We start from the raw sequence: 113766 nt of genomic DNA on the forward strand, positions 1-113766 counted from the left end.
TTGAATAAAATTTAACTTCAAAAAGTGGGCTAGTAGAGTTTAAATATACACATGCGCGCACCTGAGTTGGTCATTGTTTATATATACAATTTATGAAGTGGGCTAGTTGAGTTTATGTATAATTACTCGTTTTTTATAACTCAGGTGTTCGGGATAACTTACGCACACCTCGTCTAATCCCATGGGATTAATCCCTCCCCCTACTTTTGCGAATCCCAATTGAAGTCAGAGCAAAGCTTTGTATGATCCAGTCCGAAAGATGTTGATATATAGCATTTGAGAAGTTCTGAACCGAAAATCTTAAGAGAAAGCAAACTCTTTAGTTCCAGACCTTGACTATTAGGCCAACCCTCGGAATTATGTGGACAGCCATAGTTAATAGAATAGTAGATTTGTACACGTTGTGATATACTTCTAAATAAAGGCCATAACTTTTGGGAAAACTTTTTTTTTCTTTTTCTTTTTTTTATTTTAAATATGACAAAATGATACAGTATCTAACAAAACTTTATTCCTGAGTTCCCGGTTATAAGAGTAGATGTTAGTTGTCGTATTGGGGCAAGTGACATTTACGTCATGTGTCCATATGGTTGAAAACGAGTCTAATTAGTTGGATCGAATTTTGAAGCATGTTTTAGGTACCGTTCGGATTTCTCCGATAGACATCTTACCAACTTCTTTTGAAAATGGTATCATCTTACCAACTTCACCCTGCTAATTTTTCTCTACCGTATGATTGACCTTGTTATATGTGCCAACCGATTCATACAGACCTGAAACGAGCAAAACCCTAGAATTAATAGCACGGCAATGATTGAGAAACCTGGGGTTAGGTTCGAACCAAATGATCGAAAATATCAGAAAAGTTTTGTGCAGAATCGAGCTCTAAATCGATTCAAAATTTTGTAGGAGTTCTGTGCGAAATCGGATGCAAAATCGATTGACCCAAAATATTTGGGTAGAACGCTATACATGAGGTTTAAAGAAACGCTGTAACTGCTAACTAGGTCCCATAGGGGGTGAAGCTGCACGGAGGGTAGTGAGGTTGGTTTCAAGTCTTAAGCATTGATGTTGTTCGACCTCGTTTCGCTAAGGTTCTTATTTTTTAAGCATCTATTTCCCGTTTTACGAAATTGGTCATTCTCTCACAATACATCACATTTAATTCAAAAAATAAGTATTTTTGAAAAATAATAAGTATTTATTTTAGTTAGTAGAACACAAAAAAGAAAACCCATAAGAGGTGAAATAGATTAATTAATAGTGAAAAAATGTGGTCATACCTAAAGTTCTCCAACCCTAGTTCTATGTTGTGGTAGCCTGTGGGATAATTTGGGTGGAAGCTTGTTCGAGTTTGGTTCGAAATTAGATGAACGATATTTGAAAAAAAATGTGCACACAATTGGTTTGATTATGTAACAAACCGATCTTAGACGAGCTTGGAACGAGTGAACACTTGCTCGAAATAAGACACACAACGGGCTAAACCCGACTCGGTTGGTGATTTAATTGCAGGGCTTGGAGCCTATATATCTTTTGCATTATTTCTCTCTTACAAATGAGAACGTGTGACAAGCTTCAAAAAAATAAACTTCATCAAGTGGTGGGATTGCTGCTAATAGTTTAGACTTGCACTATTAAATAGACCTGAGTTAGGTCATCGTTAATACTACTACTAGATTTTTACACGTGATGATATATACTATATAGATGTTGAACAAAGGCCAAAGCTTTTTGGAAACTTTTCTTCCCGATTCGATGGGATGATGCAACAAAGTTGAGTGCCGAGCTCCCGGATATCAAAAAGAATATAATGGGGACGAGTGACATTTACGTGGAGGGTAGGTAAAGTTGCAAACGAGCCGGGTTGAATCAAACGGAATCGGGCTTGGAAGTAGCTTTTAAACCTGCTCAAGGTCAGCTTATTCAAAATTACATGAAATCGAGCTCGAATCAAGCTCAAATTATTAAGCTAGAGTTCTTTAATTAGAGTATACTGTATGAAAGTGCGCTCACACTTCCACTTTTTTTTCCCCGGTATTGTATACATGAGATTAGGGGAAAGTTAGTAGGTTAGTTCATAAGGAAATTCAGAGGCTATGCATAGCCCTGAGCCCAAAACACTTACACTTTCACATTTTGATCAAGTGCAAATTGTAAATTTTTTTTTTCATCAAGTGCAAATTGTAGGAATACTTGAACAAACTTGGGTTGGTCGTCATGGATGGAAAGGGCCACCACTGTCACCAACGGTGTTTGCTCTCATTGAGAGAGAGAGAAGGATTTTATTTTAAATTTTTTTGCTCTCACTGTCGCCAACGGTGTCCGCACCTTGACTATTTCCTCCCTTGTTCGGTCAAAAGACAGGTCATCTACGCCTAGACTAAGGGATTCATAACAGACTTTCTCTCTTGCAGCCTGGCTCAAGAGGTTGCTGTCGGGAAAAATATGCGAAATTTCCCACAAGTAAATCACGAAGGAAACAATGTAACAGCAACGAACAAAAATCTGAAATGCAAAAATCACAAACCAAACGAGCACAAGAAATTTTTACGTGGTTCCCTCAAAGTGTGAGGTACGTCCACGGGACCGGAGTCCAATTCCACTATCAACAAAAGTTCTTACAAATGGGTTTACAAGAGATACAAGATCTCACACACCCTAAGATGTATCCAACAAATACAAAAACCAAGAGGAGAAGACCTCACCAAATAGATGAACAAAACCCTCCAATAGCCGCTGAAATGGAGAGCCGGAAACAGAGCACAAACCAGCCCCAAATGTTGACGAAGTGGATGCTGAATATTGCATCATGAGAAATATAGAATGGCTGCCCCAATTGGTTCTCTTGTCCACCGAAACACTCACACACAGTGCACTAAGTTTTTCTTTTTCCAGAGAAGCTACTAAGGTTTTCTGATGATGGTTTTCCCAAACAGACGAAAACAAATAAGCTTCCGGGAGAAGCTTTTCTCATCCCAAAAAATCATGTGCCAAACATGTGCTCTAAATGTGTAGAATGTTTCACCAAAAATTAGTCCACACAAATATAACTCTTTTGGCCAAACACAATTATTATTGGGCTAACAAAATATTGGGCTTCCACTAAAGAGGGAACCTAACATTCTCCTCCTTCTCGACTTAAGTGGAAGGATCGACCAAACCCGACAAAGCTCGAAATTTATCATGTTTGTCCTTAGACAAAACCTTAGTCATCATATCCGAAGGATTATCATCCGTGTGAATTTTTTCAAGTTGCAACAACTTCATGTCAAGCGTATCCCGAATCCAATGATATCTAACATCAATGTGCTTTGATCGAGAATGGAAAGTGGAATTCTTGCTCAAATGCATTGCACTTTGACTATTTTGACTATCACAAAAGAGAACATACCTCGCTTGATTCAAACCCAACTCTTGCAAGAATTTCTTCAACCACAACAACTCCTTGCAAGCTTCGGTAATTGCAATGAACTCCGCTTCCGTAGTCGATAGAGCGACACATTTTTGCAATCTTGATTGCCAATTGACAGCTCCCCCTGCAAAGGTCATCAAGTACCCCGAAGTGGACTTCCGAGAATCAACGTCACCCGCCATGTCGGCATCCGTGAATCCATCCAACACAGCTTTACCATTTCCGAAACACAAACAAACTCTAGAAGTACCCCGGAGATACCTGAGAATCCATTTCACAGCTGCCCAATGTTCTTTGCCCGGATTTGAAAGAAACCGACTAACAACACCAACCGCATGAGCTAAATCCGGCCTAGTACAAACCATAGCATACATCAAAGAACCAACCGCTGAAGTATAAGGAAATTTTTCCATCTCCGCCTTATCTTTTTCACTTGTAGGACATTGTTTCGAACTAAGCTTGAAATGATTCGCAAGCGGACAACTAACGGGCTTCGCTTTATCCATATTGAACCTCTCAAGAATCTTTTCAACGTGACTTTCTTGAGACAACCAAATCAGCCCCTTCTTTCGATCACGAGTAATTTTCATACCCAAAATTCGCTGTGCCGGTCCCAAATTTTTCATAGCGAAGGATTTACTCAATTCCAACTTCAACTCGTTGATCTTCGTAGAATCTTGTCCCATGATTAACATATCATCGACATAGAGCAAGAGAATAATAAAGTTCCCATTCAGAAACTTTTTCACAAACACGCAATGATCCGAAGTGGTTCTTGAATACCCATGCTCTATCATAAAGGACTCAAATTTCTTGTACCAATGCCTCGGTGCTTGTTTCAAGCCATACAAGCTCTTATTCAATTTGCAAACAAAGTTTTCCTTCCCTTTCACTTTGAAGCCTTCGGGTTGCTCCATATAAATCTCCTCCTCTAAATCACCGTGAAGGAATGCGGTTTTCACATCAAGTTGTTCAACCTCGAGATTCAAGCTTGCGGCCATACCAAGAACAACACGAATGGAAGACATTTTCACAACGGGCGAAAAAATTTCATCAAAATCAATACCTTTTTTCTGCCCAAACCCTTTCACCACGAGGCGTGCCTTGTACCTTAAATTTTTCCCATCATACTTCAATCGGTAAACCCATTTGTTTTTCAAAGCTTTCTTACCCTTAGGTAATTTCACCAAATCGTAAGTGCGGTTGTCAAGCAAGGACTTCATTTCCTCTTGCATAGCCTTAGCCCACTTATCTTTCTTGTCATGCTCCACGGCTTCTTGGTAGCTCTCAGGCTCCCCCTGTTCCGTTACCGTCACAAATTCATCGGGAGAGTACTTTCTTGACGGTTGCTTATCTCTAACGGATCTTCTCAACTCCGGTTGCGGTGGTGGCTCTTGAATTGGTTGCTCCCCCTCATTTTCCAACTCAACTTCATTCGGAACATCAACATTTTCACCAACTTCAAGAGGTGGCTGCACATCCTCCTCATTTTCGTCATGTACCGAAGGTGACGGAATTGGCTCCAAGTCAACGAGATCACTTGCAATTTCTTCCGGTTGATCATCCTTGTCAAAGTCTTTAATTGTTTGACCTTCAAGAAAGACAACATCTCTACTCCGAACGATTTTCTTGTCAACCGGATCCCACAATCTATAACCAAATTCTTCATGCCCATAGCCAAGAAAAATGCATTGTCTTGCCTTGTCGGTCTTGCCTTGTCATCAAGCTTGGACCTTTCATTTTTCGGAATGTGAACAAATGCCTGGCAACCGAAGACCCTCAAGTGATCATAAGTGACATCCTTGCCCGACCAAAATTTTTCCGGAACATCGCCATTCAAAGGAATCGAAGGAGACAAATTAATCAAATCAACCGCCGTCCTCATTGCCTCCGCCCAAAAAGACCTTGGCAATTTCGCATGTGAAGGCATGCATCGCATCCTTTCCACCATAGTACAGTTCATCCTCTCGGCGACTCCATTTTGTTGAAGAGTTTTCTTGACGGTCTTTTGGTGTTTAATGCTTTGACTACGACAAAATTTAGTGAGTATAAATATTTATGCCCCTTTTGTTTGGTCCAGTTTATTTCGGATTGAATTGTGGCAAACTGAATCGGACCGATTTTTTATTAATAATGTGGGGTCCAATTCAAGTATACAATAGCTCGGCGACATATGGATGGGCTCACTGATGTAGCCCAAATCGTGGATTGACAAAGTCCAGCCCACGATAGCTCGGCGACATATGGATGCCCATTGCCCCAGTGAAATTGCTCGAATTGCGTGGAACTTAGCCTACACGATATTTAGTTGTCATCATGGATCCGGGTTTCGATCTCTTCCGTCCCGAAAACTCATGTGCTTCTGTGTCGAGGGATTTTTCGATCGTTGGATTGTATTATAATTTTTTGGATGGTTAAAGAACCAGGAGCTTTTCCCTCCCTTGTATGGTTAAAGAATCAAGAACCCTTTGTGGAGTTTTTTTTTTTTCTCACCAAAATTTCGGTGAGATTTTGTGAGAAGAGAAAGTTGAAGATTTATCTAAATGAGACGGTAAGAAAACCTTTTTTTTTTTCCCTCATCGCTGTGAGAAAAATCACATCTTTTTCTTTTCATTTCTCACCCAAGTAGCCAAAGGAGCTGTAACGGTGTCATTCCCCCGTACAGTTAGCACGCTGGGTGAGAAACAAGACCCAATGAGAAGTGTCTGCTTCTGCCATGGACATATTTTTCCCAACCCGAAAAACACTCATGCATATATCTACAAATTTTAAAGGTTTTTGATCATTTGCGCGGAGGACTCAAAAGATTATTTTACAATTAATAAACGGTTTTTATCATTTGCGCAGAACTCAAAAGTGGGCATCACGACGCTGTCGTATACAATCTGTGCATATGGATCTCAATTACTCCCTCCGTCCCATAATATTTGTCTGGTCCGCGAACGAGGCCTACAAAATAATGCATTTTTTTTGAGAAAAAATTTAAATTTTTTTCATAAGTTAAAAGAACTCGTTGACATCTAGTAAATTGTTAAAAAAAATTTCAACTTTTCTTACAAAAATAGTATTATTTTTACGTTTCCGTTTTGCGGACCAGATAAATATTATGGGACGGAGGGAGTAATAAATAACCACATACACAAATACACAAATTCCGTATTTGCGTGATCGTAGAAGAGTTGTATGGATCTGCACCCACCCAGGGCAGTTCTGTTCTGAGTAATGGCTGCCACTTCAGCTACTCTCACCATTTCTCAATAAGAAAGTGAAGAAAAAAAAAATGAATTTTGGCCACAGAGTTGTCCAATTATTTTGTAACAAAACCTTGGACATCTTATGATACTAACAAAAAGTATGATATAAAAGTGCTAGTGGATATTTAACTTTTGTAAGATAAGACAAACCTTGATGTCTTAAAACTTTTCCAAGGTAGGTTCCCAAGAATCCCCCAATGATTTTAAAACTTTTCTCATGTGATTACAAATTTCAACTCATTACTAATTTCCCGATAACTCGAATTGTTCAATCTGTAAACTTAGGCCCTGTTTTGCTAAGATTTTTGGCTTTATTCAAAGCAGGCTTATAGCCAAGGCGAGGGAAGCGGGCGCTTCCAGCCCCCGAAAAAATTTAAAAATGAGGGCCCCCAAATTTTTAGGATTTATATATATATATATGGTCCAAAAAAAATTACACTAGCCTCCTTTACACAAAATAGACCCAATTGAAATTTAAGAGCCATAAAATAGGCCTAAATTGTGGACTATACCGGTTACAGTTGCATCGGGGGAAAGAAGCTTTTCAAAGTTGAAATTGATCAAAAATTATCTTCGGTCAACCATGTCTCAAGAAAGATTAAATGGATTGGCTATGTTGTCTACCGAGAAGGAATTGGAGAAGAAGCTTGACTATGGAGACTTAATTAGTGCGTTTGCAGCAAAAGTGCGAGAAAAATAATTTTCAAATGATGGATTTTGAGGTATGATAAATCTTTTGTATTAGGTTTTTTTTTTTATGACTCTTTGTAGACCACTTTTATATGAAAAATATAGGGTGACCTCATTCAAGAGGTTCGCTTCCGGCCTCCAAAACTTATGAGCCGGCCCTGGCTTTATTTGGTTTTCTTCTTTAGGTATCTTAGTTTTGGTAGTAGGTGGAGAAAGAAATAGGGTAATGATTAGAGTGAGTGATAATGAGTAAAGAGAGAGAAATGAAAGTAATAATTGGAGAAATAAGGTAATGATTGAAGAGATTAATAGGGTAATGATTAGAAAACAAAAATAAAACAAAGTTAAAATGAAAAACGAACAAAGCCTATTTTTTAAGTACTTATTTTTCGTTTTAAGAGGCAAGTCATTCTCTCACAATATATCATTTTTAATTCTAAAAAAAATAGTACTCCACATCTAAAATTTTCATTAACGGAACAAGGCCTTAGTATATATTTTCTATCCACATAGTATATATTTTCTATCCACATCTAAAATTAAATCGATCAAATATAAAAAACAAAAACAAATTTTATTTAAATAGGATAAAACAGTCAAAGTTTTTCATTTTTTTAACGTAGTGAATATAATTTATTTAAACATATATTAGTAATTTTTTGAATGAATAACAGCCATATAAATTATAAATTTATCAATGAGATTGTAAAAAGTTTGTGACTACTATTTGAATTTCATCACATGTAGAACGACAAGAATAACACAAGATATCCCAAGAGGATCATCCCTCAAACTCAGATCCTGTTAAGCTTCTTTCCAGTCTCGTCCAATTTTGTCCTTCTGTGCTTCATTCTCGGACCCATAACGTTGATCAAAACCATTCACTTTTTAGTTTTCGTCGAAAACAATGAGTGCGTTGGAAATCGCTTCGATCGGATTAGTTTGATAGGATTTTTTTAATGCATTAAGTTTCGGACAAATGTGATGAAGGGGTTGCAATCATGTGTTGTACACAATTTTTTTTTTACAACATTAATCATGTGTTATTTTTACAACATTAATGGATTTAAAAATTATGTTAAATAGTATCCGATCAATGTGATTTTTAATATAATCGACACGATCATTTTTGTGAGCCCGAAAAAAACCCACAAATGACTAAAATTGAACTGGACCGGAGGGAGGCATAATGAACAACTCTCGATCGTTGATTGATGAGATAAGATCCGAGCGCTAACGGCTCAAAAGTGAACAGCACAGCACAGTATTGTCTCCGCAGCACCAACCCGAAGTTCTCATGAGAATCTCATCCCTCCCCCATCTCTCTCCTCTCTCCCTCTCTCTCTCCTGAAAGATCAACCCCAAAGACTGCCAGCCAGAAAGACTTTTCACAGGGCCCTATCCATCTTTCCAACTCTCTCTCTCTCTCTCTCTCTCTCTCTCTGCACAACCCTCTCCTTGTCTCGTCCTCAAAGTTTTGTCAATTCTCACTAAAAACCTTTCTCCAAAAAAGCCCTTCACCTTTTGATTCCCTTTCTTCAAAACTTCTCCTTGTCTTTCATTTCCCCATCATGCTACACAGCCTAATCCCTCAATCTCCCATCAACTCAAACCCTAACCCCAATTCCCCCACCTCCCCCATCCCAATGAAAGCCGCCGGCGAATCCTCCGGCGACCACGACGGCGACGCCTCCAAACGCCATAAAAGTTTCTCCGGCGAGGTTTCAATTTCCGGCCAGAAAGCGGCGACCAAGGAATTGGCGATGAGCGAAGGCGAGAGCGAGTCGTTACGGCTGTTGGGGCTGTTGCTACAGTGCGCCGAGTGCGTGGCGATGGATAACCTTGACGATGCGGCCGGTTTTGTACCGGAGATATCGGAGCTGTCGTCGCCGTTTGGATCGTCGGCGGAGCGAGTGGCGGCGTACTTCGGCGATGCGTTACAGGCAAGGAAAATTCTACACCCTCAAGTTTCTAGTAATATACTCTTGTAACCAGTAATTATGGTGTCTTAGATTTTCCACAATTGTTGTTCTTGTCGAGAGCAATTTTGTTCACCATCGCCTTGGAACATTCGGTGAGCTACATTGCAGGTCTTGATTTATCGAAACCGATCATTTTGTATAGCTAGGTTTGTTTGGAGATCAGCTCAGTTGAATAGCAACAAGTACTTGATCAAAAAAAATCTAATTCTTGGGTGTAGGTAGAAGAACTGGATAAGCAAAATTCGATTTTTCTGATAAGCTCTTACCGATATCCTATCCAATTGAGCTGAATTTTGGATGGTGTAAACAAATTGATTCGTACAAAATGAGTGGCTTTAGTACTGAAATGGAACCTGCAACATATCTCACACCGAATGCGGGTAGAGTTACCCTCACCCAAGAGGTGAATTGCTCGATGCAGGATTTTCTGTGTCGAAAATCCATGTGACTCCGAAGAATTTTCCGGCCATTAGATTTAAAATATTAAAAAAAAACACAATCCAAACGGCCGGAAAGACTCTCGGCACAAGGGTTTTCAGCGAAAGAGGAGATTGGACCCGGAATTGCTCTCGTTGTTGCCTCTTTCTTTCATGAGTATTCCGTTAAAAGTATGACATGACTTCACTTATTTTCGTATCACACAATACTTCCAATTCTAACGTCCCAATGCAACGATCACTATAATGCTTTTGAACGAAGTCCCAATTTTTTTTGAAGTAAGAGTAACTTTTAATTTTTCTTCCTATGTATTTATATTGGCCACATTAACGTCTAATTCCTGACTTCGTCCCTAGTGATTGTCAGCTCATATATGGCATTGACTTCAAATGCTTTTGGACAAAGTATCAAAATTTTCTTTTGGAAATTATTTTTCTTTTTCTTGGTTTGTATTTACGTTGGCCGCTCTAACGTCTAATTCCTGGCTTCGTTCCTGTTTACAGGCTCGGATAATCAGCTCGTGCCTCGGTGCCTACTCCCCAATCAACATCAAAACCCTAACCCTGGCTCACAGTCACAAAATCTTCAATGCCCTCCAATCCTACAATTCAATTAGTCCGCTAATCAAGTTCTCTCACTTCACCGCCAACCAAGCCATCTTCCAAGCCCTCGATGGTGAGGATCACGTCCACATCATCGACCTCGACATAATGCAAGGCCTTCAATGGCCAGGACTGTTCCACATTCTAGCTTCCCGCCCTAAAAAAATCCGATCGATTCGAATCACCGGTGTTGGATCTTCGATTGAGCTTCTTGAGTCCACTGGACGTCGACTCGCCGAGTTCGCAAGTTCATTCGGTCTGCCCTTCGAGTTTCACCCGGTGGAAGGGAAGATAGGGAACATAACGGACCTGAGTCAACTCGGGGTGAGAGAGGGAGATACTATTGTGGTGCATTGGATGCACCACTGTTTGTATGATATAACGGGGAGCGACTACGGGACGTTGAGATTGTTGACTTTACTAAGGCCCAAATTGATCACGACCGTTGAACAAGATCTGAGTCATAGCGGGAATTTTTTAGGGAGGTTTGTTGAGGCGTTGCATTACTACTCGGCCTTGTTTGATGCTTTAGGGGACGGATTGGGTGCGGACAGCGTAGAACGGCATCAGGTGGAGTATCAGTTGTTTGGGTGCGAGATTAGGAATATCGTCGCCGTCGGTGGGCCCAAGAGGACGGGTGAGGTGAAGGTGGAGAGGTGTGGGGATGAGTTGGGTCGGGTCGGGTTTCAACCCGTTTCGTTGGCAGGTAACCCGGCGACCCAGGCTAGTTTGTTGCTTGGGATGTTCCCTTGGAAAGGGTATACTTTGGTGGAAGAAAATGGGTGTTTGAAATTGGGATGGAAGGATTTGTCTTTGTTGACTGCTTCTGCTTGGCAGCCGTCCGATTAGATTACTTTATTGGATTGGGATGGGGACCGGTTTGGTGGTGGTGGTAGAGAATGGGTGGTTGAAGAGAAAGGCTTTTATTTATTATTTCATTATTTTTTGTTCATATGGTAAGCATATTATGTCATCTTGTGGAGGCAGTCTTTTTCACTTTGCTGTAATTCTTTAATGGAAGAAAAACTTGTAATTTTGCTCATGTTGATCGTTGAGAGAACTGTCATTTGTTATGGTGAAAAACCAAATAAGAAAGCTTGGCCCTTGGGTAAGCAATTGTATAGATTTTTTATGGTGAAGTTGGAGAGTAATTTTGGGTGAAGATATGCTCATTCCGTGTCTCACTTTTCAAATTGAAACCATTCAATTTTTCCGTATTCATTGTTTAGGAAACCATGATAAAATTCAACTCAATCAAGTACCGATAAGTGCTTTAAGCTTATCGGGCGGGCTGATGAAGCAGCGTTAAGCCTTTGTAATTTGCAAATTCGTTTCGGCACGCTGTTCTTGGCAATAGAGTTCTGACGAAATTAATAATGAAGAGATATACCTAATTTTACCAGATACTTGGATTGGATTAGGAATTTCACTTTCTTATGTTTTTTTGGCATATAAATAAATACTTCATGAATGTAATTGTATATCACGTACTAGTAAAATTGAACACGTACTCGAAACACGTTTAATTTGGATCATAAATATGAATATATGGCCGGCCACCGTGCAAATAGAGTTCAATCTGATTTTTTTTTATCTTTCCAACAAACCTTCTAAACAAATAAAATTAAATTTAGCATTCTAAATAAAACACAACTACCTTCACATCTCATTTTCAATGTAAAAACTACACAAACCTCTCCCTGGGGTTTCCGGCTACTACAAACATCTCCCCTCAAGTATTCAAAATCTCCTCTCAAGTATTCAAAATCGAACTAATCTCGTTTTTTTGCTTCACATTCCTGTTTCATTTTCCATATTCCGTTAGTCATCCGTTACCAAGGCCCCCGATGTGCTAAAGTCAGCAAACTAGTTAAATTTTAAACTCAAATACCCTTTACATCAATGTAAAAAGATAAATCCGTCCTCTATCACTTCCTGAGTAATCATTGGGTGCTCGTGTAGCAATAATGCCACACAAATAGAAGTACTGTATTTTAGATGTGGTTGAATCAGGTTACATATCACTTCAAAACGAGGTTTCCAATCAAATATGTCTATATTGCAAAAAAAGTCACTGTCAAACCATTCTGACAGAGAAAATTACAAAATTCCGCTAGGAAAAAGTTTCTCTCCTTGCTAACCATAGCCTTCTGAGCCAAGGCTGATAATAGATAAAATACCATAAACTCAGACGGTAAAAAGTGAAGGCCTCTCAAGAAGAGAAGCTTCATTTGACCAACCATTTGAATTACCAAAAAACCATAGCAAAAAATCAATCAAAACACTACATACAAGCTTGAATGATACATGAACCAACTGTCCTTTTGTTCTTTTTTCGCATACCGGTAAGGGCTAGAAATCAAAAACCAATTCCCTGACCAACTTCAAACTCATAACTTAAAAATGCATACCCATTATACTTCCCAATCTGCACTTATTATAACTAAATAACCACCTAAACAATCCCAACCCAACCCTGAAAAACACACACCCCCCCCCCCCCCCCCCCCCCCCCCAAAAAAAAAAAAAAAAAGAGTATAAATAAAGGCAAAACCGAAATCTAGAAAGCAATCACTAATACCTTTTTCCAAGAATTATGCCAATAATAACAGACACCAGTGCCACGCCTAAAACGACCTTGAAAGTCGCGAGAGGAGAAACTGCAGCCTCAGTTGTTTGAGTGTGGACTCCCTCAGCAGTTGGTGTTTGTGCAGATGTTGCAGCTTCTAGCTTTTTCTTACTCTTTCGTTTCGATGGAGTAGAAAAAGTCGAGCCAATGTCTCTCGATTTCACCTCCATTCCATCATCCTGCGGACACAATATGTGCACCACCATTAGCTGATTAGAATTGATTTAAGAACTAATCTCAAACATGTGAACAAGTCAAAATCGTTGCACGTGCAAATTTACATCATTGATAGTTTTGGGGCACTTTACTAGATGATCACAGGTATTATTCTGTAATGCATGGAAAATCATTGAAATCTTTTCCCCAGTACATGTATATATGTGTATATACGTGTGCATGTGCATACAGAAGTGCACCCATGGTTACAGAATTAAGGATAAAACATACCTTCTGTTGGGATTTAGTATCAGCTAGCTGCAATTTCTGCTCAAGCTCTTTCACTTGCTTTTCTAGAGCTGCAACCACTTCATTCTTAGCTTCAACCTCTCCAAAGGAATGCTTCAGAGCCGCTTCTCGTTCCACTTCCTTTTGAGAATCTGCTTCTCTCTGTTACAATGGAAAACCCAAATCCACAACATCTCTTAAATAATTACCCAAATATAATTTCTTTACAGCAAAGTAAAACTGTATCAAAAGGCATTAGTACTTTCACGAGGCATATACCTGAGATTGTAGTTTCTGCCCTTCAACCGCAAGCTGCTCTGTCAAATCTTCTATCAACTTCTTTGAAGAGGAAAGCTGTTCCAGTGCTTCATCCTTCTCGGTAACAGTAGCAGAAAGTTTCGCTTCTAGTTCATTTAGTTTGGACTCATATGCCGCCAATTCCTGAGTAAGCTTCAAATTCGACTCACCAAACCCTTCTCTCTCTTTCTCAAACAGACCGGACTTGTTCTGCATCTCCTCAACAATGCCTTTCAAACCCTTCAATTTCACAAGGGTCTGTTCCAACTCAATCTTTTGACTCTCTATGATACCAGTTGCTTCATGAACCTGTTCTTCATACTTCTTTATCTGGCTTTCGAGCGCACTTAGCTTTTCAGTCAAATCTGTCGCTTCCAAATCTCTATGACTAAACTTCAGAATGGCTTCTTCTAACTCTCTTTCAGCCTCTGAAATCCGGGCTTCAGCTGCTATGTGAAGTTCAGATGCTTTAGAGTGCTTATCGGCTAACTCAGCAATAGTATTCATGTGAGAAGCCAGTTGCTGATCAGTAGCTTCCTTTTCACCATAGGCGGCGTTCAATGACTCTTGAAGCTCACTAACCTTCGTTTTCAGCTGTGCATTTGTCTCGGCTAACAATTCACTTTCAGAGGAAAACTGTGCAGCCTTTTCTTCCACCTCTGAAATCTTGCTTTTGAGTTCTTCATTGAACTTCTCTGAAGAAGCAAATTTTTCAGCTGCTTCGGCTATCTGCTCTTCGTAAACCTTCACTTGATTTTCAAGAATCGCTAGTTTCTCGTAAAGTGACTTTGCCTCTGAATCCCTGGTGCTGTAGTTTGCAAATGCTTCTTGGAGTTTCAGCTCTGAGTCCCTACTTACAGACTCATGTAAAGTTTCAAGCTCTGAGTGTTTCAAAGTAGCTTCATTCAACACTTTGCCTTGGTGCTCTAGTTGCTCCTCAGCCGACTTCAGTTTTTCCATAACCTCACTTTCTCTCATCCCAGCAGCTTTAAGATCAGCCTCAATGCTTTCCAATTTTTGTTGAGTGAGATTCAATTCGTTACGCAAGACTTCAAGGAGTGTTTCGGTTTCAGAAAGCTTCTCACTTGAATTCCTGAACCCATCTTCTAAATTTTTCTTCTCTTCTGTCGTTACATTCACGATGTCAGTTAACTCCTTCTCCTTTTCATTGGCCGTTTGAAGTGCAACCTCAAGGCTTGATGCTTTTGATTGGAATGCTTCGAGTTCCATTTCAAGTTCAGATATCTTATCCAACTTGTTCTTTGATTCAGCTTCTGTATCCCCACATTTCTTTTCCAACACGCTTATTTGTTCCTCGAGCTCCTGGATTCTGTACTTCTCTGCTTCTAGCAACAGCTCCAACTCGCTAACCTTTTTGCCAGCATCATCTGCTTTCGAATGAGACATCTGGATTAGATCTTCAAGTTCAAGGCTGCGTTGATGCGTTGTAGTAGCTCTTCCCTCATGTTCAGCACACTTCTCTTCAGCAATCTTTAAGGCAGACTCCATCTCAGTCACCTTGTCCTCGTATACTTGTATTTTGCCACTCATCTGTTTCTTTTCTTCCTCAACCTCTTCGATTTTCGCACCGAGTTCCAAATTTTTCTCTGAAACTTTCCTCAGTTCTCTTTCAGCGTCATTGCTTTTCAGCTCTAGCAGGTTGATCAGTTGCTCCAGTTCAGCATTTTTCTGCTCGGCGGCTATAAAACGCGCCTCAAGCTCTCCCAGTTGTAATTTAGCTTCTTCAGCTGCTGCATTTGAAGCTTGTACTATATCTTCAAGCACAACATTCTTTTGTAGGGCAGTCGTTGCTGCATATCCGGATTCGTGGTGGAGCTCTTCAAGAGATTTTAGCTTCTGTTCCAGCTCAGCAATATTTGCCAAAGCTTGAGACAGAAGAGCATCAGCTTTACAAAAGTTATCATCCGATGACTGCAACTTTGCCTCGAGATCATCACATGCCTCCTTCATCTGAGCCGCATTACTGTTTAAATCTGCCACAGCAGCTTCTAGAGCTTCTTTTTCTTTCATTACTTTGGAAAGTTCTTCTTGTATTGTCGAAACACTTGAAACGTGTGCTTCCTTTGATTGTACTTCCTCGTTTAACTTCGATTTGGCTTCTTCTAACTCGGTCTCCTTAACTTGAAGATTTTCTTTTGTAGACAATAACAAATTCTCTAGTGCAGAGAAATCTTCCTTCAACTGTGATTCCGATGCCTTTCTCAAATCAACTTCTTGAGTCAGTTCATCTAGAACGGCTTCCTTTGAAGCGAGCCTCTGCTCAATTTCCACCACTTGTGATTTGGAAACCTCCAACTCTCCTTGAACCGTGGAAAGCTCAGCCGCTGTACTTTTCAGTGCTTCTTCAACCTTCTGGTTTTCGGCAATCTTCTTGTAAAGGTCCTTGACCTCTTCTTGTAAGCAAGCCATCTGATCCTCCACTTCTTTCGCACTCAACTTTGCCATTTCGAGCAACTTTTCAAACTCCAAGGCCTTTTTCGTCTCTAACTCAGCATGTGAGCCGCTCTCCTTGTGTAACTCCTCGAACTTACGTGCCTCACCCGTAGAAGATTGCAGCTCTTGCTGTAGCTCCTCCATCTTCTTTCTTGAGCTCTCAAGCTCAAGGTTGAGACTTTCAAATGATTCCTTCACGTCAGCCAGCTCCTTGTGCTTCGCATCTTGGGCTTCCAAAGCCTCTTGCAAGGCCTTAAGTTGTATACCGTATCTCTCCTCTGATTCAACAACCTGCTCTTCTAGTTTCTTGTGACTAAGCTCCAGTTCTTCGTATTTCTTTCCGCTCTCCTCCAGCTTTGCCTTTGTAATGGATACTTCTTCCTTCAGCTGAGAATTTTCAGCTTCGGAATGTTTTAGGGATCCGGCTACTCTATCCAATTCGAACTCCAGTTCTTTGACCTTTTCCTGTGTTTCCAGAAGTTCTCTGCTTGCAGTGGAATTGCTTGAGCTTCGTTCAATGACCGATGGCTTCTCCTTCTCAGCATAATGTGGTTCATCCTTTCCATCTAAGGGCTCCTTCTCTACTTTTATGAATTCACCTTCCAAGGCCGTTTCATCTTCTTCTTTCTTTCCTTCTATTGAGATTTGGCTCAAATCTTCTTTGATGATCTGCAAAAGGATTTTGATACGAACAGAACTTTGAGAACCATATACAGTTTTAAAACCGTGTAAAACTAGTTCCTTTTGAAACGAGAGAATACCAAAGGGTTCAATAAAAAAGCTGATGATCTATTATATGGTGTTCTAAAGTTACATAGTAAAGATGTCATGACTACGAGTACAAGACAACAAAAAAACTAGTCCACTTCCACTCCAAACACACGCACGCATCATAGAAAGAGGACATTGGATTTTTTTCCTGCCTATTAAACACCAACTCCAGCAATTACTTCCCGCCTATATGGCCATGACTGATGCACATGCTCATGATAATTTCTACAAGCAACCTGCTGTTTCAGCCTCCGGCTGATCGCCAACTGGAAGTTCAGTGGAAAATGCAACAGTTATAATGCGCAACATGTATCACATTTCAAACGAATCCTCTTTGTTTCTTATACAGTTCAAACAAGTTTTCTTTAAAGTTACCCTTGTTAATTTTCTGGGAAGTATATGGAATGGACACTATTGAAACTTTTAAGTTTTAACAGTCATCACCGACAAATATTTTTCTTTCAATTGCTACAGGTTACATAATACAAAACAAAAAAATGGTAAAGCAACAGAGCTTACAGCTACCTTAGCGGAATCAGTATTGCTGTCCGCCTTGTCGAGTACCTTCATCACTGGTACTTCCGAACTTACTTGCAACTCTTCTTCCATATCTCAATGAACTGCACCTTACCAAAGTTTCTTTCTGGGGAAACACAAGAGGATGATTAGATCACAAGCTGGAAGATTCAAAACGAAAGGGCCACACAATTTCAACATTTCAAGACCATAAACGGGACTTCTGCACAAAAGTCTACCAGGGAGAAGATTTCATCGTACTTCCTCATGTCAATTTAGCTATAGTCATATGGAGCAAGCTATGGTACACCTATGAAATGATGCAGGTTTTCAACACTGCTTTTTTCTCCGCACAACTCAAAACTAATTCTAAATTGGTACCAAATAGTAAGGCACTTGTACATCATTTTCACTTCTCTATTTTGTATGGAGGAAGCCTAATTGCCTTCATTGTATAATGAAATCGCAACTTGCATCAGTCGAGGTATTTTTGTGGATGGGTTAATCTCATGTCTGATTAGTTGGCTAGCGCAAGGCCATATCAAACAAAAATATAAACAAGTCAAGTTAAAAGACCAAAACATTAGGGAGATTCAGCTGCAGGTCCAAAGCCCATGAATTTTGCAATATTAGGTGCATCCATATTAAACCTAAGGCGGGAAGTCCCTTCCATTATAAAATAACGAGAGACTCAAACAACCTGTACAACGCAATCTACGCACTCATCATTACTGATATACCCTCCCCGCTACATCAACCACCTCCACGAACTTTCCAGCATCATCTTGACCACTGGTGACCAGGTGTGGTAATGATGTAGCGGGAAGGGGGCGTGAATATAGTATTTGGAAAGGTGCGTTGAGAATTAAGGACAGTTTGTCCAAAAAAATACCTCCCCCAAGTTTAGAGGACTCTAAGACATTAGCACGTATAGAATAATGAACTAGTACAATATTACAAAATACAAACATACATTGCACATACCAATTGTCTCACAAGTCAAAAGTGCTACCCTTGGTGCCCTATGCGCTTTGACAAGATTACAGAAGATGAAATGGTGCTCTAAGGGAATTTCTCACAACTGGAGAGACAAGCGAAAATAGGATTTCTTGCTTTCTCAGAGGAAACAGATTCAATACTATTGTAAATGGAGTTGTATTTCCCTTTCTCCTCTGATTGTAGTAACGAGAATAATACCATAACCTTGTGGTGAATTATCCAATAGAGCTAATGAACGAACCAAGATAGTAGAATTAAACTTGTGTTCGGCTCATTAAATGTTGGAGATCAGTTCAAGCACGAACATTTTTTGAAGTTTGTTAAGTTTCAAACGTAGCTTGAACAGGTTAAGTTCATGTTCAGCTCGGTTGAAGCCAATTGATATTAATTCCCCTGACAAACATACTAAGGTTAACATATTCATAAATCTGTTCAATTTTGAGACCAACCTTCAACATTTCACATGGGTTCCTTTTTCACCCCTAATCCTACTTGCATGGTTCAAAAGCGTTCTGGGTTGTAGTTCACTCAAATTAGCTGGATTGCAACATAAATAGGAAAGATTACGAAAATACCCCTTTATTCCCATGATTTGTCAACTTCAATAAACCAAAACACAGTTTGCAACCTTAATCAAAGGCCTAAACTATAATTACACCGTCCTAAATAAAGTACTAGTACTCATTTTTTTATGGACTAGTGAATGGAATATGGTGACAGGCTGTTTGTCTTTTGCAAAAAACAGTGCATAGAAATGTCCACCCCACCCACTTAAACAGGTAAGCTTAGCTCGAAACGTTCATTTGAGAGGTGTAAAGATCCAAAGCTATACAAATCATGACCTCACGTACTTCGACGTGGGACCAACCCCATGCATCCTTGTAAGTCTATCACATGGTTTCAGACACTATTTAAGTCTGTCCTTTGGCAGACAGAAGAAATGCTACACAACCGAAGTTTTCGGGAGTGATTTTTTCATTCTCCAAATTTTTAACCACATTCTAAAAGAGAAGTGCAAAAATCTAACTTTTGGAGGGCGAAAATCAATTCCCTGAAGTTTTTACTGTTACTGAATTATACTGGTATTTTTGGACCTCCCAAGCATCCTAGAGTAAACAAAAAGTGAGCGACTCAAGTGAAGAATAATTTCCAAGTAATTGGTTTATCTCTGTAGGTTTGAACCCGTAAGATATCACCTCCCATTTTCCTAGAAACTAAGCACAAGAGAGAGAGAGAGTGCGACAGGCTAAAAATAGAGTTCCAACATAATTCCTGGATAGACTAAAAATTAAACGGAAAAAATTTACAATGCTTCTTCATCTCATGGGTAAATAATTTTCCCCTATCAAGAGGTATTTGATACAGGTAAGGTCCATTCAGCCTTTTAATTTACTCAGAAAAACTTACCATCTCTTTCATTCCCTTTTATTTCTTACTACTAAATTAATGGCAGGTCCAAGACTGGCATATTTAGGCAGAGAATCTACATTGTTTAATTTGTTTGGCAGGTGCTTGACGTTCAGTGTCACCCAAATATAATAATAAATCACTAAAATCGTGCAGGACCACAGCTAATGAAAAGCTGAGAGATGAGGTTGGAATACAGCAAAAGCATTAAAAAAAGAGAAAATGGTATAATAATAAAGATAAAGATAATATATAAAATCGAAAGAAAAAGAGAGAGAGAGAAAGGAAGAATATTAATCATATAGTATCATTAGACAAGCCCACGGGGCTTCCTGTAATTGAGGGGTGGGTTATAATTCAAAGTTTAAAAACTGCGAAATGGTAGTAGAAATGTTATGCATGATGAGAGGCAAATGGAACAGTTCCTTCACAAAATCATGGCAAACGGGCCATCATCGAGACCCGGAATTTCATCATGAAATCAGGTGTCTTTAAATGTCTAGCCTACTCAAGAGGGGATGAGAAAGAGGTACCATTAAGCAATATACAAGTGGTACAAGCCCAAAGGACATCAACCTCCACACCAATTACTTGATTTTTTTTTTCTTTCTCGAAACTTATTTTTGACGAACTTCTCTAAAATTATTTGCTGTGAAGGATTTTTATGTTCTCTGGGGAGGGGTAATCAATACTGTTGTGGATAAGTTATTGGACCCACAACTATGATGTGTCCAGGTGCCAAAAGCTAAGGTAGATTAAAGCCAATAGTGGTCCTAGATTGATACACTCTTATTTGTCTCGTCTTTGGGACATTGTTATTATCCCCAAGGTTAGTCTGCATTCTCGAGAGGCAAGCAACTGATTCATGGTGTAAAAAGACTTGACTATGAGTGTGAGAACCCATCCCAAGTCCCACATCGATTGATCGGCAAAAGAGGAAATGGCGTGGGACGTTATAATGAGCTTGGATTTCTCAGGTCGCTCATAGTTGAACTCTATTACAAATTTTAACTACCTGTTTCGGTGAAAACCCATACCGAACCGAAAATCATGGTTTTAGTTATGGTTTAGAAACTGATGGTTTTGGTTTTTTATTTTTGTTTTGATTTTGCCAATAACCGTATTGAACTGCACCGTTGCCATCTCTATAATGAATGGCATAATCGGAAAAAAATAAAAGCAAATAGAAGATGAAAAATAACAGTAGAGCCTCTTGGACAAATAGGTATATATATAGGTAGTTATGTAATTACATTCCGGTTTTGTCACCTAAAATTAAAATCGTAACCGAACTGGACGGTTTTTATAATTCAATAACCAAAACCACGGTTAAAATTTATGTTAAAAGAAGCACCATATGGTTTGGGTAACCAACAGTTTGAGCGGGATTGTCATCTCTAATCAAGCATTTCGCACTCTTGACGAGAATCAACCCTAGCTTCTCGTCAACCCTAGCCTTCCATGTGGGAGAGGTGAGGAATTCTTATTATGCTACAAGCCCATTGCGCCTTTATGGTAACCCACCCTGGCAACACATGTGACCGATTGTGAACGCACCAGATGGATAGAAGTTATAACCATTAACTTGTGGGACCCTTAAAGATTTCTTTGTAGAGAAATCTATGTACACAGCCTGTTAAAGGATCCAACTCCACTAGGCTCTGCTGTGAACTTTTCTTTTTTGTGTTTGAATGTGTTACGATAATTGGAATAAATACATTTTCTAGAGTTTTAGCAAGGATTCCAATCGAATATCCATTTTTTTTAAAGACAAATAGTTCGGAAATCATATTTCTTTAATGTGTACCCCTCATAGGCCCAAGCATGTGATGTAATTCGTTCATTTTGTTTGGCCTACAAATTGTCTTGATCAACCATTGAAAACAACCCGAACAAAATACATTTGTATTGAAAAAACTTATGGACTAGTATTAATTTGAGAGAAAACTTCTAGAAAAGATAAACGTTGGTGACAAACATTATAAAATTGCGCAAAGAGTTAAGCCAACGTTACAAAGAACTTCAAGACATTATAGCTATTCTTGGGTTGGACGAATTATCTGCAGAGGAACGTTTAACCGTATCAGGAGCACGAAAAAATTGAGCGTTTTTTATAACAACCTTTTGTTGTAGCAGAAGTATTTACCGATTCTGGGGTGAAATATGTTGGTCTAGCAGATGCCTCAATAATGTTTTTTTTAGTCCCTTACGGCCTGTTTGGATGAAGGATTTGATTTTGGGTAGATATAGAAAGAATGTGGATTTGAGGGTGGATATAGAATTAGGGATAATATGTAAGAAGGGTGAGCCCACGTCATAAGAATGGTGGATTTGTAATCCAGTGTTTGGATGATTAGTTGAGAAAGGAGATTTGGAAGGTGGATATGAGAAAATAAGTTGTCAAATGACTTAATTGCCCCGATTTTTATTACTTTAATGGACAAATTAGATCATTTTTTTTATAATTAGAGTAAATAAATTTTATCATTACTTGTGGGATAAACTAAATTCATTTTATCTTATAAATTTTTAAACCGTATTATTTATTAGAAAAAATATTATTTTCAAAAAAAAAACCGCAATTGGAAAGTGATATATATATATATATATATATATATATATATATATATAGAGTACTGTATATATATAAGGAGTACTGTACGGGTATATAAGTAAAGTTCGTCCTCTCTCCAGTCAAAAAAAAAAAAAAATACATCATCTTCTCCGTCTCATCCTCCGCAACCCATGCCCCTACACCAACCCCATCCTCTGTAACCAAGGACCGGATTAAAGGAGGGGGCGGAGATGTAGTCCGGCCGCATTGCAAATCCAGGGCTAAATCCGGCATCCAAACAGGTCGTTACTTCCTCCGTCCCAAAATAAGAGACCTTTTTAAAAAAACATGTCATTTTCAATTACTTATATTTTTCAATGTGAGTATTAAAAAATATACAATATGAATCTTGTTTAATAAATTTTAATTAGTTTTATTAAACAACGTTTTCAAAATAACATAAAACTTCATAAATCGAAAGATATAAGTATTTTAAAATGACACGGAGTTCCAAAAAGGTCACTCATTTTGGAATTGATAGAGTATATTATTTTGAAATGTCCCAAAATGTTAGTCCAAAAGTCAAGGAATAAAGTATTTATATTTCCAAAACCGATCCTCATAAATGTTTAAAAATAAATTTAAAAGTGAGAATCGAAGGACAATAATGAAAATTGAACCCAACTTTTTGAGGAGACATGCATAATTGCACGTCCTTTTAAAAAGTTAAAAATTCCAAAAGGAACTACTAACAAAGTGGGAAAGAGAGAGTGAACAAACGGCGTCAATATGACCAACCCCATCTAAAAGGTAAAAAACAAACGGCGTCAATAAAGAAAATGTCAAAGAATTGAACTTTAGAAAAAAAGGAAAGTGACTATTGACCAAAAATGAATTTAATTGAAAAAAAGAAAACTAATTTAAGCAAAAAGGGTGGGTTTGGTACCATGCCTTCCAGATTCGAGTCTTTTGACCATTCGCTTTTCTTTTCTTTTTTTCCACAGCCAAATAAAGCGGCGCCAGATATACAACAGCGTGGCGGTTAGAGCTGAGCAACGGACACGAAACACGATAACACAACACGAACCGAACAAGAAATTAACGGGTTAGGGTTGGACATTTCTAACACGAAACACGAAAATGACACGACTCGAGAATACGAATTCTAAATGGGTCGGGTTCGGGTTGAACACGCGAGACACGAAATTGACACGACCAACACGGTTACTAATATGTGTCATCCATTAACACGAACATATATATATAATATATGGTATTTCTGTAATTCTATATAGAGTTGGGCAACGGACGATAACACGACACGAACCGGACACGAAGTTAACGGGTTAGGGTTGAGCATTTCTGACACGAAACACGAAAATGACACAACTCGAGAAACACAAATTCTAAATGGTTCGGGTTCCGGTTGGGTGGTTTGTAACACGAACTCGATTGACACGACACGAACACAACCAGTTACCCAGGTCTAGTGGTGGTACCGTTGAACAGATGGAGTGCCACAACAGAAAATCTAAGGTTCCCGACGGAGGGATCCCGACCGAATTCCCGATGGCGCGTCTAGCCCACTCCAGCCATCGGATGCCGTTAATTCTCTTGATGGCCCACTCGGGTTTTTTTATATAAAATTTTTGGACGGCTCAGATCAGCCTTCCGGTGGCCGGAGTGGGCCCGGCGCACCATCGGGAATTTAGTTGGGATCCCTCCGTCGAGAATTGTACCACCTCTCATGTCACAAATACGCGCTTTATTTTTTCAATTATAAATTTGGAGATGAAATCCAAAAGAAATTCTTTTTGTTTTCCATTTAATTTTTGAACAAAGTCATGTGCGCCAATGACTGGATATGTAAGATGGACGCGTTTGCGATAGATGCGTATACAGATATTTTATATTTTAGTTTCAGATTTTGCTGCAAATTTTCGATTTCGGATATTAGTAGAAATTGAAAAATAGAAATTGAAAAATAGGTTTTTTGCAGCTGCAAGATTATGAAATTTTTTTTTTTTTTTTTTTGAAAAATTGTGTTACAGAATCTCAAAAGCTACCCAAATCCATTGTTGAAATTTTGACGATTTTATTTATTTTTTAGCTTTTCAGAATCTGTAGAATCGAGAATCTGTTTTCTAGAACTTTTTTGTGAAATACTCCAACTGATTTTGAAAAGCTGAATTCTCAAAATCTGCAAAAACAATTTCTCGCAAACATGCACAATGTCCCGGTATGCTCAACCATAATTACGCCATCGTAATCTCAAACTTTCTATTTGCACACGTCTACACCACACATTACACCAAAAAAATCAAATTAATCGATTTTTTATATTTGCATGATCAATATAGATTTGTCTCATAATGAGTTTTTTGAAACATATCGATCAACCATTTCCATATAATCAATGTTGTCGGAACAAGGACTAATGATATCCAACCAATTATAGTTCTTAAGAATAATACTCGGCATACTCTACAAACTGAATAGTACTCTCTCTGTCCCGATTTGTTTGTCCATTTTCACTATGTGGGACCTTTTATAAAATTGTCTATATGTTTCAATTTATAATGTTTTTTATATGCAATATAGCTATTGTTTGATAAATCTCAATTAGATTTAAAATATGATATTTTTGAAATTATGTAAAACATTATAAATTGTGAGATATAGACAATTTTTTAAAAAGCACGTATGTCGAAATTGGACAAACAAACCGGAACGGAAGGAGTGGTAGTTTATATCACGAATACGAAATTTCGCTTGAGCACACCAACCACCCTACGCCCCAATAGTGCATTGGCGTACTACGAGGAACCTTGTCCTTAATTGTTTTCATCCAAAGTAAAAATAAGATGAAGAAAACAAAGCGATTCAGATCAAAGGCTGATAAGGATAGAAGAATGGAAACTTGTTTGAAGAAAATTGACCGATTCGATTCAGAGGAAAAAAGGTTAATTAACTCAAAGATCAGAATCACTCACTCGCTTACTCCAACGATCTTAGAATTTAGTTGCAACTTGAACGTAAACAATTCAAAACACCAAATCGATCACAGAAAGATAGATCAGCACAACAGCTAATATGCACGGAAAAAGTAAGTATAGTTATCGTGATTTTCACGATTCGCTGTTATTGTCATCATCAAATGAAACAAGCACAAGAGATCAAAATTGGAACGGAAAAGCAGTTAGTTGATTCTGATCCCATACGTCATCGATCAGTTCGATTCTAATCGATGATTCTGATCCGATACGTCGTCGATCAGAATCGAATCAATTGCGCGTGAATCAAAGCGACTATAAACCAAAAAGAGAAACAGCAACTCTCAAAACTTTACAACAGTTACGAAGATTATGATAATGATGAGCAGAATTGAAACAGCAACTCTCAAACAGTAATAGCAGAAAGGAGAATAGATTTGCTTACTTGCTTGCTTCCTTGGCTAAGAGATTGAGGATCGATTGCTTGTGCTTTTCGGAAATGCTTTTCTTCTCGTTTCGTTGTTGGTTTCTGTTTCCTCGAAATGAAAACCAGAGAGAGAAACAGAGGGCGATGATCAAGTGAGAGAGAGAGAGTAATAGAGAAAGTTATGTATATGTATACGCTTCTCTTTCTCTCTCTAGTTTTGTCTGTCCCAGAGTGCTGTGGGCCAGTGGCCGGGCCCTCTCATAGCAATTTTTTTTTACAGAAAGTCTGCTTGCACAGCAAAGACTGTACAGCAGCCGTGATTTACATACCAATTTTGCGCTCGTAAATTTTGAAGCAAAGTTAGATGATTCGTAAACACCATTTTCGATATCGGATTGAGATGATTTTTTACAGGGACCATAAACGAAGTATTTTGAACAAAATGAGCGGCTCCGATCATCTTTGCGAGACTCGAGACGAACGCAAAACTGATCTGTGCACGACTGCTGTGCAAGTAGCAGCGTTGTGTTTTTTTATCCGACTCTCACAGCAAATTTGAACAGAAGTTCTAAAGTTTAGGCCGCTGTTTTTATTTATTTGTTTATTTACTCCCTCCGTCCCATAATATTTGTCCAGTCCGCAATAATATTTGTCCAGTCCGCAAAACGAGTACTATAAAATAATGTATTTCTTTCAAGAAAAAATTCAAATTTTTTTCATAAGTTAAAAGAACTCGTCAAGATCTAGTAAATTGTTGAATTTTTTTCCAACTTTTTTTACAAAAATTGTATTATTTTTACGTCTCTGTTTTGCGGACCGGACAAATATTATGGGACGGAGGGAGTATTTATTACTAATGCAGAATGTATTGGCAACTATTGTTCGACCCAGAGCAAGTACATCAAACAATGTAAAATGCATTTTTTCTCTATTTTTGAGAGAAAATTCACAAAAACTTGTTTGCATTAGGTTAGGTAAAAGAAGACGTAAAACCAATTTGTGAATAATTTTTAGTCATTTTTACCTAAGCACTATTCATACTTTTCTTTTTCTATTGTTTCTTTTCTCTCTCCTTTCTCCTTTCTCCTCTCTTTATTTTTAATATTGGAAAAAGGAAAAAATAATATTTTAATAGATGATAGGTAAAATGGATTGTATTGGTGTAGTTGTAAAAAAAATTGATAGCTAAAATAAAATTGAGAACTGTTCATAGGGTAGTTTATCTTTACACTGGTAAACTAGCTCTAAGGCGTTTCTGGTAAGGTACAAGTTGTGCACAATTTCTAATAGCTATTTGTAGTCAAGTTGTTTCCTCTAAACTAAAAACTGTAGAAAATGTGTTGAATGTATGAGTTTAATATGAACAACTTCACAAAAGCCAATAAATTGTAGTGCAAAAATTTTAGTGAAACTTATTTTCCTCTCAATCCTCGCCCTCACTTTTGATAACTTAGAATGATTTTAGAAGACGCGTTCGCACTTGCACTCCACATTTTGCTTGCACATTATGTGACTAATGGGGAAACACGGATAAAAGCCTTTTCAGGTATCATTCCGTATTTTTCTTTTAGGCTCTATTTGGAACCCATGGAAATGAAAGAAAAATAAAAGAGAAGGAAAATGGGAGGAAAAAATTAGAGTACTATTTACTACACTTGAAATTCTTATTTTCTTCATCCTTTCTCTTCCAACCAAACAATGGAAGGGAAATTTTTTTAATTTTCCTTTCTTTTCCTTTCCTTTCCATGGGTTCCAACACATAGCCTTAATCTTTGGATGTTATGAATCTATTTGGTTGAGGTAAAAAAGGGTAAAAAACCTTCTATTCTATGTTAACCATTTCTCATTTATCTCTTATACCTTCAAAATTTATTGAATTTTTGGTGGGGGTGAAAATGATTCTCCTTGTATATAATTTCTTTTAAAAATCTTTTTATTGCGCAAATTTGTATGCAAATTCAAAATTCTGATCATAATGAAACTACAAGTTGCAAATGGATTGTCGTGTGCAGGTCATGTAGTATAGGTTCATTACGAATCCTATCTTTGATAGTTTATGCCGTTACGAGTTTTCTAATCTTTGTATTACTCTTCAGTATTTTTGTCATTCAAATCGATTTTTATTTTTTTATTTTTACAAGGAATTGACCTTGTTGTCAATTGGTAAGTTGAGACTTGGTGGTAACTATTTACCATTTGATCAAATTTTTTATTCTTTTAAAATGTTACTATTGTGCTAACTTGTACTTCTCATTTTCTTTTCTTTCAAGAAACAATGTAGTAAAAACTATGGAAGGTGAAACCGTGAAAGGCATCCATCCATTCATACCCAAAAAAGATGCACTTAACACAACATAGGATATTTTCCAAAGATAAGATTGGATTTTCGGATGAATTTCCTTAATCCGTTTCAATTACCAGAAGATTAATTTCCTGTAATCCTTTTTGTTCATTACGTAGATGAACAGATTATAACGTACGTGGACCGCATTAAAGAAATTTGAACGGGAGATATTGATCACTTTACTTTGGCTCAAAATTGATTTAAGAAAATGTTCCGGAATTACTACTTTCTTGCATTTGTTGTTACGGATATTTATTCACAATGTAAATGTGATATATGTATTCTCATTTCCAATAAAAACCTCAAATTCTATTCTATTCACGCCTTTCATTTCACGAAGTAAACAATATAATAAAATCTCAACTCATATTAGATTAGCGTCATAATAAGTGGTCAGATTCTCATTTCCAATAAAATCTCAACTCGATTATATTAAAGTCGTCCTTTTTATTGACAATAGACGTTGCTTCAAAAAGATAAAGAACAAGTATTGACACGGGCTTGGATCGATGGATATAACCATAAGTTTTCTTTTTTGTTTCGTAAATTTTCATTTGCCATTTCAAACAAACTAGAGCTGATAAACAAGTTCTTCAAGCATAATTTGAAAACTTAACTAGTTTCAAAAATATGTTTACATTTAATTTGTTGATTAGATAGAGCTCAAACGAATTTTACGAGCTGATCAAATGCTAAACTTGTGTAGCTTGAGTTTTTTAAACATCATAAGATGCACATGGTGAGTAATAGCTTATCCAAGTTAAGTTTGTTAAAGTAAAAATCTGATCTCGAACGAGTTTTAACGCGCAAATATAAACTCAAAAGCGAATAACTTGGTTCCTTTATCAGTCTTAAAAACAACACAACCAATGAAAAAAAAAGGAGAATCCTACAAAGATTTCGTAAAACATAAGTACTATTGAAGTTTGGAAAGCATTGGTAAAGGGCCATTTTAGTCATTGCACAATTGGAATGAGGAAGTCCCACTTTTTGGTCCGAGATGGGACGGCCCATTGGCGACCGACCAAACCGCCCCTCTATACTTTACAACGACGATGGCTGCGTCTCAACGATAAAGACGGTTTACCTTTTCCTCATCCGTGCCAGCTTAACTCTTCTGTTGGGAAATACTAAAAATAGTCCTGGACTTGGGGATTCTGTAGTGCGGAGAGTACATTACAGGGTGTAGTGCAGTATTTCGGCGGTTGTCTTTACTACAGGGTGTAGTGCAACATATTGATCGTCTGTCTCGACAGATCTCAGATCGATAATAGCAGGAACTAAGATAAAATGTAGATCATTGTTTGTCAAACGGACGACTCTGATGCCGCATTAAAGAATTTCAATTTCAACAACCCCGGGAACGATATTATATGTTATATAAAGAGATAAAAATGTGGACGAAAATATGTAAAATTTGTATAAAAGTTTGTCACATTCTAGCTGAGTTGCTGGCTCATTTGCAGCTGTAGTCACTCTCAAGAAAATATTCTTTGCACTCGACAGCCCATGGTTATATAATGGGTTCTGCTATGCACACAGATAGTAATACTATACAGATTTTGCACAGTTTTTTTTGGAGCCTATTTCGGATTTTACAAAAATTAGTTGAACTGCTCAAAATTTTGAAGGATTATTGGAAAAAATCAGCTCAATCTAATTTCGTTAAATATTCTTATAGACTTCGTAGGGCAAACCAAATAGTTTCGTCCTATGAATTCTGGAAAAAACACTTACCGATATCCGATTGAGCTGTTTTTTTTCAATGAGGACAAAAAATGAACCCCACAAAAAATATGTACAACATCTGTGTTAAAAAGTCAACCCGAAAGTGATGTATGGATTGTTTTGTCCAAATTCTGATAATCACGGTGATTGACAAATATTTAACCTCCGGTCGGATAAGTTACGACTCAAATCCGAACATTTCAGGGCGGATGAGTTCTCTTAGGGTCACACTCAGCACTCAGGCGGTTCACCTCCGTTGGTCATCTCAGCCCAGTGAGCCCATCATTTCATTGAGAAAAGAAAAAGATGCTCGAACTATATTTTCTAGAGAGAGAGAGAGAGTGGAGGAGGACAAGTTCAATTCTGAGACTAAAATCACGGCCGTCAGAAACGGAATTGACCAGTAGTTGAACCGTCCCTTTGTTCTTGGCTTGGTTTGGTTTGGTTTGGAGGCGTTCAAATCTTCCGCTCAACGGTCAACAGACCGACGCCCCAACGTGGAAGTCTAATTAATTAGCTCAATTCCGTTTCATATGGGGTTTGAAAATGCAAGCAATTAATTAGTGAAAACAGAATTTCATGACAAAATTTGTCATAGTATTAGTTTTATTGTGCATCTTCGAGACATTTTTCTTCCCTATTCTTCGAAAGCTAGGACATTAGTGGGTCAAATTATTATTCGAACGCAAGTGGAGTGTTAGCTCAATGATAAGAATCATGTACTCTCATATATATAAAACTTTGGCTCCACCTTCGCTAACAACAACTAAAACTTCTAGAATTATGGTAATTTATTTGATCGGCTAGACCTGGTGATTTATTTGGTATGTATATGTGAGATGACAATTATATGCATCTAGAATTAATCAATCTGAATCCTCGAATACCTAGATTTTGAGGCATAGTTGAGTGATTGAGTTGCTTCCTTAGAGCTCCTCCATCTACAAGATCAGGAGTTCAACTCCCACCCCTCCCGGCCCTTAGAATATAATAGAAGTATACAAGTTGTCTGGCCAAAAAAACCCCCGAAAAACGCCTCGAACACTTGGGGAAGACCCGAGTCACATAATTCGCGAGCGAGAACGAGTCTCTGAAACACATATCAAACCAAAGAATTTCGCAAGAGCGAGGATAGAAAGCACGAGCGCAATGTGAGATTGAGAGCGGGAGCGTCAGACATTATAGTATGAAGGATTACGTGATTAAAGTTAAGACAAACAAAGAAAAACGCAAGACAAAAGAAAAAGATAAAGCATTGGGGAGGAAATGAGATTGCATTGGCCCAAACAGACAAGTATACTGATTAGTGGACCCAAGGGCCAACACTGTCAACTTTAGCCCAGCCCAAGCCCAAGCTTTTCCACTGGGACAGTGTCACCCTACAAATAAATGGTGCTGTGGTGGCCCAAGCTCGTAAATTGTGCTTTTGTGGTGGCCCAAGCTTATCCTTTGATTGTGTGACCAACACCAACCATCTTTTATACGAGGCAATCTTACCAGAAGATCCTCTTCTGTGCCGAAAATCCATATATCTCTGTACTGAAGAGATTTTCCGGATGTTAGATTTAAAACATAAAAAAAATACACACATGCAATCCAACAACCGAAAGAACACACAATCTAATCTTATCCGATACATAATCTTCTGTGCTGAAAACCCATGTACCTCAGTGCAGAAGGGGTTTTCTGGACGTTAGATTTAAAACATAAAAATTAAAAAAAACACACAGACACAATCCAACAATCGAAAACCCTTCAGCCTTGGCAAAGAGCCAAAAAAAAATTCGGGACAGAAAAGATTGTACCCCATATTATCCCTTGTGCGTTGTTCTATGAAATTGGATGAGAAGAGTTGAAAGTATCTGAAGAATTCGCTTCAGAATTTCCGCCTAACAAAAGAAGGTGAAAGAAATGGACGCAATGCAACTAGCCGTTCCCGTACTGGGAATTGTAGCAGTTGCTGCTGTTACCTTCTATGCAGTCAGCTTCGCTGAGCTCAGAGAGGTAATAATACTCCTACTTGCTCTCTCTCTCTCTCTCTCTCTCTCTCTCACCACCGGGGTGGTAGTTCAAGTGGCTAAGGCAGCAGGGGTTAAAACCCTCCCCTTCCCACCGGTCCTGAGTTTGAGTCGACCGGTTGGGATGTGAGGGCCTCATGTCTATTTGCATTTTGGTGGGGGGTTTTGGCGACGAGTCCCTCGACGTTGTGATGGACAAATGTTTTCTTTCCGACCGGATCAGTTATGGCTCAAATCCGGACATTTCAAGGTGGAGATAAGTTATTCTATGGTCACAAGGGGATCAACTACTCTGGTCGCCCCAGACCCCCACCCCAGCCCACTTTTTGGCCGGTCTAGCAAAACAAAATAGAAAATACTCTCTGCCTTCTCATTGATGTACGAAAATGAATTACACAAATTCGGTTTCATCTTATGAGTGCGGGTCCCGCGTGCACCATGTGAGTTCTAAACACATCGGACGGTACTACTATTCGGTTTCAGGACACTAATGTGTCTGGCTCCGTGTTCGGATATCTATGTCGCATCGTTGGTATGAATTTATTTGTATTTGCGTATGTGCGTGTGGATATGTATGTGATGGTAGTGTGCATAAAAACTGTGCAGAAATCATTGCAAGATTTATTTGATTCGGAAGAAGATGAGAATGGAGGAGGAGGATACAAGCCATATGAGAGCTCAAGAGAGAGGCGTGCTAGAAGAAAGGCTGAAAAACAGTCCAAGGAGCCTTGACCGTTCATTACAAGGCTTCTTTTGTTCCGCTCCTATGTAAGGCACCCGAATTCGATTGTACCCATGTTCCGATGTACTTTCAAATTTACAGGATCGTGTTTTGAGATTTTCCCGTTTCAATTCCAGTGTATTTTTAATAAATTACAGGATTACGTTCTGGGATTCTCCTGCTTATATTGTCAGTGTATTTTCAATTCCGTTTTGCTAAGGTTTTTATTTTCTAAATACTTATTTCTCGCTTTACGAGACATGTCATCTCTGTCCAAATTCTTATGCAGAAGACCTGGCCCTATTCCATGTTTCTCTTAATTTTTCACATTTTTGTATGCGCGTGCCTGTGTGTGTAAGACGCGGAGAAAATAGTCATAATTCATAAATGAATAATGAAAGTTATTGGACGACTCAAAAACTATAAAGAAAAAGAAAAAGTACAAAAAAAAGTTCTTCAGAAATCGGAGCTATATATGAAGCTAGATTGGTGACGTGTGCGCACGCAAGCGTGTGGAAGGCGCGGAGGAGATGTTCATAAATGGACGACCCCAAAACTATATAATGAAGAAAAAAAAAGGTACAAAAAAAATTTCGAAACTACATATGAAGCCCGGTGATGGCGAGTCAAAAGAATTCAGGCAGAATCCTTCAGCCAACATACTGGATGGAGTGTAAATTGTCGGGCGAATCTCATTTACAGAGGCGCACTATCACCGACGTGTTATTCAGAAAATTCTGTAAGAAGAAACCACCGGAACCTGGCAAATTCAGCAAGATTGTTGCTCTTTTATGGATTCAAGCTTCTGAGGGCGTTAAAGCAGAGCTCCCATCAGAGGTTTCCACACCAGAAACCCACAAACATTTCTTCCAGCACGTGTTTTGGGTCATAAACGAGCAAAGCGCTTCTACTTCAAATCCCCTGGGACGAAAATGGGGAGCTGATTAGATGCCGAATCCCTCTTGAATCTGGATTCCCGAGGCAAGTTAAGTCCGGCTCTATCTTGGCCGTGTCTCAGAGTTGAATTCCCATCCCTCGAAGGGGCACTCAGAAGTGGCCCCCCGAAGAAAATAGACTCGCCTGTGTAAAGCAGCTTCTCCGACTGCTCTAATGGAGGCACCGTTGCCAAAGAAGAGGAGGGTTGTTCTCGAGGCAAAACAGGCCTTATATCAGAGCTATGCGTTGCTATTTCAGAATTAAGAGGGTTTGACGACACTACTACTCCAGTCGGAAAGGCTGGTCTGTTTCGGGGTTCTAAAGCAGATACAGGAACCGACACATACCTTCCAGCCTCTTGGTCCCACACAACCGACGTCCTTTTAACCTCTCTCAGAAGATTACTAGTAGCTGGTGCTGGTGCTGGGAGGTTCGACCATGGATCATCGCTAGCGTTACTATCCCTTTGCATGATCCTTTCATCAAACGCAGAAGTAGAATGGGACACTGTAGGGTTGATCCGAGGGAAACCGGCCCTTGAAGTCGGAGCACGATCTTGGACAAACCCAGGTTTCGAAGTGGAAGCAGTTAAAAGGTGGTTCAAATTCTGAGCCACCTGAGGGAGGGGGCTCAGCGTGACCGATTCGTGAACGTGACTTGGACTGCTGAAGCTACTCACACTCTGAGTGCCGGTTTCGTATTCATCTCGGCTACCTTGACTTAAGCCAAAAGAGTTTCTCGGCTCAATCTTGGCCTCTTTAATTCCTCCCGTGTCGGTGCTCACACTGCTTCTGCCACTCTGGTTACAGCTGGAGCTCAATTCGGGATCTGGCACATGGCGGTTATCGATGGGACGGAGTACGGAGGAAGATGCCCTGGCTTTGGCTGCAGCTCTAACGGCTTCGTGTGAGTCTAGCTTTGCGAGCTTCCAGGCACTTATGCGAACAGGGCGTTTAGGTATCTTGATTCCGGTTGCATCTGGATCCACTGTCGATGGGACCATACCGGGTTGCAATTGAGGTGCAACTTCTTCCTGATAAAACCAGACCAAAAACATGTTTTGTAAATCTCTCAATCAATCATGACTTCAAATTGTTATCGATTTTGCTTTACGTTAGTACTTCTACATAAACAGCAAACACAGACGACTGTGCAAAGCATAGGTGGCTCTTTTAGCCCTGGCTCATATTTGCTCTCTAATATAGCATCAATCAAAATTGTACGGCCAGTGAAAGTATGACAGCGCATGTGTGTGTGTGTGGAGAGAGAGGCAGTAGCAGAAAACACGGCTAGAATTTCAGAACCAATGGGGGAAAATATCATTTAACAAGAATAACACCAAGTTAGGAAGTTTGAGAATGTCTGGAAAATTTACATGTGATTGCTTCTGAGTATTATTCGTTTGCAAATTGGTAATTGCCTAATTGGCATCAGAAATTCTGAGTATTAACTGGAAAACTCGGGGAGCTTTAGTAATACATAGCAAATATAATGAGGAAAAATAACAGCAAATGAGAAGTGACATTTGTAGTTGTTAAGAGAGTGGGGCAAGCAATGTTGGGTGAGTTCGGTCCATCTCTAGGACCATTGTTAATCTATTCTGGTATCAAAAATCATGTTCAAGCCTTACCGTATGTATTTGTTGTTCCAAGACAGCCTCATTATATTACTGGCCCATTTTCCTACAACCTAAGCTTCCGGTACAAATTGTAGTCCAACCATAGTGATACGAAAAAATTAGGGTGCAGCAAGATGATAAAAACTAGGATAATTACAAGTTGAACTGATGTAAAAGACTAATTGTTTGATAACCCAACAAAACCGTTACTAGCGTGTTTAGCAGCAAGGTTTGACAAATCATGTATGAGGTTGAACTTATCAGATCTCAAGGGTTGACAGTAATATTGAGATACTCGAAGCCAATATTTTAAGAAATGGAATAGAGCACTCTTCTTGTTTTCTCTTTGATAATCTAACATTTGATCTGGTTATTAAGGTGGTTAGTCATACACATTTTCTCAACCTTCAGTTGCGGCTGCACATGAACACAACTCAAAGGTAAAACCTCTGTCCTCAGAGACATACCGGGTATCTATGTACCATATGGTTTCCCGTTTCAAAAAAATATAGATACCTAGGTATAAACTTTAAAGAACAACCACAAAAAGTTATACCTGATAATCGACAAAAACCCTAGGAGGGGTGCACCATGCCCCCTTGTACTGCAGGCCCAAAGAACTTCCACCACTAAAGCCAGTTGTAGCAGACCCCGAGGGAGAATACAACAAAGTTGGCTGTTCTTCATCCATGGATCCCCCTGCGGGTGCCTCGCTCATTGTTCTCATTGCAACAACGTATTCATATGTCGTAATACCCTGAGGCAAACAAATAAAGAATGAGAAAAGAAACAATCCGGATTCAAATAGCTACTCTATGTGCATGTTTTTCCCTTGCTAAATTTTTCTAATCATGTTTCATCTTTTGCCATGCTCCATTTGGTATAAGAAATCTAACATCAAAACCAGTAAATCCAATCATAAAATAAGGAACTTCCAGTGTTCTTCCAAGTCCAATAGAACCAAACGGAGCATTGTGGAAAGGAAAGCATGCAAATACTCTGAACTGACCTTCCGAATGAGTATAACATGGAAGAAGAGAAGTTCACCCAACGGCACGCATGCCAGCAATGAAACTGCTGTGCAAACAGCCTGCATCAAATAGATTTCATCACAAGAATATATATTTAACGTTTTTTCATACACTAATTAGCCACGCTGATTCGAAGCATGCTTATATTGAGACATACCACAACAGTTGCAAATGGAGCACGAGAGAAACCATTCCCCAGTCTATCCACTATTGCAGCCTCCATACTTCTCTTATTGACAAAGCATCGCACTAGTACAGCAATGCCAACTCCAGCTTCAGTAACAAGCTGAGAGAGACAGAGAGAAGATCACTATAACAGCTTAAAAGATTTATTTGAGAAAGTAAAGTCAGCTCCAAAACATACCCAAATAACACTGGTGGCCATAAGAGAAATGAAAGTTATGTAGTTTTTCCTCCCTACACAGTTGTTCAGCCACTGCAATAAGAGAAACATGATGCAGTTAATTCCCCCGACATTATTTTGAACATTGTTGCCGCCAACCTTGGCAGATAGTGATATGAATGCTAAAAAAATAGAACATACGCGGCAATGGTGGTCAAATCCATCAACACATTTGTCGCAACTACGACAGTGTTTGCTGAATTTACGCACCTGCAGTACACACACAAAAAGAAGAAGCATCCAGAGTATGTCAAAAGGTTGATACAAGAAAAGTATATCAAAAAGGCCAAGGATCAGAAACATCTATATTCATAATTGTGATCAGCAACATCTTTGTACATCTTTCCAAGGACAGAACAGAATAATCTCTCAACCTCTCCCTCTCTCCATTTACTTCCACCAAAACCATGAATATGCAGCAAGAGACGGACACGGAGCGTAACACAGAAAAATCTTTTGGGTTCGACATGAAAGATATCTTCTTCAATAAATACTTATCTGCAATTCACTAGGTTCAAAATTGCAGCATGAAATAAATGCATAAATCCACCCGGGGAGAAGAGGCAGTCAAGCAGACTAAAGTTGTACAATGATAGTGAGGATGGATCCACAAGAGAATGAGAGTGGTGAAGATGGTGCAGATTAGAAGCCATTTCTAAAACACTTGCAAGACTTGATAAGGTAGTTTAAGTTTTTTTTTTTTTGATCGGCGATAAGGTAGTTTAAGTTGGAAGGCATAATATAGCAATACAGCTCCGGAGACATCATGCCTTCAAGTTTTTTGGGATTCAACTGTTGTTTCGATCCCATCTCCTAGGAAACAGAAGCATTCCAGCTGTATAACATCAGCAGATCAATTCGAGTAATATTTTTTTTTCAAAAAAAAGTACCTCAGCCTCGCACAATGTGCAGTACAATGCCTCTTCACCTGTGCCTTGTTGATCAGCTAACCCATCTTCTTTGCGGCAATCTTCATGTACAAACACTCCACAGCAAATTCCTCCAATACAATCACAAAATGTAGTCTTACTAGGGGTTTCGAACTGCATTTCTGTTCTTCTTTCTTCTACTATAGAACCTTTCCTACTAGAGTTTACTCGTGACAAGGAACTTCTAGAAGCTGATGAAGGAGAAGAATGAATCGCAGTGCCGAGTTCGTCAAAATTTCCAGACTTGGTTGGTAATTCAAGCTTTGAATTACGTACATTCATTATCTCACCGCCAAATTTAAACATAATGCCAGGATCTGCAGGATTGATTGCTGTGGCCCGCACATAAAGAACGAAAACAAGTAGTGCCTGCAGTACCGTAAGAAAAAGAGCACCATCACATATAGTACTCGTTCCAAATGATTCTGATCCAGAATATGGTTTTATCCACTGGTTAAGCATTAACTATTAGGAACAAAGTTACTTTTTACCACATTTTCAGTCCAACTTTCCTTGGTGAAAAATAAACAAATATAAAGCTCAGAATTAACCACAAAATTATCAATCCTCGTCACTGATTTGGAATTTCTGCAAGGAGCTCCATTTGGGAGGAAACTCAGGTTCTTATCAAGGTTGGCCTTGGCAATTACAGTTAGCCTCTTGTCTCCACATGGTGGGATAGAACTATGACGGTCAGGATATTATATACTATGTAATTTCTAGCCTAATGCTTTTTACAAGTTTGTTTTAATCTAGAGTTCTGTAATGTTGAATGAAGCTCTGAAATCCCAAAAGAGACATCACAGTGGCCTACAGTCTCATCTACTTCTAGTGAACTCGGTTTGAATTCAGTTAGTTTCTTCTCCTTGCCTCATTCAAAATTAAAGAGTACCAATAATCACAGAAACGACAATGTGTAACTCTGATGGCAGTAACTTTTCCCACTATTGCCATCATAATCGAAATAAAGCATACGATGGATGAAAATTGTATATTACAACGATTTCATGCAAACCTTATGCCACAAATTTACTACCCGTGTTCCCTTAGAAAAAAGTAGAGCATGGTCCAATCTAAATTTGAGCTTCTGCATAGGGCCTTGATTTTCTTCTAGTGCTCTGAACATTAGTAGGACTACTCCGAACCACTTCCCAATCCATTATAAGCTATGAAATGCAACTGAAAATAAATGCTGAAAGAAGAACCTACTATTCATGTCTACCTACCACTGGTGAGTAGAAGGCAACCAAAGCGTACTCCCAAATGCGGCCTCCGAGGAAAGGTGCAAAGAAAGCATAGAACGCAACCACCAACAAGCAATACACTGTTATTGCAACAACCTATCAAAGGAAAAGAGAAAATATTAACCAACAATCATTTGCAAATATGAAGACGCAGATATTCATTAAACTGAAACCCAACAAGATGACCAACTCTATGTAGCATGTACTAGGTTTGGCACATGCACGTGCCAGTAAACCTAGTAAAAGAAATGTGGTAGGGACTAGGAGAAAAAAGCAAGCAAAAAATCAGGACAAAATAACAAAATAAGTTAAAATTGAAACTCCAACTACAGAGTTCTCACAAACAACCTCATGTTTTATAACAAGTTAAATTCATCTTTGTAGGGCATATATGGTGATTGGACTGATGATCAAGAGGCATTGGAGGAAAGGGAAAGATTAAATTAACGAAGCCCTTGAAGTGTATTGAAGAAGAGTGGAAGAGTGTTATTGCACTTGTAAATGGAAAGAAGAAAATTGACCAGAAAGTTCACGATAGGGGTCAGTCCAGGACTGCCTAAGAACTTTAAACGAAATTCGACATAAACAGTGATCTAGCAGCTATGTTTAGTGCTCACAACCCGAAAACAAATTTCTAATACATTTCTAGATGATTAATTGTATTTTAAGCTAAGAAGAGTCCTCTTTCAAATAAAAACAATTTTACATGTTATTTTGTCTACAAACATGTAAAAAGTACCTTCAAGACATTGCAACCGAAAAAAAGCACGGGTAAGACGAGAAAATCTTCTTGGTGCAAGTCTTGTATCTAACTAGGGACGAGTGATCAAAATAGTTTCTAGTTATAAGGAGTTTTTTGGGAATCTTCAACTACCATAATAGGATGGATTAAGAAGGATATCAAAATTGATGCTTTAGTGGTGCTAAACCTTACCCAATAAAGACAATACCATGTACCCATGTAATCTCCTGGTGAAAGAAAGTCGTAAATCCGGTTGAGTTGCGTCATAACCATTGGTTATAGAGAGGCCAAGGTAATGAGTGGACAGGTTAGCTAAGCGAGAAATATCGACCCATCGTCTTAATACGAGAACCTTCCTATGGACTACATACGTTACTCGACACTGACTAGATTGGGACCATGCCCCCCATGGTTAGTTCTCCACTTCTCCTCATGGTTTTGTTATCGGTTTCTCCATTGTGCTCTACCCAAATCGCTTTTCCAGATAGCAAAAACTAAAAAATGATGAGTGCATAACCAAACAAGAGAACTAAATAAACAACACTTCATACAGTCCACGATGTTGTCTCATCAAAGGAAACACAATGGAACAACCTCATCTCCACAAAACACCTAAGAAAACAACCATGTTTACACCCGGAACTAGAGCAACATGTAACACCGAAACAAAGCAAAATGCACTAGATAATAGGCATTCTAGTACGGCAGGAATACTAATCTTTACGTCAAACACTACATAGGAGCGATACTATCTGTGGGTATACGATACACCCCACATCCGGATGCGCCTCCTCCATAAGCTCTTCTGGCGACCCATTCTAGGAGGAACGAGGTCCCCTCCATGATCCAATTATGCCCGCACATACTCATTTTGTGACATGAGTATATGCGCGCAAGGGGACATTAATGTGGGTATACGATATATCCCGCATCCGGATGCACCTTCTCCAAGAACCCTGCCGGCGACCACCTCCGGGATGAGTAAGGCTTCCTCCACAATACTCATCTCCAGGAGGAGCAAGGCTTCCTCCACAATCATCACCTCCAAGAGAAGCAAGGCATCCTCCACAATATCCACAATACTCACCTCCAGGAGGAGCAAGGCTTCCTCCACGATCCTCACCTCCGGGAGGAGCAAGGCTTCCTCCATAACACTCACCTCCAGGAGGAGGAAGGCTTTCTCCATGGTACTCACCTCCGGCGGAGCAAAGCTTCCTCCACAAATTATACATTCCGCCCAAGAGGAGACTTCCTCCACAAACTATGTTTCCGGTGGAGCAGTACCTCCTCCATGAACCTTGCCTCCGTCAAAGCAAACTTCCTCCACAAACTCCGCCTCCGGAGGAATTGCTCCAGGAACTCTCCACCCATGGAGAAGTGAGGTCACCTTCGGGCACCTCACCTCCGACTTAACACTTTGAAGACTCCACAAATACTTAAAGGCGACTCTATACACCGTCCCTAGGCCGGGAGCAGGACCTAGGTATCTCTCTCGGGACCTAAGGAGGAATGTTGTTTGGAGGCTAGAGCAAAGGGTTTGTCAAGGAGGACGAGCTTGCCTCCGGCGAGCTCTAACTTGACCGGTCCTAGAGAGAGAGGGGGCGTTGACCGCCATCTGACATCTCGGAAGAAGTATCATACCTACCGCCTCACTTGGCAAATGATACGGGTCTCCATGTATCACCAAAATAGCCTCTATTGGTTCATTGATTACAAGCTCTAAGGCCTGACTTGGGACTAAAAAAGGAAAGCATGTCAACCTCTACTCTGCCCACCAATGGGGAGGAGCCTCACACATGGCTTTCTCATCTCCAAGGCTCATATATAAGGAGAATCACGAACTAGCTATCCGCACAATCCGCAATACTGACGCATCCAGGTCAACATTTTCTTGGCCAATCTCAAAGGAGTTCCACAACCTCTTTCACATGGTCCGTCGTTTGAGAAGTAGAAGCACTAGCGGTGGCCTCCGGCAATGCGTCAAAGCCATCTAACACGGCACTGAGCTCCAGAATCTCTTTGTCCATAAAAGCCACCTCAGATCGTAGGGCAAGGAACCAATTCTTGCGTCAAGCAACTTTTCCATTCGTTCCAACTTGGCCATTTTTAGCACTTTGAGTGGTTTATCAGTGAAATCTTCATCTGTATGATCTCATCATCAACGTTGTCGTTGGCGGGTTGCGGGGCTTGCATTTTGGGCTGCGAGGAGAAAAAGAGATGACACCAAGCTATATACATAGTGACAGAAAGAGAGTGACACGCACAAAGGGAGAGAGATGCGAGAGAGAGACATACCAGAGAGAGGGAGGGAAACGACATTTGGTGTCGACCTAGGGCTTGGAAGACAAGTGGAGTAATCGACTGGTGTAGTCTCCTAGTCGATAGCTACACCAGTTGATTACTCCACTTGTCTTCCAAGCCCTAGGTCGACACCAGGTGTCGTCTCCCTCCCTCTGGTATGTCTCTCTTTCTTTCGCATCTCTCACTCTTTGTGCGTGTCACTCTCTTTCTGTTGCTATGTTATGTATATATGCATGTATATGGCTCGGCGTCATATCTCTTTCTCCCCGCAGCCCGAAATCTAAGCCCCGCAGCCCACCGGCGACGACGTTGATAATGAGATCATACAGATGGAGGAATATTTCATCGATAAACCACTCAAAGTGCTAAAAAAAGCGAAGTTGGAACGAATGGAAAAGTTGCTTGACGCAAGAATTGGTTCCTTAGACATCGAACATGATGCCCTACGATCTGAGGTGGCTCTTATGGACAAGGAGATTCTAGAGCTCAGTGTCATGTTAGATGGTTTTGACGCATTGCCGGAGGTGGAACTCCTGGAGCTCAGTGTCGTGTTAGATGGTTTTGACGCATTGCCGGAGGCCACCGCTAATGCTTCTACTTCTCAAACGACGGAACATGTGAAAGAGGTTGTGGAACTCCTGGAGCTCAAGGCTGAGATTGGGCAAGAAAATGTTGACCTGGATGCGTCGGTATTGCGGATTGTGCAGATAGCTATCTCCAAGGCTCACGAACTTTAATCTATCAAGCAATCTGTACGATGAGCTATAACTCAACAGGAAAATCACAACACAAGACCTAAGGACACATCAGAAACAATTTCAAGGATTTAGAACTTAATAGAATAATCTTCACAAACAATACAACCAAGTAGGTGGAAAAGAATTAAGACGTAAAACCTTACATTTTGTACCATAACTAAGCATTTCGAATTATACAGACCAAGAAATATGGTCAAACTTCAGAGATAAAACAAATTCGCAATAATAATCTATGGCCAAACACGTCAAAAAGCTGAAGGCAACCATCAACCATGCCATACAATTTTGAGCAGAATTTTTAACACAGGAACGCCCATAACAAGTATTTCAATTCAAACAAATATCAAACAGTACCCTTTCTAAGATGACCCACATAGCAACGACTGAAATATAAAACAATAATCTTTTCCTCCATTTCTACCATTAACAACCATAACCCAATTCAGCAAACTACTAACTGAAGCAAACCCTGATCAGTAATTTCTAAACAACAGCCAAATGACAGTAAGATCTGTAAAAGTAGCAGATAGAAAAAGATTGAATCGAACCTGAAAGGTGTGAGCTGGCAACTGCCATCCGTGTTTCCTCACCATAACTGCCTAAATATCACAAAAAGATAAGTGGGAAAGCTCTATTCCCACCCAATTCAGGCCTAAAATAGACCCACCATATAAAACCAACCCTAACCCACTTACTCAGAGGGAGAGAAAGAGAGTAACCAACCTGTAACCTCCTTCACTGAAAACCCAAAATGCAAAATGCAAAATGCAAAACTCAAAACATCCAAGAAAAAACCAAAATTCAACACAAATGAGGCAGAATTTGTTTTGGTGAGAGGGAGAGAGAGAGAGAGAGAGAGAGGGACAAAAAAAAACACCTGAAACCTTTTCACTGAAGGAAAGAAACAAAATTTGTTTACAGAGTGACTGTAGAAATTAACGAAAAACAAAAAGAAAAACAATTTAAAAATTCCGATGAGTGTGAGGTCATGAGAAAGCAGGTCAAAGGGGAAAGGGACAAATAGAGATGGGAGACTCGGAGGAGTTTGAGAAAGAATGGACAAAGCTTGGAATAAAGAAAAGACGGCGAATAGGGTTGGAGAGAGAGGACGCGTGCGCCGAGCCAGTTTGAAGTGGTGCTAGTAGTACGTAGGTTTTACTAGACCAAGAGGTAGTAGCCAAGTAGTGAATAACATCAATATTGGACCTACTTGTATGTATATTCTCCTCAACTATTGTCTTTTCCCTTTAAATTCCTTCATTTATGGGTTTAACCCTTGTTTTATCTATAGATCTTAAATCATAAATAAACTTATTTATAACATTAAAAATAGTAGTACGATTCTTCATGCCCAGTTGAATATATTTATTCATTGTTTGCAATTCTACAGATTCGAATAGAAAAACATCATTAATCTTTGTAACTATTTTGGATTGTGTTGGTTGTTCTGTTATTGTAAAAATGTGTTTTTATGGTAGAAATGTGAAGTTTTTACCGTGAAAGTGTAAGAATTCTTAGTGGGAGTGCACGGTCGTTGCTGATATATTTCTTGAAAGAAAGAAACTTGATAGAGATAGGCAAAAGCGGATTGAATGGTTATTAAAATCAACGAACGTTGTGATTGATACGGGTAGTGTAAAAAAACGACAAAAAGTTTGGTCGGGTGTGAATGTCCAAGCCTTTTTTAATGTTAGATCTATCTCTCAGTACCCCATATGACTTTATTATAATGTTCTCTTCTTTATATTTTTGAAGATTCGCTACTTTTTCTTATTTTTCTGACATTTACAAAAATAAAATATCGAGATTTTAGCAGTTTTGTGTCTCCGTCAAGATAAACACCACATCGTTGACCTTATCGCAACTAGGTAATCCCGCTATTAAAAAAAATGAACACATCTATCTTTCTTTGAGTAAATAAAGGTGCATTAAACGTAATGAAATTTTAGTTTTGGGCTTTTCAACACATTTACTTTTTATTGAAATGCCAAATGGTAGCTGCGAAGTTGCAACCAAAGAGGTTCAAAAAATCGAGGATGCCTCCCTACTTCAAGCGAAGGAGTTCGATAAACCCGTAACCAATTGTCTTTCGTGATCTTTAATGTGAACACCAATGCTAGCTTGACTTGTATCAACCTTAAAGTCTCCATTCGTACCGAGTTTCATAAAGGCCCATACGGTCGGAGGGACCCAAACAACTTGTCAACAAGCTACCTCTTGTTTTTCCAGTGTGATGTCTAGAGTTCGCACTTCTACTTATGGTACTACAAGCATAACCAGACAAACGATATATTAAAAAAAAGGGGGGGTAAATTACATTTAACCCCCCTTAACTAACACCCATTAGCACTTTACCCCCTCTAACTATAAAACTGAACACTTAACCCCCTCTAACTATGTAAATCTCAAATGCTTTAGACACTGTTAACGGAAAACATTAAATTCCCATTTTGCCCTATAAGAATAGGACGTCCAAGGATCAAATCAAACCCAAACCACCTTCTACCACCATCACTACAAACCCAGAAGACCGCTAACATTCGACGCCGATGGACGCACGCAGCGACGACAAATTCAATTGGTCCATACCAATTAATTACAACTCCATATCAATATGTTCACTACCAATTAATTACCACTCGATGAGGCTTCTCCAATAGAGTCAAAATAAATTCAAATCCAAAAAAATCCAAAAAATAAGCTTTCAAGATCTCTCGAATGGTTCCAAACCCTTGTCGTCGTCGTATCGGAAAATACCTGTGTTTACGTAGACATCTTTTGCAGCACCTTACCCAAAGTTCCTTTCAAGAAAATACCTGTGTTTTTCGGAGAGACGGGATCCAACGTTGATTTTTTATTTCAGCACCTTATCCAGAGTTCCTCAAGACCCTGTGACTGTTACATTCGTCTCATCAATCAGACGTCTCTTCTGCACTCCAACACACTCCTTACATGTAAATCGAAAACCAAAGAATCAATCGATCGAAGCGATGGAGTATTGGCAGAGGGTGAAAACCTTCGCCGAAGAAGACGTAATCCCTGACGTGTCCGTCAAGGATCGCTTACATCGTCTCCAAAACAGCCAAGCGATCGAAGGAGTTCGCGGCCGAGGCGTCGAAGAAAGCCCACAAGATCAAGTCCCTCGCCGATCAGATTTCGTCTTCCCTCTCTCCTCGACTCTCCCCCACCACCTCCGCAGTCGAAGCACTCGCCTTCGGAGCTCGAGAAGTTTTGCCTGTTGGTGTGTTCGTCCTCCATGAGAAAGAGACATGTATGTGTGACTGTGAGTGAGAGAGGGGGGGGGATGGGGTGATAGAGGTGGGGAAAGGGCAATAATGTCTTTACCCTTCAAATAAGTGAGCATGTGACTTACATGTGCTCATTTCCATCCAAATTCTAACAGAAAGGTAACGAAAGTGAACTGGGAATGATTTTTCAATAGTTAGAAGGGGTTAAGTGTTCAATTTTATAGTTAAAGGGGGTTAAGTGTCTCCGGATGTTAGTTAAAGGGGATTAACTGTAATTTACCCAAAAAAATAAAACATCATTACCATACAAGTATTAGCCTCTCAGAATCATTGAACATGAACCTTAATTGACCTTTGTTTTTGTTATCTTTTTATCCGTTAATTGACCTTGTTCATTTGGGGTCTCAAAATTTCTGGGCGCAATTTATAATAAATTTTCTATATCTATCTCTTTCCACTCATTACTTTTAAAAATCTCCCTCAAAACTCCCAAACGAACATAGAAGCTCGGATGAAGGGCTAGACACGGGAAACAAAAGGGGTTACTCTTTGTTTTCTAGATTGGGCAAAGAAAAGGATGCAAAATTAGAAGAAATGAATAGCAACGATATTGTCTCTGCTCCATAAGCTACAAAATCAATGTAATAACCAATGCAACTTGAAGGGGTTGTCCAGGTGGTCTTGAATTGGAACATATAGGTTTGATCCATCATAAGATTTTAGATTCGATTCTCAATGCCAGCAATTCTTAGGCTGCCTCACCCCATGCGTATGAAACGACCGTAAAAAGGACGGTAGAGATTAATCTGATGTGCGCAAACTGATCCGAGACACCATACACTACTAAAAAAAAGTTAGATTAGTTCGAAGTGCGCAAGTTGACCTAAAACACTATGCATTACTAAAAGCCAGTGTAATAACCAATGCAACTACCAAGCTTGGGCATTGATTTCAATCCCTCTCCAATGGCATGTCTCAAGGTCAATTCCCTACATGACGTTTATGGAGCTTGGGATCTTTGTTGGAATGGCACTAGGTTTGTGTTCAATGAGGCCATTTGGCTCATCATCTAACTATTAGGTGGCTATAAAGCACAATTAGTGATTTACATGAGTGGCGATTTTCCTCATACCCAATAGCAACGGATACAAAGAATGTTGGATTCTCTCTCTCTCGCTTTCCTCCGAGTAGGATTTTGCTTGAGGATCAATATATAAGTATCCCAATATTTTTTGAACAATCTTGGTCGTTCATCTTTTTTCGTTTGTTTTTATTAAAAATTTTACTTGTCCAGATGAATGATAAATCTAAATTTTTTTCCCACAAATCTGATAAATCTCCTTATTTAAAAAAACACCAACATGTTTTTTTGGGCACAAACTCAATAAATTTTTTACTAGTGAGCAAATTAACCAGTCCAATCGACTTGTTTGAAGAAACCAGAGAGTCGCTATGAGTATTTGAGTACATACAAGGGGATACGTATTTGCTATCCGTTTCGGGTTTCATAAAAATTGATCTAAACTGTTTATTTTATTCAATATACGTTATTTAGGATCCATAGAAAGTACTATCAGCTTAATCGAATATCGGTGTGAAACGTCAAATTTTGATTAAAAATTAGCAGCTCGAATCATGTCTTTGAGACAAAATATATGTCAAAAGACCTATGTAAGCGAGGTGTGTAACAAGTATGTACTCACCTACTCATTCTTTTCCTTTCCAAGAATCATCACCCTGCCAATTCCAAAACCCATTTCGCGTGCGTGTTGTACTTACACTGAACGGAAATTGGTGAAAGAATTAATTTCAAAAGAATTTCCCATTACATAGATTAGGAATTTAGGGCAATCTTCTTTCTCCCCATTTCTCTATCCTTTTCCAAATCTCTCCGCTGTTGATAAAGTAATTTTAGAAACTGTGTGGGTTTGAAGATAGTAGAACTTTTTGTTCCATTCATTTGTTTTCGATTCGAAGTTACCCTAAGCAATTGCGCTGATGCTATGGAAAGACAAGGTCAGTTCTCCCTCTCCCTCTGTGTGTGTGTGTGTGTGTCATCACCGAGCTATGTAGCCGCCGCGACCGTGATCATCATTCAGGACGGCAAAAGATTGAATTTTGAGGAACTAAATCGGTGCAAATGAAACGCATACAAAGTGGGTAACTTTATTTGGGTTTTCTTAACTGAACTCGCAATTTTAGGTCTAGTGATAAACCCTAGCTTTGTGGTGTACATTCAAGCTTAACTGGTTCGCGGATTTCGAGTCCACAGCCCATTTCCTCTATTTGTGAGATAAGGGCGGGATAAAAAAAAGATATAATTTGTCCTCCTTTTCCCTTCATTTCTCACCAAATTACTGGACCCAAATGAGTTATTGGCAAGAAATTCTAATCCTTTTTCCCTATTCTTTTTCAAATCCCTCAATCCAAAGGGGTTGTTAGTGATGATTTCATAGCGGATGAACAGTTTTTGATTTTCCCAAGCTCACCTTAGGCCTATGTTTTTGAGCTACTGCGGAAAAATAAATTGCCTTGAGTGTCAATTTTGAAGCTTTACAAGGTTTGAGCTCGTATCAAGGTTAGATGAATGTAGTTCTCTCTCACTCTCTCAAAGAATTTAGTTGGCAAAGATTATTTATTTCTTTTGAATAGGGTTAAGTGTTTAGTTATTTGTTTCCTTAATGGGCTTTCAGTTGGGCTTAGTATGATTGTGAGTTTGTGTCCCGTTTGATGTAATTCAGATACTTGTATTTTTGGCTTAGTATGATTGTGAGTTTGTGTACCGTTTGATGTAATTCAGATACTTGTAATCTTCTACCGCTTGTAATTAAAAAAAAAATGTATGATACTTTTCCTTTTCCTTTTTTTTCACCACTTGATTCCTCGATCATTATCTTAGATTTATTTTGCTTTTAGTTTACCTTAAAGTGAAAGATGATTGGATATGAGGTTTGTACTTATACATTTGCAATTTAGCTTGCTTGCATGTTGCACTGAATTTATGTTTAGTGCCCTAAGACTAATGTGAATTGTGACCAAATTTTGAATGATCTTTCGTTGTTTGAATTGTGTTTCTAACCCCGTCTCTATCCTTGGGGGGAGTTTATAACCTTTATAATGTGCCTTTGTTTTACAGGGATTTTTGTGGCTAACTGGGGAGGACGTATTTTAATATAGGAATCTTTGACTACCATTTTCTGTAACAAATGTGGTTGGCCAATTGTAGAATTTGGAGTTGAGAATAGTGGCTGCTAAATGAGTAGAGACATGGTTGATGTTGCAGAAGAAGCACAAAATAGAGATGGAGCTATTGTTGATAACCCGAAAGGGGATGGCATTGTTATTGATGGGGATACAGATTTGGAGCCACGTAATGGTATTGAGTTCGAGTCACATGAGTCTGCATACTCATTTTATCAAGAATATGCCAAGTCTATGGGATTTACAACATCAATAAAAAACAGCCGTCGCTCGAAGAAATCAAAAGAGTTTATAGATGCCAAATTTGCGTGTTCCAGGTATGGAGTTACACCAGAATCAGATGGTGGTAGCGGTAGACGGCCGGGTGTGAAAAAGACAGACTGCAAAGCCAGCATGCATGTGAAGAAACGTAAAGATGGAAAATGGTATATTCATGAATTCATAAAGGAGCATAATCACGAGCTTTTGCCAGCCTTAGCATACCATTTTCGGATTCATAGGAATGTAAAATTAGCTGAAAAGAATAATATTGACATTGTGCATGCTGTTAGTGAGCGGACAAGAAAGATGTATGTGGAGATGTCTAGACAATCTGCTGGGTATCAAAATCCACTTTTGTCTCTCTCTGATAACAAAAATCTTTGTAATCTTAAGGATGACGTAAATTCTCAATTTGATAAAGGGAGGTACTTGGCTCTAGAGGAGGGGGATGCGCAAGTTATGCTTGGCTATTTCATGCACGTCCAGAAGGAGAATCCCCATTTCTTCTATGCGATAGATTTAAATGAAGACCAACGGCTAAGAAATTTGTTCTGGGTTGATGCTAAAAGTAGGAGTGACTACATCAGCTTCAATGATGTTGTTTTCTTTGACACTAGTTATATTAAAAGCAACGACAAGATGCCATTTGCTCCTTTTGTTGGGGTGAACAATCACTATCAGTCCATGTTACTGGGGTGTGCATTGATCGCAGATGAGACTAAATCAACATTTTCTTGGGTAATGAAGACATGGCTTCGAGCCATGGGTGGACAAGGTCCCAAGGTAATAATAACCGATCAAGATAAGGCCTTAAAGGGAGCTGTTGAAGAAATTTTCCCAAATGCACGTCATTGCTTCTCTCTTTGGCATGTCTTGGAAAAGATCCCTGAAGCTCTTTCTCATGTAATCAGACGGCATGAGAATTTTGTTAGAAAGTTCAACAAGTGCATTTTTAAGTCGTGGACTGATGAACAGTTTGACATGAAATGGTGGAAGATGGTAAGTAGATTTGAACTTCAGGAAGATAGTTGGATTCATTCCTTGTATGAGGATCGGAAAAAATGGGTGCCTATCTTCATGAGGGAGACATTTTTAGCTGGAATGTCAAGAACTCAGCGTGCTGAAAGTGTTAACTCTTTCTTTGACAAATACATTCACAAAAAAATTAGTCTGAAAGAGTTTGTAAAGCAATACGGGACGATTCTCCAGAATAGGTACGAAGAGGAAGCCATAGCTGATTTTGATACATGCCATAAACAACCTGCATTAAAATCTCCTTCACCCTGGGAGAAACAAATGTCAACAGAATACACGCATGCAATATTCAAGAAATTCCAAGTTGAGGTTTTGGGTGTAGTTGGTTGCCATCCTAGGAAAGAGAGTGAAGATGGAACAAGCGTTACATTCACAGTTGATGACTGTGAAAAGGATGAAAATTTTATGGTGACATGGAATGAGGCAAAATCAGATGTTTTTTGTTCATGTCTTCTGTTCGAATACAGAGGTTTTCTTTGCAGACATGCAATGATTGTTCTCCAAATTTGTGGTCTTTCAAGCATACCATCTCACTATATTCTGAAGAGGTGGACTAAAGATGCAAAGACCAGGCAATCAATGGTTGAAGGAACAGAACGTGTACAAACTAGAGTGCAACGGTACAACGATTTATGCAAGCGAGCCATTGAACTGGGTGAGGAAGGGTCATTATCTGAAGAGGGTTACAATATTGCATTTCGTGCAGTAGTTGAAGCTCTAAAGAACTGTGTGAATGTTAATAATGTTAAAAGTGCTGCAGAATCTAGCAGTACTGCACTCTGTCTCCGTGACATTGAAGAAGAGAATCAACGAAGCCTTGCTGTTAAAACGAGTAAGAAAAGGACTCCAACAAAGAAAAGAAAGGTTAGTTTGTGTTGGATCCTTGGTCTTCACGTATTCTGCTTATGGTTCAGTGTGATTGAGGGAGAGAATTGCTAAAGAAGACCTGTTTACATTTCAGGTACAAGCGGAGCCCGGAGGTATACTTGTTGAGCCACAGGACAGCTTGCAGCACATGGTTTGTTCTATTGCCTATTTCGTGACAAGATTATTCGTTTAATCAATATGGTTTGGATGACAATAAGGCTTAACATACTCTATCCCTGGGCGCAAACTGCGCACATTGTGAATCCTAACGGACCTACTAACTTGGTGAATCCAATAATACTGGTTACCTATATTAGACTTGTCGCTTGAAAAACATATAGTTAATATCTTGGTAGCAGGGATTGTGGGAAATAGACTTGCGGTTGACACAGGAGTGCGGGTTTGAGCTCCAAAGTGAGATTCGTGATTGGAGCTCGACTCCGGCTAGTGCGATACTTAAATTGCTGTGTTGTTTCTAAAATATAGGAGTATATGTTTTAATTTTTATGATTGCACGAGGACCCAAATATGTAGGGTTTTGAATTCATACTTCTAATCCCTCTAACTTCTCTCCCTCCACTCTTATCCGTGAAATACCAATATCGCCAATTCTCAATTTATTTGGAGTCTCTTCTGCTTTTCTTACACTCTCCATCGAAAGAGAGAGCAAATTTGAAGATTGTACACCCATCTATTTCCATTGAATTCCAAACTTGAATTCTCATTAGTCAGTAATCAGTTTATCCCTCTCGGGTAACGTAACTCGATTGTGTTACTTACTTTAATACTTTAATGTTTTTCAAACGTGACAAATGGTAGTGTTCACGTGTTATTGATAGGTGCATATATTTGAAAGCCGAGTAAACCTTGTTTTTTCTTCCCATAATGTCTGTATGAATGAGTCATTATTCGTACTTTTCTTCTGTTTTCCTATATTTTCCTTTAGTATTATGTGGTTGAAATGGAAAGATACATCATACATATGTTCAATTGACTTTAAATAGTCACTGAAATTTGGGAAAAATAGTAACTATATCATAAGGATGATATTTACATCTCTCTTTGATTAAGTGGGAAAGTTAGCATACAATATCAAGAGAATCCTCTAATTCATTTGTTTTACCAATATCTTGGCACAATTTTGCTTCACTTAAGTTTTGTTTAGCTACAGAGTATTATTCATGCATAAATAGTCTAGTACTCGTATTATCCTACTGGAAAAAACTACTACAGGGCGTGGTAGGCCACACATAAATTCCATGCAATTTAGTTATTTTTTGTTTTTGCACTTTCTTCAAACTGGAAAAGAGTTTTGCTTGCATTAATTTATGTTAATTTGGATTATCTTGCTTGTAGGAGAACCTAAGCTCAGATGGACTAAGCCTTAACGGCTATTATGGTGCTCAGCAGAATATGCAAGGACTGGTACAATCTTAATCTCTATAATCATGAACAGCTGTGTTATTATCAAGGTGTCAGATTTATATTTCATGAATGCAAATCGTCATAATTTGTTTCTCATGCTGATTGTAGCTACAATTGAACTTAATGGAACCACCGCATGATGCTTATTATGTCAGTCCAGAGAGCATGCCAGGCCTGGTTTGTCTTGATGAACTCTTGACGATCTAAAAATATTCAAACGGGAACTTTATGTATTTCTGTAATTCTTAAAATGGTTTTGTAGGGACAAATGGCATCCAGCCATGGTGGTTTTTTTGGGACTCAGCAAAGCATGCATGGACTGGTATACCATCTTACTTCCTTCATAGCTGAATTTAATTCCTAATAAAATCGGTTTAAAAAGTTGATACCCTGGTGTCATTTTGTGAGGCTTCTTGAATTTTTACTCATTTTTTTCATTCGTGCAGGGGCATTTGGATTTCAGGCCACAAACCAGTTTCAGTTACAACTTGCAGGTGAGTATTGGAGATGTGACATTTTCATGCTAGTTATGGAGTTATGGTTCTACTTGCTATGGACTTACTGGTTTAGGTTTTCACCCTATTGTCAGGATGACCCCAATTTGAGATCAAGTCATTTGCATGGCAATTCCTCAAGACATGCATAAAAAGATCCAATCGTGATGGTGGAAGTAGTAGCACTCCACCTATATAATTTTTTTTGGTAAACAGTAGCACTCCCTATATAATGAAGCTTCAAGCTGGCTTATATTGCACCTGGGCATCGTGTGGTAATCCGAGACGTTGATCCACGAAAATGGTTCACCGATTCACCTGATGTTTACTTTGTAACATGAATGATCGGTACTTTTTTTACACTGTACTGTTATTGTAATCCTCAAAGTGGGAAGAAAAAAAAAGGGAATGCTGGCCCTTCCTCATCATTGAGTAACTTTGTGGGATGACAATTTGGCTGCAGGAGTAGTAGACGACGCGAAGTTGCTGACAAGAATTTTAGTTACTTACGCAGGTGCTGAAACTGATTTGAAGAGTGTATAGTCTTTCTCCATGAATCAGAAGTGGTAGATTACAAGTTATGAAAATTTGTTTCGCATAATCCATGTTTTTGTGGTTTCGCATATCTTAGGAAATACTTTTTTACCAATTTCATATGCATCCTTCCATAAAATGAATACACATTAGTTTGCAATTGGATTTGGGGACCATGCTGTGCGCCAGCACCGTATTGTGCACGGTCCGGGCTGTCAGGTTGTGTATCGGACGGCTCGAATCTCATATCGACAATGATGATGTTTCCTGATGCACTTCATATTGTGAAAGAGACATATTTCCATTTCGTACAAGTCGGGTACTTTTGATTATCTCCTTGCGAAGTTTATGGCACGATTTCTTTCTTGTTAACCATGCCCTACTATTTCGTACAAGTTCGGGCGTTTTTGGATTGCAGTAAAGCCCCACCAGTTGCTTAGGCCAATGGGTTTCTTCGCTAGTTCGTACTTTGCATGCTCATGTGTGCGTGGATTTTATTTTTATTTTTGGACAAAAGGCATAAGTTTTATTAATCCAGGCAAGAAACGTCTAACCATAGAAAAGTACGGAGCCTCACGAGGACAGAATGGAGGTCCACATGTTGGACACACCACTGGAGAGGGCTTTTCTTGCATGAACATGTGCTGTCCGGTTACAATCACGTTTAATGAACTTAAACTCGCTCCAATAAAAGAAGTGTTTGAGCACTAAGCAATCTTGCACAAGAACCACTATATCAGACGGCTGGTTCTTTCTTTCGGTTAGCACAATTCCTAAATCCTAATAATTGACTCCTCATCCGATTCAATTAGCGCGCACATTTGGATGATTCAGAACAATTCCCAGATTCATTACCTCGGGGATCGCTAAGGCCTCTGCAACTCTAGGTGAGCAAATGCCTGCATGAATCTTCAAAAGAATTCCGAACACAGCACCATTATCCCCTCTAGCTAATTAACCCACTGTGTTAAGACTCCTTAGACAAGGTGGCATCGACATTAATTTTGATCGCACCTGCTTCTGGACGAAACCATTTGCCAGTTACAACATTCAACACAATTATGGAGTCAGGATCAGAAACCTTTTAATTCCCTTGGATCCAAGAATTCATGAAAGTCTGCCAGTGCGCGCTTTTCCATTAACAGCTTCCATTAGCCATTTCGTTCCGCTGAAGACAATATCGTTCCACATTCACCATATCCACCAACAGGTAGGTAAGGCCCAGCCCCATAGACGAAGAAGGAAGATGAAGCATAGGCTGATTCGGCCCTGAATACACATCCAGCAGTCCGACACGCATGTATCTGCACTCCTGTAACTCTACCGGTCTCAAGCGAAACGGCGAGTGAAGCCAAATTTTCGTTGCAGGCTTGAAAAAATATTTCGTGGGCGAGGGACTTAACTGAAAAAAAGGATGGAGGTGGCAAATTCGTTTGGGAGAAGATGTTCAAGTTCTGCACTCGAAAAATCAAGTCGAAAGCGGAAGAATCGATCTGTCATCTTTTATTTAGCTTAGAGATGTGTAAACTGAAGTTATCGGAGCATCGATCTCCAATGCAATCCTTCAAAACCCATTTTTGACGTCAATTCCTCTGTGTTGGAGAAAAATATAGTGCTTCAAGCCCATCCTCCATTTGAGAGGATTGTACTTTCATTTTCATCATCGGTATTTAGAGAATGAAAAAGTTCATACTCCATATTTGAAGAAATCGAGACAAAAAAAAAGAGATGTTTTTGGAGGATATGTTGTAGCAAATTCATCCTAAAAAGTACACTATCTCCGTCTTAAAATAAACTCTCTGCAAAACGAAGACTTAAAAAATAATACTATTTTTACAAGAAAAAATTTTAATTTTTTTCTTAAATTAAAAGAACTAATGAATATCTAGTAAATTGCTGAATAAAGTTTGAATTTTTCTTGAATTTTTTTTATCATTTTTTAGTTCTTGTTTTGCGGACCAGACATTTATTTGGAGATAAAGGGGTAACTTTTTGGTTGAAACACTTTTTTTGGAGTTACAGTCTTTACAGATAAGACGAATAAAAAAAAACTAATACTAATTTTTTCAATTTTTTTTTGTATATTTTCTTCAGAAAAAGGTTTTTGCATATCATATTTTCCCTTTTATAAACTTCACTAATAATTTATTTAAAAACTAACAAATCTAACAAAAATTTAGAGAAAATGACTTTTTGGATTAATTTGAGCCAAACTACCCAATGTTCGTAGGGTGAAATGTCATACTTGTCCGTTTGGAAGTTCGACCAATAAAAACTCACTTCTCCGCCTCTCCGTTCTCCCGTTCCCGCCGTCGGTCCTTTGCCGCGCTTTAAACTTCCGGTGCTTTTCCACCGCCGTCCAACTCCATTAAAGTATGTACTCTCTCTCTCTCTCTCTCTCTCTCTCTCTCTCTCGTACCTTAGCATGACTAATCAGTCCAATTACGAGGAACAAGTTAAGTTCGACCCAATTTGCAATTGAAAAAGAAAACGCAACTGAATTCCCATTTTCTTCTGGGTTTCTGATTTTTTCCATCCCCAATCAAAATGCGTAGGTTTGGTTTTTCCATTTCGTACAGTTGTTTGTTCTTACGTCCAAATTGGAGATACTGGAAAAAAGAAAAAAAGGATTATTTTTAATAAACAAAATGAAAGGGGAGGTATGGTACTGTCACCCCGCCGGGGTGTATTACCCGTCACATCACACCACTATTTGTAGGCGACTCCACCACACCTTTGTCCGGTGGTAAGGTCCTACCACGTGTGGGTGGTCTTAGAAGTATGTTTAGCCCCAGATAAGGGGCTATGGAGACTCAAACCTGTATCTGGGCCTCGTCCAACCAAGTCCGAGTTTTCACCACTAAACTAACCCCTCATTGGTGGGAAAAATGGTTTTTGTCCATTTATATACGCAGCCAATCGTACAAGGTGAGGTTGGGAATTGAAGCCCTTCTGAATCAAGTATTTTGTTGATGTAGCAGATTCATAAAGTTCTTTAGTTGTGTATTTATGTGGCATTGAGTGCTGCACTTCTTTTTTTCTTTTCACTTTGAACTTTTGCCTCTGATTTAGCTAGTCTTCATAGTACAAAAAAAAAAATCATGAGCAGGTTTTTTTTTTAGGTCTGATTAAAGTCTCAGGGTCATTGATATCACAATCTCAACAATGTGTGCTGTGAGAACAAGTTTCACCTTTGTTTCTAGTCAATTATTTGCACTATTGACTTGAGTACTGTTGCCTTAATCCAGAACCCCTATGTAATGGCTCATGGCATGTAGTTGCCCGGAGGGATCTCCCACTTTGTTAGTACCCAATGGCGAAACCTTAAGTAGCAATATGTAATTGATGTAGGACGATCTCTTCATAAATTCGCTTGCACGTAATGACCACCAACATGAGCATGAGCTGGAGCATGAGTTTGAAAGCATCTTTCTAAAACATTCTAATTACTAAAATTTGCAAGAGCAAGGTTTGAGAGAGGAAGCGGAGGGTCTTATTGGAGGATTATGCGACCTAGCCCAACTCATCTTAATTGCAGCAGCAAAAGTGGGATTAGGAATTGGTTCTATTTATTTTTGTTGCCGAAGTGTTCTTATCCTAGAGTGTCTCAAGGGGTTTGTATGGGGTAACAAAAAGTAGGGCTTTTGTGAAGGAAAAAACTCCAAAAGATATGGCTGAAATAGAGGCTGTTTAAATTCTATTCTTGTAAAGAATGGAGAGTGATTTTTGAATGGTGGCCTAGGGCTGGTAAAGTTTAGTTTATTGTTGGTAAAACAAAGGTGATTCATATTTTTCTTGATATTTGAAATACGCATTGCACCTAGATTTCCATAGGGATCAGTGAGCACACTTGCAATTAGAATTGCCTAACACGTTCAAAAGAGTTTGAAAAGCTTCACGGATACTCTAAACGTCTAGAGTCTGTTAAACTAGAAACATTCCATGGATTAGAGAATACCTTTTTCCAAATAGCAATTTGAGTTCTTACACCTACTGTTAGAGTATCATACTTGAAGCCAATAGACTTGAATACCTTCGCAAGTTCTATAACATATAAGCTGGATTGAAAACATTTCATGGCTTTATATTGATTTAAGAAAACTCCTTTTGGCGATAGGAATTTGACGGCTTATTGGGGGGCTCAGATTTTTTACCACTAAAACCTATCTGCAACAATGTCAAACTGATGAATATCAATCCAGTCACCCTCTTGACCCATAGGAATTAAGATAATCATGCGTGACTTTTATGGCCCATATCCAGAATTTTACGAACTTCTTTAACAGATAACAAATGCAAATTGTATTGTAAAGCGACTACTGACTTGACTATGCATGGTTCGTCTCCAAATCATGTGAATCTTGAAATAATGGTGCTTCTTTAGATTTTCTTTTGCTTAGCATTGATATCCTCAATATTTCCTGACCATATGATTCGAAATAAGTTTTAAGAAAGATTTTCTTATACCTAATCTGGAGCTTAAGTTTGTAGTGTTTCTGAAAAGAGTGTAGATATTTGGGCGTTAACATATTTATTATCCATTCGTTTTAACATTCAGGTATCTTGGTTAAATGGAGCTTCCATGAAAAAATATCTCCACTATGGAGATTGATCTTGAGCTGCCTTCTGTCCAGGAGGACAAATTAGATACTGTGTCAGATGCAAATATTGGTCATGCTACAGATGTACTTCTTGTTGGAGAAGAGGAGGTAAATTCTCCAACAACTAGAAATGGTGCCAAGGGACTGGGACTAAACGCAGGTAAAAACATCAGTAGAAGTGGGGAGGGAGTGGATGAGGATGCTCTTGGAGTGGACACTTCTGGCAAGGAGAGCAAGAGTTATGAGCCCCAAAGGGGTTTGGAGTTTGAATCAAAAGAGGAAGCATATTCCTTTTACAGGGAATATGCTAGGTCTGTGGGATTTGGCATTACAATAAAAGCAAGTCGCCGGTCCAAAAAGTCAGGCAAATTCATTGATGTAAAAATAGCTTGTTCTAGGTTTGGCAGTAAACCGGATTCATGTACAGCTGTTAACTCACGATCATGTCCTAAGACAGACTGTAAGGCAAGTATGCATATGAAAAGAAGGCAGGATGGAAAATGGTTTATATTTGGTTTTGTAAAGGAGCATAACCATGAAATTTGTCCCTCTGACTTCTATTATGCTCTCAGTGGAAGGGGCAAGCAGCCTGGTATTGTTGCTTGTCAAAAGAAAGGACTGCAGTTGGCTTTAGATGAGGTAGATGTACAAGTTATGTTTGAATTTTTTATGCTTATGCAAGATGAGAATCCTAATTTTTTCTATGCAATAGATTTGGACCATGAAAAACGTATGAGAAACGTGTTTTGGGTTGATGCCAAAAGCAGACATGATTACAGCAAATTTTGTGACGTAGTCTTCTTTGATAGCTATTATATTAGGAGTAAATATAGAGTCCCCTTTCTGCCTGTCATTGGGGTGAATCATCACTTTCAGTTAATGTTGCTTGGATGTGCATTGGTTGGGGAGGAAACAATGTCAACTTTTGTGTGGTTGATGCGGACGTGGCTTAGAGCTGTGGGTGGTCAGACTCCTAAAGTTCTTGTTACTGACGAAGGCAAGTCACTGGAAGAAGCTATCACAGAGGTGTTTCCCAATACACGGCATTGTTTTTGTTTATGGAATGTGCTGAGAAAAGTTCCTGAAAATCTAGGCCACGTAGTGAACAGGCCAGAAGTTTTCTGTAGGAAATTTAACAAATGCATTTATCGATCTTGGACACAAGAAGAGTTTGAAAAGAAATGGTGGAAAATGATGGATAAATTTGAGCTCAGGGAAGATGAATGGCTTCAATCACTTTATGCAAAACGTACAAAGTGGGTTCCTGCTTATATGAGTGGTACATTTTTGGCTGGATTGTGTACAGGTGAACGTTCTGAATGCTCATCATCCTTGTTTGACAAGTACTTGCAGAGGGAGACTTCATGTAAGGACTTTATGGATCGATACAAACTATTTTTGCATGACAGGTCTGAAGAAGAAGCCAAAGCTGATTGCGAAACACATCACAAATCACCCACATTAAGATCTCTCTGTCCTTTTGAGAAGCAGATGTCTACTGTTTATACACGTTCCATATTCAAGAAATTTCAGGTTGAGGTTTTGGGAACAGATGCTTGTAGGGTGCAAAAAACATATGAAAATGAGGCAGTTGTAACATATCAAGTCGATGATTTTGAAGAGCAGCAGAGTTTCATTGTGGCATGGAATGAAGCAAACTTACACGTATCTTGTTTGTGTCGTTCATTTGAGTACAGAGGTTTTCTTTGTAGACATGCTTTAATCGTTCTACAAATGTCTGGTGTTTCTAACATACCTTCTCGCTGTATACTACGACGATGGACAAACGATGCAAATATCAGGCCATCCAGTAGTGAAACATCAAGTAGGTTTAGTTATAGGGTCCAACGTTTTAATGATCTTTGTAAACGAGCAATTAAATTGGGTGAAGAGGGGTCTTTGTCTCAGGAAAGGTACAATATTGTCATTGATGCTCTACAAGAAGCCATGGAACATTGCGTGGGTGTGAACGCTTCTGTTAGGAGTGTTTTAGAGCCTAACATGTCGGCTTCTCAAGGTTTCATCAGCACTGGGGAAGAGAATCAAAGCGATAGTTTGGCCAAAGCATCTAAGAAGAAGAAAATACATAAGAAGCGAAAGGTAAGCGGAGGCTCAATATTTAGGTATGCCTTTGCTATAACCATGTCTGATGTTCTGTGAAGGGATGGAATGCTCAAATTTGATCAAGTCTATATACTGTAGGTACAAAGTGAGACTGAAGTAATAGCTAGTCTGGTGCAAGACTGCAACTTGCAGATGGTTTGTCACATCTTAACGCCGTTGACTCAAATTATCTGCAATAACGTGTTCCAATGGATTTTGATATAATCCATATATGACCTCCATTTATTTCGGCATGCTTGTGTGTAGGGGATGCTGGACTCCGGAGCACACATTGTTGACAACACTTGTGTTCCTCAACAGCATGCGCCAGGGATGGTATGACTGTATCAGTCTAACTCTCTCTTTTTTCCGAATGACAAAATAAATTGTATTAATCAACATCCTAACACTGACCTCAACATATTGCAAATTGAATATTTTATGTATTTCATTGAGGGGTGAGTCGGTGGCCACTGGTTTGGCGTTCGTTAACTCAACCTACTAATCTCTAGGTTGTGGGTTCCACTATTGACAACCACTTTGTGCATTTAATTGCATAGCATAGCTTTTTACCCAATCCACTCCTCCCAGATACCCATTATTAAGTAGTAACTGGGTTTAGGAAGTAGGGATGCTCAACAGAGTAGGTTGAGATTGGTACCTCATCGTTCACCCTTCACTGTAACTTATGATTCTGTAAGTTTCTTTGTGGATCTCTAAATTTCGTATTGATATTTGTCACAGGGACAAATACACTCTTCATCTTTGATTCACAATGGCTATTATAGCAACCAACAGGGAACGCAGGGGATGGTATGGCAAATAATAATGTTGATCCATTGGTGATTTTGCAAAATTATTGAATATTTCTAATACCGTATTTGATTCTGACTCTTGGGTGTAATTTTTTTCCCTTCTTTCAAGGGACAATCAAATTCTATTGCAACGCGTATTGGTCACTATGGCCCTCAACAAAGCCTGCAAGGACAGGTGTGCGAATTACATTCATTGGATTTGTACTCGAGCCCTCTGTTTTCAGTCGGTAATTCAGTACCTACCTTGAATTGGGTTTTTGCAGTTGCAAGGACCACTTGGTTTTAGAGCACCCACTATCCACGGGTATTTCAACATTCAAGACAGCTTGCATGATGTGGTACGTGTTTGAGTAGTCGCTTGGATCATGTCAATTGAACTTCATGCATATTCTTCATAACTGTGTTTCGTATTCTTATTTTAGGAGCAGTCTGTGGGTTCCAGACAGTTCCACGATGTTAGGTCCAAACGTTTGTATGATAAACATCTCCCGCGGTAGCTGCATCGATGGGTTGTCTGCTTTTCTTTTTATGTCAAAGTGAGGAAAGATGGGAGTAGCATCCAACAACCTGTTTAAGTTACTGTAATAACCTTATTATGGCTTAGTAGAGTTATATCTATCCATGAAGTAACCCTCTTAAGTCTCTCTCTCTCTCTCTCTCTCTCTCTCTCTCTCTCTTCTTTTTTATGTTGAGTTTTTTTTGTCCATATGCTTGACAGCAGAAGTTCGACGAAGGATTCATGTTGGCTTATAGGGCTTGTTTTGGTTGCTAACCGAAATCACATTAGATTCTCTGTAGGCTGCATTGAACCTTTTTTTTATTATGGTTTTGGTAACAGTTAGGAAGCTGTGCAAAAAGTAAAAAACAAGAGCCTGCAGGGAAGATCAAAGGGAAAAGAAATCAAAAGAAATACATGAGTTGCGTTCGTCACGAACGTCTGCATGCATGTATTTCCATCAATATTATATTCAGTATGAACCCCACATATATCTTTTACTCACTGAATGGGGTAAAAGAAGATAAAAGATTGTAAGTTCTTATCGGGTTCATTAGTTTTGGATCAAGATTTTCTTCGAAATATTCTGAATCTATGCATTTGAATCCAACCTTGCCCATTATCGTCTCATTGCTTCTTTACCAACGTTTCTGCAGCTCTAATTCTGTCATCAGGACTAATTTATACATCTTTTACGCTCATCGAATAGTACAACACAAGCACAGGTGATTTTCCGGGAAAAGAATGACACAATTACAGACAATAGGTACAAGTATTGCGTATGCAATGCGAAGTCTTTTGCCAATTCTGCTTCAATGAACATCGGATCTCTTCTTCACTCTGCACCACAGTCCATTCTTCGTGTGGATTGTTGCCCCGGTAACTTGCTCTACGGATTCTGGAGGTCCTTTCAGCTCGACGTCAAACTTCTGTAACAACATTGCCAATGCAACTGTGGATTCCATCAGTGCAAATTGGTCCCCAACGCATTTTCTTGGCCCTCCACCGAAAGGCAAGAAGGCAAAATCTGATATAATCTGATAACAGCACAATTTATGCAACATTAAATGGGATTAGTCATCGGAGAAACAAGAAAGGGCTAAAGCAGCTGTGGTGTAAGACCTCGTTTGGGTATAATGCTCCAGGGCTTCGAGATGGATCAAAGCCAGCCCACCCTTCAATGCCTTCACTATTTCTTTGAGCAAGAAATCTCTCCGGTTCAAATTCATGGGGCTTGTCCCAGAAATATGGAGATCTATGGAGATTATAAACCTGGATGATAGGAGAATCTCAATTGGCCATGACATAGATAGGAAAAAGAGTCGAAGCCCCCGTATGAAGGTACTTAGAAAATCAAGTTCTGGTTATTTCATTTCCCATGTGAAAGATTTAAAGCTTTATTTTTGCATCTCAGATGCGGGATTTCAGAGGGGGGTAAAGAAGGTTACAGGTTATTGTTCATTGGATGGGAACAAACAATAATTTAGAACAGCTAAAATTTTCGTCTCCCTCGGTGAATCCCTCCACAAATCCAAGATCCAAATATAGCCTTAGAGAACCACATCTTCAATGTCTGTTGGCATCAAAGCAGTACAAAACAATAAGCTAACGATGCAAGAAAAAGAACCACTTACAGAAACGAAGATATCGGTTCCAGCAGGAATCGCATACCCGTCCTTTTTACCCTTATGTCCTCCTGCACAATTGATTTGAAATTCAAGGGTTACCTAGTAATTCATGGGATGAACTCCTCGTACGTTAATTTTTGTACTTTCCTTCCTCTTCGTTTATTAACCCATCAAAATCAACACAGAAACTGCACAACTACATTGAGTGTATTAGTAAAAATACAACCCCGAATCCCTCTCGCCTCTTAGACTAAATCATCTAGAGGAATGCGTAGGCTTGTTATATCCTGGAGACCATTCGGTCAGCAACCCTTTTGAAAACTCTCTTCAAGTGGGATTAATAAAAGGAGAAAACAATTTTGATCCAGTTGCGAACTTGCATAAGTTTGATGGAACAAATTTTACTTGTACAAGATAGGTTGAGGAATGTTACAAAGCTCCCCTGTATTTTGCAACTTTTCCTCGAGAATTTTTGCAGTTCCTACTCTTACCGTTTTCTATTCGTATCCCAAAGTCATGTAAGAACGGTCTTTCTGAACATAAATAACAAAGGCAAAAGTAGATGTACAAGGGAAAATTTACCCGCTAAGCTAGTGGTGCTAGATATTCATGAGAATTTAACCCAAGACGACCTATCAAGTATCAATAGTTTTGCAAGTATAGAGAAGCTGCTAACTGAAATGAGATGAGAGAGAATTTCTTTCTCCACTCTAGCCGACTATATGGTATATAATTATTCACATTATCAGATTATTTTCCCTCAGTGGAAAAAAACAGCCATTCCTGTCACAAAAGTTCATATTCATCACTGCTGTTATCTAGGATTTATACCTGGCAATGAATCTGGCTTAAGAGAACGTCTGATGAGCAATGGAGGCTGCGGAAACAAACGTAGACTCTCCACAACAATTAGTCTGATGAACCTGAAACGCAGAGCATTTTTTACAATCACAGTTTGACCTGGAAGCAAATTGTAAATAGTACTAATAGGCTAAATTACAAATCAGAGAACTTCTAATTTTGTACAGAAGGTCTGAAATCCCAACCAAAGCATCAGAATAGTATGGTTGCCCAAGCAAAACAGTAGAAACAAAAATCCCGTCCACCATTACCTTGACTTATGAATAGCATTCGAAAAAAATAAGAAAATGATTCAATACAATAGTGAGACAGATGATTGGTATGTACACTATATGATAAAATGGAATTTCACACCACATACCAAGCTCAACATCGCGACTGACATCGAAATCAAAGCCTTATCTTAGCCGACATGAATAATCCAATTAACCTTGAGGATACCCACCTCGATACGATAGAAATGGGAAATAAAAAAGTGGGACCTGGATAATAGACTATCCACCATTAATAGAAAAAGGTTCATAGTTCATACAAGAAGACTTGTAACTCACTCTAGTTTCTTAAGTGAATCGAAAGTTGGTCTCCCCTGACCAAGCACCGTGTCAATCTCTGCTTGAGCTTTCTTCATTTTAGAAGGATTCTGCATGAAAGTAAATTATTTTATAAGCATGGCTACACTCGTCGGGAAATCTTCTTGACACAAGTGAACAGAAAAACTGATTCATGATGATTGGAACTCATTTAACTTGGAGAGAACCATACTTGTACTAGAAGGAAAACAGCCCAAGTAAGCACAGCAGCTGTTGTTTCATGCCCAGCAATAAGCATTGTCATCAAGTCATCCCTTAGCTGTTAAAATCAAGAAAGCGCAAAATAAAACCATAGGAAATATAAACATCAAGAAAAATAATGGTCAAAAATAGTTTTCCAAATGACAAAAAAGGGGAAGATTTGGCCAAGGGAGAAATCCATCTTTTGATGTGGCCCAATCACACATATAGAAGCTCCAATTTCACCATACAGATTTCCTTAAAAATTTATAACCACAAGGGATTTTTCCATCAGAAAATATCTACGAATGCCAGTATGTATGATGGAGAAATTTATACAATCATGTACAACACAATCAATTAGGTTTCTTCTTAGCACCTCAACTGTTGAAATAAAGTCCTCATTAGCAGCCAAATATATTTTACCATTACTAACCTGACAATCATCAACATCAGCTCCTCTCATATCAACTAAAAATCGCAGGAGACTTGCATCCTGCAGACATTTGATGCAAACACTCATTGCTGGTTTCAAGATTCAGAAAATATTTGAATTCTTTGTGCTATGTTTGGATTGATGTTTGAAATTTTTTTTGAAAAATAGTAAGGGTAATAAGTGGAGAGAAATAGAGAGAGAAATGTTGGAAGTAGGGGAAATCTAAGGGGGAATTTTTTGAAAAATTCTTTTTGAATTGTAAAGAGAATGAGGCATTGATCATTTGAGATATAAGAACAAATGAATTTGGAAAATCAGAATGTTTTTCCTTGTAGATGGAAACCTACCTTAAGATTCGAGTAGTCCCTTTGTTGCAGTTTCTCAACATCTGTTTCCTGCCATGAGGCATAACCAAATCAAGTTTAAGACTGGATGGTGGTGCAATTCCTTTGTTCGCCAACATGCCAGTAGTAGTAATTATAAGCATGCAACGCAAAAAGATGAGTCATGCGAAACCTGCATAAGATACTTATCAATACTTTATGAAGATTACTTGATTACTTACTAATAATCAGGCTTTTATTCAATGAGTATATCGCAAAAAGTAAAGGAGCATTTCTCTCACCCTCCTGCCTCCAGGTGCCTAAAAGCAATTGGATTTCGCATAGGGGCATTGCGGAACCTTACTCAGAAGTAAAAACTAATTATGCTAGTTTAGCTCTGTTCATTTTCAATTTTGAAAGAATTGCTGGTTTCTTTGTTCAGAATCGATTTATGGAGCTAATGCTTGGTGCAAAAGTGGAAGCTGAAGCTGTCACAGCTTGCACCTTATATTGGGACAGTACTCAGTTCAAGGATAGCCACTTCATGCACTTAAATGCCAAAGGTTTGGCAACTTGGGCCAATCCCAACTCAGCACCTTATATTGGGACAGAACTCAGTTCAAGGATAGCCATTTCATGCACTTAAATGCCAAAAGTTTGGCAACTTGGGCCAATCCCAACTCAACCCTCCAGCATCTTGGAGGTCCAGGAGGAACAATATTGTTTGTAATGAGTCTTTTTAGTTTCACTGCTGACATAATTGCACAGAATGGTATATTCTAGAGTTCCACATATGATCTAAAAAGTGGGGAAATAGCCTATTTGTTCTTGAACTGAAAAATTGACGATAAAAGGACCATTAGATCCCTAGTTGTTTTTATGGAATCCATCCATTGGGATCTAAAAGGTGAACAAAAATTCCCATAGGATATAGCTAGATAATAAATGAGGTGAATGACTGCATGCTCTTATTGTTCGACTTTGATTACCACTTTTATGTTATCTGCCCTTCAAAGGTTGAGATCAATGATAAAGCCAATCTAAACTAAATTTAGAGTTTTGCTTGAGCACAGACTAAGTAATGAAAATATCTGGAAATGACAACAGAAAAGACAAACGGGAAATCGGTTCATATTATTTGTGAACCCATCCTAACTAGACAAAGTAAATAATTCTGGATGTGAAAGCGACACAAACAGCACATGTCAGGGTTTTGACTAAAATGCTTCATGCAGTCTCCTACATGGATATTTTCAGCCCACCCGCCAACCAACACGGCTGTTCGATAATTAGCTCTAGCTTTTAAACAGAAAGAGAGAGCTTCTAAAAGAAGCGCAATTTTGTGCTGTTTGAAAGCTTTATGTTCAGAATATGTTTACATAATATTATTTTGTCCGATTCTCATTTCGTAACTCCTTCCCTGGTTCAACTTTCTATATTCTACCTGTCTGCCGATCAAAAAAATAAAAAAATTCTTACCTGTCTTGTCTCTTTCGCATTTCTAATGAGACCATCAAGACAGTCATTGATGTCCTTAAGGTCCTTCTGGAACTTTCGCTGCCTGGGAACTAACCATCTTGCCAAAGGAAATTTCCAATATGGTACGTAGAAAGTCGAGCGATGCTCAGCTTCGAAAAGTGTACCATATACTGCCTGTAACATGATAAAAGAAGAGCTGAACACAACTACACACAAAGACAAAGATAACTATACATAACTAGAACAAGACAATATTTAAATCAAATACAATAAGAGGAACACTGTGAATTATCAAGATATAGGTAAAACAAAAAGTGCACTTACACTTCTCTTAACCAACTTAAGCTTTTAAAGCAGTCCATTGTTGAAATGGTAGCAGAGCAAGCATATTTACTCTTTGAATCATAAATTCCCACACCTTCTCGTGATATTTACTAATAAAAATGCCTCAAGTAGTTGGCCTTCTCAACTTTCATGGAGTCAAATTGTGCTCACTCATCAGGGGTTACAGATATCTTTGCTAGCTTAGCCTTCAGGTTCTAGCTAACATTAACAAAATGTTCAAAGCAAGGTGTGCTAGAGATGTCCGATGTCATTTGCAATAATTTAAAAGGCTACTTCATGCAGACCATATTTTAGACATCTTATTATGCCCATAGCCTACAATACAAGTGAATAATACTAGTGAATCAATGGCGTCGAGCAAACAGAAGAGACTCTAAGTAATTGTAAGCGTAATGTATAGTAGTATATGCTACCTTAAGAAGTTTAGGGTTGGATTCATACAACTCTTTTGGTTTATTATAGCAGTCTATTTAATCCAAACAGATAAAGATGCGGAAATAATGTGATTACAAGGAACATAAATTACCAAAAACAAAAGCGCATATAGACACAGAACAGGGACCAAAAAGTCATGCAAAAGCCTATCAATATAAATCAGAAAACTAACAAAACAATGCAGGCTTATAAGACAACAATAACGACACCCTTATGCAAAAGAGACTCCGAGGTGATGAAAATCGGCATTCATGAGATGCAGAAACACTACACAACATATGAGCAAATCTAATCACTGAAGACATTTTGACACGCAACATGTAATATGTCAAAGAATGGTTACTAGATAACCAAACCTTAATTATTGGAGACTCTTTTGTGACCGAACCAAAGTCATAGTTGAAAACACCAAGACCAATAATATCAAGTGCCAAACTTGAAAATTCTGCTTCGAGATTCAACTCAATTGCCTCCCCTCCTTGCAAGCCTTCCCTCTCCAGAAGCTCCTCAAATTTGGATATAGTTCTTCCAGAACAATTTGTAAATACTTTAACCATTGATTCCAAGTACAAGGCATGAAATCCAGGAGCAATAACTGAAAATAACACGTTTAACAAATCTTAATTGTCACTGTACAGAAAGAAAAGCTCCAAAGGTTACAAAAAAACGACAAAGCATGTACACTCAAGAGCCTGAGTACAAAAGAAGTGATGACTAAAAAAGCTTTTTCAAGACCACCGGAACACATGTTACCTTATAATTCGTTTCTTGATTTGAACGAGGAGCAACACTTTACCTTGAAGTTCTAACCCTAGTACCCTACTGATCCCGTGTTTCATTTTGTCCACTCTTTTAAGGGGCTTCACGCCTTCAGCCTTTCTTTATGTTCTTTCTCTTCTTTCTTCGATATATTTTCTTATTCTGACATCTTTAAGAACTACAGTGATATTTACTAAGGGGAGAATGGAAATCGAGGAAGGCACCAAAATGCAAATCACGCTACTCGGACTGGTGATTCAAAGCATCCACAAACTTAAATAATACAACTGAAAAGCGGTATAGAAACGCATTGTCTGAATTTTAAAATCTCACTTCAATTGAAGAAAAAACCTGAATCAGAACATGAGAATAAGAAATTGCCATTCCAAAACCTTGAGGCAACAGTTAAAACACAATCATGTGACCAGAAGGCCTTACGTGTGAAAGAAATTGCGGGGGATGTTCATTACAGGCATCAGACCTCAATAATTGAATCATGGTATGGCAGTGCATTGTTACAAACAATGCCACTAGCAATGTGTGAGGAGCTCTGGTCAGCATCCCCTCCGATATTAAGTGTGGCCCATGCACGAGCGGGGTCGGTTGAGGGACCTTGTGATCCTCAACTCTCACCTCCAAGCCACTTATCCTCCTGATGGTCCCAAGTGCAGGTCCTAAGTCTTGCTCCAACCTAGGCGTTGTGGGACTAGCCTTTTGAGGGCAAGATGCCGCACGAGTGGGTTTTAAAGGAGAATGCCAATGCTGATGGCGCGAGGGAGCTTCTAGTGCTGAAGTGTCTGGAGATGGCATGCAAATGCAATGGCCTGCGAGCGTGTTGGGGCAATGGGGGCACAAGCACCATTAAAGGGGAGATGGCACACGACTATATTTTGCGTGTAAGCCTTCGCCTTTATAGGAGAAATGACTACGGTTTCCTGTGCCTAGGTGCCTTGCAAAAGTAATGGCGCAAAAGTACATCTTGCGCAGACGGCCTCCGGTGAGAGCGAAGGAGTGCAGGCGCCTAGGAGAGAAGGAAAAATATTGTGAAAGAGTAGAGGTAGCACCAACTAAACGTGTGAAACATATAGTCGATATAGCAAGCTGTGAGTAATATGAATAACTTTGCACCTAAAACATAACCCATTTAGTCTTTTGGATAAAAACAGCATGTTAACAAGTCGTAAATGCATGCGTAGAAAGATGGCAGATGCCCACCTCGTCTTCTTGGTTTCCAGGTGTCTAGATCAGCAGGTATAAGTCCTTTTCCCATTATTGGTTCTAGAATATCAGCAAGAACTCCCTAGTTGTGGCAAAAGGAAACCAACTATAAGATGTTTGAACATCATATTCTCTATTGTAGGTTACAGCATACGGAAGAAATTTTCCTCCCCTGTACATGTTATATGAATTAGGAAACATTAAGGCAGGCAATCACAGACTCCATGTCACATGCCTTATCTGCAGAAATTGCAAAAAACTAAGGTTTAAAGCATACAAAAAATTATTGATCTCATTGCATAATTATAATTCCTTTTGGTCCTATTGACCAAACAACCAAACTCGGATTACGTAAAAAAAAAAAAAATTGCCTCTGTTAAGATTTCAAGTCCACTCCCAGACACCTGAGTTATCTAAGAGAAAAAATCAATTAAACTTCAAAAAAATTAGTGCTTCCATGACATCCTGCAAAAAGTCCTTGCTTTTCGCACATTACAGACAAAAGTTCCGTGTGTCCTCTAATCACATTAGTATCGGGAAAAGCAAAAGCATAAAATGTGGAAGAGCAACAGGACACAAGAAACTAAAGAAAACAAAAATGGATCATAGAGGTAAGTAAACAGAATGAAGGGAATTGATATGTACAAAAATAAGCATTAATACATCAAACATAAACCTGAAAATGAAAGAGACATCCCAGGGAAAAGTGTATATATATTTATATATAGGATCAAACGAATTGCAATTTACAGGATCATACCTTGTCATAGGAAAATGCATTTTCACGAAGAATATGTCTTGCAACTACAGGATCTGATACAACAACAAATGCTTTTGGTCCAAAAGCAAGTTTATACACTGAGCCATGCTGACAAGTCAAACAATCTCAGTAAGAAAGCCAAATCAACTCCAAAACAGTGTAGAGGTAAGAAATAGAACTTTAAGGGGCCAAAAACTATGCAGACAATATCAATATAAATTCATGTTGCAAGCTGAAGGCAGGCTACAATGAGATAGTAATGAACTATCATCTGCAGATTAGAAATATACAATTCGTACCTAAGCAATGCATATGCACAAGCAAGCCATAACTGCACCATCTAATAGTATTTATGTGAATAGGAGGAATGGAGTACCTCTAAAAACCAATCATATAGTGCCAAGAAAAGAGGTCGACCAAAGAGATCAGAAACCGCACCTTCAGCAACTGGCATAGATCCTAAGCTTCCCCCACTTAAAAAATTGGTAAGAAGATTGCTTGCATTGTCAAGAAGGTTCCTTGTTTTTGGTCCATCAGTACTAGTTGATTGGCATCTGTGACATGATCAAGGAACTCTAAATTCAATGCAAAGTACATTAGTTTGACAGGTTCCGTCAAAAATGGATCGGTCAAAAGAAGCAAAAACGTAATTAAAAGCAAACAAAATACATAAACAAAGGAAAATTTTACTTGGTCAAAATGATATAATCATGTTTTTTCGTAACAGAGAAGAACATCTACAGATGTCGTTCCAATAGCGGAGACTATGAAAGGGATTAAGGACTTTTTTCATATATCTATGTCATATATGACATGCATTGTTGGGTCCATTCCCAAAAAGCTTAAACTTTTGTAACAATTGGTAATATAACAGAAAATCTCTAACATCGAATGTTCTTCACTGATTTAAAAGTCAGGGCAATATGTTGAATCATTCTCTTCCATCTCTATTTTCCCAGGGGAAAAGCTACGCTTTTTTTACTAGGTTACATTTTGTTCATGCCTCTATCTACAAATCTTGATGTGAAGTCAGAGGGCTATCTGTTCTCTCCCTCGGGCACCCAATATGAAGTGTACAACTTGTCTCATTCCTTTTTCAATGTAAAACTCAGTAAATAGACAGAATTATAACCCGCCTTTTCTTTTCTTGCCTATCCCTTCCCTTCGAACTTTCGAAGTACTCCAATAAAATCCATTTTCCTTCTCAATTCGCGCGTGGGTGCGTGAGCAGGAGCGCAAGCATGAAAACTACTAAAATCAGCTCGAGCCAAGATTGAGAGAGAGAGTTTGAGCGCTAGGCATTTTGAAGAATTATGTGACTATGCGCTGCACAACTAGTATCGTACCTAAAGCAATTTGACTACTGGGCCAATTACCAGATAATTTAACTTTGGGGTTGGTAAAAAGATGACTTTTCTGGAGATTCAACAATTACAAAGACCTAGCCCGAGGTTAGTCCAGTTGATTGGTGGGTTTGCTCCCTTGATCAGTTCGATTCTTGGGGTCATGCCACAAGAAAGTAAATTCTTGTGAGTTTGTGAGTTCCCTAGTCTCGGTGGACCCTACATGCGCATAAGCTACCCTGTACACCGTTACCATCGAAACAAAATAATAATAATCTAGAGGGCTATTCCCTGCCAATGCAAGAAATGAAGAAAAATGAGTGGATACCTGATAGTAGGACGAGACCCTTGGGGCATAAAATTCAGAGGACAGGTGGAAGTATGAGAGGGAAAACGAGGGTATTTTAAAGGAGAGTTGGAGATGTTATTGCTGAAACAACTGGTGGGAAACCCGCCGCAGCCGTTGATTTGAATCGTCGTCGGCGTCAAGAGGTGGCCAAGCTGCTGATGAGAGGCGGCCATAGCCGAACAATAAGGGAAAATAGTACTGCCACTCAATTGTCAACGGGAAACCCAAATCCCCACTACGATAGAGTGGCCATCTTTCTCAAGTTTTACCACTTATCCACTCCCACCGGCTTGTTTCTTGTCTGTGTAGGGTGTGAGTGACTGTATTCCAAAATGAATATGAATTTTTGCATACTTTCGAGGACTCGAGTGTTCGACTAGCTTATGCACACTTCAATTTCATAACTTACGCATTTTACTTGTCACTAAGCAGGGAGCGGGTCATGAGCAACTCGAGACTTGCCTCGGTTCAACTGGTTTAATGAATGAACCTAGTTCGAACTCGAGTTTAAATTTCAGGTTCGTTTAGGAGATGAGTCGAATTTCACACCCTAAAGCTAGACCCGGCTCGATTACACTTGGCCTGTTTGTATTGATTGGCTAGTTCATGGAGGCTCGTTTAATATATGAACCGGGTTTAGCTTGTTTACAAATATGTCAAACTTGAACTCGAATTATAGGCTCATTTAGTAAACAAACTAAGTTCGAACACTACAAAACTCGACCCGGCTCGGCTCGTGTGTGCCCCTATCACAAATATTCCTCTCAGCATCATGTAGCAACATGAAATAGCTACACGAAGAGACTTCATTACTGTCAGCACTGTATAGCCTCGTGCAGGGATTTCATCACACCTTTTTTTGAAAAGAAAAAAAAATCATTAATCTCTAAAACTCGTATTTCATTTCGTGCAATTGAATAAACATTTCGAGTAATGAAATTTAAGTGGTAGTATTTGTTTATTGAACCAAAGAGTTGGTGGCATGCTGGCATGATTGATACCTACACTCCATCTCAAATCACATTTTTGTCACAAAAAGTCTTTTACTGGGGCAGAATCGGAATTTTGTCTTGGGGTGCCAAGCTAATATTGACATACAACCTTTTTTTTTCCACCCTCCTCCAAGCCCCTCTTTAGCCTTAGTTTTAATTTTTATTTTTCAATCGATAAAAGAGATCATCTATATCGTATATAACGCATAAAGTATAAACTCTAGACGCTACATCAATTATGAGAGTTCACGATATAACCAAATTCAACAACTCAACCAGTAACAAAAATAAAGTCCATCGTAGGTAAGAAATAAAGAAAAAAAAAAACCTTCTGAAAGGAAAGAACATTCACACGCATATGGAGAGATTCAAACTCCTAACCTCTTAGTGAAATACAAGAGTCTTAGCTAACTAAGCTATCCCAATTGGTTATCTTTAGCCTTAGTTCACGTCCTCTGTTTTATTCGTCATTTGTAAATTCACAATCTAAGTATTGTATGTTGAATTTCAATATCATATGACATATATGGCACCACATGATAGTGGTACCGGCCACATAATCTGATTAACTTCTTATACCAAACGTGATTGGGTCATATAAGGTGTCACATGAGATAATTACTGAGATGTGGTGCACAAATATAATACCCATTGCAGGAAAAACAATAGGATTGGTTTTTTTTTTTTTTACTACAATGCCGGTTTGTTTGGCACACATAGAGTGAACAAAGATAGAAAGAGGATATTGGGTTCTCCTAAGGTCTCATTTGGCTTTAAAAGTGGAACAATAACTTCTTCTTCTTTTTTTGTTTTTATTTAAATTTTTTTTTGCATTTGTTAGTTTTGCGTCAAACTTTTATGACTTATTGATTCGTCTCGGTGAGAGGAATCGGAAAAATGAAAAAATTTGATCGAAACTCATAGTAATTTTTTTCAAAAAGACAAGAATAAGTAAAAAAAAAAACTAAATTATTGACTTATTTTTGTCTTTGTTCAAAAAATTATGAGTTTCGATCAAAATTTATTACTTTTCCGATTCCTCTCGTCGAGACGACTCAATAAGTCACAAAAGTTTGACACAAAATAAACAAATGCAAGAAAAAGAAAAGAATAAGAACAAAAAAATAAATCACTCAACTTTTTAATCCAAAACCCACCCTAAAAAGGGGTATGAATTATGGGAGTATATTGAACTTTAGGGAGCTATCCGCACATGTGAAGTCATTGGGGATACTAGAATATTACTCCCATTGTCCGAATTTAATAGTCTCTCTCGTTCAATTCTAACTTGATAAAAAATGAGTTATATCTTTAAATTGGTAATAAATTTTATATTCAATATGGATCTTGTTTCGTAGATATCAATTCGTTCTATGAGATAATGTTTTAAAAATTACTTAAAACATTATAACTTACAAGATATAATCGATTGAAAAATGACAAAAACTTCAAAAAAAATACTATTAAATCTGGACGGAGGGAGTAATATGATTGGTCTCTACTAAAAAGACCCTTCTAGATTGTTTTTTCATGGTAATTTTTGTTGTTCTCTTAATTTTTACTCCCTCCGTCTATTTTTAAGTGTCTCGCTTCGTAATTTTAATATATTAAGAAAATATCATCATTACACTTTTCATATCAACTTTTACCTTTATTTTCCCTATTTGTACCCACTAACTTTGCAAAATGGATTTTTATTAAGAGACAGTCCAAAATAAAATACTGGACGTTAAAAAGGGGACAGAGGAAGTACTATGTTTGGGTTATTTTTTAGAGTACTGCTATGAGTACCGACCGGTGCCGTAGAGATATCGTACCGAAGGCCACGCCGGGCCGTCTCTGGCCACAGAATGGCCGATGCGAGCCGTCAAAAAATTCTATAAAAAAAAAACCGAGGGGGCCTACAGGAAAATCAACGGTATCCAATGTGTTTTGGATCAAACACCCTACACACATTGGATGCCGTTGATTTCTGCGCAAGCCCCCTCGGTTTTTTTTTTTTCAGAATTTTTGGATGGCTTAGATCGGCTATCCGGTGGCCGGAGACGACCCGACGCGACTGTCGGTATGATTTTCCTACGTTTTCGTCCGTACGTATATTATTTTCGTATTTTTTACATCACATCCTTCGTCTTCACAAAGTGATTAGAGAAGTATAAAAATACACACGAACGTTAAGGAAAAAAAAAACTCATACTCCTGTAAGACTGTAAAGAAGACCCGTATGACCAAATGACCATAGGCTTTTTTCTACACGCGTGAAACCTATGCACTTATGTAATCAATGACGTATAGCATTTACTTTCGAAATCGCATTACCTATTCAATTTTGAAAAAAAAGGGTGCAATCATATAAAGTTACCGGTGTCCAATCGACACAATTTTTAGCATTGACGACTTACTCGGCAAGCTTGGTTATTATATTAAATTTTACATTATCATCTTCTTAATATATAAAATTTATTTTGCGGATAAAAACAATCCAACAAGCTTCGTAGAATCATCGATTTTTTTTCAATAAAATAACCACATAATGCCGTGCCCCCTAATAGGGAATGCTCATTCGATTTTGACCAGATGGCTAGGACTCGGAAGCTTCTTGAGGCCCAATAAAATACTAGGACCAAAAAGTCTGTTGACACAAACTGTTTTACACAACCAAACGGGGCCTAGTTCAGTTGATCAGGACTTTTGCATCTTACTAGGGGGTCTGAGAGTTCGAGTCTCTCCACTTGCGTGTGGGTGGTCTTTCCTTAGAATGGTTTTCTTTTCTTTGTTTCTACCATAAAATGGACTTATTTCTTACAGTATATTGGTTGAGTTATTGGGCTTGATTGCCTTGTGGACTCTCACAATTGATGTAATATTCCGGGGTTGTACTATGTACTTCATATCTAAGGTAAAAATGATATTTTCTATCGATTGAAAAAAAAAATTTGTTTTATACTTGCACATATGTTTTTTGTATGGTTCATTTCAGGTTATATAAAGATGATTTGAACCGTTATTTTTTTTTTGATAGTAATATTTTAAGAGTTTCTGTAAAAAATTAACTCAATTGGATATCGATAGATGCTCTTTCAAAATTTCCTTGGCAAAACTGACTGATTTGCCTTACGAATTTCGAAAAAGCACTTATCGATATCCGATTGAGTTAGTTTTCATAGGATCCCTTCAAAAAATTAATTTTTAAAAAAATGAGCGGTTCGGATTATTTTTGTGAGACCTAAGGTGGGCTCCTTATGGATGCTGCCAAGTGGCCGGTCCGGCCATTCATTTAAGTAATCGACGGCTCTGATCTTTAATTCGAGCAATGAACGATTCAGATTTTTACTCGCTCGAATTAGATCCGAGTCCTTTGTGCCGAGATAAACTGCTGGATTGATTGCTCGACATCGCTGTCCCGCTTGGCAGCATCTCCCAATCCCAACAAAAAACATACGCATGTGCAATACCTGTGTAAGGAATAAATGTGTGCGGGTAGCAGAAAATACTACTACTAGGCATGGAGAAGACTCCTGGCAAGGCCCAAAGTCATGATCAAGATCTCACCATCCACTCTCGCTCATATAGATTGCGTGTCTGATGCAATCACCTCAGATGATGACGTGCCGTCACAATAATCGTCTAGATGCATTTCACCATATGACTGTTGGTCGTAATTTGCTGTTGTTTCCAGGAAACCCCCCAGCCACCCAGCCAGTAAACACCCACATAAATGGAGTACTTTTCACCACCAGCGACAGACACCCCGTGCCATGTACGCGATGCGATGATGCGTGTGAAAGGAAACGAGATTTCTAGATTCGAAGATGCCGCCAAGCGAGGGTGCTTAGAAGCGGTGTCGAGCGGCCGATCCGACAGTTCATCTCGGAAATTGGTGACTTGATCTTGACAGAATAATAGATGGTTCAGATCTGTATGCGCTCAGATTCAATCCGAACCTTTCGTGTCGAAATGTACGACAGAATGCTTGGCACCCCGCTTGGCAGTATCCTCGGGTTCCGCTTGACAAAAAAAAAAAGAATTGAAATGAGATTTTTGGCCCGTGAATTACGCCTCCATAGATATAAATTGCAAATATAGAATAAGAGACCCTTTTTTTTCTTTTGTCATACGATATACATAAGTAGGGTTAGCAAAGTGTTAGTATGTTAGTCAACTGGGGTTCAGAGATTATCCATAACCCTGAGCCCAAACCTACTCTTCGTGAGATTTGAACTCAAGTCACCAATGGGGAGAGAAATGAGACAACCAACTTGACAAGTTTGATTTTTCAAATAAGAGACCTTTGGATTGTATTATCTTTCTTATATTTTTACTGTTGTTAAATTAAAAACAAACAGATTTTGACTTATTTTTTGTCTTTTCTGAACAATTTCAAGTTTTGAATATGTTTTTTTTTTCTTTCAAAATTTATTTTGTCAAATCTAAGTACTTTAACCAAAAATCAAATGAAAATAAGTTATTGTTGTGAGAACCCAAGAAGTTGCCCCACACCCACGTGGGGGAAACTTGGTAAACAAATGTAATACTATATAATTGTTCGAGAAGGATTACTACATCTAATGTTAATCTTTTAAGCCACCAGACGAAGTTAAGGGTTAGCAGGTTAGTTGGTGTGATCGTTATATTTAGTATTAGAGTACAATCCTGATCTACATTGTGGAGGCCACCGTTCACCATAACCAGTGGGGGAAGTGTGCTGAATCAATGCAACGAGAACGTTGCATCATAAGCAAGGATGGGATCATGAAGTTTAGTGGCGGCTACCGCCGCGACAAGAATTTTAGAAAATGCAATTGTTATATGTAAAAAAAAAAATTTTCCCAACTTATATAGTCTCGCTACTATTAGATTTTTTAAATAGATATTTCGCCACTGCTGGGGTAAAATCTTAATTCCGTCATTGATCATAAGTTAGGAAGATTGTGAAAGCACAAGAAGTTTAAGGAAACTTGAGAAACACATGTAATATATAATGGTTTGCGACGAGCGTATAATTTGAAATTAAGTTCTTGAGTTACATGATTAGACTAAAGATTAGCAGGTCAGCTTAAGCGGGTCAGTGGGTCATTATTAGTCTAAATTCCACATTAAATATGTTACTCTACACGGTAGGACCCCACCACACGAAACATGCCAAACATTTCCCGCCTCAAGACCACGTGCTTTACCACGTGTCATCTACTATCTTCCCATGTTCATCGCTTAATGGAGGGTCAGGATATTCCCCACCAAAAATTCTTCTACTTTGACCAGAGACCACAATCCATAGCATAAAATACCCTCCCAAACCCAAACTTTATTCTTTCCTTCTTACCAAAGATTCAGCTAGAGAGAGAAAAAAGAGGAGAGAGAGAGAGAGAGGCTGCTGCAAATTGCTCACTTATAATTCTGTAAGTAATCCCTATATAATCACACCCTCCTTCGAAATATATTTATAGGTTTGGGGGGTATGAGTGAGACCAAGTACTCTAGTAGTAGTGGCCCAGTTGATTCATGGGCGCAAGAATTCTACAATCAAGGGGCTACCATGTTCGATATTGGTCGAGATCGAGTCTCCTCGGAGGCCGCAATGATCTCGGCCAATACCGCCTCTGGATCTACCGCTGCCAATGTCCCGAGCCATCACGGCTCCAGCTCCAGTAGTCAGTATTTGAATGTGCCAGTTGATCAAGGAGCAGGAGGAGGAGGAGGCCGCGGTTCAAAACCAATTAGAAGGCGGTCGAGGGCCTCCAGAAGGACCCCGACCACCCTGCTGAATACGGATACCACCAACTTTCGAGCCATGGTGCAGCAGTTCACCGGCGGTCCCACCGCGCCCTACGCATCGACCGCCACAGGGTCCCACGCTCAGTACCCTTTTCCTCGCGGAGGGTCAAGCTTTAGCTTCGGGCCGGCTGAGACCCGGAATCAAGTTTTGAATCCTGTTCCTGCCTCCTTTTATCATTTACAGTTCCAGCACCAACAGCAGCAGCAACAACAGCACCAACATGAGCAGTACTTCCAGCAGCCGCAGCAGCAGCAGCAGCACCAACCGTACATGTTTTCGTTCATGAACAACTCGAGGCCCGACATGGAAGATATTAACGTCGACCACGGCGCCCCCAGTGGTTTTTCTATTGACCATGTGCCTTATCCTCTCCCTCCTCCTCGGCCGCCTTCATCGATGCAGTGAGAATGGAAAATGCCAATGGCAGCTGCATGCAATATTAACATGTTTTGATCCTCTCTCAAGTCCCCCCTGTATCCATTTTTGTCCGTACCGGTATTTTCGTGCATTCTTGGCAGTACTGACTTTTACGTCAAGATTTTCACGTGATTCAATAGCCGGAGGTACACTGGAACACCGATAGATCGATCGGTAGAAAGACAAACTTGGATACAGGAAATTTGAGCCCTGTTTTGGAAGGGACGTATAAAAGGGGGGGGGAGAGTTAGGCATACTGACTTTTCTTAACAAAGAATTATTGACTACTTCAAACATTCTCTGTCTTATGCACGAGAAACGAGAAGTTTTAGGGTGCCGGCGGCGCCGGACAGGTACCACGCAGGTGGTTTTCTAGGTTTAGGGTTTTCCTTTTCTGGATTTTGTTTTTGTGTTTTCCTCTTCTCTTTTTTTGGTTTGATATTGAATAGTTTCGACTTTATTTTTATGTTGCTTCCCTGAAGTTACTAGTGGAAACTTCTCTTTTGTCCTTTTGTTTGCTTTTTAATTGTGCCGAGTTTAACATCCGTATGATATATATATATAATGCTGGGATGTAAGCCGAGATGTTGCACGTAGCGCTAGGAGGAGGGTTTTGTGCACTCTCTTTGAGACTCTCTCGATACTTTCTTTTCCTATTGTATCGATGTCATTTTTTTCCCTTGTGTGATAAATGAAAATTTTCTTTGTCGATAAAATAAAAATAGAAAAGAAAATTGATGTCAATCTTTTGGGCTACAGCGTACAGCCTATGGGCTTCTATATAAATGTGATCTGCTAGCTTTTGTTGACCAGAATTGTCATCCCATTGTACCTTGTCACTTCCTTTTCCCCATTACACCAAAAAACTAGCATCAGCCAGTTTTTTTTTTTTTTTATTGCTCTTGATTAACATGATGGATCGAAAAAATATAAAAAAAATAAATCGAATTTCAAAAATATTCAGATAGAACGACATTAAAGACACTATGCCCATAAAATATTGACAGTTCTAGAACTATGTTGGGTCTCATGAAGCGAGTCGAATTCTTATTTATATGAGACAACTATTTTTTTTTTTGGGCTAAGTTAAGAGGTGGGGAGGGATAGACCAGAATTGCAAGCCTTCTCAGAAAAGAGGGGCTTCCAACAGCCATAACATGTTCAATCAGTGAGTCAGTTTCAGCCATTGAAGGAGCCAGACCTCAATGAGGCGTCCTTTCGGTGGGTAGTCCGTCACCACAACCCACCAAGTTACATTACATGTACATAAAGAAGGTGATGGGAATAGGGTCAACTCAGAAGTATACCTTTTTAAATGGAGTATTTTTATTTTTTTTGGTTAATGAAAACGTGGGTTAGACTTGGCTCAGCTTCCTCTACAACTTGACTTTTAGACATTATGTAGGCAGAAGCTAAAGCATCAATTTTCTTGCTTCTGAATAACTTGACAAATATGTACCAAAAAAAGGAAGAAGAATAACTTGACAAATTAATTTTACAAATGTCCACAAGTAAGCTAAAATTGTTGCCACATCACCAAGCTAATTAACTAATCTGCATATCGATAAATGAGTACGGTTTGGACCAATGATTGAATTTAGAATTGTGCCAAAATGACACCAATTAAAAATGTGTAACAACTTTGTTAGTTTCTGAATTATTTACACGGAGCTAGCTGATAATGAACTTGGAAATGTCATTCTGGCGCTAACGAGTGGACGCCGTTTCGAAAACATAAGCTACTAATCCAAAGCTGCCCCATTGTGGCCAACAGGGTCACGAGTTTGATACTCGGAAACAACTTATATTTGCCTACATGGGAAGGTTGCTTAATTACATCATTCCTTCCGCAGACCCTACGTATGAAACAATTTCGTTATTTGAATATGTCCTTTAAGCTACTAGTCAAAAGTTGTACCAAACGTGCCCCATTGTGGCCAACAGGGTCACAAGTTTGATACTCAAAAACAACTTATATTTGCTTACATGGGAAGGTTGCTTAATTACATCATTCCTTCCGCAGACTCTATGCATGAAACAATTTCGTTCTCTGGATATGTCCTTTAAGCTACTAGTCAAAAGTCCTACCAAACCCATCCACATACCAAAGACTTGTCCTTAGAACTATAAAACAACTCTTTTTCTAAGGCTATTTCTAGATGTTGTCCCTATCGAGTTTTCCTTAATAAATATTTTTTTTCCGATAAAAGAGAGAGAGGCTATTTCTAGATGTTCTTGTATCTACAAAAATAAGAGAGCGGGCAAAACACAGAAAAAACTGGAACGAATACAAAAGAACATGATGGCTTTGTTTACTTTGGATTTTCCGAACCACCTCTCATTTGGTACGATTTTTGATAAAGTTTTTCACCACTTATTACTCTAATTTGTCTATCTATCTTTCTCAATTATTATCCTCGAAACCTCCCTCAAAATTTTTACCAAACAACCTCGATAGCTTAGCACAACTCCTTAATCAAAGAGTCCAGTAGACTTCAAAACATTTTCAATTTGGTACTCATAACACTCAGCTCAATGCGTTTCCATTGAGAAAAGGACACATTTGAGGGAGAAATGGTGTGGGAAGAGGAGGTGAATCTGACATAAGCCTGGGCCCCATTGTCAATGAAAAGTAGGCAATTCTCTTTACAAAAGTCAAATTTACTCTAATCTTGATTAGATTGGATAATTAATTACAGCAAAAGGGTGCATTTTAATTCACCAAGTCTTTACTTGTGTTTGGAAGAACATTATTAGGGTTTAGGACTTTCAAACTTGTGATAGCGATTACAGTTTTTACCACTTGGGTCACCCCATTTTTTTTTCCTCACAAAACGATTATTTTTTTCACATAGATACGTATCCCATCATACCGGCGACGTGACAAACCATGTCCGGATTTCTAGAAACCATGTTCGGATCAGACTTCACGAACCAACCAACGTGCGTATTCAGCTAACAGTCAATACACGCGTACGGAAGATTGATCGAATCGTCATAGTACGAAAATTATAAAGCCCGCCATGAAATGAACGAATTTTTATCGCTGCGTGATTTGTGATTTGTTGATGTTGATGTTCCACTCGCAAAATTTATCGATGCGTGATTTGTTGGAAGTACCGGTTAATACTCCGGGGGACGCGAATAGTTGACTTATCACTCATAGGCCACGCCCATGTAATTATATGTGTTTGGAGCTACACTTTTCTGGTTTTCCTTTCTGCCTGTGGTTGAAAATTTTCTGTCTGTCTAATATTGTAAAGCCCTAAAGAAAATTAATCATGCCCATCAGCAAAGGGTATCCTAAATTACAGTCAACCTTGTTGGGCGATGGTGTCCCTGTCTCCTACCTCTTCATCAAGGTCAACATATCTATATTCGTGTTCTTGTTCTTCCCTGCAGTCACCGCCAGCTACGGCAACCAAAAAGGAATCCTACTTGGTTCAACAAGAAGCCCACTTTGAACTAACTTTTTGCGGAATTTTTGTCAATACGTACTTATTGGATTTTGGTCAAATTTTTACATCACCTTGTTTGTATCGACGAGAGAAATCAGCAAAGTATAAAACTATGAACACAAGTTTTAAAAAGTTCATATAAGATGACGAAAAAAGACCCAAAAGTCGGTCTATTCTATCTAGACCTATTTTTTAGGCCTTTTTGTCTTCTTACATCGGAAGGCTGCTGTTGTTGAGTTTGTGAAGCCTGATTCAGTTGAACTTGTAATTGGCTAACTATTCAAGGTTTGACCCTAGGTTATTACTTCCTCCGTCCAAAGGGTTATTATGGAATTTTGCCACGTTTCTTTGGAATTTTATCACGAGAAAAAATGTGGGTAGATGTTTTTATTTGCTTGGAAGGAAGTTGACAAATGGAGTACGAAGAAATATTCCAATCTTTAAGGAAAAGGTAAAGCACAACAAATTGTTGAACATGAGTTTATAGATGGCTAACCGGGCTAGAGCCCAACCAAAATGGGCTGCATTCTTAGGCCTACAAGGTTTAATGGTTCTTTAGTTTCACTTTAACCTCCAAAGATCTCTGATTTCCTCTCCATGTACTAGCACAAACTTGTACATGTTTGGTTCACAGATTTCAAGAAAGGAATTGGATCCTCTACGATCCTTAATTTGACAAGATGAGACAGTTCAAATCTGGTTCATCCATTGCCGCAAGTAATGGTTTGGATTTTTTCAGAGACACTTATCAGTAAGAGTCCTGAAGATTAAACCAATGTATGGTTCGGTTGTAGACTGTCCTGTTCGGTCCAAAACTTGGGTAGAGAATCCGAACCCTTTACGAAAGAATGCCGATACAGCCATATTATCACTAAGAGCCCTTAAGCAAATATAAACCATTGATTAAACCAATGTATGGTCCAGTTTTAAATGTCCCGTTCAGTCAAAAACTTGGACAGAGAATCCGAACCCTTTCCGAAAGAATGCCAATACAGCCTTAGGGATATTTTTCATTTTCAAGCATCAGCACTTCAGCAGAGTCAGGTTTGGTAGGTTGGGCCATTTTTCCCAGAGTAGACAGGGGATAGGGTGGTTTGCAAGACATGCCACCAATTCTTACACTTCAAGTGCATTTCATCTTTGAATCATTTAAAGACAAATTTCTCAATTCAAGAAACAATATGATTATCAAATCTGAACTTTTTCCTCCAATCAGGAAATGAATTTCCATGCCAGATTTTCCACTCTGGTAATTATTTCCATTCTTGTAGCTATGGCCTCCACACATTTCATTTCTCAAAACATTTCATTGCTTAAGAACCATCTCATTGATCTGAGCCTCACCACCTTCTCATCAACAACCACTGCTATAAAACTTGGACCAAGCAAACTCCATGGCCATCTTCATCGCCATCGCCACCATCGCCAAAAGGGTAGTGAAGCATCGATCTGTGATGATTTTCCACCTGATTTCCCCCCTCCTGACACAAACACAACCTCAATTATTTGCGTCGATCCAAACGGGTGCTGTAACTTTACCACAGTGCAATCAGCACTTGATGCGGTCAGGAATCTCAGCCAAAAAAGAACCATAATATGGATCAACTCTGGCATTTACTTGTGAGTTAATTCGTCTATAGTTTTTCATATGTTCTTTTCTGTGTAATTTTGGAGTACTTGAGATGTTGGAGTTGATAATTATTTGCAAAATTTTGACCGAGAAACTTCAAAATAATTCTGTTCAGAATCAGCTTTTAACTAGCTTCAAAAGTTGTTTTTGGACTAAAAGCAGAAACAGAAACAGAAACCATGACAAACACACACAGTGTACGAAGAGTCGGAATTCCAAAGTCGTGACAAACATGCTAACGCTATGTTTCGTCTAATTGATTTAGTGAGAAGATCATTGTTCCAAGAACCAAACCAAATATAACATTCCAAGGACAAGGGTACCTGTCAACCGCGATTGCGTGGAACGACACTGCCAATTCTTCCCATGGCACCTTTTATAGCGGCTCAGTTCAAGTTTTTGCAGCGAACTTTGTGGCCAACAACATAAGTTTCATGGTGAGATCACGTTATACATCAACTAAACGCTACAAATTCATTACATCTTCAAGTTTAACCTTGAATATAGTGCCATATATATACGTTTGGCTTCATCGATCTATGTGTATTTGAAATAGAATATAGCTCCAATAGCGCGACCAGGCGATGCTGGAGGACAGGCGGTGGCGATTAGGATAGCAGGAGACCAAGCGGCGTTTTGGGGTTGCGGTTTCTTTGGAGCACAAGACACACTTCATGACGATAGGGGTCGCCATTACTTCAAAGATTGCTATATTCAAGGTTCTATCGACTTCATCTTTGGCAATGGGAGGTCCTTCTACGAGGTAGCTACGCTTTTGTGAGTTATTGTTCTGTATTTTGCAGAGTACGTAGAGAGTCAGGTATATGCTTATACGTGTATGTACTTTGTTTATGACAAAATGTTGGATGTTTGGTGTGATGGGAAAGCAATCGAATGCCGAAACTATGAGTTGATTCTGGCATGATAGATTTTATCTTACGTCGCTAACCTAAGTCACCTAAGTTTGATCAGTATAATCCCTAGCCATCCACTACCAATGCGTTTGGTACCGCCACCACCCACCATTGCTGCCAGTGCCACTACAATTTTTTTTTTGCCTATATAGGGGCGTTAGAAAAGCACCGGGAAAGACCCGACAAGCAAAGGTTTTAGTGGCGTATGCCAAAGTCGGCTTAGGCTTTTGGCATTTAAGAAACGTCGCAAAAGATCTATGGCAGCATTTTTCAAAAAACTTCGGGATTGATTCATGATTAAAAATCGCCTCTTTGGCGACGTTTTCCCAAAAACGCTGGTATAAGTCATTTTTAGGTGCGTTTCTAAAAATGCCGGCAATACTAGTGTTGGGAAATCCACATTTTCTTATCTTGTGCTAAACACAAAAATTTGAATAAAAGAGGAGGCCAAATTTGAACTTGAAGGGATAATGTTAAAGAAAGTTCAATAATTATCCAGATTTTGAAGGAGTGTCGTGCCCCCTTGCACCATCTTCCGTGTGCCAGTGACCGCTGTTGCCACCACCCACCATTACTACCATAGCTACTAACACCATCATTTTCAGAGTTGCAACCAGACATATTTTCCAGACAAAAACATTTTCCACACTGGAAAGCAAACACTTTCAATTTGAAACAAACAGAGCGTTAATACATGTGAAATATACACGATCAGCATGTGATGAGTCTGATGACATATGCATAAATGTACAGAGGTGCCAGATGACTTCAATCGCGAACCCAGTACCGGCAGGGCGGAAGCTGATAAACGGAGCGGTAACGGCGCACGGGCGAAATTCAACGGATGAAAACAGCGGATTTGTTTTCGTGAACTGCAGCATTGGAGGGACAGGAAGGATATGGCTGGGCCGAGCTTGGAGACCCTTCTCTTCCGTCGTCTTTGCTTACTCCAACATGACTGATGTCATTGCTCCTGAGGGATGGAATGACATTAATGACCCCACCAGAGACCAGTAATAAACTATGACACTCAATAGTATTAGATTTTTTTTTGGTTACTCCTAGCGTTACTGATATACTATAATGTTTTTGGGTTTAGCAAGGACTGGATTGTCCAGTTTAAGAATTTTATGGGTCTTACCTGGAGTACCCACTTTGAAAATTGAAACTGAACCAACATTGCAATGGGCTCTAGCCAGTTTGCATTTCCTGGAAAGCCAGGGTTCGAGCTCCGTTGTGGGCTTTTGGAATTCTGGAATAAGCCTCTGAAATCCACTGTGGACTAACCTACTAATTCTTTGCTGAGGTATACAATATTGGCAAAAAAGAAGAAGTTATCAATCAACATACATATGATTGATTTCCGATCCACTGTTCTAACAAATTTTTTTTTTCCTTCAAGAAAAAGAGTTTCAGAATCGTACTTCATCAATATTTTTTTGGGCATGGTTGATATTCTTAACAAATTGTAAAAAGTGAATGCAAAGTAAGCCCGGAAAAGATTTTTTGGGCATGGTTGATATTTTTGGGCATCGTTGATATTCTTGATATTTTTGGGCATGCATGGTTCTGATTATCAAAGTAAACCTGGAAAAGATCTACAAATTAAATCGGACCACTGCATTGTGCAATCGTGAAATCTGGCCCCACACGAGGCCAAATTCCACTATTCAAGTGTAAATTACAGAGCTCGTTGAGAAGATCATTGATGCATGAAATGGGACTGATGAACATTGACAGTCACTAGATTGTATCACATCTTGAAGACTAGACAGTCTACACATAGAGTAATACTACCAAATTTGGAAAAAAAATCAAGTTTTTACCCATAATCTTTTTGTTTTCAACATGATCTCTAAACTGTGGTCTATCGGAGCCTTAAGGTCTTCGATGTTTAACCATTGTATACGACGACTGTCTAATTTTTTTCCAAGAAAAACTTGATTCGATCAAGGAGGCTAATGATATCTCATCGACATGAATTTTCACTTACATGATCTATTCACGAGCTAGCTCTGCAGAGTAAAAGGTTCCAGATGAATGACCTATCTAATTGGCCTTAATTATTGGGTTATGCTACTACAATGCATATGCAGGACTGTTTTCTATGGAGAATACATGTGCGGGGGTGCAGGAGCTGATATGACTTTGAGGGTGCCCTACGCCCAGAGACTCAACGACACTCAAGCTTCTCCTTTCTTGAACGTGTCTTTTGTTGATGGAGATCTTTGGTTGCAGCCATACACATCTGTTTCAGCCTTGCAATCATAATGTAATTATTCATTGTATTGTTCGTTCATTCTTTCAATCTTTGATTATCCGATCATCGATAAAATACATACATACTTCTTTCGTCCCATATTGTTATTTGACTATGACAAAATCGAAGTTTTCTTACGAGAGTCATAAAATGTGTAAGCGGAGTAGGGTCATTGTATCACGAGTTCTCATGACTTGTGACTCGTGAGCATACGACTCTTACAAACCTACAGGCTCTCCCAATATCCAACGACGACTACCCGACTACATAGTATTGGATTTCTAAAGCTCACATGGTGTTGATCATTTAGACCCCAGCTATCTGTAGTTTGGGTTTCAAGAAAGGTTTTTGAAAGTATTTTTATGAGTGGAGAAAGATAGATAAAGAAAATTTATTGTGGACCGTGTGCAGAAATTTTAAGACCCAAAATGAACAAGCCAGTAACCTATAGGGCGGGGCCTAGTCTATCTACATACTTATGAAAGTTGCCACTCTATATATATAGCCTATAGGGGCATGCAGGGGCTGAGCCACCTTGAGACAAGGGATGGCATCCGACTCCCCTGCCTTCCAAATTACAATGGAGATAGTTATAGTTTTCACCTCAAAATTGCTTACTTGATCTCATTTTTACATTACAATTTACTCCAGTCCGTTTAAAAGTTTGGAACTTGAGGAAAAAAAAATGGCAAAGTAAAATATCCTCACTTCTCCTCCCAAAAAAACCTCAAAAATATCTACTTAACTTTTTTTTGTTTACCATTTCAACGTTTTTTTTTTTTACTATCAAGTAATATGAAACAAAATTTTTTTGTGCTATAGGAAATTGACCCCACTGCAAGAATTTCTAGCTCCGCCCCTGGGCATGAAATTCATGTACGGATCAAATTGATATTTATGGGGCGGGGCCTTGGATATTTATTTGAACGGCACGGCTATGGAGTCATCTGACTTTTGTGTCATTTTCGTGGTAGGGTGCAGGGTTAATTCGCATTGTTTACGATGGAGATTCACCGGTATGTTGGAGAGAGAGAGAGAGAGAGAATGGTGGTCGATAATCGTGGAGGGTTGAGTATGGGGATGGCAACGTCGATGGAATATTGTTTTCTATTGTGTTGGAGTTAGGGTGGCGAGTTTGTGTAATGTTTAGCTCCTTCGTCTTTTTGTAGTTCAATTAAATGTTTCAATAAAAAAAATATTAAAATTTGGCGTAGAGAAATTTAAAAAGTTGTGTACAAATACAAGTTCCCGTTTTATTCATTAACCGGTAATATTTCGGTACCACACGTTCTATAATTTTAATTATCCCCTTTTTTCAATAAAAAAAAACTTCCAAATATAAACTATCAATAAATGAAGCATGGTAATGTGCACATACAACGCTTTCCCAGGGCCAAACGGAAATGATACTCACACAACCGTTGTATGTGTTGTATAACCAATTTTGACCGTTCAGATGTGTTTGAACGCTCTAGATTTTAAAAAAACTCTTCATAGGAAAAGTTTAATTCTTCCAAGGAAAAGTTTGAACGAATCTTGACCATTTATTACAACAATGGGCGGATGGAGATTTATTGTGTTTGATGTTTTGCACAACCGTTGTGCACGTAGCATCTTTGCTGGGAAAGAGAGTAAAACAGTAAAAAAGGCGAAAGCATCGGGTTTTCGCTCGTGTCTTTTATAACGGGTGCAAAGGGAGAGAGCAAAGAATGATGAGAGAGAACACAGAGAGAGAGAGAAAGAAGTGGCCTTGAATGGAGGTGGAGAATCAGCAGGCGAAGATGCAGATCAACAATACCACCACCACCAACAACAAAGTCTGTGATTCGAATTCGGATCCCGATCGTCCTTTGAGAGTGTACGCCGATGGGATCTACGATCTCTTCCACTTCGGCCATGCCCGCTCCCTCGAACAAGCTAAGAAATCGTCCGTCTCTCTCTCTCTCTCTCTCTCTCTCTCTCTATGTATGTTTGTATGCAAAGACACATCAACATGTACGCACACGCGTCTTCTCTCTGCTACGTTTTCCCCTCCTGTCAGTGTAGTAATTTCTTATGGTAAAAAAGAAGCGTAGTAATTTGTTGGATTAGGCTTTAATTTTGCGTTTTTCTCTTTATTTATTTATATGGAACTTAATCTACGTTCCTCTCAGTTGCTTGATGATGTTATATCTTGTTGTGTCTTTGTGGTCTGTGCGTTCTTCCGATCAGATTATCAGTTTGATTTCTGTCTGTGTAAATACAAAACATATAAGAGTATGAACTTTTTTTAAAAAGACTGACTTTTCGGGTATTTTTCCTCGTACAAGTCGAAACCTTTTCAACTTTTGGTCAGCAATTTTATACCTTTTGGATTTCTCCCAATATCGAGACGAATGATGTAAAATTTTGAACCAAAATGTAGAGAAAACAACCAAAAAGAATAAAAAAAGTCACGAATAAGTTTGGCCAAAGGGGCCTTGCTCTACTTTCCGTTCGGTTGCTTCATTATGTTATGTCTTTGTGTCTTTGTGTTTGTGCCTTTTTACGATTAGATTATCGGTTTGATTGTCAGATTCGTCTGTCTCTCTGTGTGAGTGTATCTGTTGTACGTACTTATTCTACGTTCCTTTCAGTTGTTTGAAGATGCCATGTGTTTGTGTCTTTGTGGTTTGTGGTTTTTAGGATCAGATTATCAGTTTGGGTTCTGTTCGGGGCTTCTGTATTATTTGCTTGGCGCTGCACAGAGATAGGAGTTTGTATGTGATTTTTCAAATGAGCTTCGAAGTTTTTCATTTCTTGGATTTTTGAGTTGGCGGTCGAGGACGTTTTTTTTGGTAATCGGGAGTCGATCCCACCAACTGCAACCTTACGTCATATATGGACACACTGTAAAATGGAGCCCCTTTCCACCGCCATTTCACACAAGCTTCCCTTGCAGGCAAGGGCAGAACCAGGATTTTCTTTTAGGGGTACTGAATTTTAAAAGTTCAAGCATGAGCAACATATTAGTAGTAATTAATTAGGATGCAAAACTAAAATTCTCCCTGAAGGCAGAAAAATATAAACAACTTCAACTATAATACTTTGGGATAAGCGTTATTCCTTTTTTATTTGATTGGCAAATAGTAGAAGCCCAACTTATTGTCTCAAGACCCAAGCCACATGTCATTATAACTTTTCCTCCATGAAATGAATTTTGGACCTTATAGAGGGGGTGCCAATATACTACAATCTTGATCCTACAATTTGTTGGGTGTCACCAGCAAAACAGGCACCGCCACCCCTAAGCACGGGTCCGCCCTGGCTTGCAGGGGAGGCCGGAGGGTGGCCAAAAGATATTGCCACATAGGAGTCCAGGACGTATATTGGCAACTGTTTATAACTGTTTACTATTCCGATTTTGTCTATGTTGATATTGTATGTGATTGACATGTGAAATGATTTATAAAACTGCGAGGTGCATGTAATTGTATCCTCCATATTTTGTTTTGGGATTTAGCATACAAGGAATTGTCTGCATTCTTGTGTGCTATTTCTCTTTGTATGTCGTTCCTTTACTATGCTCTGGATTCACGAAGTTTTTTATCTTCCCTTTATGAATATAGGTTCCCAAATGCGTATTTGCTGGTTGGATGCTGCAACGATGAAGTAACGCACAAGTACAAGGGGAAAACTGTTATGACCGAATCTGAGCGTTATGAATCTCTTCGTCATTGCAAGTATGTTTTATTTGGGATGTCTCATCTTCAATTCTGTTTCTAATTTTGTTTTGCTATTGAGCTAGGATTGTCTCATCTTCAATTTTGTCTTGTCTCATGAATGGAGCTTTTGTTAGGATTTTCATCCTGCTAACAGAATGCCCACACGAACACACGTGGGTACACTCAAGTTATATTCTTTAATGGAACCTAGTTAGAAAAACATGTATTAGGGTGGATGCTGTGTTGATCTTAAGCGCTTAGGTCATCGTTGCTAGTACTTTTATTGTTTGGCCCGTCGTTATTTAAATCTGTAATCATTTGTTTTCTTCTGGCAGGTGGGTTGATGAAGTTATTCCGGATGCACCATGGGTGATCAATCAAGAATTTCTTGACAAGCATAATATTGACTATGTGGCCCATGATTCTCTTCCGTAAGTACGATCACAATCCAAAACTACACTTTTTGCACCCAAAACTGACTGTGTCGTGGTTATGTTGGATTAGAGAAATATCGAAAGCCATTCTCATGTAAAGTTGGAAAACAAAGGATTCAATAGAGAAATAAAGGAACTGGAATTATCAATTGCATATAAATCATGATTGCAACAAGAACTGTACGTATTGACAATGGAAAATGTCAGATATTGGAAATTTGGAACACAGACTATGGGAATTGAAATTGAGAAGGAAGAAGCATGACAATTGCTAGGGCAATTGGACTGTTGTTGTATGGGCAGGAATGCTTTTTCCTTTTGTGTTTCTTGCTGGCCAACGTTAATGTTCCTGTCTTTTCTGTTGGTTGAATGGAAGCTATTACTCAACTATCTTCTTTGCTGCATCAAAGTTTTCCCATGTGTATGGATATCACACTTGAAGCTTTGTGTCAAGTTTGATTAAGTTATACACTTCTGCTTCATGGTCAATATGCCAAGTGTTCATCATGGTAGGTAGGTGCTACGGCTAAGGGTGGAGGAGGGGCTGGTAGTGGTGGGAGAAGGGGTGATGCTGATAAATTTGCGGGCAAGAGAAAAGGGCGGGGTATACTTAAGGAACTAAAATAATAACTTTCAGCTACCAATTTTCATTGGTAGCTAAAATGAGGATGTGAAGTGTGTTTGTTGGAAGAACTAGGAGGAATAGAATTAGACATGAAGGACAAAAACAATTGAAGGAAAGGTTGGAGAAAATAGATGCAAACAACAAATAATGCTACTAGATTATCGTTAATGGAAATGCTGGGAGAAGGGGAAGACCTAAATTGTTATGGGATGCTGTGGTAAAAAATATATGTTGAATTAGTTTTGACTACCTAGCTGTTGGCTGAGGGAAATGGTGAAAATAGGTTCATGGGTTGGGACACAAGGCTTAGTGTGGTTTGGTACCTTTCATATGTTCATTGTTGTTCTAAGTACAAGTGTGGTAGGTGTTAGTTTTTATAGTTGAGGGGTTGTGCATGTTGTCCAAGCTGGGTATGAGTGGCTAAAGTGAAGGTTCCCTAATTTTCATGTTATGCTAGGTTGTTTCTTACTCTTTCCTTCTGTCAAATGTATCCTTTTATGTTGTGAAGAACGGTGCACTCAATAAGATTTATCTAATTGTTGACTTTGTGTGCATCAATTGCACAGTTATGCTGATGCTAGCGGAGCTGGGAAAGATGTCTATGAATTTGTAAGCTTGGCAGTTTTGTGCAAATTGTTGTCTCATAGATTGACTTTAAATTCATGTCAAAAAAAAAGAAGAAGAAGATTTGACTTTAAATGCCTCTACAGTTATGCTGATGCTAGTGGAGCTCTTTTTCAATTTTTTGTTCTCTTGCAATAAGCTCTATAGTCTTTTCTTTTGCCATGTTCCTATCATGCATTAATATTCCTCCTGCTGTAGGTTAAAGCTGTGGGAAAGTTCAAAGAAACCAAACGCACTGATGGAATTTCTACTTCAGACATCATTATGAGGATTGTCAAAGATTACAACCAGTATGTGATGCGTAATCTGGACCGGGGCTACACAAGAAAAGAACTAGGTGTTAGCTACGTGAAGGTAATGTCTTTGGTTATTGATTTTATTTTGCATGTATAAAATTGTGGGGCCATTGTGGAATTTAACGGTATGGTATTTACTTTAGCGAAGACTGATTTTTGCTCTTTTTCATGTGCAGGAAAAGCGATTGAGGGTGAATATGAGACTCAAGAAATTGCAGGAAAAAGTTAAGGAACAACAAGAAAAGGTATTCTTAGTTTTTGGAAAGAATTTGTTGCTGATTCTAAACTCCACAATTAGGGTACTAATTGATCTTTCGCTTCAGCAAAATGCATGTGAGAGTGTAAAGCAGGACTAAGATTGGGTCTTAGGTTCTGCTTCAAAGTATCGCAACGTGTCTGTGTCTGTGTCTGATCTTTTGAAAAAATGTTGTGTCCGTGTCCATGCTTCTTTAGCTAAGAATACCCAATGCCCCCCGCTCTCTCTGCTCTCTCTCTCTCTCTCTCAACTGGATCAATGACATGTCATTCTACGGTTGCGGACCCATATTTGTGAGAGAAAAGGAGTGGTTCACATGGTCTGAAGACTCTGACCAGTAGTCAGACTATTTGGAAATTCTGGTGTTCTGATACAATATCTTTGTATTAGGGCCCGGTCTGATATGGTTTGGAAAGATATCAGAGCTGTGTACACGAACCTGAGAGGAACAGTCCTCTCCCTTGGTGAACTGGCCGAAGGCCACTGTGTTGTGGTGGCACAACACTGAGCAACACCTACCTCCTACGCTGTCTAGTCTCCAGCTGCAAGACATTGAACTCCATTGGCACAAGCCAAGAGATATGGTGCACCTGAGCCAGCTTAGTTTTGTCGGGTGGCAAGGTTGGGATCAGCACTCGCGCTGCTGATGAGGTTTCTTGCTCCCACGAGGTGACTCGCTGTAAATGGGACAAGTCCATTTTAGAAAATTTGCACTTACTTGAGGTCCCAAGGTACTAGTTTCCATGTTACATGACCCTTCTTAACTATAAAGTAGAAGAGTCCTTTTGTAGAGATTTCCTATTTCTTGAGATCCCAAGGTTTTAGTACTCAGTACACGTGGACCCCCACTAGTGCCCGTCTATTCATCAAGGCTTATATATCAAGTGCAAGTGGCAGTATTGAGGAGGCACCTGTGATGGTCAACCTGCATTGGAGGCACAATGAGCAATGGAAGAGAATGTATGTTGGACACCACCTTTGTATCAAATGTGTTCCCTTTTGTGTTAGACAAACATCAAACATGTTGCTATTGTTTGTTGTAGTTTTCACAACCGTGGGTAACAACTCTAAAATAATACCCTTCCAAAGTCCAAACAAAAGCTCTACGGTATTGTTGATAGCAGAAACATGGAAAAAGGGATGAGCCATCCTTAACCATGAATGATGTTAAATGTCTTGGAAAAGAAGTAACGATTTTGAGTGTATTTGATGACACCAGTTTATAATGGAAGTTGACATTGTTCTTCTATAAAAGGTCTTCCCTTTTGTTATGATTGTATTTTCTGGTCCTTTCATTCTCGTTCACGTAGGAACACAAGATGATTATCAAGATGGATGTGAACGATGATGGACATATTTGTGTTTCTTTGTCCATATCAAGGGTGGTTGTCTTGCCCTTGAACATGTTCTTAAACCAGATCAAACTAAGTCTTGCATCTCATACTCTCAATCAATTGTGGTTGGCTACATGAACCGTTTTTCCCCAATCATTTTGTCAAAGGCTTTCTGGTTAGTTAAATTAAACAAATGATTATAGTTTACTACTTATGAATATAGTTTAGGTCTTGATATTATCCCCCTAGCATTGTCATCCACGATGATTCTTTATGCACATTCGCACTGCTTGTCTTACTGTTTCATTTTGGCCCTTCATTGTACGACTCGAACCATCTTATTGTGTTTTCTCTCAACCTCGACGTAGCTCCAATGGGTTCTTCTCCTATTATTTTAGAGCTGTTCTTTTTAAGTACTTTTTGCTCGTCCAACTATACATGCATCTTAGCATACTTATCTCAGCTACACAAACATTTAATGTCTTTCTTTGTTGCCCCAATTATTTCCCCCTAAAGTACCAGTGGCCTTAGAGATTAGACTTTCAATTTCGTTAGTATCCATCATTTGCATTATCAACAATAAACAGGGGCAAACCCCCTGGGTTTGAAAATAAATTTAAATTTTAAAATTTTTTGCAGAATTTGATTTTTCTGCATTGTCTGTACTGGATCATTGGTATGAAGTCAAAGTAAATGAAACTTAACTTAGATTTGTGAGTAAGTAGAAAATATAGCCCAACCAATTAAAATGAACGAGGCACCGTTAAATGTTAGACCAAAATAAAGATAATAAATATCTTTATTTTCTATAGTGGTTCGTATATAAAATGTTTTCATCAATTTCTGTGACTACTGAACTAAAATTTTGTAGCCAAATCCCCCTTCTTTTCTTTCTTTCTTTTTTCTTTTTTTTGAGTTAGCAGTGTTCCTTTTTGCTGCTACTTAGTATGCATATTTGTACATTGCAGATTCAAACTGTTGCCAAAACTGCTGAGATGCATCGAAATGAGTGGGTAGAAAACGCTGACCGCTGGGTTGCTGGATTTCTCGAGATGTTTGAAGAAGGTTGCCATAAGATGGTAAGTAGCTTTGTGCATAATATGGACAGAATGTGATATTACGATGCTAGGAGTCCGTATAGACTACATATTTCTCAAATTGTTCTTCAGAATTCATATTTTGCGTTGTTTGTATCAGGGAACAGCCATTAGGGACCGAATTCAAGAGCGGTTAATGGGGCAGCAAACGGGTGGGCTTCTGCAAAACGGCAATGAAGAAGATGAATACTACGATGACGACAGTGATGACTATTATGATGAAGAAGAGTATTACGAGGAGGAGAAGAGCTAAAAGTGCTTTTCCATGCGCATTGTTAGGTTTTGACTTGTTCTTGGCAGTGTTTCCTTGTGGGATATACGGGGATCGGTTTTTCTTTACTCCTTGTGGTCGGTTTTTTTTTTTTAATTTTAATTTTCCTCTGTTTTCTCTCTTCATTGTAAGAAAGTAAAGTGAAATTGTTGTGCTTGTAAGGGTGAACTTTTGTAGTATTGAACTATTGAAGTGTTGTAGGGTTATGATCCTCTATTACAGATATAGTTTGGGCGAGTTCAGCACAAGACTTTGGATATATACCCAGAGCTTGAAGACGGGGTATATCAAGCAAATGAAATGACAGAAACGAAAGCTAAAATTTCTCTCCTTTGTGGCTTTGATTGATTCCGATAAACGAACGCAAAATTGACTCAAAACTAGCAAAAGTTCAGAAAAAGACGAGAATAAGACAAAATGAAGTTAAGCCGATTCCTAATTATGAGATTCAGTGGTAATCGGCTTAATTGAATATCAATAGATATATCAGAAGTTGAACTTTAGATTATAAAAAAATGGACAGTTTGATTTTGTGAATAATTTTAAAGCATAGCTATCCATTTTATAAATTAAAATTCAAAACTTAAAACACTGTTTGGTCAATCTAATTTTTTGAATGCACCATTTTGCAGACCCTACAAGATGTCCACGGTTGTCACTACCATGTTATCGTAGATCCCTACATAGATTCCTATAGCTCCTCTTACAGCCATTTCATACGCTTAAGGCGTGAGGGTGAGATGACCTCAAGAATTGTTGGTAAGGAGAATCGAATCTGAGACCTTAAAACAAGACAAACACCTAAGTTTTAGGTCAAGATCACTTGTCTAACCCTGGGGTTCACATAACTGATCTTGTATATTTTAGAGACTTTGAATACCTATTTTAAATAGAAAAACAAATAAGTGCAAATTTCTTCTCCTCCAAGGCCACCTAGGTTATATAGTATTAGGACCATCGATCTATTTTTTTTTTTTTCGGCAAAGAAAGAACTTCATTAAATAGTACAAGAGATGAAAGGAAACTAGCCAGTGATGGATTAGGAACACATCCTAACTATGTCGTCACCCATTTCCAACCCAAACACAGAAAAAGACCAGACTCCAAGAGAAACATAAAAACCAGAGTTGACGAGGAGCCAACCTTGGATTACAGGAATTACAGACCTAAGCTAAACAAAAAAAAAACACACTAAGGCCAAAACAACATGGACAAAGATGGCCTGTTGGATGAAAAACCAAAAGCAACAAACACTCCTTGAAAATTCCACAATGTAGTAACAAAAATCCAAATCTTTGGTCCCAGTTGTAGTTACAAAATCTTGTCTGCATTGCAAACAATCATTAATATATGCATATTGAACTACCGGGAAATTATGATCAGCGCTATAGAAGTTGAGAAATGGGGTACTTATAGACATTACGTGGTACAGATTAAAAAGATGCGTCCGAATTGTATTCATTGTGCTTTGATTTGGGTTGCGATTGGAATGTTACGGAAATTTGTTAACTCATGTATAGCGTTATAATTCATTGGTTGCGCAAATTTATTTGACCGGTATATTGTTCTTCGTAAGGTAGTATTCCAGGGTTAATTTATTCTTCAAGCGCGAATCAAATTTATCGCCATCCAGAAGAGAATATTTTGAATTGTTACTCCGATATAATCTATTTTTGAGAGTTTCGGATCGTTTATCCTAGCTAGCTCGTATCAAATTTGCAGACAATTGCTTCTCTTTTGATTTTTGTTGTTTGTTTTTGGAGAGTTGTATTTATTTGGTGGGGTCTATCGATAGCATGTCATCAAAGATGAACGTGTCAGATTAATTGAATATTGACAGCCATATAATCGAGACATGCACAGAATTGTTCTAATTAGCTTTGTTAGGAATATGATGCCGTTCTCATTGTCCTATTAGTCTTTGTAACAGCTTCAGAGCTTAATGAAATTCTTTTACTTTTACGTAAAAAAAAACAGTTCCTAATTATTCTTTTTTTTGTTTGCTACATTAACTCCAAACTGAATCAGTAAACCAAATGATAATACTACTTTCCAACTAAAAAAATCTAAGAACGACCCCAATCTATATATATGTTATTTTGCCCACGTTTTTGTTTAACGGAGATATCCACAGTATCACCACTACATATATGGACGTGGGTCGATACAAATGCGAAACGAGTATGCAAGTACGTCATTTATTCATAAATTAACGAACAAACACATTAGGGACACGCCGAATATTGAAAATGTAGCTATGAATTCATATGACACCCATGCAAAATGTCATTTTTGACAGACTAAAGATGTATGTAACAATTAAGCATAACGATAGTAATTTAATAAGTATTTTATGGCTCTAGGTCAATAGTTGCCGGCAGGCTCTTCGCTCCGCTCAGGGCTTTTTCGCTTGTTCGTTAAGCTTCATCCACGCACATCTTTCACCATTTTGAAGTTCAGATGGTAAGCATCGACACTGATCAGTTTTACCATATTTTTAACATTTTTGTGTCAACTTTTGACTTTCGAACATGTCTCCATTGTATCGTAACATGCCTCTAGAGTACTAGTATAAAGTATAATTGTATTAGTTATTAATATAGGATGCAGAAGTTGACTTTTTGATGTTTATATTTATATATACACACACACTTATACAGACTATTTAAATTCTATACTTGTGCAGCGTAAACCTTGGTGTTTATGCATATCCAATTAAGAAGTGACACTTAACCATTGATTGAGAAAATGAAGAAAATATGTGTTACACTTATCGAAAAATAGGTATTGATGTTCTTGTTTCAAAAAATTGGGTGGTATTAATATTTGTTACGTAGATAAATCTACCATGTTTATCATGAATTACTTATTATGCAAAATAAACATGAAAATTGAGGCTAAAAAGTGACAACCATTTCATGACTAACTAATTCCCCAAATCTATCATGTATTATCATGACATATTTCGGTACAAAATCATGATAAACATGGTACATTTATCATACCCATGTAAACTAACATGGTGACTAAAATAGTAACGCATTCGATGCAACTATGCACCTAAGATTGATCGAGGTCCTCAGACGACATTGTAATTAAACTTACGTGTCAGAGTCGGAATTCTCCGTACACAAAAAGCCTGACTATCGTTCGGAATTAGGGTGACGGAATGAGCTACGATAGATGGCTAGTGAGATGAGCGACGAGGATGGGAGACAGAATGGGATGGGATGAGCAACAAAGGGTGGTGGGATGGAGTACGTCATGACCGATAGAATGGGTGGTGCGAGGCTGACGTGATGGGTGACGGGTGGAATGGCGGAGATCGACGGTGGGAATGGCGATCGAATTTTGAGATAATAAAGAGGGATTTCCTCCCCTGGTTACAGACAGATAAGGAAAGGCGTTGATTTAGGGTTTTGTTAGATAGGAATATTCCAAAGTATGCTAGAGGACATTCGAGATTACTTTTTATTCTCAAAAATCATTGCCTAATGCCTATATAGTATCCTAAAGAAAACAAGTAATATAGTGCAATAAGGGTAAAATTGGGTTATTCTAAATTTGTGCATGAAAACATATATAACCTGAAAAAATGGTCGGGATGTAAAACATACATTCCTGTGAGGAAAGACAAACATTCAAGTGTCCCAAATAGATAACCTGTCATTAGTTGGGGTTAAATTGAAAAGAAAAAAATTATGACATAATCTTGTAGATTCGCAGAACTAAGATTAATTAAATAGAACATTTCTATGGCTGCATTCTTATGAACTTAACTTAAATCTAGGAGTTTTGTGCTTATTTGAATTTTTTTCACATTTGTTATTTTTGCGCCAAACTTTTGTGAGTTATTGATTCGTCTCGACGAGAGGAATCGGAAAAGTAATTTTTTTTTTTTTTACTTTTACCCAAATGTTTTGAGAAATAACCACTTTTTAGCAAAAAAAACTTTTGGTGCAAAACTAACAAATGTGAAAAAAATTTAAATAAAGACAAAACTCATAGATTTAAGTTAAGTTCATAAGAACGCAACATATATATAAAATCAAAATTTGCTTATGATTTCCGGCTTCGAAGGCGGCCAAATCGGGGAAGAATATAATTATTTTCTTCGTTTTCTGTCACACATTACGATCGCATAAAAAACTATATTATAGATTTCCTTCTTCGAAGTCTTCTGAAATATATGTCGACACTATTCCAACATAATTCTGATTATTTAATTTATCGAATCAAACTTGACTAATTAAACAACGTAACTAATTAAACAAATCTCTAAACACTTTAGAATTGAGTTATCTCCCTTGCTCGATCTATAAATGGTTTAGTCCACATTTGTGCCCTATCGAAATTCCGCTTCTTTAGTTTTGTGAGTTACGTATTTAATCATGACCACGAGTGGGCTTGTTACTAATTCTAGGGTTCCAAACACGACCGTGCTCTTTGTGTGTATGCTCGTGGTGGCGGTCCTTCCGGTAGTGGTGGTGGGACAGTGCTCGTGCGATTCGGAGGAAGGAGATAACAACAAGAGCGAAGCCCTAAGATATAAACTGGGAGCGTTTGTTTCGATCCTAGTGGCGGGTGCGATTGGGGTGTATCTTCCTATGGTTGCGAAAAGGGTACCGGCTCTAAGCCCGGAGAAAAACGCCTTCTTCGTAGTGAAGACTTTCGCAGCGGGTGTCATTCTCGCCACGGGCTGCGTTCACGTCCTTCCCGACGCGTTCGAGAAATTGACGTCGCCCTGTCTTACGGGCACAGTCTGGAATTTCCCTTGGGCCGGTTTCGTGCTCATGGTGGTGGCTATCTTCACTCTGATGCTTGATAACCTTGCCACTTCTTACTATACTCAATCCCAGCTCGCCCAGTCTAGCGCTGATCCTACAGTGAATGTTGACGAGGAGAACACCGGAAAACACGACAATCAGGACGTCCCCGTTCACACCCACGCCACCCATGGACATTCTCATGGATCCGTAATGCTTTCCTCTCGATACGACGGCCCGGTTTCCAAAGAGCTCATTAGGTATCGTGTTATAGCTCAGGTAATTGAATTCCAAGCAACTTGTTATTGTTTGGCGTTGCAAATTAATTGAATATGTTCACTGGCCATATCTTCTTCTTTTTTATTTAATTTTTAAAATTTTTTTTAATAAGGTTTTGGAACTGGGAATTGTGGTCCACTCTGTAATTATTGGATTAGCTTTGGGTGCTTCTGAGAGTCCAAGTTACATAAAGCCTCTGGTTGCAGCCCTATCGTTCCATCAGTTCTTTGAGGGTGTGGGTCTTGGTGGATGCATTACTCAGGTAATGATTTACTCCTCCTAATTAACCTCCTTTGTTAAATTGTTTTTTGCAAACTTTGACTTAATAAAGCACCAATTATTAATTACCTCCTATAGTCCAGTAGTAGGACTAGGAGTAGGCCAGTAATATAGGACTGCAGGGCGGATCCGTGCAGGTCACTCTGTATTGCACATCATAATCGTCTAAACGTGCTTTCAACAGTCAAGATTTAAAAATAAACTCTTTGTTGGATGAGTTAAACTTTTTGCTAGAAGAATTTATTTTAAATCCAGATCGTTGAAAACAATCTTAGACGGCTGTGATTTGGACTCCAGCCCTTATAGTGCACCTCGGCGGGTTTTCGAGTGCTTTCCCTATAGGATAGAATAGTTTAGGGATTCCGTATATCCATTTTATTTATTTTAAAAAAAATAGATTATATATTCTATAAAAACCAGAATATCCGAATTGGACTAGCTAATGAGTACGAATGCAGCATAATTTTTTGGTTCTCTTTATTTAATTTAATTTAATTTTTTTTGTGATTGTTAGTTTTACAGCAAACTTTTATATGATATAGCTTCGTCTCGACGAGTGGAATTGGAAAAGTAAAAAATTATGACTTTCACACAAGTATTTTATGAAATATCCAAAGAAAAGTTTAAAAAGTTAGTTTTTTTGACTTTTTCTTTGATATTTTCTAAAATATTTGTGTAAAAGTTATAATTTTTTACTTTTCCGGTTCCCCTCATTGAGACGAATCCATATCACATAAAACTTTAACGTAAAACTAATAAACGCGAAAAAAATTTGAATAAGAACAAAACCAAAAAATTATAGTACATAAGTTAATCAATAGTGTGAACAGGGTTACCATTACGCCAGAAAGAAAATAAAATAGTCACTCGTCATCATGGATACTCCAACATGCATACAAGAAAATACAATAGTCACTCGTCTAAATGTATGCCGTGTTTGAATAATCGAAGACGCCCACGCAGGTATAAGCTTGGTGGTCAAGATTTTAGAATTACGGGTCACTCTCCCCTAAAAGCTCTCAGGTTCGATTTTGCTTGCCGCAAACCCTTAGAACCACCACCTCACGTTGTAAAAGTGTGAAACAACTTTCAGATGGGCTGTAAGGTTTAGTCCTTGCAATCTGGCCTGAAACACCTGTATTACCACAAAAATATCACCAGTTATGTATTCAAATCAAAACACTCATATTATTACACAAAGTTCTAGATCACATATTCTAATTGTTAACCAATTTTACCTCCGTTGAATTTTTTTTCCCCAAAGACGGTAGGATGTTAGGGATTAGGATCCGTTCTGCTTTCTTTTTAAACCTTCTTTTTTAAAAAGAAGATAATTTTAAATTCAAATATAACTAAAATAAAAAATAATATTTCAATTTTTTTTGCACCGTTTAAAAGATCTCAATGAGATCTATCAAACAAGATCGATATTGGTAGCAAAATTATTTGTGTAAACGCATGATTTTTGAGCTTGAAATTACCTTCCTTTTCTAAAACTTCTTTTTTTAAGAAACTGGAACGGCCTACGTCAGTATTTAAGAGGGAGAGTAAAGAACCAACCACAATAGGTGGTGTTCGATTAATATCTTGTTAACTGTCTTTCACCTTTTGGGCTGTGTTTAGCATATGATTGTCAAGACTTGAGTGCCACATAGATGGGATGCATGCCTTTGTTGTGATACCCTTTCGCCATGATCCTTTTAATCTTTGTAACACTTCAAAAGATTAATAAAATTATCTTGTGGCTTCCAAAAAAAAAAAAGGTGGTGTTCCTAGCTAGCTCGTTGATTGCATTTCAACAATATATAAGTAATAAGTACATAAAAGATGGTTATTTGAGTAAATTTCAAAAAGTATATCTTCAAATTAAAATATATATATTTTTTGTGAGTACTGCTATATACACCGACCATTTTGGACCGAAACCGTACCGACGGCCGCGCGCGGCCGTCTCCGGCCACCGGACGGCCGATCCGAGCCGTCCAAAAATTTTAAAAAAAAAAACCGAGGGGCCCAACGCGGGAATCAACGTCATCCGATGTGTGTAGGGTACTTGATCTAAACACCCTACACACATTGGATGACGTTGATTCCCGCGCTGGGCCCCTCGGTTTTTTTTTTTAAAATTTTTGGACGGCTCGGATCGGCCGTCCGGTGGCCGGAGACGGCCGCGCGCGGCCGTCGGTACGGTTTCGGTCCAAAAATGGTCGGTACACATAGGATTTTCCTATTTTTAAACAGGTTGGGGTGTTTGTAAGATATTCATCTCTCGACCAGATTTTGAATTCCATGTGTTTTTGTAAAAGGAAAAAAAATGAAGATATTGGATTCTAAGTTTCTAACTGATTTAAAACTTCACTTTTTAGTTTTTTCACCAAATAAATTAAAACTCAGTTTTCGTAGTTCTGGACCTGGTAGCAACCAAGTCTTGCAATTTCTACCAAAATTTAAAACCTAGCTACAACCAAAAATATGTTTCTGCATCTATCAAATATCCCAAAAAATTACACTGTTGGTTTCATTCTAGGCAAAACTCAAGTGTCGTGCTATAACAATCATGGCATTGTTTTTCTCCCTCACAACTCCGGTTGGGATTGCGATCGGCATTGGAATAACTAACGTTTACAAGGAGAACAGCCCGACAGCTTTGATAGTAGAAGGTATACTGAATGCAGCTGCATCGGGGATCTTGATATACATGTCCCTCGTCGATCTTCTTGCTGCGGATTTCGAGAACCCGAGAATGCAAACCAACATGAAGCTTCAAATGGTTGCGTATGCTTCACTACTCTTCGGAGCTGGATGTATGTCTCTCATAGCTAAGTGGGCTTAATGCTTGGTTGGGCCCTTAAAATAGTCAATTTAACGGCTTAGGCTGTTTTGGGCTTAATGCTTGCTTGGGCTGTTTTCGGCTAAATAATTTTGGAAGATTATATATCGTTTGTCTTCTTTCTTTAAATTTTTTTTGCATTTGTTAGTTTTGCGTTAGTTTTTTTTTTTTTATTGTTCGTTTGTATCGACGAGAGGAATCTAAAAAAAAATATGTTCAAAACTAAACTTTTTTTGAATAATACAAATAATAAAAAAATCAATCTCTTTTGAATTATGGAATAAAGAAAAAAAAAATCTTTCAAAATTATTTAGCCAAACAAGCCTTGATGCCTAACCAAGCAATCGACATGTCAATAGTATTCTCTTCCACAATCCTTTTGTACTGATCTCTTGTCATGGGAAACAAAAAGCACATACAAAAATATGTGTACATGTGAGTTGTTTTTAGATTTATTATAAATAAATTATGGTCCTAAACCCCACACTTATGTTTGTTTTTATGTAGCCCAAAAATAAATATGTGAAAAATAATTAATAAGTTGCCATTTCTTAGTAGTGGAAATTTCAGTTTTGGTTGCGTACGTACTCTTAACGGTTATCAACTCAAACGTGTGTATTGATGAATCAAGGCAATCTCGGTATATACTTTTCACATTGGCAAGGCCGATCCCTAAGCTAAAGCCCAAGATGGAGCAGCTTTAGTTCCTCATACATTTGCAAATTTGACAAAGCCCTTCTATTTTGATACCCTTTATAACAGTTTAACAAAAAAGATCTCGTTTAGTGGAGTATTATTTTTGAAAATTTAGGACCGGCCCCGCAAGTTGGCATCTTGAAAATCGGAACATTGGATCCGGGCTGGAGCCCATAGTACTGGTACACCACGATATTATGGAAAACACATAATTATTTTAATAGTCCGGGAGTACCTTCATGTGATGCTCCGAACCACCTTACAATCACACGTTCCTGTGGGGCTCATACATTTAGTGGTAGACACCACATAAATAATTATTTTAAAATTTATAGATATTTTTTTATATTTTTGTGAAGCTTGAAATAGGCCCCACACGGCATGCGATTGTCCTAGCATGACTGGTACCTTACCAACTCTGTTCGGAGATGGGGGAGCACATGATTTGTTAGCCAACCCACCTAGTTTGGATATCTGATCTCTTTGACAATGATATATGCTAGTTTTTATTCTCATTTTCAGCTGCTTGTATTTCTTACTCTAGTTAATGAAAAAATTTCTTCTTAGCAATATATGTTGAACTCTTTAACAAAAATTGAGATCAGAACGACGAGTTATAAATAGTCTCCATTGAGGCGCAGTACTGCAACCAATGTGATAAGCACACAATATTGTGAGGCGTTTGAAAGTCTACTTTTTGGTTTTTCATTTTCAATTTTTTGATTTTTTGGCTTTTTAGATTATGGTAAGAATGTGTTTTAAGTATGATATATAGGAGTGTTTGAGAGATATGTGCAAAATGTATTTTAGAACAGTAGTAGCGTTTGGTAGATGATTGATGAAAATGAATTATAAATTAATTTTTTACCAAATTGCCCCTGACCTTTATTATTGTTTTTACAGTCAAAGGCCTGTAAATTGAAAACACGAAACTGATGGCCTTTTTCAAATGTTTTTTGCTTAGCTATTTTTTTTTATTTATTTTTCAAATGCGGACATATAAGAACTGTTTTGGTTTATTCTCAGTACAAACATGAAACTAAGGCATTTTTCAAGCTCCACAAGCAAAATGTTCCACACCTGAAAGCAGTTCTGTCAAAGTTTCAAAGAACCATGGTTAGATAGAACCAAAAGCAGATTCTGTGAGAGGTGGTGTAGATCTGGGAAATAAAGGGAGGGCAAAACTGGTAATTAGCTAGAATGGTTTGGGTATTTTGATAATTCAACGGAAAATGGAAAAAGCCAAAAATGGGAAAAGGACCTCCCAACCTCCTTTTCCATTCTTGCTTCATTTGTGAAAATGAGTGAATGAGTTTTGGGAGAATGAGGTTTGAAAATGAAGAACCAAACAACCAAAATGAAAAAATGGAAATGTGAAAATGCAAAAATGACCTTACTCAACACCCCCTGTATATTCTTGTGTTTAATATCTCCTATTTATCATATCATTATGTTTACTGTTGAATGTTTTAGATGACATTGCATGTGAGGTATGTTTATATTGATTTCAAGTAATTAATATAAAGTGTACATGTTGACACCCAACTTTAGCTCGACTACTCGTGCGCCCAAGAATGAAGCCGGACATCGTCATCTGAAAATCCAAGTTGAAGAATAAAATTTTGATTGTATTTAGACCCCGATCGAACACCAATAAAAGTCGATCCAGAGCATCGCAGAGCACTAAGTATGCGTAACATTTTACGATGTGTCATGTGGGACCCTTGTTGTAAGAACGGAAATGGAGTTCAGGGTGTAAAGTCATTCCAAAGTGTTGGAATCTGGGACACTTGGTCCGTGAAAATGTCCGGAAAAAAAAATGAATGATCTAGATTCACTTCATTTTTTCCCGCAACACTTTCATCATTCATGGGACCGAGTGTTCTATACCCTAGCAGGCCTCAAAGTCGTAGTCGAGACTTGGAATGGAAATGTCCACTACAGTATTTGGGTGCATGCATTAGTTTGCATTTGTCTTTTCAAGTTGAACAATGGAAATTCAACTTTGGCTGGCCGGGAAGAAGAATAAATAAAGGTACCTTTGGCCCAGCAAAATGTCTTGTACTGGCCACATCAGTACATGTGGAGAGCAAACCTCCCCATTTTCCTCTTTCCTTTTCCTCAGTTTGTCTTAGTTCTTTTGGGAGCTTTCCTTTTCCTCAGTTTGTCTTAGTTCTTTTGGAAGCTTTCAGGGCTTGGCCCCTTGTAATTTATTTTTGTAGTATTTGGTTGGAAATAAGATTGTGGTTGTACATATCTCGTTAAATTCTTATCTTAAAAAAAAGTAAACACTGAATTCTTATCAGCGTCTTTCTTTTGTTGACATCTTGTTTTGCTTCGGGTTCGTGATTGGGCATGTGATGCCGCTCTCACGTGTTTCCTTTTAATCTTTGTAATTCTCCTTTCAAAAATTAATGAAATCCTTTTTGCCTTTCAAAAAATGAAGAAGTAAAGACTGAGGTTCGGTTGTGAATCATCGCAAACTACTCGGATGTTTCTCACATCGAACTCAAATCTAAGATTAGTCCTAGTCATGAAGTCTATTAAAATTGAAGGACGAGCGCCTTTGGCCAACTCAGCCATAAGTATCATTTTGGTACACACTAGTACCGATCTTTCTTAATCATCTAGAAATTTATCATGTTTCAGAAGTTTTTAACCTTTCCTTGGCAAGTCCTTTGTCAATGGAGGGTAGTTATTATAGGCTTGGCCCTGGGTGAATATCACTCTACGGCTTAAGTAATCCGATAATATTTCTCACTATTAAAATTAATCGTATGTAAATGTGTGATCAAATTTCTCTTTAAATCTATTCGAAGCTCAAAAGTGTTAATGTAACGACCCGGATTTTTGATCCAATTTTTTTTAATACAAATTTATATTGTTAAATTTCTAATTCAATAATTAATTAGATTGAATAATTAAAATATATTATTATGTATACAATTGATATTATTTGCACTATTAGATAAGATATGTATTTAAACTTTAGATATACAGGGAATCAGTGATTCATATTCATCTCTCATCTTTCCTATCTAAATCCTAAGTAGAACTCTATTCAAACTAACTCTCCACTTCTCTATCATCCTATACATACACGCGTCCATATACATTCTCATCCTGTACATACATGCGTCCACATACATTAGAATTGAAAACTCCCCAAATGTGGCACTTGTCCCATATCCTTTTATCATTATCAGTATCACTCTCCTTCGCTCTCCTTCCTCATTCCACCACTTCTACGCTTATCCTCTCACCTTCTCACTACCTTATTCTCTCTTATTATACATACCCACATAAATTCGAAAATTGAACACCAGTATATTATTTTACTCCCAATTCTATTGTTGAGTCTAGAGAGAGAGAGTTGTGACCATAGGTGTGTGCACACTGTGAGTTTCGTGGGCACACCGCTGCTGCGGCCCTGTCGGAGTGCCGCCGGACTCTGCCTCGAGATTTCAGAACCATCACGGCGATCTACGAACACCGTATAACACTTATTCGGACTTAGAATCGCGTTTGAGGTAGTTTTCCGGAAACCCGAAACCTTAATCTGCATTTTAATGGAGTTAGGACTTAGATTTAAAGTTTATTGAAGATGATAATCTGCTGTTAAATTATTAATTTATTTTTAGTCCTGTTTATATTAAATTCAGTCCGGGTGTGCTGGAATGATTAGTGTTATACCCTGTGAAAATTTATGATCGTTTAACAAGTGTTTGATTGTAAAATTATTATTAATGATGCATTGTTAATTTGTATTTGAGTGGACGTTTACGTGTTTAATAAATTATTGGGGTAAATAAATGTTTATGAAATATTCACAAGAATATTTTACTAGTAAAAATTTATTTAGATTGTAAACAAGAAATATTTTAGATTATATATTAGTTAATCTTTAACTCTAATAAATATTAACTAGAATAGCCTCTCAAAATTTTGTTGTTATAAAAATCTCATATTAATATTTAATATAGTTAGTAAATACTAAATTTAGCAATAAGTATTTTCCAATAAAAATTTGTTTGTAAAATCTATGAATAATATGAGAGTTAAAGAAAAATGTATAAATAGTAGAAATGTTTTATAAAATTTCTAAATGAGAGAAACAGACTTAATTTTAAGTGTAGTAATTAATTGTTTGACTGAATATTATTTTGTTACTCGCATGATTAATTCTATGACATGATTAATTTTATCGCATGGTTATGTGTTGTTAGTACTTTTAGTTGAAATGTTGAATCGTGCGATATTTTGTTGTGGCTGTAGATTGGACAAATAGGTTCCCGGGGTGGTTACGAGTAGTGAATCATGTAGACGATGATAAGTAAATAGAAAATGATAAAGTGTTGAAAGTGCGAGTACCGTGTGGATTGTGAATTGAGCCATGGCGATGGCAATGGTAACCTATGGGACCCTGTGTTGAAATGGGTTACCTAAGAGGCCCGGTGTTGTGACACTAACGTATGATACGTCATGGGAAGTTTCTCTGTAAGGAAGAGAATGGGTCCCATGAGGCGGTTATAGTTAGTGAGACGCTAACGTATGATACGTCATGGGAAGTTTCTCTTCGAGGAAGAGAATGAGTCCCATGAGACGGTTATAGTTAGTGAGACGCTAATGTATGATACGTCATGGGAAGTTTCTCTTTGAGGAAGAGAATGGGTCCCATGAGACGGTTATAGTTAGCGTGGGGTAGTGGATGTCCGACCCTAATGTACGATACGTCGTGGGATGACTCGATCCTCCTGTTATGGTCTTAAGTGAGAACATACTCGGTACATAACTTAGATGCGCTCACCTAGGACCCTGGTGCAGGATAAGCAAGAGGAAGGGTGGACCTATGGGACGATTGTAGTTAGCGGATGTGGGAGGAAAGGATCTTGCGGAGAGAATCCTTAGATTACATGTAAGATGATGGATAGTAAAGAAAAAGACGATGTGTTATTATTTTGTACCTTCGGTGTATTATGAATTATTATATTGTTGATTTGCATATTGTGGTATTGGGTTTTAGGATTTCTACTTAGTGAATTATCACTCAGGATACGTTTGTATCCTGGCAAATCGTTTGCTTCGGCGTTCAATTTGCCAGAGTGTGCAGGATTCCACAGTGGAGCAGTTGATACAGGTGGGACCCCTGAAACGGAGTCTGGGCCAACATTGCTTGGAATTTCGTGTCAAAACTAGAGTCGCTCTGGAGTTGCTTTTGTTAAATAAATGTACATAGATTTTTGTATTATTTTGAAATTGTAATTTTTGTATAAGGATAAATAAGGGCCTAATAGTTTGTAAAATTCAATGTATTTTAGGGTTAATGCTTCCGAAATCCCTTGAGAAATCGGGGCGTTACAGTTAAGCCTTTGATTATGCATCGATAGTCGATTCTGGCATGCACAATACTTAGCATAATTTTTCGGTCAAGCACACAAATTACCTATGGACTTGATTGCGTGAAATCGTGAGATTATTGGATTATTTAGGCTGTAAGCATTGTAAACCCTAAGCCTTCCGTTTAACGATCCGTAATTTTAGCTTTAAATAGAAAATCCTAGTCCCAAATTCAACAAAAAAATCACTCAAAGTCAAGGGATGGCTACCCACAGCTACAAGCCACCACTTAGATCGATTAAGTTTTTCACTTTGATAAATTGCTCCATGTGGATCGATCTCGATCTTATCAAGTTATTTTACAAGTGACTAAAAAGCCCTACGTATGCTTCGGGTTAGACACTTAAGAATACTATATATCTTTTGTCGCAAGCACAATGGACCCAAAATTGAGCATTGCACGTACACCGTAATAAAGGTCTTCTCCAAGTAATAAATGTTGGAAAATTGCATCGTAGTAGCATGGCATTTTCCAGGAAAATGAAGGTCAAGTCTTTGGACTATTACTGTGAAAGAGAACACCCGGAGGTTTACTCTCTATGAGCGCGGGTTCAATTAGTGTCCCTCCTGTGGGCTGATTCCTTCGTTAGGAAAAAAAAGGTGCTTGCATTTCAATGCGAGCTAGAGCTGCAGCTCCAGAGTTAGGAGCTAGGTCTAATCTTAATCACATATATCAAGACACCGAATTTCTCATGAAACTAATTATTTCTAAGAACATGGTTAATGATATCCTACTCCCCGCGTCCAAAAAGAATGACAATTTCACTATTTCAAAACTGTTAGAAAATTATTTTATGATGTTTAAATTAATAATGCTTTTCATATGCAATACAAATCCTATTTGATAGAGTTAAGTTAGAACTATTAGACAGTTTTCAAGAATTTTGTTAAAACCATCATAAATTGCGAAGACCCTAATGCCGACATTGTCATCAATTTTGGGACAAAGCGTGTGTGTGTATATATCAATTTTGGGCGACTTGATTTAATTAGTCCAAGTCCGTTTCTAAGGCTCCAGTGACCAGTCCTATAGCCATCAGAAACGACATAGGGGGAAATACAGGTGCCGTTCCGCTATCTTTTTAAACTTTTTTTTTTAAAAAGAAAATAATTTCAAATTCAAATATAATGATAATGAAAATGAAAAATAATTTTTTAATTTTTTTTGCACCGTTTAAAAGATCTCAATGACATCTATCAAACAAGATTCATATTGGTAGGAAAATTATTTGCGTAAATACATAATTTTTGAGCTTGAAATTACCTTCTTTTTCTAAAAGTTTTTTTAAAAAAAAACTGGACCGGACCTACAGTCTTCCTAATAGACCATTCAATTCGCAAAGAAAAAAAAATTGAGTTGGTAACCAAATTTTTGGTAAGCCACAAGAGTCTCGATCCAAGCATTAAATCAATTTGGCAAACCAACAAATGTAGTAGTAGTATATCCTAAAGAAAACAAGTACTAATAGAAATATTCCAAAGTATGCTAGAGGACCTTAATTTGAGATTACTTTTTATTCTCAATAAAAAATCATTGCCTATATAGTAGTATCCTAAAGAAAACAAGTACTAATATAGTACAATAAGGGTAAAATTGGGTTATTTTAAATTTGAGAATGAAAACACAACTTGAAAAAGTGGTCGGGAAGAAAACATACGTCCCGCTGTGAGGAGTACCAACATTTTAAGTGTCTCAAATAGATAATCAGTTATTGGGGATAAACTAAAAATGATTAAAAAAAATTATGACGCACAAATTCGCAGAACTTCTCTTCTCTCAAGAAACACAAAAAATAAGATTAATTATAGAGAGAATATCTATATCAAAGCAAACTTTGCTTATTATAACAACCATTAAACTGGCACAAAAAATTATATATAGTTAGATTTCCTTCTTCTTCTTCGTTTTTTTTTTTAATCAGCAACAAAATTTATTGATAACTCAACAATGGGTACATTGAATACAGAGCCGGCCTCGGGATAAGCCCCCCAAGACTTCAGGCTTGGGTAATCTCCCACCATGGGGCAAATAAAAAAAATATAAACCCATTGTAACCTTAATTTTATTTATTTTTACTTATATGTCCTTCTATATTCTATGATTTAATAGTAAGTAGACAATCAAACTTGGGGTCAGACTTGAGCAACCCAAACATCGGGGCCGGCACTGATCAAGTATGAAATCCAAGTCAAATATAAGCTACATGACATACCATGAGCAAATAAAAGACGAGGCGAATTTAGGGTGTTTGGGATCCTACTTTTTGAATTTTCATTTTCAACTTTTTGACTTTTTGGTTTTTGAATTATAGTAAGAATGTATTTTAAGTATGATAGGAGTGTTTAGGAGATATGTGCAAAATGTATTTTAGAACAATAGTAATGTTTGGTAAATGATTGATGAAAATGAATCATGAATTAATTTTTTACCAAATTGCCCTTGGCCTTTATTATTGTTTTTACAGTCAAAGGCCAGTAAACTGAAAACACGAAACTGATGGCCTTTTTCAAATGTTTTTTGCTTAGCTATTTTTTTTAATTTTGTTTTTAAATGCGGACATATAAGAACTGTTTTGGTTTATTCTCAGCACAAACACGAAACTAAGGCCTTTTTCAAGCTCCACAAGCAAAATGTTCCACACCTGAAAGCAGTTCTGTCAAGTATCGAAGAATCATGGTTAGCTAGAACCAAAAGCAGAATTTCGTAAGAGGTGGTGTAGATCTGGGAAATAAAGGGAGGGCAAAACTGGTAATTGGCTAGAATGGTTTGAGTATTCTGGTAATTCAATGGAAAATGGGAAAAGGACCTCTCAATCTTCCTTTCCATTCTCACTTCTTTTGTGAACATGAGTGGATAAGTTTTGGGAGAATGAGGTTTGAAAATGAAGAACCAAACAATCAATGTGAAAAAATGAAAATATAAAAATGCAAAAATGACCTTACCAAACACCCCATGAACCGACAACCACTGCTTAATGCAGTTGGTCAGTTATTGCCTCCCCTTTGTGGAAGGTCTTGGGT

General features: G+C 38.4%; 11 protein-coding genes across 21 annotated transcripts; 8 read left to right on the plus strand and 3 right to left on the minus strand.

The window, feature by feature from the left end:
- The first annotated feature begins 8697 nt into the window (after positions 1 to 8697).
- On the plus strand, positions 8698 to 11423 carry LOC131311868 (scarecrow-like protein 23). The gene is made up of 2 exons (XM_058339487.1): positions 8698 to 9302; positions 10283 to 11423. The coding sequence occupies exons 1-2, from the start codon at positions 8931 to 8933 to the stop codon at positions 11228 to 11230; spliced, it is 1320 nt and encodes a 439-aa protein (XP_058195470.1). The 5' UTR covers positions 8698 to 8930; the 3' UTR covers positions 11231 to 11423.
- A 1220-nt stretch (positions 11424 to 12643) lies between these two features.
- Positions 12644 to 26064, minus strand: LOC131311859 (uncharacterized). Of its 3 annotated transcripts, none has more exons than XM_058339459.1 (5): positions 25891 to 26064; positions 17502 to 17619; positions 13734 to 16874; positions 13458 to 13616; positions 12644 to 13189 (listed from the first exon to the last, which is right to left on the minus strand). In XM_058339459.1, the coding sequence occupies exons 2-5, from the start codon at positions 17583 to 17585 to the stop codon at positions 12956 to 12958; spliced, it is 3618 nt and encodes a 1205-aa protein (XP_058195442.1). In that variant the 5' UTR covers positions 17586 to 17619; positions 25891 to 26064; the 3' UTR covers positions 12644 to 12955. The 3 variants fall into 3 exon arrangements, with proteins under 3 accessions (XP_058195442.1, XP_058195440.1, XP_058195443.1); XM_058339457.1 differs by having other exon boundaries at positions 17502 to 17615; positions 25891 to 26046; XM_058339460.1 differs by lacking the exon at positions 25891 to 26064 and adding an exon at positions 18477 to 18852.
- Positions 26065 to 31457: 5393 nt separating this feature from the next.
- Positions 31458 to 32851, plus strand: LOC131311875 (uncharacterized). The gene is made up of 2 exons (XM_058339494.1): positions 31458 to 31948; positions 32569 to 32851. The coding sequence occupies exons 1-2, from the start codon at positions 31856 to 31858 to the stop codon at positions 32692 to 32694; spliced, it is 219 nt and encodes a 72-aa protein (XP_058195477.1). The 5' UTR covers positions 31458 to 31855; the 3' UTR covers positions 32695 to 32851.
- A 187-nt stretch (positions 32852 to 33038) lies between these two features.
- LOC131311864 (probable protein S-acyltransferase 19) lies at positions 33039 to 43828 on the minus strand. Of its 2 annotated transcripts, none has more exons than XM_058339468.1 (9): positions 43194 to 43828; positions 38827 to 38940; positions 37562 to 37969; positions 36813 to 36881; positions 36633 to 36704; positions 36426 to 36554; positions 36247 to 36327; positions 35794 to 35994; positions 33039 to 34652 (listed from the first exon to the last, which is right to left on the minus strand). In XM_058339468.1, the coding sequence occupies exons 1-9, from the start codon at positions 43236 to 43238 to the stop codon at positions 33591 to 33593; spliced, it is 2181 nt and encodes a 726-aa protein (XP_058195451.1). In that variant the 5' UTR covers positions 43239 to 43828; the 3' UTR covers positions 33039 to 33590. The 2 variants fall into 2 exon arrangements, with proteins under 2 accessions (XP_058195451.1, XP_058195450.1); XM_058339467.1 differs by lacking the exon at positions 43194 to 43828 and adding an exon at positions 39779 to 39988.
- A 3750-nt stretch (positions 43829 to 47578) lies between these two features.
- On the plus strand, positions 47579 to 53777 carry LOC131311862 (protein FAR-RED IMPAIRED RESPONSE 1). Of its 3 annotated transcripts, none has more exons than XM_058339466.1 (8): positions 47579 to 47909; positions 49030 to 51254; positions 51352 to 51408; positions 52614 to 52682; positions 52791 to 52859; positions 52945 to 53004; positions 53129 to 53176; positions 53272 to 53777. In XM_058339466.1, the coding sequence occupies exons 2-8, from the start codon at positions 49149 to 49151 to the stop codon at positions 53326 to 53328; spliced, it is 2466 nt and encodes an 821-aa protein (XP_058195449.1). In that variant the 5' UTR covers positions 47579 to 47909; positions 49030 to 49148; the 3' UTR covers positions 53329 to 53777. The 3 variants fall into 3 exon arrangements, 1 of the variants encoding a protein (XP_058195449.1); XR_009195624.1 differs by adding an exon at positions 48810 to 48842 and having other exon boundaries at positions 47596 to 47909; positions 52791 to 53004; XR_009195625.1 differs by having other exon boundaries at positions 47587 to 48049; positions 52791 to 53004.
- A 2145-nt stretch (positions 53778 to 55922) lies between these two features.
- Positions 55923 to 61875, plus strand: LOC131311861 (protein FAR1-RELATED SEQUENCE 2-like). 5 transcript variants are annotated; one of them, XM_058339464.1, is made up of 9 exons: positions 55923 to 56083; positions 58269 to 58950; positions 59188 to 60411; positions 60514 to 60570; positions 60682 to 60750; positions 61159 to 61227; positions 61339 to 61404; positions 61493 to 61567; positions 61652 to 61875. In XM_058339464.1, exons 2-9 carry the CDS (start codon positions 58312 to 58314, stop codon positions 61724 to 61726), a joined length of 2274 nt encoding a protein of 757 aa, XP_058195447.1. In that variant the 5' UTR covers positions 55923 to 56083; positions 58269 to 58311; the 3' UTR covers positions 61727 to 61875. The 5 variants fall into 5 exon arrangements, 4 of the variants coding, with proteins under 4 accessions (XP_058195447.1, XP_058195445.1, XP_058195446.1 ...); XM_058339462.1 differs by having other exon boundaries at positions 58269 to 60411; XM_058339463.1 differs by having other exon boundaries at positions 58269 to 60411; positions 61658 to 61875.
- Positions 61876 to 62295: 420 nt separating this feature from the next.
- On the minus strand, positions 62296 to 72778 carry LOC131311866 (cytochrome P450 97B2, chloroplastic). 2 transcript variants are annotated; one of them, XM_058339478.1, is made up of 14 exons: positions 72411 to 72778; positions 71116 to 71293; positions 70740 to 70847; positions 69977 to 70061; positions 68359 to 68597; positions 67223 to 67396; positions 65768 to 65815; positions 65421 to 65480; positions 64977 to 65063; positions 64766 to 64854; positions 64185 to 64276; positions 63360 to 63421; positions 62848 to 62997; positions 62296 to 62762 (listed from the first exon to the last, which is right to left on the minus strand). In XM_058339478.1, exons 1-14 carry the CDS (start codon positions 72602 to 72604, stop codon positions 62538 to 62540), a joined length of 1791 nt encoding a protein of 596 aa, XP_058195461.1. In that variant the 5' UTR covers positions 72605 to 72778; the 3' UTR covers positions 62296 to 62537. The 2 variants fall into 2 exon arrangements, with proteins under 2 accessions (XP_058195461.1, XP_058195462.1); XM_058339479.1 differs by having other exon boundaries at positions 71116 to 71314; positions 72411 to 72537.
- A 5953-nt stretch (positions 72779 to 78731) lies between these two features.
- Positions 78732 to 80360, plus strand: LOC131311874 (VQ motif-containing protein 22-like). Its single transcript, XM_058339493.1, has one exon. It carries the CDS (start codon positions 78882 to 78884, stop codon positions 79602 to 79604), a length of 723 nt encoding a protein of 240 aa, XP_058195476.1. The 5' UTR covers positions 78732 to 78881; the 3' UTR covers positions 79605 to 80360.
- Positions 80361 to 84246: 3886 nt separating this feature from the next.
- LOC131311869 (probable pectinesterase 8) lies at positions 84247 to 87977 on the plus strand. The gene is made up of 5 exons (XM_058339488.1): positions 84247 to 84694; positions 84970 to 85141; positions 85261 to 85467; positions 86372 to 86631; positions 87715 to 87977. The coding sequence occupies exons 1-5, from the start codon at positions 84294 to 84296 to the stop codon at positions 87887 to 87889; spliced, it is 1215 nt and encodes a 404-aa protein (XP_058195471.1). The 5' UTR covers positions 84247 to 84293; the 3' UTR covers positions 87890 to 87977.
- Positions 87978 to 89542: 1565 nt separating this feature from the next.
- Positions 89543 to 96723, plus strand: LOC131311873 (choline-phosphate cytidylyltransferase 2). The gene is made up of 8 exons (XM_058339491.1): positions 89543 to 89805; positions 91466 to 91579; positions 91897 to 91992; positions 93187 to 93229; positions 93443 to 93598; positions 93717 to 93785; positions 96099 to 96209; positions 96328 to 96723. Exons 1-8 carry the CDS (start codon positions 89633 to 89635, stop codon positions 96478 to 96480), a joined length of 915 nt encoding a protein of 304 aa, XP_058195474.1. The 5' UTR covers positions 89543 to 89632; the 3' UTR covers positions 96481 to 96723.
- Positions 96724 to 100845: 4122 nt separating this feature from the next.
- On the plus strand, positions 100846 to 104781 carry LOC131311872 (zinc transporter 5-like). The gene is made up of 3 exons (XM_058339490.1): positions 100846 to 101543; positions 101656 to 101805; positions 104350 to 104781. Exons 1-3 carry the CDS (start codon positions 100890 to 100892, stop codon positions 104653 to 104655), a joined length of 1110 nt encoding a protein of 369 aa, XP_058195473.1. The 5' UTR covers positions 100846 to 100889; the 3' UTR covers positions 104656 to 104781.
- The last annotated feature ends 8985 nt before the right edge of the window (positions 104782 to 113766 follow it).

Source organism: Rhododendron vialii, chromosome 12a (assembly GCF_030253575.1).
Source record: "Rhododendron vialii isolate Sample 1 chromosome 12a, ASM3025357v1".
NCBI lineage: Eukaryota > Viridiplantae > Streptophyta > Magnoliopsida > Ericales > Ericaceae > Rhododendron > Rhododendron vialii.

Coding starts and splice junctions, on each gene's coding strand:
- LOC131311868 (XM_058339487.1), top strand. CDS start 8,931: ATGCTACACAGCCTAATCCCTCAATCTCCCATCAACTCAAACCCTAAC. Junction 9,303..10,282: donor ACTTCGGCGATGCGTTACAG/GCAAGGAAAATT, acceptor TCCTGTTTACAG/GCTCGGATAATCAGCTCGTG.
- LOC131311859 (XM_058339459.1), bottom strand. CDS start 17,585: ATGGAAGAAGAGTTGCAAGTAAGTTCGGAAGTACCAGTGATGAAGGTA. Junction 16,875..17,501: donor GCAATACTGATTCCGCTAAG/GTAGCTGTAAGC, acceptor ATCCTTTTGCAG/ATCATCAAAGAAGATTTGAG. Junction 13,190..13,457: donor ATACTAAATCCCAACAGAAG/GTATGTTTTATC, acceptor TTGTGTCCGCAG/GATGATGGAATGGAGGTGAA.
- LOC131311875 (XM_058339494.1), top strand. CDS start 31,856: ATGGACGCAATGCAACTAGCCGTTCCCGTACTGGGAATTGTAGCAGTT. Junction 31,949..32,568: donor GCTTCGCTGAGCTCAGAGAG/GTAATAATACTC, acceptor AAAACTGTGCAG/AAATCATTGCAAGATTTATT.
- LOC131311864 (XM_058339467.1), bottom strand. CDS start 39,859: ATGGTTATGACGCAACTCAACCGGATTTACGACTTTCTTTCACCAGGA. Junction 36,882..37,561: donor GCACATTGTGCGAGGCTGAG/GTACTTTTTTTT, acceptor TGTGTACTGCAG/GTGCGTAAATTCAGCAAACA. Junction 34,653..35,793: donor GGGTTTTTGTCGATTATCAG/GTATAACTTTTT, acceptor TGGTTTTATCAG/GAAGAAGTTGCACCTCAATT.
- LOC131311862 (XM_058339466.1), top strand. CDS start 49,149: ATGAGTAGAGACATGGTTGATGTTGCAGAAGAAGCACAAAATAGAGAT. Junction 51,255..51,351: donor CTCCAACAAAGAAAAGAAAG/GTTAGTTTGTGT, acceptor TTTACATTTCAG/GTACAAGCGGAGCCCGGAGG. Junction 52,860..52,944: donor CAGAGAGCATGCCAGGCCTG/GTTTGTCTTGAT, acceptor ATGGTTTTGTAG/GGACAAATGGCATCCAGCCA.
- LOC131311861 (XM_058339462.1), top strand. CDS start 58,312: ATGGAGATTGATCTTGAGCTGCCTTCTGTCCAGGAGGACAAATTAGAT. Junction 60,412..60,513: donor AAATACATAAGAAGCGAAAG/GTAAGCGGAGGC, acceptor TATATACTGTAG/GTACAAAGTGAGACTGAAGT. Junction 61,228..61,338: donor AACAGGGAACGCAGGGGATG/GTATGGCAAATA, acceptor CCTTCTTTCAAG/GGACAATCAAATTCTATTGC.
- LOC131311866 (XM_058339478.1), bottom strand. CDS start 72,604: ATGGCCGCCTCTCATCAGCAGCTTGGCCACCTCTTGACGCCGACGACG. Junction 64,855..64,976: donor CTGTTTTCCTTCTAGTACAA/GTATGGTTCTCT, acceptor ACTTTCATGCAG/AATCCTTCTAAAATGAAGAA. Junction 64,277..64,765: donor GATTCACTTAAGAAACTAGA/GTGAGTTACAAG, acceptor TCTGCGTTTCAG/GTTCATCAGACTAATTGTTG.
- LOC131311874 (XM_058339493.1), top strand. CDS start 78,882: ATGAGTGAGACCAAGTACTCTAGTAGTAGTGGCCCAGTTGATTCATGG.
- LOC131311869 (XM_058339488.1), top strand. CDS start 84,294: ATGAATTTCCATGCCAGATTTTCCACTCTGGTAATTATTTCCATTCTT. Junction 85,468..86,371: donor ATGGGAGGTCCTTCTACGAG/GTAGCTACGCTT, acceptor ATAAATGTACAG/AGGTGCCAGATGACTTCAAT. Junction 86,632..87,714: donor AATGACCCCACCAGAGACCA/GTAATAAACTAT, acceptor ATGCATATGCAG/GACTGTTTTCTATGGAGAAT.
- LOC131311873 (XM_058339491.1), top strand. CDS start 89,633: ATGGAGGTGGAGAATCAGCAGGCGAAGATGCAGATCAACAATACCACC. Junction 93,786..96,098: donor TTAAGGAACAACAAGAAAAG/GTATTCTTAGTT, acceptor TGTACATTGCAG/ATTCAAACTGTTGCCAAAAC. Junction 96,210..96,327: donor AAGAAGGTTGCCATAAGATG/GTAAGTAGCTTT, acceptor TGTTTGTATCAG/GGAACAGCCATTAGGGACCG.
- LOC131311872 (XM_058339490.1), top strand. CDS start 100,890: ATGACCACGAGTGGGCTTGTTACTAATTCTAGGGTTCCAAACACGACC. Junction 101,544..101,655: donor GGTATCGTGTTATAGCTCAG/GTAATTGAATTC, acceptor TTTTTTAATAAG/GTTTTGGAACTGGGAATTGT. Junction 101,806..104,349: donor TTGGTGGATGCATTACTCAG/GTAATGATTTAC, acceptor GTTTCATTCTAG/GCAAAACTCAAGTGTCGTGC.